This window comes from Melitaea cinxia, chromosome 7, assembly GCF_905220565.1.
Source record: "Melitaea cinxia chromosome 7, ilMelCinx1.1, whole genome shotgun sequence".
Lineage (NCBI taxonomy): Eukaryota > Metazoa > Arthropoda > Insecta > Lepidoptera > Nymphalidae > Melitaea > Melitaea cinxia.
Window position 1 is genome coordinate 1,187,309 of NC_059400.1, and position 142,493 is coordinate 1,329,801.

The 142,493-nt window shown below is 35.8% G+C and overlaps 5 protein-coding genes across 5 annotated transcripts; 3 read left to right on the plus strand and 2 right to left on the minus strand.

Annotated features, from left to right (window-relative positions):
• Nucleotides 1–31,580: 31,580 nt before the first annotated feature.
• LOC123655183 (zinc finger protein 1) lies at nt 31,581–41,827 on the plus strand. Its single transcript, XM_045591017.1, has 4 exons — nt 31,581–31,710; nt 38,941–39,128; nt 39,338–41,378; nt 41,634–41,827. Exons 1-4 carry the CDS (start codon nt 31,581–31,583, stop codon nt 41,825–41,827), a joined length of 2,553 nt encoding a protein of 850 aa, XP_045446973.1.
• Nucleotides 41,828–47,764: 5,937 nt separating this feature from the next.
• LOC123655067 (E3 ubiquitin-protein ligase listerin) lies at nt 47,765–72,134 on the plus strand. Its single transcript, XM_045590905.1, has 31 exons — nt 47,765–47,936; nt 48,287–48,478; nt 49,651–49,782; nt 50,914–51,048; nt 51,364–51,476; nt 51,753–51,938; nt 52,564–52,732; nt 53,239–53,305; nt 53,391–53,508; nt 53,861–54,686; nt 55,438–55,627; nt 56,125–56,297; nt 57,002–57,114; nt 57,853–58,327; nt 60,195–60,584; nt 61,758–61,930; nt 62,746–62,929; nt 63,403–63,589; nt 64,328–64,564; nt 64,920–65,037; nt 65,696–65,839; nt 65,881–66,045; nt 66,136–66,300; nt 66,391–66,555; nt 66,646–66,756; nt 66,901–67,011; nt 67,102–67,266; nt 67,651–67,796; nt 70,372–70,769; nt 71,463–71,630; nt 71,919–72,134. Exons 1-31 carry the CDS (start codon nt 47,889–47,891, stop codon nt 71,976–71,978), a joined length of 6,024 nt encoding a protein of 2,007 aa, XP_045446861.1. The 5' UTR covers nt 47,765–47,888; the 3' UTR covers nt 71,979–72,134.
• Nucleotides 72,135–74,394: 2,260 nt separating this feature from the next.
• LOC123655069 lies at nt 74,395–89,800 on the minus strand. Its single transcript, XM_045590906.1, has 13 exons — nt 89,557–89,800; nt 89,048–89,354; nt 88,871–88,967; nt 88,674–88,781; nt 88,105–88,212; nt 83,664–83,723; nt 83,501–83,586; nt 78,041–78,448; nt 77,844–77,940; nt 77,647–77,754; nt 76,070–76,177; nt 75,786–75,845; nt 74,395–74,490 (listed from the first exon to the last, which is right to left on the minus strand). The coding sequence occupies exons 1-13, from the start codon at nt 89,798–89,800 to the stop codon at nt 74,449–74,451; spliced, it is 1,833 nt and encodes a 610-aa protein (XP_045446862.1). The 3' UTR covers nt 74,395–74,448.
• An 11,352-nt stretch (nt 89,801–101,152) lies between these two features.
• On the plus strand, nt 101,153–108,607 carry LOC123655070 (zinc finger protein 667-like). Its single transcript, XM_045590907.1, has 7 exons — nt 101,153–101,522; nt 101,981–102,247; nt 104,227–104,433; nt 105,185–105,300; nt 106,545–106,708; nt 107,027–107,173; nt 107,878–108,607. Exons 1-7 carry the CDS (start codon nt 101,355–101,357, stop codon nt 108,015–108,017), a joined length of 1,209 nt encoding a protein of 402 aa, XP_045446863.1. The 5' UTR covers nt 101,153–101,354; the 3' UTR covers nt 108,018–108,607.
• Nucleotides 108,608–113,564: 4,957 nt separating this feature from the next.
• LOC123655184 (moesin/ezrin/radixin homolog 1-like) lies at nt 113,565–122,514 on the minus strand. The gene is made up of 8 exons (XM_045591018.1): nt 122,386–122,514; nt 121,766–121,936; nt 120,934–121,145; nt 119,405–119,665; nt 118,740–118,845; nt 118,324–118,458; nt 117,801–118,160; nt 113,565–113,822 (listed from the first exon to the last, which is right to left on the minus strand). The coding sequence occupies exons 1-8, from the start codon at nt 122,503–122,505 to the stop codon at nt 113,658–113,660; spliced, it is 1,530 nt and encodes a 509-aa protein (XP_045446974.1). The 5' UTR covers nt 122,506–122,514; the 3' UTR covers nt 113,565–113,657.
• Between the last annotated feature and the right edge of the window lie 19,979 nt (nt 122,515–142,493).

Below are 142,493 nucleotides of genomic sequence, written 5' to 3' on the forward strand. Positions count from 1 at the left end.
TACCACGTTTACTACTTTTTTTAAATATTACAGTACATTTACTATCAGAGTTATAACAATGAACCTAAAACTAAAAACCTTAAATATCTAATAATAAAATTCTCGTGTCGCGGTGTTTGTAGTTAAACTCCTCCGTAACGGCTTGACCGATTCTCATGAAATTTTGTGTGCATATTGGGTAGGTCTGAAAATCGAACAACATCTTTTTTTCACCTCCCTAAGTTATAGGGAGGGGGGGGATTAAGGGGGTTAATATCATATATGGCAAAACAACGTTTGTGGGGCAGCTAGTATATATATAAAATATTATTAAAAGAGTCCTTTTATGCCAGCTTACTACTTATAATAATCGACTTAATAATATATAGCAGAGCAGTAACACCGTAAAAAAATTGTGTACGTATAAAAATAATACTGCTAATAATAATAACCGGCTAAATAATACTGCTTTCTAGGAGTGTTGTGTCCCTGTGGTGAGTATGTGTCCCTGTGGTGAGTAAAGCGACCAGAGCTACTACGGGAGGTTAAGGGTAAAGTCGGCAACGCGCTTCCGTGCTCCTAGTGTTGCAGCTGTCTATAAGTTGCGGTAATAGCTTTCCACCCGTACGCTTGTTTGTCGACACTGTACAAAAAAAAAACACGAAATCAACAACAATTATCGAACTTAAATCATATACCTTTGACGCAGTTACAACTTACAAATAACAATGGACGGTTATCACGAGACACCGCCACCTCTGACCGAGATGAATTGGGACGGGGCAGTAACGCGCTGATTGAGGAGACACGGAAGTTGCGTTAACATAAATACGACGTAGAAAACTAATTATAATTATTAACCAAAAGACATATTTTTGCAAATTTAAATCTATATATGATTTGTATATGAGTATATTTCATTACGTATTCATAATTTAAATATAAGTTGTACAAACAGAATTACACGCTAGCTTGTTTCAGTCTCCTACAGGCCACTGCTAGATATAGGCCTTCCTCAGTTCACGCTAAACATTCCAGTTCTTCGCAATCCTAATCGCGCCTACACCGACAATCTTCGTACATCGTCGATCCAGCGGGACAAAAGACGTCCCACACTGTCATCACGAAATCTATATTTATATCTTTTATTCTTTATAGCAATTATTAAATGACAAACTTTGAATAATCAAATTTCAAAATAGGTAACATTACTTGGGCTGTCTTCTTTTGTTATAAATATACTAATAAATCATAGTAATTATAATATGTGTATAAGTGCTCAGACACGTGTGTGTGTGACACGTGTGGGTATAAGCGCAGGTGTGTGTTCGTGTGTACGAGTTGTATTTGTATGAGTGTGTTTGATGTTTTATCACACTTCAACAAGATCGGGTATTGTATAATACGAGTACATTGATTCTTATAACTGTAGTAAAATCAATTTAAATAAAAATACATTCTAAATAAGATTAACATTTATCTTGCAGAGCATAGTGACATCACAGTACTGCGGAGACGTAACACACACACATGACAAAAACAACTGTAGTGCGTAAATAAACCCAAAGCTGTCATAGGGTATATTATATTATTAATCACGTAAACAGATAAAATACTGTGTTTTGTGTGTTATAATTACACTGTTTTTACACCTGTACCTGTATGTATGTCACTGAACAAACCTGACAACCTAGTTGCGAAGGATTTGCAAATACCTAGATTGCGAGGTAGCGATAAGGCTGCCTATCGTACTTAGTAAATACATATTTGTATGTGTCAACATGTTATATTTGTTTATCATTCATCATTTCAGCCTATCGCAGTCCACTGCTGGACTTAGGCCTCCACAAGTCGCGCCAAAAATGGCGTGAACTCATGTGTGTTGCCCAATCACCACGCTGGGCAGGCGGGTCGGTGACCGCAGGGCTGGCTTTGTCACACCGAAGAGGCTGCTGCCCGCCTTCGGCCTGTGTATTTCAAAGCCAGCAGCTGGATAGTTATCCCGCCATCGGTCGGCTTTTTAAGTTCCAAGGTGGTAGTGGAACTGTGTTATCTCTTAGTTGCCTCTTACGACACCCACTTGATGCAAGAGGGTGGTTATATTCTTTAATGCCGTAACCACACAGCACCATTAGTTATATAAATAAAGATTAATTTAATTTAACTTTTAATACCTGATTGCCATCAACTTCACTCCTAAGAAAGGGTCAGTGATGCTCCTGGAGTCGCTGGCGTCCGTAAGCTACAGTATGCTTCCTTGCCACTTTTGTAATAAAAAATCACCACTTATCGGGCTGTACAAGAATCTAGATTCGCCATGTTTAAAAAGATAAAAAAAAAACGATCCAGTCGTGTAATAATGAACACATGTGCAAATACACACACATAATGTATTCCTATCAATAGTAATAATAAAATTTTACACGTGTCATTATTAAGTAAACGAGTATACAATATACATAATTATTTAGATCAATAATAAGACAATAATGATGTTTAACACTAATCATTTCAGTTGTCAACATTTCATTGTGGAACTTCCTACGATACAGTAATTACAGATTTCCTCGAATTTTATCAATGTTGACTTGTAATTAACCTTATATATTTACTTTATGTGTGTGATGATAGTGATAATTACTCATAATTTCATTGTAATCGTGGAAAATATTGTTTTAAAGTAATAATAATAAAGTATCGATACATTATTGATGCTCAAATTAACTATTCAAAACAAGCAAGTGAACAAATTAAAGGAGTCTAAGAAGAAAAATCTCCATTGATTTAATGAATGAATCAATAAACATCCGTTAGTATGTACGGTTTTATTTTTGTGCTACCCACACATTAGGAATTCTAAACATTTTTGAATATCATATCAATAGTATCCTGTATATCATCCGTTAGTTTACACATTTCTCCACAGAAAATTTAGAACTAAATTTGTTCTGACGTACATCGACATCCCACTACTGTACATAGTCGCCATCTGAGAAGAAGGATGTTGAGATGGTTTGCTCTATTTCAGGTTAAGAAAGATAAATGTGGGAAGAACACCCACCTAACATCCGTAACACCTGGTTTACGTCCAATATGCGAACTTCACTCTCATTCTTTCCACGTGCCTACAAAATGTGGATTGACCTTTCATCTGAGGTTTTCCCTAAGCGCTATAATTTGGGGGTTTTTGGACGTCGAGTGTACTAACATCTTTTCCCTAAAGACCGGTGACGTATCCGCAACTCCTCCTATGTTACAAATGTCGCAGACTTTAGCTATTTAACATCAGATGACTGTGTCCACTCGTTTACCCTATTTAAAAAAAAAGAAAGATTTCAACATAGTTCACTGTTAATTAGTAACAGAACAGTACCGCGTGCATCTAGTATAATTACTTCAAACCGAAACGATACCAAGTAATTTCCCGACTTATATAATTTTAATGTTAATTTGCTTAAGCGGTCATATAAAATATTGCACGTAAAAGGAAATGTGACACACGATAGGAATATAGCGCTCGTTATCAAAGGCCGGTGAGCGGGCGCAGGCCAAGGCGCATGAGTAAACGCCGCTGATAATTGTGTTACAAGCATAAACGTTATCTTTGCTCTATTTACATAAAATTTTTATAATTATCTCCGTTCAAGATACATTCACGTATTGATGATGTTAACTTAACTAATACGTTTGTTATGTGTTATTAATGACGATATATGTTTTTAATCCTGTTTATTTAGTGAGTTACATAAAAGAAATACGTCACTAATAACGATTGTATAACTCTGAATGAAAACCCAACTAAAAATTAAGGCTACTAAATATTTTAAATATGTAAGAAAAGTCATAGCAGCTATAGGCTAATTCACTATCGATCACGATTTGGCCTGTAACATCCCATTGCCGAGCACAGTCCTCTTTCCCCATTTAGGAGAAGGATTATCTGTGCAATAATACACTACCTAAAAGCAATATAATATACCTATGTATGATTCTGTTAGGTACTTCCCCAGGGAGAGCTCTGAAGTTTGAGAAAGACATATCTTCGGTACAACGCAGTAGCCCATGTACAACAAATACGAGTCCTAATAAATCTGACTAAACTATAAATGTGACTACAAAACGCTAATCTGATTGACTAATTTGATTTAATATTTTTTCAAAATGATGACACTTAAAAGTAGTGAAAAAAAAACCGTGATTTAATGTTACAACTTCATTTAGTTATAACAGAAGAACCGTAACTCATTACTATTCAAGATAGCAAATTGGTATAAACATTCGGCAAAATACAAAAAGTGGACATGTAGATATCCACTAGCTTATTTTTTCTGACGCGCCTTGTGGTACACTATTTATCTCTAAAATATATTCTCACTATGTATATCTGTCATTTGCTTTATATTACTCCAGTTGACCTCCATAACTCTTTATGAGATGCCAGTAATCTTTGTTTATGTGTGAATCCGTAATTCAAATGCTCTTTCGGACTTTTTCTTTCATTGAAGATTTCATCTTTGTGTAATTGTATTAGCTATTTTTTATAGATGGGGAAATGCTATTTACGCACTAGTCCCGCCACCCGAAGGCAATGGGAGTGTGGGACTCCCAACTAACTGCCAGACTATCCACCCAAAACCCATCTGTATTCCGGCGGCACCGTAGTGGAGACGCCATGGGGTCGCTTTCGTATTCTACTACGACGCCCCCTGGTGTTGGCCTTTCAGCCTCGTTGGAAAGGACCGCGGGACAGAAAGGCCAACACCGGGGCCCCGCAGAAGCTGCAGGAAGCCCAGCTCAACCTCTTTGGCATGTGCCTGCGCGCCTTAGAGCGGTTGAGCGAACCCGCCCCGTCCCTCGAGTAGGGGAGAAAATCTCCACCCCACTTCTCCACGCCTTTGCGGCACCACGCACATCTCCGCACCTCCGTGCCAATCACCCATGCCCTCACAGGTCCACTCTGATTGAACCATAGTACCCTGAGTGACTGATTTTGGTCCGTGGTGGTCCGAAGACCCCTACCACTCGCAAGTGAGTGGCGTTTCCCTATCGATCGGTGATCCTGGATCTAGGGAATCCAGCAACTCCCGTGGGAATTGTCTTAGCTATAAGTAACGCTAGTAAACCAATACTAAACAACGCGCTTGTGATTCCTAATGATGCAAGTGGTACCATCGAATAAACCTTTAACAAACTGATATGACAAAAATTGTTTTTATAAATTTTAAATTACAAAAAAAAATTGCATATAAGTCATTGATACCATTCCAAAGAGTATCTCTATCTAGTATTCTAATATCTTTAACATGATACCTAATATGTTTTTGCTTCTTATATTTTTGTTACGTAAATTAATAATAAATATTTAAATATTGATCATACCGTGATATATGAATCTGTAAGTAAATATCAAATATATATATAATTATAATCAAAGTGACGCCATTTCAAATGCAGCCATTGACAGGCGTCGCGGAAAACAAAATGGCTGCTATGAATGGTGTCGTGTAATCTTTGTATGTCGTGCACATGTGTGCGTGCGATAACAAACGGTGTTTTTTACCTTACATTTCGATAAACTATGTACAATTTAAAGTTATCGTTTTTATTACGAAATTATCAATAATTTGGTAACGCGTGTCGTGTTTAATTTATTATTATTTTATTTTTCTAGTTTTTGTGTATTTCATAAAGATAAAAAGATACATAATGATAAAACAAAGAATTTCTATAGATTTAAATCTTAGCACATTAAAAAACATATTCTATTATGTTTTTGGGTATGATAGGTAGCCCGACTTGGGAAGCGCCCCGACCTTACGGAAGATCACAGCTACATAAAACTGCTTTCAAGCAATGTTTTATTCCTGTTCGTGAGTAAGGTGACCAAAGCTCCTGGGGAAATTGAGGTTAGCGTTAGCAACGCGCTTGCGATGCTTATGGTGTTGCAGACGTCTATAAGCTACGGTAATCGCTTACCATCAAGTGAACCGTACGCTTGTTTGGTGACTTATTTGTATATAAAAATAATATTTTTTTCAATTTTCTCTCAAGTATCCAAGTGATGTGTAAGAGGAAAGGGGAAGTTTTATTATAAATATATAATACTATTTTGAAAACAATATTTCAATTAATTAACAAAATATATTGCTTAACCTATTTAAATCGCATCGTTATAATATCAAAATATATGACATTAAGGAATGCAATATCGATTTCGCGAGATTGCGACCTTATTTCGTGATATTCAATATCATAAATTTATTTTACGATTTCGCCAGTTTACGCCAGATTGGAGACGCTGCGTTGGCGCAGCGGTCACAGCCATGGATTGTGCCTGTTGCGCTGGCGGTTGCGGGTTCGATCTCTGTACATGAAAAACATTTGTATTGGCCATACAGATGTTTGCCGTGGTCTGGGTGTTTGTGCAGTCCCTGTGGGTCTCCCCACCGTGCTTCGGAGAGCACCTTAAGCCGTCGGTCCCGGTTGTTATCATGTACACCTGATAGCGATCGTTACTCATAGTAGGGAATATATCCGCCAACCCGCATTGGAGCAGCGTGGTGGATTATGCTCTGATCCTTCTCCTACATGGGGAAAGAGGCCTATGCCCAGTAGTGGGATATTACAGGCTGAAGCGAGCGATACGCCAGATTAGAACATAGATATTTATTATAATCTTAAATATATTTTTGCAATTTTTGAATTACTCTACATGCCTACTTAGTGGAAAGAAATTTCAAAATACTACATAAGAGTGTATACTTACTAGGTACACATAGTATGTACCTACTACACTAAGATGGAATGATGAAGGATGGTCTTATTAAATAGGATCAAGTTCCAAGCCCAAAATTATTTGCAACGAAATGTGAATAAGTTTGATGTGGCAAACTTGAATTTATTTACATATAAAATCAAAATCAAAAATAGCTTTATTCAAATAGGCTTCAAGAGCACTTTCGAATCGTCATTTTACAAATTAAAACTTTAAAAACAAATTATTATTTTTGTGATAGTGAAGCTACCACCGATTCGGAATGTAGATTCTGCAAAAAAGAATCGGCAAGTAACTCCGCAGTTACTCTTTTGAAAATAATATATAAACTGTGTTTTAGTACAAAATTAGAAACATGTTGTATGAAATACAGCGTCACTAAGTCCACACATCTTTATCAACTATGTAATCCTGCACCGAGTAATAAGCTTTATCTATTAATTATTTTTATTAAAAACTTTAAATTTATGTTGAGACAATTCCAATATATACGAATAAGTAGTAATTTATGCGATTAAAATAACACGAGCTAATCAAACGAAATCAAATAAAAAATTGGTTAGTTCAAATAGGCTTCAAAGCATATTGTATTAGTTAAATAATTATTATTAGGTTGATGCGAACTCTGATTTGGAATATAGGTTAGACTACAAAGTATCGGCTAAAATATCCACAGTTCCTCTTAAAGCGTTAACACATTACTTTACCATTGTAAGCTCTGTGACGTTTCCTTACACATATTTGTCGCTTTGTCTAGCAAATACTTTTTGTAACAAACCTCAAATCGCACTGTTGATATAAATAAATCTATTATAATACTAAAGATTATAATAATATAATCATCTGTATATTATAGAATATGTATGTATTTACTTATATATTATTGTGAGTATGTATATGTTTATGTATATGTATAAGTATATTTGTATTTTGGTATGTATCTTTATATGTATTTATTAATATGTAGTATGTTACATTTTTGTATATATATATATATATATATATATATATATATATATATATATATATATAAATTTTATTCTTTTATTTTATTTATTTTTTCTTTGGTGTTTTTTTTTAATATTTATTATTTATTTTTTATTTTCTTCTGAATGAATACTTCTTGCACTGTTTGCCTCGCTATATGAAACACTTACTCATGACCATGGGTTGACTGGAAGAAATCTCTTTCAGAGATAAGTCCACCTTTGCCATAAACCTTTCTATTATTGTATGTTTTATATCTATTTTTTGAGTGCAATAAAGTATATAATAAAGATTTAGCACTATCAGAGCAGGATGGAAAACGGGGTCGTAGCACAATATGGCTGCGGTCAATTAAAAAATAAAGTACATACTACTTAAAAAATTATAAATTAAACATTACATTGTTGATCGGTATCACCCACAAGTTTGCATTGATGATAACCTCTGTCAGCGAACCTCCTCAACTTCGGTAGGAAGTTCGATATTCGGACGCCGTCCGCTATCGACGATTATAACAAAAACACTCACTATCAACTACCGTTAAGGTTAATAACATTTTTACACGAGCTCTGTTGTTTTTAATTCGAAAAACCTCGGAGAATGAGGACGTTTACGAGGCTGTGTCGTAGGTGCGAAGTTAGACCACTGCTACGGGAGATTGGACTTAATATCGTTACCGTTAAGGTCGTATTGTAACGATATCCACCGTGCTGTGACGTCAATGGTTATTTGTGTGCGTGTTATCTCCAGGGCGGAGGTGAAGGATCGCCGACGCAACGTTCACGTGGCCGGTTCTAAGAAGATGACGATAGCACTGATTGATTGCCCTTTGTTATAACCGTTAATTACCTACCTGCTCTGACGGACGCGCTCGATCTAATTTATTTGACATGAAACGTCGGGGGTAATATATGTTTATTCGTTGTCACTTAAAATAAGAGTGTCGGTGGTGATTAGCATCGCTCTGGACCGGCCCTGGCCGTTTATTTATCGATTGCAATGTCCGCTTTAAATTTAATCGATCTTATTTGTTCTTTTTCTTTTGGGCTCGAATTTAATTAATTTTCAACTAAATTGAAATGTAAATTTCGCTAACTTCTGTTACGTGTCTGTCTTCGATACAACACATTACATTACAATCAATTATTTTCATTAATATGTAAGAATAAACAGCCAAGTATGAATCGAATACAAACTATTTAATCGAGCTCTTTAGCGATATAATTTGCCATTATGATGAACACGGTTAAACATAGCCTGTTAAAATTACAAGACTATACTTAATAAGCTCTAGAAATAAATGTAATACACAGCGGAATCTTGACGATTCCTTTAGTACCATTGGGTACGAGCCTTAAACAATATTTTTGACGAAGATATCAGTATAATAATGTATTCCCATACATTTACATTAACAATGTCATTGATTTCATGACCACGCATTTACAGAAGTGCTGCAATATCGGAAACTCAAAATAGTCAACGAATAACATGGAAAATATTACCTACTAGCTTTTGCCTGCAACTTTGTCCGTCTACATGATTTTTGCGAAACTGTTTACGCAGCGCACGCAACGGAAGCTCTCAAAAAGAAAAAAAAACGCGATTTTTATTCATTCTTCATTGGTGCTCCGCTCCTATTGATCTTAACGTAATGATATACCTATGGCCTTCCTGGATAAATGGGCCATCTAACACTGCAAGAATTTTTCAAATCGGACCAGAAAGAAACAAACTCTTCACTTTTATAATATTAGTATAGATGGACGTCTGCACCACCAGGAGCATCACAACCGCAGCACGACCCTTACTTCGACCCTTTCCAAGAATTTTGACTAACTTACTCACCACTGGAACACAACATCACTTGAGAACTATGTTATTTGCTGCGCTCTTCCTGAAGTTTCAGGTTTTTTTTATATCACTAGGTCGGCAAACAAGCGTACGGCTCACCTGATGGTAAGAGATTACCGTAGCTTATAGACACCTGCAACGCCAGAAGCATCCACCGACTAAATCCCCAATCCCCCCCAGGAGCTCTGGTCACCTTACTCACCAACAGGAACACAATACTGTTTGAAAACAGTATTATTTAGCTGTGATCTTCAGTAAGGTCGAGGTACCCCAGTCGGGCTGCTCCATATTTTGAGCAGGAAATTCCTGCTGTGCCCTACCTCAGTGAAAGTAGCTGCCAGTTACACTATTCCAGACTTTACGTACCATATACCCAAAACCAAAACCAAGTATGGTGGCAACACATTCATTCCACGTGCAACTTCATCATATAATATCAATTTCAAAACAATTGACCAGTTCTGGTGCTCACTTAATTCTTATAAGAGTAGGGTTAGAGAATTGACTTGCAACAAATCTTGGTGATGTCACGCATTTAATTTTTTGTATAGTTCTGTTTCGTAATATTCCTTTTTTTGCCTGTAATTGTAGCCTGAATTTAGTTTTTAAATGCTAATGTTGATTTTTAATTTATTTAAAAAATGTAATCTTGCTTTTAGTTTTGGCGAAAGCCGATTGTGTTAAACTTTTGGGCACAGTTTAGGTTAATGTATTATGTTTGTAAATTTAATTCTATGTATTTATTTTTAACTGTTTGTGTTCCTTAACAATAAAAAAAGCCAGAAATTTCCGTTTACACTATATATCCCTATATCCGGCAACCTCAATAATGTGACTATGAAAGTGTAAACATACAACGTACAGCAATTCCCATAAAAACCAAAAGTCTAACAAGGAAATAGTAATATTTCAGGTGAAGCCACAAAGCTCTTCTAGTATTCGAATAACTAGTGCGCGATATTTGAGTGTAATTTCCGTGCGACGCCTCAACTACATAAGATATAATTTACGATCAAAACATGTTATCAGACGTCAGATGTTTTCTGATTGGCCAATTAAAAACACCTTCCTATCTGCTCACGTTGTATGTGTAAGCTTTGGTTCGTTGTACGAGTTGACTCCTGATGCAATAACAACTACGCATCAGATAATCAGAACCAATATATTAACGTGCTCTCTGAGATATAGTGAAGATAACAAAAAAAAAACATTTGTAAAAATATAAATATCAGATTTAAGCGTTGGCGTTAAGTTGACTTCTGTATCATCACATCACAACAATGTTACATTAGCATGAATTAAGGTAATGTTCACGACCTATATTATAACAAGATATTGTGGTTATCTAAGTGGCTATAAAAATAATACAGAAATATCTATGTACAACTTTTCTCACACCTGTATAAAAATGTTGTACCATCCACGCTTAATATAATTAATGCTTTGTACGATTTTATTTTTGTGTTACCCACTCATTAGGAAACTAAACATTTTTTTAATATCATATCAAAAATCGACCATTCCAGCGGGGATCGAACCTGCATCTCCGACTGACCCTGTCGGTCAGTCGGAGATGCAGGTTCGATCCCCGCTGGAACGGTGGATTTTTGATATGATACTAAAAAATGTTAATAATTAATGCTTTAAACACATCCTTTTTTGTGTATAAAAAAAAAAAAAAACAACTTTCCAATTTAACTTGTCAAAAGCATTTAAAACATAAAAATTAACGTGTTATTATTTTGCGGAAATGACGGAAACGACACGCGGCGTCCTAAACAGCCGGTATATTGAGGTCGGGCCGACGATATTCAACGAGATTTATGCGATACCGGCCATTCTATTCGCTATAAATCACATGTAAATACAGTTGAAGATCACTCAACCGATATTAATGAAACATTCCTTTGAACACTTGTGTCATTATAATAGAAACCCACGCGATAATTTTTTCTAAGACGAAAAATAAAAATGACTATTTAGATCTAATTTTCCAACCAGATTTTTTTTCTTATTAGGGTTCTGTGCCTAAAGTTTATTAACAGATCTGCTAAGAGTTAATCTTTCAGTTCGAGTTATTAATTCGTCTTTAAAAAATTCATCATTACAGCCTATACAGTCCACTGCTGGACATAAGCCTCCACAAGTTTACGCCAAAAATAACGTGAACTCATGTGTTTTGCCCATAGTCACCACGCTGGGCAGGCGGGTTGGTGACCGCAGTACTGGCTTTGTCGCACCGAAGACGCTGCTGCCCGTCTTCGGCCTGTGTATTTCAAAGCCAGCAGTTGGATGGTTATCCCGCCATCGGTCGGCTTCTTAAGTTCCAAGGTGGTTGTGGAACCTTGTTATCCTTTAGTCGCCTCTTACGACACCCACGGGAAGAGAGGGGGTGGCTAAATTCTTTAGTGCCGTAGCCACACAGCACTTTAAAAAATTAATGTCATATTATTATAATTATCAGAATAGAGGTACGTGCGTCTTTTTCACTCGTATATACATAAATAATAAATATATATAACATTTTTTGCTCGATTGTAAAAAAAAACAGTGGTGTCGTGAAACACCAGATAGGAACGAAGTTTCTTATTATAAAATATTCATTATAAGTTGTTTTCGAGGTATAAAGAATATAATTATTCGAGTATGCATTCTTATTGTGATTTTTTTTTATCGATAAAAATAAATAAATAAACTAATTTACAAAATTATCTTAACATCTTAATTTTATTTACAATTATTTATAAAAATATATAATAAAACTAGCTAACCCAGCAAACGTTGTTTTGCCATATATATTTTAGTTGTATGTATTGCAGGGTTGTATTTTTTGATGCCAAATCATAATAAAATAAAAATAAAATAAATTAACAAAACATATATAAAAAATTAGGGGTGGACTACCCTTAACATTTAGGGGGATGAAAAATAGATGTTGTTCGATTCTCAGACCTACCCAATATGCACACAAAATTTAGTGAGAATCGGTCAAGCCGTTTCGGAGGAGTTTAACTACAAACACCGCGACACGAGAATTTTATATATTAGATTATCAAATGATATAATAATAATATCAAACAGCAATAATAATAACATTCATCACGTAGACCATACATTAGACAATGTATAGCCACCATACATAGACTACACATACAAAATTTACTCATAAAGAACTTCGTTTCATAATATGTTAACTTTAGTTAAATATTATAGCCATGCAGAACCCTTTTACTTAAGAATGTGACTCGAACTTGGTTGATCCTAATTTTTTTTGTGTTATGAAAAATATGTCACCAATATTTATAGGCAGCGACTTTTTTCCTAACTAACGTTTAATATTTTACCAAGGTTTGTTAATTTTTTTTTTTGTCTCGTCCTTAGTATCTTTACACTGAATAATTACACAGAATATTTTTTGAAGTTAAACTTCTCTACGCACGCTTGACTTAGGGATTAAGCTGGTGAATGTGTGACGAGAGCGTTACTAAAAATGTGATCGGGTGAGGCGAACGGAGCAAGGAAGAGAGCTGCGAGCTCACATTTTCTTACTCTCTTTCTCTCATAGCCAGTTACGTTTCGTATATCTAGGACACAGTGCAGGCCTATTGCGCAGGCATATTGCTAAAGAAATTTTGCTTCAGTCGTGTGGACTAAAGCACACTCGTTTTTTTATTTATTTATATTACTTAACAAAAACTATACGAGTATATGTATACTTTAGCGTCTCATTGGCAAACAAATGCATCTTCATCTCTACTTACTCTCTTGTTTGACGAAACTACACTTACCTTTCTTAGACTTTCTTCAGACGCACGCTAATTGCCCTTATAATTCACTCCACCTCGTATAAATACAACCACGAGGTAATTATTAAAGAAACACTCAGAGCTTAAGAGCTTAGCGTTAGACGAAACTCAGGCAATGTTGTGTCTTGTGGAAAGTGAAGCAGTCAGAACTCGTGAGGTCGTGGGTAGGGTCGACAACACGCCTGCGATATACCGCGTTGAAGGCGTCGATAGTCTACGATATTCGGTTACCATCAGCCGGGCTGTATACTTATTTGTTACCCTAGAGATTAATAAATTTTATACCAACCACACTATATTTTCCACGCCATTGTAACTTTTAAGGTTGTATGTATCTGGCGTTGCGGTAAAAAGTTGTACAGCACGGTGGCATAGTTGGCTCTCAGCCAGCGCGCACCTCATCTACTTTCCATTAGAACTCGACACCACGTGCCAAGTCAAGGTGCTAGATATACCTTGGATGTTTTATGACATGAGAACATCGAAACAGGCCTAGTGGATATTATTCATTAGTTTTTATACTTTTAACAAATCGATACTTTATGGTTTACGTGTATGAAGTAATTCTTTTTAATTAGAAGTGAGAAAGAGGTACGGAGAGCCCAGTAGTTCGCAATCATAATGATTATCTATATGTTTAACTTGCTTAATCTCTGCAAGCACAACATAGAATATGTATTCACACTAAAACTTACAAAATCGATATTAATAAATGTTATATAGGTGTAATTTTGTTATTGAAAGAAATATCGTCGATTCTTTTGTTAACTATAGAGTGGTTCTAATATATTTTATTTAAATAAAATTACTTTTTCATCATTAAAACGAATATTGAAATATTGTGCTGACTTCAATTGACATCGAGAAGTAATATAATTGTGTTTGCTAGCAAACTAAAAAAACTGACTTCAATTACATCAACAAGTAGCGCACTAGTCACCACTACGATTTTCGAAGGTTTCTCGAATTCTCTGGGGTGCCATTATCAGATTCTGGTTTCCTTATCATGATACAACCCTGAGGATATTTCCTTTCCAAAAAAAATATGGTCGAATTGAGTAACCTCCTCCTTTTTTGAAGTCGGTTAAAAAATTACTTATCAGATATCGGTTAAACTTGAATAGGATGACACGACAAGCATTCATTAGCTTTCGATTTCAAAAATGAATCATCGGAATCGATTTACAATACGAAATAATGAGGTTTGCTATATTTTTTAAGCGACTTCAAAAAAGGAGGGGGTTACCCAATTCGACTGTATATATATATATATTTTTATGTATGTTCGGGGATAACCTCGTCGTTTATGAACCGATTTTGATAATTCTTTTTTTGTTGGAAATGAGATATTCCCGGTGTGGTACCATGATAAGGAAACCAGGATATGATGATGGGATCTCAGAGAAATCGAGGGAAACTCTCGAAAATCCGCATAACTTTTACTGGGTGTACCGATTTTAATGATTTTCAATTTAATCGAAAGCCAATGTTTATCATGTGGTCACATTTAAACTTCATCGAGATCTGATTACAACTTTTGGAGTAATCTTTGATAATACGTATTTACTTGACTATTTTTTCGTCTACCTACGTTGTATTACTTATCGATATAATTGAAGTCGGCTTTTTTCGTTTGCCTGCAAACACAATTATTTATTATCCTTTTATTGAAATCGACTAAAAAAAAAACTAGTTTAGTAAGTACTACGACTATTTCTTCTTTTTGGTATTTAAGAAAGTCGTCCAAGTGTTTCCCCGCAGTGCATTAGATGTAAGACCGTTCTGAATTACCGTACGAAGCAAGCACAAGGGAAAACTTTTAAACCGAAGTATCGTCGCCAAATTCCGCACGCATTAATTTCGACAAAACCGGATGTTGGGGAAGATAAACTGAGAATACGCTACAGAGAACAGAGAAGTATATATTTTTGTATTATATTGTGTATTTGTACATAACTATCATTTTGAAATCGTTCCTCTAACCCGCCGTTATAGGTTTTGGATACAATTTGTATGGAGTTTTATGTCAGAATTCTGTTTTAAGTAAGCAAATTTAGACATAGATAGAGCATAACTTATATGTATCATATGTTTACGCTTCAGCCTATAATACCCTACTGCTGGGCATAGGCCTCTTTCCCCATGTAGGAGAACAATTGGAGTTTAATTCTCCAAGTTGCTCCACTGCGGGTTTCTGGATATATTCCCTAGTCTGAGTAACGATCGCCATCAGGTGTACATGATAACAACCGGTGCCTACAGTTTAGCGTGCTCTCTGAGGCCGGGTGGGGAAACCAACAAAGACTAACAACCAAAAAATATTTCTATAAACATAAGTATCCACTCCAAGTGGGAATCGAACCCGCGATCGTCGGCGTTTTAGACGCCGCCGACACAGCACACACACCAGAGCGGTCGTCACACTAGAGCGCTCGTCAGGGAAAATCATAGCGAAAAGTTTTTTTTTCGTTTATTAGAATCTATCTGTCAGTCTTTCTATATGTATGTATGATTCATGAACATGCATAAACTTCTGAATGAAATTGAATGAAATTCTTACAGTCGCAACCATATACCACAACTTAATCTGGTTTGGGGATACTATTTTAACGTAAAGATTGTTTGACTTTTGAAATTAAAGTCAGAGAGCACACGTAGCATAAAATACCTAATAATAATAATAATAATAATAATCTTTAAACCTTCTTATGTATTGGGCGGGCGGAGTAACATTCAGTGAAATAATAATAATCTTTAAACCTTAAAAATTTTAAATTCCTACACATCGAATTGCATAATCATTATATTTTCTTCTTTTTCTTGACGGTTAAATTTAAATAGGTATCATTATATTTTATAACAACAAATAAAAAAATGACAAATAATATTATAACTAAAACAGGTAAATGAAACGTAAAATTTTCCTGTTGACAGAACTTAAATAAAAACATGATATACGTGTTATCATTCAGAGTTTAATTGGTAAATTGAACACGGACGGTGACCGCAGAACAGGCGTACCTGCGGGTAAATGAACTAGAAATAACTCGTAAACACCGTTCTAGACAGCCTCGTTCTCAATATATTACAAAGAAATTTAAATATAGTTTATTGTCCTGTATAATATATCGATATAATTTGTGGGTTTTAATTGTATATTTAAATTTTTAATTTGAATAGCGCGTTGGCGCAACGGTCACAGCACTTCTTTTTGGGTGTTGCGCTGGCGGTTGCGGGTTAGATCCCCGCACATGACAAACATTTTATTAACCATACAGATGTTTGTCGTGGTCTGCGTTTTTGTGCAGTCCTTGTGGGTCTCCCCACCGTGCCTCGGAGAGCACACTAAGCCGTTGGTCCCGGTTGTTATCATGTACACCTGATAGCGATCGTTACTCATAGTAGGGAATATATCCGCCAACCCGCATTGGAACAGCGTGGTGGATTAAGCTTTGATTCTCCTCCTACATGAGGAAAGAGACTATGCCCAGCAGTTGCATATGACAGGGTGAAGCGTAGCGCGTCAATGCAGTTTGCAGTGACCCCTGCTTTCTGCTCTGGGGATTGTGGGCTGAGGATTCCCGTCTCGAGGCTCGGTGTGATATGCTCATAGGTATTTATTACATATAAATACACATATATATTTATATGTTTATGGAAAAAATGTAGCTATATCAGCTGGCTGTTACCCATAACACAAGCATTAAGTCGCTTATTTAACGAACAGACGACCGTGTGTGTGTGTGAAAGGTATATATTTATTATTTTCGTTTGTATTATGTGAATCTAATCGTGTAAAAACAACTGTTAATATTCGATAACCCTCCGATATGACACAATTAAAAAACTAAATATTGAAAAATTAAGTTGTCATTACATTATTATGTTTTGAGTTTCATTGTCTCTTTGTGTAGCAGTAAAACAAAATCATATTTTTTATAGCTAGTAACGCAACGTCCATACACAAAGTTGCCCGTGTTTTCATTAAACAAATTACAATTTTTGATAATCCGCATGTCTTTTTTTTAAATGTTAGTGATATTTTAGACCATAGGTCTTGAAATTGACTAGAAAGCTAGATAATTTCTGACAACTATGTTTTTTTTTCTTTTTATTCCTAGACATTGTAATCAGTTTTAAAATCAATTTTTTATTCTTCACACAATGAAAACTCCCCCATCTGAAATCTGAATAGCGTCGTGTCACCGCGGACCGCCATCGGTTGCACTCTATTATTAATTAACAAACAATAACACTAATGGGGTGGTACAGCGTCAAACTTCTCTCACGCATTAGTCTATATTCCGAATCGGCGTTAGCTACACTTTAAATATATAATTATTTAAAAATTGTAATTTGTACAATGACGATCCGACAGTACTTTTGAAGCCTTTTTGCATAAAGCTATTTTTGATTTTGATGTGATGAATTACTGAACGATACTAAATATTAAATTACCTTTCTTGCTTCTATAACACTGTATGTTATACTCTATGAATAGCAAAATGTGTGTATATTTATATATAAAATTCTCATGTCAAAATGCTAGTTAACATACTCCTTCGAAACGGCTGGAACGATTTTTATGAAATTTTGTGTGCTTATCAGGTAGGTATGAGAATCGGCCAACATCTATTTTTCATACTCCTAAGTTATAGGGAGGGGGGGATTAAGGGGGTTAATAACATAAATGGTAAAACAACATTTGCGGGGTCAACTAGCATTTATATAATATTAGTGAGTACTAATGAACAAGAGCTACTTCGTAGACATTAAGTGTACCACATACCTAAAGATACTTAGCTAGGTAGTATAGACGCCTTGTAACACCAGAAAATCGCAAACGCGTTGCCGACCATATCCCCAATACCCCCAGCAGCATTGGTCACCTTACTCACCAATAGGAACACAATACTGCTTAAAAACAGTGCTATTTAGCTGTGATCTTCTGTAAGGTCGAGGTATTACCAGTCGGGCTGCTCCATATTTTGAGCAGGAAATTCCTGCTGTGCTGTACCTCAGCGAAGTATAGTAAATTTTAAGCAAAGCTCAGACCACCCACGTTCAATTAACGTATTACGTGTTGCAGGCGTCTATAAGCTACAGTAATTGCTTACAATCCAGGTGAGCCGTACTCATGTTTGCCGAACTAGTTAGGTATATTAAAAAAATATATTAAGATCGTTTTTTGTCGTTTAAGAATAAACAATGATAATAATATTGGACGTATAAAATAAGCCCTTATCTTACAATCCCTGTGACCATTCATATGAATGGCTTTTATCGTGCACATCTAGACGATCTCGAATCGATTACAAACGATAGTGAACCGATCAGTTGAGTACGATCGGCCCGCATGCGCTTACCTATTGAAGCACGCATTGTTATTAAACGTAACGGTTTCCTTATATTGTGGGAAGTTAATTGTAATTGAAAAGATTACGTAATATATTATGTGGAATACTACTTACCTATAATAATTATTTATTCCCGCAAACAATACAAATGCAACATTATTTTTAACCGACTTCAAAAAAGGAGGAGGTTTCTCAATTCGATCATATACATATTTTTTTATGTATGTTCACGGATACGTCGTTTATGAGCTGATTTTGATAAGATGCGATTTGGAGAGGATATTCCAAGGGTGGTACCTTGCGGAATATATAGTATCAGGAAACCAGGATCTGATGATGGCATCCCAGAGAAATCGAGGGAAACCTTCGAAAATCGCAGTGACGACTAGTGCGTTTGTTAATTATTTTCGTCTACTTACCTACGTTGTATTACTTTTCGATGCAATTGAAGTCGATGTTTTAAAATGTTGAAAAGTAGGTACATAATATGAATCTCAGTATTACGTTTAATACTTATTATAAGTCGTTAAATACATATTAAAAGTCAAGTCAATAATCAAATTAAAAAAATATTATCGTTCATGTAGGCTTCAAAAGCGCATTAATTGTCATTTTAAAAATTATAATTACGTTTGTCAATCTCTACTATCCTATAACCTAAGATTCCAGTCTCATTCGAATTTCGAATTTGAATTTCGAATGTTCTGAGACAAGTGATTCGAACCACCTCGATTCGAATCACTTGTCTCGGAACTTGTCTCTCGACCGACTTCGATGTTTTTTTTTTACACGAAAGCTGATGATTGTCTTGTGGTCCCATTTAAATTTGATCGAGATCAGATGGCTGCGTGCGTCATTTGGTCTTATTTAAATTTAATTGAGCTCTGATATCTACTCGAGTTATATCTAATAACGCGTATTTACTTGACCGTTTTTTCGTCTTCTTACGTTGTATTACAAAAAAGGAGGAGGTTCTCAATTCGACTGTATCTTATTTTTATGTATGTTACTTCAGAACTTTTGACTGGGTGGACCGATTTCGACAAAAAAAATTTAAATTGAAAGGTGGTGTGTGTCATTTTGTTCCATTTAAATTTATTTGAGATCTAACAACTACTTTTCGAGTTATATCTAATAATGCGTTTTTACTTGACGCTTTTTTCGTCGTCCTACGTTGTATTATACCGCATAACTTTTTACTGGATGTAACGATTTTGATGATTTTTAATTTATTCGAAAGCTGATGTTTACGCTTATTTACTTGATTATTTTTTCGTCGACTTACATTTTATTACTTGTCGATGTTATTGAAGTCGGTTTTTTTTCGTTTGTGAGCAAATACAATTATGATGATTCTTTTTATTCGAAAACTGGTGCTTATCGCGCGGTTTTATTTAAATTTAAGCAAGATCAATAGTTATTGAGTTATTCGTAATAAAGTGTACTATACTTTTCGATCTAAATTGAAATCGTTTTTTTTCTTTGTTTTAGAACAGACACAAATTTACCAATAACTTTTGACAAAAGGTTGGTTAAACGTGAGAGTAGATAAACGCAAAGGATGTCGATGTCTACAACAAGGAATTTAAAAAAAAAAACGCTACATAATAATTAGGCGAGTGACGGAATTCCCCTTGAGAAAAATCCCTGGCTGACTTATACTGTTAGATATCATCGTAGACATTATTATTTTAAGGGCCTGTTTCACTTGTTATTGATAATGTTTATCCTGTAAATAAGTTACAGAATATGATTTAACGGCAGGAATAAACTACAACATTTCGGATTGATAATAGTTATAGTTTAAGTTCAGTTCGATGATGAAGAAAAAAATTATATCACAAACTTACTTATCTATCGGTTACGGTTGTACGTCAGATAAACTTATCAGTAAACAATGTAAAAGGCACTAAAGCTGTCAAATTTAACAGTCTGATAATGAAACAAACTGATGCAGGAGATTGGTACATAAAAAGTAGTTGTTAAAGTATCATATATATTAATAAATTAAGGTGAAGATGTTTGCCTCGCTTTTTAGAAAAAACTCTCACAATTATTCCACATAAATTATATATAATTTTATAGATAATTGCTTGCTCTACCGGCATCAACAATTGAAACACTTATTATTGCTTTTGTTTCTGTAAATTAATTAATTATTAAAATTATATATATGACGGCTTTAATTTTGAAACCACGTCAACATGATTGACGGTTGGTAAACTTTTTGTTCAAATTCAACTCACGTATAAATACTTTTTTTGTAATTTTGTAAAGTGATAATTATTATATTTATTTAGTGCGAATTGTTCGCACTATATAATATAGAGCTAAGTCTAATATATAGCTAGTTATTTACTAATGTTATTAAGATGAAAAGTTTAGTCATATCCTGATTTAAGAAACTTATTTATTGAAACACATATTTTGTAGAATCTATACAAATAAAAATGAATCCGACCGACTGCGCTAACATGGATTTTGTGTAGGTATTCCTTACTATCAGAACAAGGTTCGTATTTAAAAAAAAGTATATTCTAAGAAAAAATATGGCGAAATTCGCTAGGTTAGCTAATACGTATTATAATAAAATTAAACATTTCAAATATTATTTCTACTAGCTGTGTACCCTGGTTTTACATGCGTTAAAGAAAATACTGCCTTTCGCAGTAAATGGGCTATCCAACACAAAAATATATTTTAGTTTCAACAAGTAGTTCCTGAATAATATAATATAATAATAGCGCGCTCAAACAAACAAACCTTTCGGCTTTATAATATTATGTATAGATATGCAACAAATCGAAAGCCGTGAGAAACTACTTAGTAAAAACTAACAAAAAACTAGCTCATTGCTATCGTAAACAAAACTATTTTACAAAACGAACGAAAGAAACAAAAAAAAAAAAGTCATTCCTTATCTCAAATGAAACGTTAAGTTATCAACCTCACCGACGGTTCGTGATAAACGGCGGAGTAAAAATAGTGTAATCAGCGGGCCCTTGGGTTATCGCGACCATCGCCTGTCAGCGGGACCTGTACCCTTCATAATATGTTATTGCAGATGATTTTTTCGGGTCCCAATCACAATAACTTTTCACTTTTTGACGGGAGAATAAATTTTAACATGTAGTAGATTAAAAAAAATTAAGTACACTAAAAATAGAAACGTAACATTGCTATCACATTGCTTCATCCCATTGAATTTTTACAAAATGTAGTATTACTTTTGTCAGTATGAGGAAATTGACATAAATTAACGTTTTATTTCAAACGTATTTCTTACAGTAAATACTTTTAAAGTAAATCCTTCTCTTACATAGAGAAAGAGATCGATGACCAGCAGTGGTGGATCAAATCAGTTTTATTGTATAAGATTACATTAATGATTAAGTTATGTATGTGATTTTGGCGCTGCAAAAAGACATGACTTAATTTTTAACTAACGGGTTGACAGTTTTTTTTTTTTTTTAGAGTAACTGCGGAGTTTCTTACCGATACATCCCAAGTCGATAGAAGCTTTATATTAACTCATTAAAGACTCATATACGAGTATCATAATATTAATTTGTAAAATGAAAATTTAAAAGTGACTTTGAATCCTCTTTGAATATATACTTTATTAAATTTTAATTACCTTTTATTTAGATGAAATAAAAGGTCTACAATATTTAAAAATGAAATCCTTTTTCAAGTTCGATTCGCACTTGACCATTTTGTTAGTGCTATAAATCAGTTTATTCACGCTCCTCACAATTAATTAAGTATTGTAAGGGAACAAAGCTGATTGACAATTTTTTTATGCTAAGGTATACACCTTACCCACGGAGACAATGGGAACACCTATTACATCATTTTACTATTTCATTCATTGACCTGTTCGCTGCCATATGGCGGCCAGCCGGGCTATCTCGGACCTGCTAACAAACGCTAATTGTCTTTTGAGCCTTTGTCACGTTCAAGTGATCTTCAGACAAAAATCCGTGTTATTACGACGGTTAAAATGGTCATAATTCTTTATCGAAGTCCGAGCCCGACGCCAGATGGTCTACCGGGACAGGATGCAAGAGTGTCAAATAGTCTTTGTACTTGACTTGTGCCACAGATAATGATAGAAACGCCGTAAATCCCTTGTTTGGTAGATAATGAAACAATGGTCGTTTGTTTTTTATATCAGTGTCAGAGACCTGCAGCATGTGTCGGCTTAGAGTACGGCTAAAAACGGACACAATTTACGAAATGTGATCATTACATCCTTTAAAGATTATAAAGTATATTGTGTTTAAATAATATTGAAGTAACAGGTTGGGTTATTGTTTCCGGTTCGATACAAAAAATATTTATCATAATTTCATTCATATACGTTCTAAAATATATCGACTACCTACGTGTGGGTTTTATTAACCGACTTCGATAATTTATTTATGTATGTTCGGGGATAACTTCGACGTTTATGAATCGATTTTGATAATTCTTTTTTTTTTTTTTTTGGAAAGGAGATATCCCAAAGGTTTTACAATGATAAGGAAACCAGGATCTGATGATGGAATCCCAGAGCAATCGAGGGAAATCGTCGAAAATCGTAGTGACGACTAGTGCGTTTGTTAATTTTTTTTCGTCTACTTACGTTGTATTACTTGTCGATGTAATTGAAGTCGATTTTTTTCGTTTGCGAACAAAGACAATTATCTAGTAAGAAGACGGCAATAATATATGGTAACTAAGTATAATAATAGAGTATTAAAATAAAATATAATAAATATAAATTCTTACTCGGTAGACGTATTTCGATTTCTTAATCAAAAGGTTCCTGTCACGTGGTTCTGTTTCAATTTAATCGTAATCATACGAGTACTTTTCGAGTTATTTCTAATAATAATGCGCATTTATGCTAAACATGCGTTAAACTGAGGTAGGCCACAGCAGGAATTTCTTGCTCAAAATATGGAGCAGCCCGACTAGGGAAGTATCTCGACCTTACAGAAGATCACAGCTAAATAATATTGCTTTCAAGCAGTATTGTGTTCCTGTTGGTGAGTAAGGTGACCAAAGCTCTTGGGGGGATTGGGGGTAAGATCGGCAACGTGCTGCGATGCTTCTGTTGTCGCAGGCGTTTATAAGCTACGGTAATCTCTTACCATCAGGTGAGCCTAGCCTAGTGAGTGAGATTTTCTCGTCTACCTACGTCGTATTACTGGTCCATGTAATTGAAGTCGGTTTTTTTATTCCGTTTGCAAGCAAACACAATTATTATGAATTGAAAATATGATCTATTAATTTTAGTTGTCATAAGATTCGTACTAAGTATATAAATTAGTGAATCGAATTGCAAAAACACGGTCGCAATAACTTATAACAAATATCAGTTAAATGATCGCGAGGCGCTTGAATCGCTGCCAATCGCTGCCGATTATACCACAATAATTACTTGTTATATTTAACTACGGACGCGATATAAGTATAATTATCATTAATAAAATTATCATCTTGTAGCGTTTGTTTGTTACCCTTATAATGTAAATACAGTTCTGACACTTTGTTTTAAGTTAAATTCTCGCTTGAAATCTGATCGCTCTGAACTTAACTCTAATATACTGCCTAAGAGAAACCGCTTCCGAGATGAGTTCCCAGTTTTTTCCTCCATAGAAGGTGTTTGATGAGCATATATACATCTATATAAATAAGTAAAATTTACTTTTTTCATTTTTGTACGAATAAATAAATAAGACAAACTGTCATGATTATCACATATACATGTAACATTTAATATATATAGTTATGTATTATATGAAACATTCGAGTAGGTATTGTACAGTTACGAGCGCTTGCTATAATCTTTTATTGAAATTTCATATTAGGATGTCTTAACACGACGCGAGCCAATTCTAAGAAGACATATTTTATCTAAGGACGACTCAATTAAGTTAATAATCTTATACGAGTTTTATTATCATGAGTGTAGGAATTTATTTATATTTATGTTGCCAAACTCGTTAAAATTATAGACGCAAATCCGTGCCAGGATTTTAGTTAAAACTGTGTTTATTAACCGACTTCCAAAAAAGGTGGAGCTTCTCAATTCGACTATATTTTTTTATATGTATGTTACCTCAGAACTTAATAGGTTTTTATACCACGAACAATGTAGCCTATTCAGTATTATAAAAGCTGGCGATTATTTAATAATAATAATAATAAATAACTTTATTACAACAAAACTAGCTTACATTATCATCATCATCATCATCACAGCCTACACAGTCCACTGCTGGACATAGGCCTCCGCAAGTTTATGCCAAAAATAACGTGAACTCATGTGTTTTGCCCATAGTCACCACGCTGGGCAGGCGGGTTGGTGACTAGCTTACATAGAAAACCCAAATATTAAATAAGACACATAGTGCAATGAGCGGTCTTATCACTAAGTGTAAATAGCAATCTCTTTCAAACTACCCAACAGAAAGGAGATAAGTACAATAATACAATATATATACACTAAGAGCGAATGGGCTTTTTAACGGTTGAAGTAATGATAAGATCTTCGCTATCTCCACCGACGTATTAAAGAATAATAATAATAATACAAAAAAAAAAACGATCGTAGAGCAAAATATGATAATATAATTCCAAAACAACGTGCACGTAGTTAAATATAAAATAGAATTAATAAATTGTAAAACATAAACTATAAAGAAGAATTCTAAATACAAATTCTTGACATCTATCAAAAAATATTTTTTATAAACAAAATAAAAATAAGAAACGAGGTTTCATTATTCTTTCCATATAAAAAGTTTGTATATGTGGATACGCCACAAGTCCATCTTTTAAGTTGATGTAAAACATATTTGAAATGCCTGGGAGAATAAAGGTTTTGTTTACCTGGTCGTAAAGCCAGATGTTCAGTTTGCGGTGGCTAAATTATGTGAACCGAACGAAAAAAAAAAACAATGTTATCAATCTTTTAGGCTTTGCTATGAATTCAAGTCAGTCAAGCGCTGGTCTCTATTTAAAAAAAAATGAATTATTCTTGTAACGACGATTGCACTTCATACGCAATTACAAATTTGGACTTTCATTAATATTTTCTTATATAACTTTCTTCTTTTAATAATGAAATAATCATAATTATTACATAGTATAAAATAAAGTCACTTCCCGCTGTCTGTTTGCTTAGATCTTTAAAATTATGCAACGAATTTTGATGCGATTTTCTTTAGTAAATAGAGTGATTCCAGAGGAAGATTTATGTGTATAATACATGCATAAACATAACAGGACCACTGAGAATTAATGTTATGTCGTAAATAAACAATTTATTATTATTTTATATTTTTTATTTAATATCAGCATTGCAACAGTGATAATATAAATACATATTAATACGTAATATAAATACGTAAATACGAATGTTATAGTAAAGTTGCTCCAACTGATTAACTACACTGGTTAACTTTAACTTGTTATTTAATAAAATAATCCAATTATTAAAAACTAACTGTGCCCTGCTGTTCCACACGCGTTAATTTAAGGATAAAGGTCTATGGCCTTCCTTGGTAAATGGGTTATCCAGCACAAAAAGGAATTTTTATTTCGAACCAGTCTGACCAGTAGTTCCTAAGATCATCTTTACAATATTAGTATAAATACATATTATTTTAATGTCAAAGTCAGAATAATGATTTTTCCGTAATGCAACTTAACAAGACTTTCTATATTTTTAAATATGTTGAACATATACCTACTTAAGATTATCTGATCATAAGATAGTCGAATAACTATCCGTTTCTAAGCTATCCTATGACTAACCTTATACCTCACACATATATATACATACATATAAATACTATACAACTTTGCATATTTTGAAACATTTATAGCGTGATTCGAATTCACAATATTGGTGCAGAAAGCATACATTATTATCTTTTAACAACATAATAATAGTAAAAAAAGCTAAGGCGAATTATCCATACGTGTAATAAATTTTTAAAACAACATCGGGTTTCCCGAGTCACCTGCACTCGCATTTGACTCGATTGACACGCCAAGGTGGACATCATCGTCAATTGTAATTAATTACACAGATTATACTAAACCTTACAATTTAGAAAACACCAAATTGTTTTTATATGTGTTAGATATTATCCTATTTTATAACAAACCATTGGCTTCACATATGCGAGTCAAACCGTAGCTGGTGGGGTCCGCATGCGGTCACGAGGTGGGTCCGCACCCTACATAAACGCACCGACCTCGTGTGAAAAAAGTTTAAATAGTATTATTAATTCAAACATAAATTTCGCTATATTTTAAAAATTCAAACTCTAATAATTATGATTTAAAAATAAATTTAACCGTTACACAAACATTTTGACTCCTTCGGATTTCTTGCATATAATTATCTATCTATAAGTATTTATTAATACGTGAAGCAAAAACTTTGTACCCTTTTTTTTTCGAAATTTGCGCTGATGTAGGAGTATGAAATTTCGCACAGTTTATATAGAGAAAGAGTGCAGAATTCTATTAAATAATTAAATCAATAACAAAACATTACACACACTACCATGTATTTGACACACACACGCATATGTACTCTTTTGTTTATTGTTATAGAAGTGTAGTCTTTGACAACAGAACCTTAATAATGTTCAAACTTTAACTTTTAACTTTTTTTGTTCAAACTTGTAATTTAAATTATGGTCGAATTTTCGACTACTTTTAAGCCTGCTTAAATTAAGAAACGGCAACGATAATACTTCATTATACACATATATACAATGATAAATGATAACATGAAAAATATAATCGTTTATTCAACTATGCTAATAAAATGGAATACTATACAGATCTGACTCCTTTGCTTTTCGAAGTGTCTCTTCAAAACAAAGACAATATTATTCAATTACTAGCACTTAAAAAAGTGACCAATACCGTTCAGAATGTAAAAACACATATAAAATATAATAATATAAATAATTAACAATAAATACATTTGTTTTCATACATTATCAGTACAAGAATATAATGTAAAGGTAAAAATAGTGAGTTTGAAACCGCAACAACAATGAATCATTCGATAAAAAATAATTATTTGTACTAAGGTACAGTACTTGTAGAGCATAACAATCGTATCAGAAATTATTATATGTATGACTAATGTTTAAATTAAAACCTACTTTTGTACTAATAAACTAAATACCTAAATACATTATTTATTCATTTGACAACGTTTACATAAACTGAGGTAGGGCACAGCAGGACATTTCCTGCTCAAAATATGGAGCAGCCCGACTGGTAGTACCTCGACCTTACAGAAGATCACAACTAAATAATACTGTTTTCAAGCAGTGTTGTATTGCTCCTGGGTGGGCGATGCTGCTGGTATTGCAAGCGTTTATAAGCCACGGTTATCGCTTACCATCAGCTGAACCGCACACTTGTTTGTCGACCTAGTTGTATAAAAAAAATAAGTTAAATCTATTAGGTTAAATCACATACACTACATTACCCACCCATAGGGGTAGTAATACCTACTGTAGGAATATTAACAAATCTTGTACAGGTTATTCTGCTGTTTAAATAAAATGATATTGTTGTATTGATCGTTTTAATCCGTTTCTATCTAGATATACGATATTAAAAACTTGAAATTATCTTGATCCTTTTCGAACTACCCACTAATTTCTTTACTATTTAATTGTGTCTCAATCAAGAAAGGAGAAGGTTATGCAATTTGGTATACATATATATTTTTTTATGTATATTCGGGGATAACTTCGTCGTTTATGAAGCGATTTTGATGATTTTTTTTTTTGTTGGAAAAGGGATATCTCATGTGTGGTACCATGATAAGAAAATCAGAATCTGATGATGGAATCCCAGAGAAATCGAGGGAAACAAATATATAATCGCTTATGTACACTTGAGTTTTATTTTTATGATATAAGTTATGTAATAATATTAATGTAATAAGTCTACAAATTTTAAATGAAATCTTAACATTTGAAGTGGGTCAAAATGAAGTCCAAAGGAGTCGGTTACAAACATACAAACATACAGGTGAAGCTAATAAAAAGCTTGTAAAAATATCTATCTGTGAGCAAACGACAAAAACAAACTTTCTTATACATTCACGTGAGTCTGGGTGTAATACTTGTATTTATTTATGTATATAGGTATTATTTATATGTATATTTATCAAAAAATGTTTAGCTACAACAGTCAGTTGTTATCTATAATACAAGCATTAAGTTGCTTACCATAGGAACAGACGACCGTGTGTGTATGTTATACGATAAAAAAAAAGTTTTTTTTGTTTTTTTTTTAATAGTATCATTAATTATAAGCCTCTTTTCATGTGTACAATAATGAGTCTTATCATTATTATTACTCTTGTATTCTTAAAATTACTCTTATCGGTAAATGTAAACTCTTTTACATTATTACCGGCAATTAGCACACAAATGCTTAGAACTATTACTAACTAAAATATTGACTTTACCGTTATTAGTATCTAATTTTAATATTGTGCTAATATTGTGCTTCATAAATCATGATATGGCAAACTATATGATCTACACGAATCTTAATAAAGTTGTGTACTAATCAGGAAAGGAAGGAATAACGACTCTACAATTTCGAGAATACGTCGAAATCAGAATGGTCTTGTTGACATTTGGACCTTAAAATATCAAGAGCTCATATCTGTGCCAGTTCTTTTGTGAATTTTATACTTCTTCATATTAAAGCAAAAAGTATGACCTGTGTGTGACCTACCTTTAAATAACGCTGTAGCTGCTCGATATATGCACTCCATCTTTTTAGTTGCAGAGATTTTAGTATACCAGCGGAATATTTGTAGTACTTGCTTATGCGTCTTCGGTGCGACAAAGCCAGCCCTGCAGTCACCAACCCGCCTGCCCAGCGTGGTGGCTACGGGCAAAACACATGAGTTTGCGCCATTTTTGGCGCGAACTTCTGGAGGCCTATGTCCAACAGTCGACTACGATAAGCTGAAGTGATTGTGATTACTGTTTTCTTGTTACTAGTCTTATCTTTATCAGTAAAGATATAAAGAATAATTTTGTAGGCGTGTGACAAAAGACTTATCACTTGGAATACTAACCTGTGCAATTTATATGAAAGGAATCTTTTGTCCAGCGATGTTACAATCATGTGATACTTTTCCATATAAAATTCTTCAACCAGATGCTAAATATTAAAACAAAATCACACCGGGAATCATCGTAAAAATATAAATTAAGCGAACAATACTTAGGTTCGACGTTCAAATTGCGTATTAGTAAATAAAGCGCTCTAGAGATTGAGACGACTATTATATTTCACGTTGTCATTATTTGCAGCACTGTTACAGCGCTTATAATATGAAGGAAGATGCACACGTGTGCCACACGTGCGAACAAGGTGGTATTGTCTTAAACTATGTATAAAGGTACACATCGTATTATACGATAATCCTATTGTACTAAATTAGACTCTATGTCTTATAAGTAAGGTAGGTATTCAGGTACTGTGGATTAACGAAATAATTATGCCGGTAGCATAACCTTACCAAGTCTTTGTTTACTCATTTGCCATTACTAAATGCAGGACAAAAAAAGCGTTTTACAATAAACCCTTATATTTTTTATAAAGACTGGCTGGATATTTTTTCAATACAATTGGAAGCCTATAAGAACGTGATACAATTTTAATATCAAGTCATATAAAGTTTTTTGTTTTTAAAGCGCATTGTCATATTATTTTTATTAAATACATAAAAAAATATATATTTTTAATTGTGTTTGTGGCGTACTCACGTATTTTTATGTGTATTTTAGGTAAATACTTAAAATTTGTAGAAATTATGCAAAATAACATTAAGGTAATATAAAATGTATGTTATCTATCAGTAGTAAACAAACCAAACACGCGCTACCTATAACGACATCTAGTGACAAGAAGCGAAAGTATAAGTACAAACAAATCTTCGAATATTACGTGCTACGTTTACCGGTGCATATTTACAGATACATATTTGCATTTTAAATATTAAACCTTAGTACTGTATGTTTTGACAACATTATTAATTTTAAATGATTAATGAATTTTTAAGATGAAATATATAAACATGTTCGTAAAGTCAAGTCACGTCAAGTAGTCAGTATTTACAAAAAAATAAATAAGAGAAGTCAAGTAAGTAATTTTTTATACTTCTAATAAAATAAATTTTAGCAAAAAATACCTTTAAGTGTAAAAAGCTGTATCTTGATCTTTACGGTTTATCACGATTCGAAAGCGCGAGATAGAGACAGGTAGATGAATGGGAAGGTGGAGCGAGCGTGTGTGTATGCAAACGAGTCATCAAAAAGATGTTTCATGACAGTCGCATCGGACGAAGACGCCGGTCGCGGTGGTGGGACACGGGCCGAGCGCTAGCAGTCGGCAGTCTCTCGGCTCACTAATTAAGTATAGGTGGGGGCGTAGGGGCGCGGGGCGCACGGGCGCAGGGCGGGGCGAGAGGCGGGCCGGCTTCATTCCGCCGCGCGCCGCGCTGCCAACAACACGTAGAGCGCGCGGGCCATGGTCGCGAGAACCGATGAAATGTTCGGCTGCTATGGTGACAGCTACTCATACCGCCTGTGGAGCCTGGCCAACGTGTGGGGCGCCTGCCGATGTGAGTAGTGCACCGCGCTGGGACTTTTGACGTCATCGGAGGCTGTGAGCCGCAGTACGTAGAACGGTCCGGAGCCGGCTCCAACTAGTGCGTCGCGTTTTGTAGTCGCGGTCAGTGAGGTGTGAACGAGGTGTCGCTAGATGAAAGTGCAGAGACCGCTTATGGGAGTTGGCGGATGGTACGAATGCTTGGCGGCCGATTGGCTTGCGGACATGAGGAGTAAGCAGGTCCCCACGTCTACCACCTCGGCCAGGCGGCTCGCGGCCTTAAGTAAGCTTCTTTTCCTTTATGTTTATTTGCATTATATATATTTTATTTATTTATTTACATTTTATTCTTCCGCGTTCTTAGTTCATATTTTTTTACCTATAAATACTCCCCAACTAATTTCTATAGTCATATATACAAATTAATTGAATTTTCTCCGACATTAAAAGTTTCATGTGATTAAATTGAAAGTGAAATTTGAAAAGAAAAAAGTTTATCCCGTCAAAGTAAACTCGAAGTGCGGAACTGAAACAGGTGAAAACAATATCACCTCGACCGCATTAAAAATAAAACTCGAGCACGTCTTCATTAGAAATAACCTTCGTGTCCCTAATCTCCCCTCGAGTCCCCCGGGATATAATTCATCCACTTGAGAATCGGGAACAGGTACACACAGACTTGAAAGAAAGTTTCGTTAGTCGAGGGGAACCCGCTCTCTCTCGACGTCTTAAATCGTAAATGATTATGTTGTTTTAATTCATTTGCTTTTTCTACATTTCTTTTATATTTTATTCTTTTCCTTTGAACGCCGCCTGACTGAGTGGATGTAGGGCCGTCCATGCGTCCGGGTCGGTGCGTGTCGTCGGTAGAGTTCGCGGAACACGTACGAATTAATTAGTGAAAGTTCGGTATCAATCTCGTGATCGGCTTCGTTTTCTGAAACACATGACGTTCGTCATTTCGATATTATTTGCTCAATGAACTCCAATTATAGCGCACTGGTGATAACGTCGCGGCTGCGTAGTTTATCGTTGTAACATATTTTGTAAACGAGAAGTGCGGTTAATTAACTCTACATTGTTACTACACTCCCACGATCTAGCTCGGAATGAAAACTCACATAAAATATAAACATAATATTACCTAATATTTAAAAACGATTTTTAACATTTGTAACTCAAAGGTTGATTAAGGGATATCAGAAATGATAACAGTGAATTGTTTTACGTTCAAACAGGTAAACTGTTCGATATTAAATATACCATCATATACGGAGAGTTATTAATAGTGAACGTCGAGATAAATATATGTAATAGTGGTCATTATGTATCGTTACCACGTTATTTGATTTGATGTAATGAACACAGAGATGTATTTGCAAGTGTACAAACACGATCCGTGGTAGAGCTACGCGCTTGTAGACGCACTAATCACTTGTTTGCTAAACACAAAATTAACGGTTAGGTTAATATCAGTAAATAATTTCGTTAATCACTCGATAAACAGTGTTTAAGAAACGAAACTGATTTGTGACTCAAATGTGAGTCGATACAATATGTTTTCCCCTATAGGTATCTCTAAGCTCTGACCCTTGTACTACATGAGGAAAGAGGCCTATGCCCAGCTGTGGGATATTACAGGTTGAAGCGATGTATTCGTTTTATGTAAGAAAAACGTTAAATTAACATGCTATTCAAGTTATTTTTTAGTATTTTACGTTATTTTCGCTTGGTGGTGGATTAAACTCTGACCCTTCTACGTTATTTTATTGAATAATTATTTGATATTTATATACGAATTCAGTGTTCTTAAAAACGTAGAAAAGTTATAATAATGAATTAAACTCACACTGACGGTGTCTTATGGTGTCATGGATTAAAATAATTTCTCCATTTGGATTGATTTTAACGAAAACTTAAGAAATCACATTTATATCGCATTTATTTGATTATACTTCGACTTTGAATTGTGATTACTTTGAAAATAATTGTAATTTAACACTATGTAAAACAATCAAACAATACTATCATTAGTTTATTATATAGCCAAATGAAATAAAACGAAAGTTATTAAAAATTATTATGGTGTAAAAAATTTAATTTAAATTATAAATAGATATAATTTATAAAATGTTTCCAAACAAATATTGTAACGTTACAAAATATAATATATCCAATCTTAATATACATTTAAAGTTAATATTTATATTGTGATAGACACGTTTAGTGATAAAGGAATATTTCAGTTTTTACTTCGTTGTCTCTACATGCGATGCAAAATGATACTAAGTATTAATTAGCGATTATAAATTATTTTCGCTTATCTCCTACTAGATAACATTTAGTATTATAATATTATACTTTCATATTTGATTAAAATAATTTGTGATCGAATTTTAATATTACCTACTTTTTTTGTATTAATAGAGTTTTTACTAAAATTACCTCTTCATTTTGCGATCATAGATTTTTTCGTTATAACGGAAGTACAGGGCTCAGGTATGTACTTGCTTTTATTCTACACAAAAATTAACGGAAATACATATATTATATTTATCATATAGGTAGGTATATCTATTAAAGATTTTCTCGAAAGTATTTTATACTGACGCCTATATAAGATTAATTTTTAAAGAAATATAACTTTTCAAAATTGTGTAGAGTCAGAATGGATTTGAATTTGGACTATTTTAATGCAAATCTATTTATCTAGTAATTACCTCTACAAAGTAGAGATGTAATTAATTAATAGCAAGTAAATCGACTGTAATGTTCCTATTTAGTTGCAAAAATACAACTATATAACTAATTAACTCATTAATTATAAAACTTTTAGATTTACTTTACCTTAGTATTTCAAACAGTACAAAAACAATAGATTTAGTAAATGAGCAAGAAATAAATGCAACCAGGTTTTGTTTCAATTTTAACTCAAAATATCGCACTAGTGACAATTACACGTTCTCACAGAACCATTAACATTCTTAATGAACGTATTGTTAACATGTCGTTCGTTTAATAATAATTTAAGCAATTTTTTTTGTGTTTCTTTTAAATGTATTGTCGGGAACAATGTTTTATTGTACAGATAATTCTGGTTCATTCGGGTATCGGGAATAGTAGAGTATAAGTTTTATAAATATATCGCTTGGCCACTTGTCCTGTCTTAGTGACAAATATTACGTCACAGAACGTGATGCCACGAAATAATATTAAGGAGTTATTAGGTATATCTTGAACAGCATTGTCTTAGTAATTAATGTATCGTGAAGGGTGATTTGTGTGCGTATGTACCTATCAAAAATATACTTGGACCTAAGTTCAAAACTAGTCGCTACAGCGTGTGCTACAGCGTGGGCTAACTGTGGCTTCGCCTCACTAATATATATCGACCAATTAAAATTATAAATTATATAATTTTTATATAACTATCAACTACCTTTAGTTTCTAGTGACAAAAAAAAAAGTGATCGATATGAGTACTCTATAATTGAATTCCGAAATAAGTAAATATTTTAAGCTTTTGAACGAGTATGATTCATTACTTATTGTAAATAAATTTGTTTAAGGTGGCAATAACGAGGGTATTTAATTTAATTAATAAAATGCTATTTTCTAAATATTTCAAAAAAAAATAGCAAGCGATATTTTTTCATGTTTGAAAGTCAATTAAATCGATTTTGTATACGAGATATAATACAATAACAATTATCAATCTGCTTGACATTTGTATAATAATGTAGGTAGAATTATTATTAAAATGTTGTTTATAAATAACATAATTATAACTAAATAGTTTCTTATTCCATCACATCTATGAATTTCGTAGAGCGCGTCTGAATCACAGGCTAACATCTCGTAGGTACGAAAAATTGCTGTACAGTGAATCATAATTAAAATCACTTTATACGTTCCGAACGAAACTAAATAACGAAGTGTTATTACACTCAGGAGCGTACTACGTCGCAATACAATTGGACGAGTAACCATCAAAACAGTTTACTAATAATTATTTCAACGACGTCGAACATAGAGTCGGGCAACATTGGGACTTCGGGTTTTTTCTTCAAGAGGCCCCGCGTCCCTGCACCGCACGGCACAGGTGCAGCCAATCACCGGGCGCGCCTGTGTGCTACGATCGACAATCGACTCCTTATCTCTACTACTTATATGTGTGCGCGATAATTATTTATTGTAACGCAATAGGAAGCGTCAGTCGTTTGTATGCGTGCGCGTTTTTTATCAGCGGTTAACGGACGCTGTGCCCGTGCGCAGAGATTACTGCGTGATAGTCGAGTGTGTAGGTGTTGTCGTCCGCTCCACCTAATAAACTATAGGTACACTGCACGAGAGACTCGATAAGCTGAACTTACGCCGCTGATAAATATTTGAGTTATGAGTTTTCGTTTTTTTTTTTTTTATTAACAAGGTAAAATTCAAAATCATACATACAATTAAATATAATATAATTATATTTTACGGTTTTTCATGTGTTTTAATATTAATACCTATTAAACAACATTGTAGTAATTACCTACATTTAATGAGATAAACTCGTAATCATAAAAACACTTTACTCACTTTTAACTTAAGATTAACAACGGATACGAAAAAAATGTGTATGTACAAACCTAACAAGATATATTTAAATTAAACCTACTACTTCAATACTCACGAAACTCAATGTAATATCTTATTAGAGCGAAGCTCTACATTCACGCAAGTTTGCTACAACTAGCGCCATCTGTTGCTGAGTAGTGGCAATAAATTTTATATACATAAAATACCGTAATAATATTTTTTGTTTTAATACAGTTCTTGTTCATAAACATTACTTTGAATAGTTTTATAAATTATATTTTACATGCTTAAGTTAATTAAGAGTTCTTTTAGGTAAGTTATAGCCTCAAAACCCGTTGGCTACAGCGTGCGTTAGGGCGCGCTGTTTACGAGGACATATTTTCTAAAATTCAATACCGTTGTGCGATAGGCGATTATATTGAACCTGAAAATCTAAGGCCTGTGTACCTATGCAATTAATTTTAGTTTATTACAGTACCTACATAAATTGGCTTTATGTTGTTTTTTTTTGTAAAAAAAAAACTTAACACAAATATTTTATTGAAAAGTGTTGAGAATCGAATATTTTTATTTTTGTTTTTTTAAGATAATAAAAATTATGAAACGGCGTTACTGGTGACTACTCCTTACGCGGCTTTTTCTTACTGTGATCTTTTGTACCTACTATAACGGCAAATAAACATTTATCGGTTAAGCAAAAACATTATCTTATTAAGGATAGCAGATGCTTAGAGCTACAGAACAAGGCTAGCTGTTGGGTTCTATCCCCGACGTACACATGTATTAACCATTCAGATATTTGCAATTGTCTGGGCTTTTGTGATAAAGTTTTTTGTTTCTGCTCTGCCTATTTCCGGACCCCCGGTGGAGTCAGTAGGTACGATTTATTTTATTTTATTAAATAAATATCTTGTAACATACAAACACACAGTCATCTGTTCCTATGGTAAGCAACTTAATGCTTGTGTTATAGGTAAAAGCCAACTGTTATAGCGATTATTTTATTTTTTTGTTGAAAATACCCACATAGAAATATTACATATCTAAATGAATACAAATATTACACCCGGACTCAGGCGGGAATCGAGCCCACAAACATCGGAGCAGAAAGAAGAGCCACTACAATCTGCGCCAACGGGCTAGTCAATTTTATCAAACTTTGATTTTATATAAATATTATCATTACATGTCTGGAATCTACTACAGTTATGACTTATTAATTATTATTTGTTATACACGCGAGCCTCTTCCCGTGGGTGTCGTAAGAGGCGACTAAGGGATAAAACCAGGTTCCACAACCATCTTGGAACTTAAGAAGCCGACTGATGGCGGGATAACCATCCAACTGCTGGCTTTGAAATACACAGGCCGAAGACGGGCAGCAGCGTCTTCGGTGCGACAAAGCCAATACTGCGGTCACCAACCCGCTTGCCCAGCGTGGTGACTATGGGCAAAACACATGAGTTCATGTTATTTTTGGCGTAAACTTGTGGAGGCCTATGTCTAGCAGTGGACTGTATAGGCTGTAATGATGATGATGATGTAATGATGATACACGCGAGTACCTACATTTTTACGTCAACTAAATATGAACGATTAATATCTTTGTGACAACACATTGGTACATGTAACACATCTATATATCAACTAGTGGTCGCCCCGTGGTCTAAATTCGACCAAAATAAATTTAAATTATAAATTTACATTATTAAGGTTCTGTTGGCACAGAATATACTTCTATAATATTAAACAAAAGAGTATCTATGCGTCTATGTGTCAAATACATCGTAGTGTGAGTAATGTTTTTTTATGCAAATTAAAAAAATATATTAGCATTCTGCACTCCTCTATATAAACTATAAACGTGCAAAATTTCATACTCCTCCGTCCGCGCAAGTTTCGTAAAAAGGGGTACAAAGTTTTTGCTTCGCGTATTAAATAAAATATAGATTATTTAACCATTGTCACAAGAATATGTGACATGTGTTTGTTTCCATAATTATAAAACATCTTAAAATTAGTTATAAGCTCACACGTTTTGTACGTGTAATAATACATGAATCAAAAGAAAGTAGGATGCGTTTTTAACGATCAAGTTAATCCACAAAGAGGGTAAATACGACATTCTATGTGCTGTATGGATAAATACTCATATACCTGTACTTATTAATACATCGTAGCTTGTTTTACTCTTTATTATATTCGATTCTGGATTCAAATTGCATCCGACGTAAGACACTGTATACTAATTTTTAATCATCTCTCAGCCCATATGGTATAGCAAGTTGTACTCCGTACACTGTAATTCGTACTCCAGATGCCGTAAGTCGTATTCAAAAGACCGTACGCTATTCTCCAAACCGTAGACGAATTCCAGCTGCGACGCTTAAAAATGATATCGCGCTGAAGAATCATTACCAAAATAACCGACTCGAAATTAAAATGTTGTCGTATTTATTACTACGCGTAAAGGTGTCCGCGATCGTTCCGTGTATAAGCACTGTTAATCGTTCCCCGTCCCATGTATCGGTGTATCGTTCGTACGACACGGAAGCCAGCTTTATTTAATATTTTAATTCCTTTTATGGCCATAAATCGCACCTGAATTAGTAAATTTATACGTTTTCGAATACATTTTTTTATGTATATTTTAAACAAGTATATTTAAGATATTATATTTAAAACGTATTTTAAAACGGAACCATCTTCTTATCTTAATCATTACGTTTCTTTTTTATTTTATGAATTACACTTATATAACATAGAGGTTGATGCCCAGATGTGAACTCACGAACTTCAGGTACGATAAAGAAAGATCAGAGTTCTCTAAACGACAGTAAAATTTACTCGTCAATGAAAGATAACGTCTTGGGACGGTAATGAGTAATTTATATTAAAATAAAGTGTCTATTAATGAATTTAATATTAACAGTCCGGCCGCTGGCCGGTGGGGGCGAGAGCAAGCCGCCGGAGGAAGAAGAGGAACGCGGGGGCTCGCCACTGGGCCCCGGCGGCCCCTTCGCTTGCAGCCAGTGCCGTGGCGCCTACCCTACACGCGAACAGCTGGAGCGCCACGAGACCCTGCATTCGCCCAGCACTCAGGTGGATAACATCAAATATGTCAGTGCCCATTCTAATATACCAACACTAACATACCGAGCAGGCTATAGTGAATAGGGCGAATCTTCATTTTACAGTCACAGTTTTAGTTATGTCTTATTTCTTTTTTATTTTATTTTATACTAAACAACTTTTTATTTATTATTATTTTTTATTTTCGAATCAATTTAAAAATATAAGTTTCTAATTCGCGTTTATTTTGTTAACAGTCTTGCAAGATCTGCCACAAGAGCTTCGCGAATGTATACCGACTGCAACGCCACATGATCAGTCACGACGAGAGCGCTGGCCTTCGTAAATTCAAATGCAACGATTGTGATAAGGCATTTAAATTTAAACATCATCTCAAGGAGCATCTTCGAATACACAGTGGGGAAAAACCATTCGAATGTGCCAACTGTGGTAAAAAGTTTTCCCACTCCGGCTCTTATTCTTCTCATATGACGTCAAAAAAATGTCTAGTGATGAATCTCAAAATGGGAAGAATAAAGCCAAACAATCCTGCTCTCAATCCTGATCGAAGTCCATCGCGCAAACGAACTAATGCAATGGTTACATCGCAATTAAACAATAACATCACGCCGAATGGAAATTCTTTCTTACCAATTCTTCCTAAATATAGCGATGCGGCTGCCGCGTTTTTCTCATCAATGTCATCACCTGAAAATAATTACCACCGACTTCCACTAGGCCAGCCGGGGATGAATCCTTTCTACATGCCTCCCGGAATGCCTATGAGTCCTGCTAACGGCATTGCTCCATATAGTTTTCCAACTTCATTGAGTCAACTTTTTGAGCATATAGCATCACAACAATATCAACACAGAAAACTAGAAAACCCAAGTCTAAAGCAAATGGGACCTCCTTCCGCAGACCCCGAAGATTTAATAGAAGAAGTTATAGATGATGAGGATAAAAGATCTGAAGGCAGCGCTGAGCTCGTAATGGATATTGAAGAAGAGGATAGCGTTTGTATAAAGAAGGAACATGAAGACCGAGAAACCGAGCAAAGGTCGCCTTCACGCGTTTATGAATCCGTCCCAGTTAACGATAACAACGCAGAGCCTGAGAACAATGATATTAACCTTAAAACAATAATGAATAGCGTTCATTCAAAACGCAATCTGCTTTTCCGGAACATGTCCCCAGTTCCTGGAAACATTTATCAAAACGCCGAGCCAACATTACAAGCCATAAAAGATGAACCTGATGACTTGCATTGCTTGAAATGCAACATTACATTCAACGATAAAAATGAACTTTTAGAACATGAGAAGGTATTATGTGGAAATATGTTCAGAAAACATGAGGGTTTAGCCGCTCAGATGGCTGAAACAGTAGCACTGAATCGCTTAGAAGCTGAAATGCGAGCATCTATACAGAGCGGAGTTAGTGCAAGCGAAGACGAAGACCTCAGTAAAGATGACAGAGATGATAAAGTATCCTTACACGAGAATGATAGAAAAATTAGAGTTCGCACCGCGTTGAGCGAAGAACAACAAATAGTACTGAAAGAACACTATGCAGTTAATCCACGGCCCAATAGAGAAGAATTTAAAAAGATCGCTCAACAAATCGGATTAGACAACAGGGTTGTACAAGTATGGTTTCAAAACAATAGGGCGAGGGTAAGGCGAATGACTCAAACGATAGCAATTTCGGATCAGCCGTTGGATTTATCAACAAAAAAATCTAACGCATCTATAACTTCTAGTCCATCGCCCTCACCGCCTTGCAGCATTTCAGTTACACATTCCGATTCTGAAGAAGCCGTTAATTTGAGCCAGAAATCTTCACGCAGCACGACGCCGCATCGCTCCAACTATCTTAACACGTATCCACATTCCAATTGCTCTTCCTCGTCGTTTACGGATTTCCGACAGTCACCGTCACCGAGCGAAACGATCAATGGGCAGAAGAGATTATTGTCACAAAAGATGCCCGTCAACCCTCTGGTGCCGATGGATAAACTTCTTCAATATAATGATATCACAAACGGGCGATCGCCAATCCTTAATATGCATAGATCTATGGAAACCCGAAAAGAATCAAGTCCATCCTACGACCGCCCGTCGTGGGGCGAAGAGCAAAATCAAAACGAATTTGAAGATGAAACGTCAGTACTTAAGAAAAGCAAGCTAAAGATCGGAAATGATTTCAAAGAAGGAGAGGGACAATTTGTTTGCGACCAATGTGATAAAACTTTTGTGAAGCAAAGCTCTCTAGCGAGACATAAATACGAACATTCAGGTTAGTACTTTTATAAAATCATAATTATATAACTTGTAACTTAAAAAGTCAATAAACACAAAATAGTTAATGATTTCTTCAAAAATATTCACATTAAAACATTAAATAACTTTAATTTAATTCATTAAAGCATATCAAGCTTAATGAGAATACTTTAAAATAAAAAAAAAGTCTTGATAAACGATGAAAATTTCTCACTTGTCGTGGATACAAATAGATGGTAAATAGACATTAATCATATTGTTTGTGTTTCAGGTCAACGACCGTACAAGTGTTTGGAGTGCCCGAAAGCGTTTAAGCACAAGCATCACCTCACCGAGCACAAGAGGCTGCATACCGGCGAGAAACCTTTCCAGTGCTGCAAGTGCCTCAAGAAGTTCTCTCACTCCGGCTCCTATAGCCAACACATGAACCACAGGTTTGCGATCTGCAAGCCCTACAGAGACTAATACCATTATATTAGCTAAATTAGCCAAGTTTCTGATGTCTCTCTCTCACATTGTATTCGAAACTGCTCGAGGCTGTTACTTAGTGATATGTCTGAACAAAGTTAGTCTAATGAACATTTATTTATTTCAAAACGATTTAATGGCGTGACAAGATCTTAATAAGTGTATTCATAACAAAACTTAACTTTTAAATTTGAATAATTTTATAGCCTTTAAGTCTAGTTTTACATCACAAGCATCATCAGAACAACGAGTCACGGGACATCGAAATTGTTATTTTTAAAACGCATTATACTCATTTTATCCAAGTATTGTTTGCTCGGTATTTATAACTCTAAAATAATATTTAAAAGTTTTGCTCAAAGATAGGTCATCATCATATGAAATACCTATTCATATTAAAACTTGTGCCAAATATATTTAACTATGTGCCATTTAATATACCAAAAAAAAATATTTTATTATATTATTTTGAAATAGGAATCGGACTGAGCTTGCATTACACTAATAAGTATACTTGATGACAATATAATACAATACTCGACAATGAAAGCATAAAATGTACACGGCACTTCGCATCGCGAAACGAATTTTTGTTTTATAAAGTTTAGGTCCGTACCTATATGAAATAGGTATTATGCGCACCATCCAGCAGGACTATAATTCCCAACTCCAACCATTTGACCACATCCACCTCCAGACAGTTCGCATTGCTCAACAAACTCACGGACGGATAAGGACTTTTAAGTATAAAAAGAGACTTTGTGCTTTTTACCGTCAGTATAATGGGGATTACTCTGGCAAAACACATGAGCTCAAGTTATTTTTGGCGTGAACTTGTGGAGGCCTATGTCCAGCAGTGGACTGTATAGGCTGTAATGACTATGACTCTGAAAAAAAGTTCGATAATTGCTACTGTCACGATTCTACCATCGCAATCATCGCCGCAGGGCTAGGTGTCACTCTCATCACATGGTTTGCATCCAATATACGGGATTCATGCTATTTTTTCCGCGTATGTGTAAACTGTAAGATGACCTCTCTCTTGAGATGATTGCTAAATGCTATAAATTGGAGGTCGCGCTTCGAGTATAAGGCTGGCAAAGCATCCGCAAGGCACCTGTGACGAAGTTTACCCACCTTATATTAAAAAGACATGACTAAAGTAGAGTTACAGTCATCTACAATGCTGCTTGGCATTCACCACTCTTACTACCAATTCTTGATTACCCTTTTGTTTAACACTGGGAAATGCGTTCAAATTAATTTACGCACAAGGCCGCCGCCCGAAGACGACGAGAGTGAGGGGATCCATTCACAAAGACAACGCGCATGGAATACCCACTAAAACCTAGTGGTACCCTCATCGTCATAGTGGAACGCCACGAGATAGCTAACGCATGCAAGCATGTGTAGCCGTAGGAGGGCTTAGGATGGGATTTTCCTTGTTCGCGCTTAGCGTCTAAGCTTGCAGAGTGGTTGGATTCAAAATTTGATGAAGTTGATTTGATGCTCCTCTGCTCCTCCCACGACTCCTCACAGACATGCCGCAAGCGAATATGTGTAATGACGCTTAAGGACGTCTTTATATCGTAGTTATTGTTGTGTGTTACCTTCCACTTTCCACAACTAAGCTCCGAATAAAGCACTGCCTTTGGTAGTCTGGTATCGTCCATCCGTACTACATGTCTGCGCCATCGAAGTTGGTTGGTCATCAGCAAGCATTCAATACCTTCTATTCCCGCTCTTCGGAACACCTCAGAGTTAGGTACTTGATCCTTCCATTTGATTAGGAGAATACTACGTAAGCAGTTCATATGAAAGTGACAGCTTTATGTCTTTATGAGTCGCTTAATATCACCATTGTGTACACACCGGGTCTCAGGAGAGAACATTAGAGTTGGAAGTGTTATCGCCTTGTGTGCCATTATTTTGGTTTTAAACGTTAATCTGTTTTTGTAGAATCGTTGTTCTGAGATAACAAACATTTAAAAAACTACAAGCGAATTGAGAACCTCCTCCTTTTTTTGAAGTCGGTTAAAAAAAACAAGTGTGCTTTAGACGACACGGCTGAAGTAAAACTTATGCGAAACGTAAGTCTTTCTCTTTCTATATTCACTAACTTATATCTCGCCCGATCACACTTTTTGTAACGCTCTCGTCACGCATTCACCAGCTTACTCCCCAAGTCAACCGTAAGTAAAGAAGTTTTACTTCAAAAACAGATGTTATTTATATTTTTACCACCACAACGCCATGTATTGTATTCCTTGACTTCTATTTGTCAACTGATTTGTCAAGCACCATCAAGTCTATTGAAATAATAATGTTAATATTTGTTAGCTCATTCCGATTTCTATCATAGATATAGTTATATTTACGTACGGAATACCAAAGGCCAGTACCTGTAGTATAATACTCACGAATGTTAAATATTATTTTATAATTTTACACCTATCTGTGAAATATATATATAGTAAACCAATGTAGATCGATCTTGTCATAATAAAACTATTTTTAATATCTCTCGCGAACACGGTAAATGCATTTGCAACGTTTAATGCAAATTATATGCTACGTAGTTTTATCAGACCTGCGCGTCTGTGATGACAATATATATTGTTAAGAATTAAGCTATCCGTAATGTTAAGTTGACGTCGTATTTTAATATATTTGACGTAAATACGTACAAAGGTGTACACGTCTATTTCAGATACCTAATCTCATGCTTCAAACAAGGAAATTGTCTTTCGTAATGAACCACACACGCTTCAGACTTTCATGTTAGCCTCAGTATTTAACGAGTTTAGTACCAAATTTTCATATACTATAACTTTTGTTAATCTTAATGAATTACTATTAATATATTTAAGCTTCCCGTATTCTAGTATTAGGAATCTAGATAGATACTATATTAATAAGTTTAAAGCATTCCATAATACTTCTATGGGATCTCTGCTGTGTTTAAAAAACTCTTGAATAATCCAAAGATTAAGTAATAGATACAATTGTAAATAATTGTTGTAAATATTATGAAAAATATATGTAAATATGATCGCGTGAAAATTTAACAGTACATATAGTTTATGTCTGCGAGCGCGATTGTGCCGTAATAGTATGAATAAGAGACAATAATGATTGAAGATCGTGTTTACTGAATACATATATTTATAGCCATTTAAACAAAAATTGTTGTTTCCAAAATGTGACTGTTACCAGCTAGTTTTGTGTTATTTATTTCTTAAAAGTAATATTAACGGTTTTTAGACTTAATCGAAACAAACGTCTCTACATTTTACGGTTTTTTTTTTGGTTCTTTCGAATGTAAATTGTTCTCTCATTGATAAGTACTTAATTCACATACGATTACTGACTTTTTAAGTAACGTCCGATGCATTTGAGTTAAACACAGTTAAGTCACAAAAGCACCATTTTCCATGATTTCACTCGATACGTTAGATCAGAAAGTTCCTAAGCCAAATACTTTTAAGATATACCTAATGATTTATCTATATTTTGTATATGTAAGTAGGTAAATATAATTTTTAAAGGTTTCTAATCAACGAATTACATAAATTATTGCGAGCAGTTCTCTTTTAGTATAATAATGAAATTGTCTGTTGAGGCAGTATTTGAGTACACTTTCGCGTTGTTTACAAATGTATCATAATATACGTATCTAATAGTCACTTAAAAATTTTAACCATGTCGCCAAAAATAATTATATCGATTTCATACAAAAAATTATCTTATTCAAAATCAAAATATTGTCAAAAGTATCTGTGCAATCATTGCGTAACAATGTACTTTTACTTAGTTTCATATAACTTTTAAAAATGGAAAGTTTTTTTTTTAATTTTTTGTAGACATCGATACTTTTTTTTCAATCAGTATTCCGTAATAAATTACCCTATTAATAAATAATTCCGTATTAAATCACCCACATTTTCATTTGTATGCAACAATAAAAAATCTTTGTAATTATAGTAATAATAAAAAATTTAAAATTAACGATTGTAATTGAATTAAGCAAGTCTGTTTAAATATATTTCATATTTTATTAAATATAATTTTAATGTAAGTGATTTCCAAGGTATCACCGGTGGGCTAGACAAACCAAAGATTATAAGTTATGATATGATGTGGAAAACTGTAATATATAAATATCCCATCATTAGATTAGTTCTAAGTTTTGTGCCAAAAAATAATTTTAAAGCTTCTATAAAATTTTATATGCGATGTAAACTATATTTTTCTGACGGGCATTATGTACTATTTCGTTTATTAGTTTTAATCTCGTGCAATATAATATTGCTGAGAAAAAAATTCTTCCCTTTTTAAATATAGTTTTAGATATAATTTTAGGCCAAAGTGAATTCCTATTGCCATAATGTTTGTTGTAAATGTGTGGCGACTTGCAAGCTGCGTCACATATTTATGTAAGGTCAACTCTAGATTGTTAAAATTAACCATAGATTAACATGTGTTAAAATATTGCCTATATAAATTATAGTAATTCATTTTACTTGATATTATAATGTATATTGAATTTATGAATATTAAATATATATATATTGACAATTCAATGCAATGAATTTTCTTTTATTTATTTTTTTATCCGATTTCAAAAAAGAAGTAATTTTCAATGAAACTTATTTTCTAACATAACAGAAATGCACAAATAATGTTAACAGGATATTAATCTATATTTGTACTTACAAATAATAAACGTGCTGAAATATTTTTGACTAAAAACGTTTCAGAGGTCAGAAATACTAATTTCGTAGATTAGATAGGTACTAGTAATGCTTATCTTTAGAAATATTTATCTGCCTGTTTATATAAATATGCATCGCGGCTAATGTACTAAGTTTTTTTTTTAAATCAAACAAACAAATAAGAAAGAAACAAGTAAGAATAACTACGATATGAACTTATTGATAACAACTACGCAACTCAACACTACTGAAATGTTTATTTGTTTGCTTAAACACGCTAATCTCAGTAAATACAGGTTCAAATTGAAAATTATTTTTGTATTGGATAGCCCGTTTGCAGAGGAAGGTTATAGACTGTTTTTTTTATATATTAACGCAGGTGAAGCCGCGGGGCACAGCTAGTCAGTTGTAAAGGGAATGAAGTTTCCTAAGTTAAAATATTTCAAATAAAGTGCGTGATATTAGTATTTTTAATTGACTTAAATAGTCAATTAAAAAAATTTTATAATACGAATTAAAGTTTTTTTTTACAATAATAATTCTAATTTACACTGCGATAATAATGCCACCACTTTTTCGTATTTCGACAAATACTTTAACTTAATAATTGTATTTGGTATCAAATAAAAAAAAACCACTTCAGTTTACATCGACGAGTAATAAAATGAAAGCATTATCAACGTCTTCCAGTCCCCTCCTTTTTTGAAGTCGGATAAAAGAGACGGTTCTCCTATATATCTAACGTCATTTGGCATATGTTGATGCTTTCAAAAGCTCCTCACATAATTTATTAGCAATACAATTAATTAAATAAAAGCTTTAACTTTTGCCCATTATTAAAAATATTTGTGTCAACAGTTGATAAGTCTCGTGTAATCAAAACAGATTCAATATAACGATGATCACTATAGGTAAATAAATTCATTTACTGATCCACGTAGTAAATACGGCAACACCGCATTATTTGATTCAGCCGACGCGACCGGCGTGATGGACTTGCTTGCTTCAGGTTTGATTTACACACTTCAACATACAAATTATTACCATTTTTGAAATAAAACTGTTTTACGCACACTTGTCTTGGTTTTTTCAAATTCCCGCCATGTTTTGTTGAAAGTCAATTCTACTCACCTTGCGGTTACTTAGTGGAACGCACTCATCGTATACTCTGCAAGTTCTGCGACGTTGCCGACGTTTGTTATAATCTGTGGTTAGTTATAAAAAAAAGTCTGACATTGACGGGCACCTGTGCTGTTTTGGCACTATTTGGAAAACTAGCAAATCTTTTCTATACAAAATCCTGTAAATATTGTTGAATACTTAGTAGTAAATTATTACTTATAATGGGTGGTAAAACGAAACAAAGTCAGAGAACGAAAAATAATGTTCGAGTGAGTAGTACTTTATAAATGTAACAAGATGAATTAACTTATTATAGTTATTTTTCATAAAGTTATACTTATAAGTAGTAATAATGTGTTATTACACTATAAATAACCTCTTGGACGCATGTTTACAATGTAATCGTCATATAAAACTAATAATTAAAAAAAAAACTGTTTTTTTTAGTTTTTCAGTTTTTTACGGTTGGCTTTTTCTTATTTTTTAGAAAACTTGTAATTTAAAGTCTGTCTTGTTGTCACCAATACACACACACACACACTTGTTTAATACATATAATTATAGTTGTTGGTGTGCAATAAAAGTAAACAAATCAAAGTAGTGCTATTTTTTATTCCAGCCATCAAGCAGTGGTAGAAGTGCAGAAATATTAAGTTCCACAATTAAATTGGACTCTACTCTGGTGCCTGGCAAGGACCTACCAGTCCTGTTCCCCACAATAAACACGACTACTATTGACCAGGGACTCAGTCCTGAGTACTCAGTATGTTTCAAACAACTCAACAAAAAGGACCCTTACACTAAAACTAAGGTAAACTAAATATATTTAATAATTGTGTATTAAAATACTTTTTAAGCAAACTAAGTTTACAACTATTATTTATTAACATATTAAAATTAGAAAGAAGTGTTAACTGGGCTGTTGGTGAAGTTTGTACAGATTTGATTCCTAGTCATCTGTCGCGAGTCTGGGTGTAATATATTATGTTATTTTCTATATATATAAAAAGTGATTGTTTGTCTGTATGTCATTTATAGAATCGTATACTATGTATTTGATCATATTGTGAGCTTCATCAAAGAACTGTGCATGAGCCCACAAAGGGTTCTGAGTTGGTACAACCAAAAAAGAAAGGTGCAGCTAGTATTATAATTATATAATTAAAAAAAAACTCACCAGTCAGCAGTTGGCTGTGTGTCCAAAAGTAAGCACAGTAAAACCTGTGTTTTAGATAACAGCAAGATGCTATATATTGATTTAATAAAAAAAAGTGTAAACTTATTTATTATGATATTATAAATTGGATTAACATTTTCTTCAATAAAAGTAATACACATTAACTCAGGACTAGATTGGAACATAATCCTAAAGCTGAAGCCAGCCAACTACACCAGTGTCACTAAAGTATAAATACAGTAGTACTAAATATAATAATTTTTTATGTATTTTATATTTAATTAAATATAATATTTTTTTATTTATGTATTTTCTATAATAATAATAATAATAATAAATTCTTTATTTTATTATAAGTATTAGAATGTAACCATTTGTATGTAAGTTTATTGTACATCTACATCACCTACTCAACTTTGATAAGTTTCCTGTTTATGTTTGAGTTGCCTGGAAGAAATGGCTAATTAGCCATAAGTCCGCCCATTGTACTTCACTGTCTGTAACTAGCTTTATGCTTTATTTGTAATATATTTGTGATTATTTTTTATTAATTGTCCTCTTCAACCACTCTTATGTATTTAAAAAAACCGCATAAAAATCCGTCTTGCAGTTTTAAAGTTTTAAGCATACATAGGGACAGAGAAAGCAACTTTGTTTTATACTATGTAGTGATGTTATGAATTATATAAATATAAGATGTACAATTAAGTAGAAAATAAATAAAATAATAAATAATATAGTAACAAAAAGCAATATAAGCAGTAGCAATCTTAATACAGTTTGGTGTTGTATTGTTTGTTCCCTAGGCTCTACAAAAAATAACAGAGTTGGTGAAAAATGGCAATGTTGAGGACGCAGTGGCTGCTCTGTCAAGCTGGGCTAATCATTACCAGATCTTGATCACAGACAGTGATCGGAGAGTACGGGAAGCTGCCCAGGTAAGTACACAGATACTTTTACCATAAAACTAAATGTGAACAAACTTTGAATGTTTTTGACTTTTTGTTTTAATATTGCTCTCTGACATTAATGTTGATACCTACGATTTTATTTTTGTGTTACCCCCACATTAGGAATTCTAAACATTTTTTAATGTCATATCAAACCGAAAATAAAAATCATCATATCAAAAATTTCGCTCTAGCGGGTACATCGTTCCATAGCTTAATTGGCTAGAGCGCCGACACGGTCAGTCGGAGACGCGGGTTCGAATCCCGCTGGAGCGGTCAATTTTTGATATGACATTAAAAAATGTTTAGAATTCCTAATGTGGGGGTAACACAAAAATAAAATCGTAGGTATTAATAATAGCATGGTGTCGTCTCCTGTCAAAGATTTTCATTGTAATATGAAACTTTGAATAGTTACGGGTCTCTGTAAAGAACTCACTATAGACGGCGCCACGGTTCGCTTAAACCGAAAATAAAAATCATCATATCAAAAATTTCGCTCTAGCGGGTACATCGTTCCATAGCTTAATTGGCTAGAGCGCCGACACGGTCAGTCGGAGACGCGGGTTCGAATCCCGCTGGAGCGGTCAATTTTTGATATGACATTAAAAAAATGTTTAGAATTAATGTTGATTTTATTTTGTATATTTATATTGAATTTAATTTCGAATATTTATTACTGTATACTAAATGGACAATTTTTAATTTGACTTGTTTCGATTTTGACGATATTCTTAGTAATTTAGGAACACCTGTAAAAAAGTAGGCAATTATCTAGATACCGATGTTAACTTTATTAATTTTGTATTTGTTGTTGTACTACTTGTTGGTGTTGACTTATGAATAAATAAATAAATAAATAAATAAAATGTTTAATATTTCTTCTTTTGTGATGTATGCAATTTGAGGATTAAAGCTAGGCAGGGCGGACAACTTGAGCAATGAACATGAGCAAAGGGGATCTCTTTAAACCTAAACCCCAAAACCTGGGAACTGCTCTGAGTTTCTCCCTCTGCCACACGATGGACCCGGCACTCGCACGGTGAATCCATTGAATGCTAAGAAGTTCGTCTCCCCCCCATTAACTTCTCCCCCATTAACACTGTGTGTGTGTTACAGGCGTGTCACGGGGCGCTGGTGTCCGCTTGCGGCCGTCGAGCGGCGCCGGCGCTGCGGAGGCTGCTGCCGGCCTGGCTGCTGGCGCACCACGACGACCATGCGCCGGCCGCGGAGCTGGCGAGGGCGCAGTTGCAGGCGAGTGTGTGTGCGTGCGTGCGTGCGTGCGAGCGTGCGTACGTGCGTGCGTGCGTGCGTGCGTGCGTGCGTGCGTGCGTGCGTGCGTGCGTGCGTGCGTGCGTGCGTGCGTGCGTGCGTGCGTGCGTGCGTGCGGGCGTGAGTGCGTACGTGAGTGCGTGCGTGCGTGCGTGTGTGAATGTGTTAATGTGAGTGTGCATGTGCGTGTGCGTGTACTTGTGCTCACTTGCATTTGTACCTGCTTATGTATTGCATAAGTGAATTTGTGAGTTCTACAATGATTATTATTTATTAAATCATTATTCAATTTTTCAGAACACTTTCCCTGATAACAAATTGGGCGAAGCGCTATCGTTTTGCAAAACGGAGATTATAACACTGCTCTTAGACAACTTATCAGGCAATACAGCGGCAATGCTCAGTAAAAAGTCAGTATTATTCTCTTATATTTTTTATTGAGGTAGGCCACAGCAGGAAATATCCTTTTACAGAAGATCACAGCTAAATAACAGTGTTCCTGTGGTGAGTAAGGTGACCAGAGCTTCTGGGGAGGTTCAGAGGTAGGGTTGTCAGCTCAATTTCGATGCTTTTGTTGTCCAACAGACCGTAGGCTTGTTTGCTAGTACTACAAATTTTTTTTTTTCTAAATTGCAATCTTAATAAAAGTAATTAAAGTTAAACTAAAAGCTATTTTTTTTTTTCAGAGTTGATAATCCAGATGAACGTCAGATTCAAATCGAACGCATTCTGTCAAGCAGTCTCAGAGCACTGGAGTTGCTTATAGTAAAACTACCGGAGATTCACGATGAGTGGTTATGGGAAAAGTTACGGCTATTGCTTCAGTCCGTTGAATTCTGGAAGCTTTTTGTTCACAAATCGGAGCATATTCGGTAAGTTTAATTACCTATATGTTAACACATGAAACAAAAATTTTGTACCCCTTTTACGAAAATTGCGCTGACAGAGGAGTATGAAATTTCGCACTTTTATAGTTTATATAGAGGAGTGTAGAATGCTATTTTTTTTAATTATGCATAAAAAATACATTAAATCAATAAAAAAAACATTACACACATTACTGTGTATTTAATATTGTTATTATAGAAGTATAAGTCTTTGACCCAAACCGGCGTCTTGAACCTAAATTAATTATGGTCGAATTTCGACCACTGGTAACCACTAGTTAATATAATGCTAACCATATATCTTGGATCGATTGTACCTAAGGTACACAACAAATTTCTGTGTTTTATATTTATAATTCATTTGTAAAATAGTCTAATCACTGCAGCTTTTATTTGGCTGACTTTTTCTAGAAATTTCAAAAAAAATCTGTCTTTTATTTTTCGCTCGTATATACTCTGAATATATGGGAGAAAATAATCCCGCATATCCCAGCCCCACACGTTTTCTGACCCAGAAAATCTCGAGTCTACCCAAAGATAATCCCGGGATTTTTTGGCTCCTCAAATCGAATATGTTTCAAGACATTTAACATCGATTTTCTACCGACAGTGCGGCGTGGTACAGTGTATGTGGGCAACTATGTTCCCGTGAAGGTCCACGGCTGGGCTTGTTGCCCGAACGTGTAAGAATAGGGAAAGCGCTTGTGTCGACACCAGAGCGTGGGGCGGTCGCTGCCCAGCGCTGGGCCGCTGTTCTACTACTCATGCATAGGGTTGAGGTAAGTGCCCAGAGTTGTTATGTGAAGTTTGTCTGATTTGGTGAATATGTTGAAAATATAATTATAGCAGTAAATTAACTCTGAGATAGTGCCTAAAATTTGGTACCAAAAACTGAACTAAAATATGAGCTTTTCAATGAAAAAATAAACGGCTGTGGTTTAGACCACACTAAAGTAAAACTTCTGCACAATAGGCATGAACTGTGTTTTAGATATACGCGAAACGTAACTGGCTGTAAGAGGAAGAGAGACAAGATGTGTGCTCGCACCTCTTTCTCTTGCTCCGTTCGCCTCGCCCGATCACACTTTTCGTAACGCTCTCGTCACGCATTCACCAGCTTACTCCCTAAGTCAAGCGTGCGTGAAGAAGTTTTACTTAAAAAATTGGTCTACAATCGACGAAGATATCGGCGAATATATAAAAATATATATTTTTTTTTCTCCTGTGACTGGAAGTATAGTACAAAATAGGCTATTTTTGTAACTATTTTTTTTTCTTATTTCAGGACTGGTATACATGGTTTGAAAGAAAAGACTTACTAGTAAAACGACTGCTAGATGTTTTAAATAATGGTAAACTTTTGCACCAATTTTATTTTGAAAACTTTTTTTATAAAATTGTCATAATAGTCTTGTTAAACTCATTAAACTTTTTTAGGAGGATGGGGTGAGGCTCAACCTTTATCTAATATGTTACTACCATTGTTGTCAAAGCTGCCGGCTGATCTGATTACGAAGGACTTTTATACGACATTTTTCAATGCAATTCTTACAGGGTGAATATGATATAAATCTGTGATTAAGTAATTTTTTCTGCAAATATGTAAATCTCAATTTTTTTTTCTATTTAGTGCTGTCTTTTATTGTTTTGTAGTTAAGTATACTTTTTTTGTTATATTGGTGTATTTAAAATCCTAATCTTAAATGCCTGCAATTGGATAATGCACCTATAAATATATTTTATTTCTTCTCATTTGTTGATTTTGTGGTGCATGAATTCGCACATAATTTCCATTAAAATGATTGTGTAACAAAGCCAATCTAAATCCACCATATAAATAATTTTGTGGAAATCGCTCATCATACGTATTTGACAGACGTAATTTTTTTTTAACTTAACATTCACAGGCTTAGCAACAGAAATCTGTTAAGTTCGAAAAGCGAAAGACAAACGTGGATAAAAATTTTAGAAGAGTGCCTTCGATACTTGTCCATTCAAAACCAAGAATACGTGACAGAAGTCGTCACATACGTTCATCGAACTTGGTTACAAAATGTATTCGCAGTAACCGACAATCAAACGAAGAATCATTTGATCAAATGTTCGGCTACCAACATGGCGTCATTGGTCAAATATTGGCTCAAACAGACCAAAGAAGAAAACGGGGAAAAATACGACCAACTCATTCGAAATTTCTGGCTGAACATTGGCTCGACCATATCAAAACATATCGACCAATTTGAAAAGGACAATGTAACACAATCGATCGAATCACATATATTGATATTGAAGACGTTAAAGACGATGTTTGTATTTGAAGGTAAGAAGCAACGTCGCATACATTTCGCAGATCAAGAAGTTGTCGAAGAATCGAATCTGCCGAGTCCAACAGAGATGTGTGATATAACACTTATCGATAGATTTCAACACAATTTAAACGATCTTGTAGAAAACACATGTTGTAATTACTTCGACTTTGTGAATAATACGGAAGTGCCTCAAACAGTTTTTACCGCCTTATTAACATTTATCGTAGAATTTGAGGGTAGAAACTTACTAATGGCCCTAGCGAGGCATTTCAAACAAGATAATATATATGGATTTTATGAGATAGTGTTGAAACAGTGGTTAACCGGTGATAAGGCATGTGAAGTGCTCGTTGATGTTGTTTTCATTATTATGAAATATTTATCTGAAGATGAACAGGATAAAATGTTTGAGAGTTTCTCACAGGTAATATATACAGATATTTTTCATTTCTCTTGGCCATCTAAATATTTGCCGTAATCTGCACGTTTGTGCTTGTGTATAATGTGTTTACGAACCCCCGACATAAGACAAAGTAGTACTGGGGGCCGATGAGCGTGAATACGTATATTTTATTTTGATATTATTGCGTTTGTTAAAATCTTATATATAAAATCTTATATATAAATGTCGCGGTGTTTGTAGTTAAACTCCTCCGAAACGGCTTGACCGATTCTCATGAAATTTTGTGTGCACATCGGGTAGGTCTGAGAATCGAACAACATCTATTTGTCATACCCCTAAGTTAGGGGGGGGGGTTAGGATGGTTAATAAAATATTATGAAATTTTGTGTGCATATCGGGTAGGTCTGAGAATCGGCCGACATCTATTTTTCATTCCCCTAAGTTATAAGGGGGGGGGGATTGAGAAGGTTAATAAAATATATGGCAAAACAAAATTTACGGGGTCAGCTAGTATCAATATATTACTCTACCATTTGAAAAGATTGTTACAAGAATTTGATTCAGATAAAAAAAAAATGTTCTAAATTGCAAAACAAAATTGTTCCAAAAGTGATGCATATTGTTTGGGATTCTTTAAAAAAATCGACCATATTTGTGCTGGCTTCATCAAGACCTCATAGACCTCAAATTCGCGAAAAATAGCCCCAAAAGTCAATGCACAACAATTACCAAACAACTTTTTTTTCTCTATATATAAATTTGTTTTTCCCAGTTCCCTCCAGCCGTAGTGGAATGGTGTTTGTATCGCGCGGTGTCTCACCCACAACGCGAGAATAGTGCGGCAAGGCGGTGGTTGCAAGGACCCGTAGCTGAGCAGTGTGTGGTGGATCTGAGTCTACGTGAGGGGGACAAGGCTGCAACGAGGTTACTGCTGACGTGTCTGGCTCTTGATGATAATGGTGGTATGTCTATCTTCTTCTTTCTGCCTCTCTTTCACTCTATCCTCTCGAATGTGATGACTAAGTGATGGCAATCCGACAATGATAAACAAAGCGAAATAATAAAATGCCAATGATATTCTCAGCCTATTTCCAGTTTCATACACATTTATGTAAAGATTTCATTGTAATAATTAGTTTTAAAACGAAGAAGTTTATTAAAAAAAATTAGTGTGTCTTAATACTACGCGACCGAAGTCTTCTGCACAATAGGCCAGCACTGTGTCTTAGATATACGAAACCTAACTGGCTATGAGAGAAAGAAAATGTGCTCTCGCACCTCTCTCGCTCCGTTTGCTTCGCCCGATCACACTTTTCGTAACGCTCTTCACGCATTCAGTGTACTCCTCAAGTCAAGCGTGCGTAAAGAAGTTCTACTTCAAAAATATCTTAATAATTCGCACCCCTCACACAAAGTACAGGCAATACAACTCGCTAATACCCATCTGTCCGGTATACAGAGCCAGTAATTAGCTCGTCGGCGGTATCTCGGTCCGTGGAAAGGTTGAGCGCCACTTGCGGCGTGGCCGCGACGAGCGCCCTAGCCACGCTCGCACTCGCGCCACGCCCTTACCACCGTCTGCACGCCGTACCGCTAGTGACAGCACTGTTCCGGAGATCTCTGGAACATTCCGTGAGTTTGATACTGTCATTGTACATATTTCCTACACTGAGTTTTAAAGCTACTATGTTTTAATGGGCACATGGAATTTAATATTGTTATCGATATTTACTTTAAAATTTTTAGTTAAAATATTTTCCCTACTCATTTATCTCTATCTATAATATAAAAATGAGTCGCTGAATGTGGTGCTAAGCGCAAAACTCGAGAACGGTTGGGCCGATTTCGCTAATTCTTTTTTTAAAATATTCCTTGAAGTACGAGGATGGTTCTTACGGAGAGAAAAATTCTAAAAAAAAAAAATTAAATTTCCTGAAAAAGTCTAAAAACAACACTTTTCTATACTCCCATACAAAAGATTTGTGATAATACTTAAAAGTCAATTTGAACTTTAATACCATACGATAAAGTTTGTGTTAGGCGATACGAAGTTCGCCGGGTCAGCTAGTTATTAATATTTTAAACTATAGAACTTTTAAATAATAGTAGAACGTTAGAGAAAATGCTTCTCTGATTACATAATTGTTTACAACACACGATCAAATAAAACTTTCGTCTTCAAAATCTCAAACTTAGTGACCTAAGGCAACTTGACGAAACGTAATAACACGAATAACAAGTCGTGAGAAGATTTTACATACTCACAAATTCACAATCACTTTCACACTCGCTCTTACATACAACAAGACAAAGAAAGTAACAAACCCCTCCCACAGGGTCCCGACGACCAAAAGGCATGGCGTGACGCCTTACGCGCATTACCGAAGGATACACGAGTGCTTTTAATATCTCGTGCTCGTAGGCTACTACACGCACACGTCTTTAAAAAGTAAGTTATTATATATATATATATATATTTTTTTTTTTTTTTTTGTTCAACTAGGTCGGCAAACTAGCTTACGGGTCACCAGATGATAAGTGATTACCGTACCCTATAGATACCTGCAACACCAGAAGCATCAAATAGCGTTTCCGACCCTACCCCGTTCAGTCCCCCTGTAGGAGCTCTGGATGGCGAATTAAAGTTTTAGTAATTCTTAATTAGTGAAAAAGACTTAGATATACTGTTAGATTTACTGTGTGGCTACGGTACTAAAGAATATAGCCACCCCCTCTCTTCCCGTGGGTGTCGTAAGAGGCGACTAAGGGATAACACAGTTCCGCTACCACCTTCGAACTTAAAAAGCCGACTGGTGGCGGGATAACCATTCAACTGCTGGCTTTGAAATACACAGGCCGAAGACGGGCAGCAGCGTCTTCGGTGCGACAAAGCCAGTACTGCGGTCACCAATCCGCCTGCCCAGCGTGGTGACTATGGGCAAAACACATGAGTTCACGCCATTTTTGGCGTAAACTCGCGGAGGCCTATGTCCAGCAGTGGACTGTATAGGCTGTAATGATGATGATGATGATAATGATGATGATGATGACTTAGATATAAGTAAATATAATAAATAAAAATTTTAATACTGTTAAAGTTTTTATTATTTGCAAACGTATGCTTGTTGTATTTAATGCGTGTATTTTTTTTTTTTCATTATAAAAATAATAATAATTTAAATTTCAGCTTCGAAAACCTAGATACAGATCGTATCGCACACGCCGCGTCTCTATATCCATACCTGTTTATTGCCAGCGAGGATGATACAAAAATGCCAAACGAAATAGTATCCCATATAAAAAAACTATTCGATATAGAGACAGAAAAACCAAACGTGCCGTTAGAAGTATACTCCCTTAGATGTGATTGTATCGATGGACAGATTAACTGTCCTTTTGAGAACGATAATGAATTTATAGCAACAATTGTTAAAGAATCTGATAACGATTATACAGAACTTACAAAAAAAGACCTAATATTGTTTTTGTATAAAAGTCTGTTTAGGACTTCTGTGATAAAAGCTACCCTGTGTGAAAATGAGTCGTTTGAAAATGATGAGACGGTTATTGAGTTGTTAAAAGAGAAATTTATTTTGGATGAGTTGAACAGAATCTTCTATGACGCAGCGGTTCTCGATGTGCTGGTCAAGCGATATGCTTTTGTAAGTATATTTACATTCATTTATTTAAATTTATCTTATATGTATGAAACGTACCTGTGACACAAAAAGAGAGAAAATGTAAGCTCGCACCTCTCGCTTCGTTCACCTCGCCCGATCACACTTTTCGTAACGCTCTCGTCACACATTCACCAGCTTACTCCCCAAATCAAACGTGCGTAAAGAAGTTTTACTTCAAGAATTGAATAATTTGTAACAAATTGTGTAGCAAAAGAGGGGTTAAGGCTAGTTAGATATTTTTTCACACCTTCGTTGAACCTTCTCTACACTATCCAATATATTTTGATTTAGAGAGATTGAAGGCTATATTATATATGTCGCAGAGTATGAATACGGAACGTCAAGTGTTTGACTTGGGTGTATTCAGATAATGTCAGTTGTCAATTATTAGCTGTTAGAGTAGTGGGGTGATCGACGCGCCACCTAGCACATCGTTCGATAGTCACCTACCCTCATTTATTATATTACTCGAATTGTTCTGATGTGTATAAAACGAACGGTTTCACCTCGGCTAAGGCAGTCTTGGCTCTGGCTTGGCACGATACACTTGTTGTATCCTGCTAGTAGCTTAACCTAGACTCATTCAATAATTAATTTGTGCAATCGAATTAATTATTACCTATTACGATTAATTTGACTAGGCGAGGCGTATAACTCGAGCAGTGAAGGTGAGCGTTGATGCGCATCTCAAAGGTGGCCTCCTTAAACCTACACCTGGGTCGCAAGTCCTAGGCACTGCTCTGAGTTACTCCCTCTGCCACACGATGGATTCGGTACCCGCACGGTGAACCGTGAATCCATCGAATGCTAAGAAGTTAGTCTTCGCCCCCTTAACTAATAACTATCCCGCCTTCCGTGCTGCGTTGTCTTTCTGTTAAGTGAATCCTGTTTCATGATAAATCGTGTTTACTTGTTCAGTCAACATTTCCCACTGAAGCCCACAGTAGACTGAGTACTCTGAGACGATGAGAAAGAGAAATATACCTTCAAGCCGAAAAGTATACCTTCTCCTTCTTCATATCCGACATATATTTATAATGTAGGTATATTCAAGAGTCGCAGTTTTGAACTCTCTCTCTCTCTCTCTCTCCCTCCCTCTCTCTCTCTCTCTCTCCCTCTCTCTCTCTCCCTCCCTCTCTCTCTCTCTCCCTCCCTCCCTCCCTCCCTCTCTCTCTCTATTTCTCTCTCTCTCTCTCTCTCTCTCTCTCTCTCTCTCTCTCCCTCCCTCCCTCTCTTGATATTCTAAAAAGATTTTTTGACCTTGAGGGCTCTAAAAAATCGTACAAATTATCTTGAACCTTGGCTCTTGCGATTGCGAATGCCTTTTTAGCCTTCTTTTTACTATTTTGATATTCTGATCTTTTTATTTTCTAACACTATACCTACGCCATTCTTTTTCCCATCGCAGCCGCAATAATAAAACTTATTACCCGCCCCTATTTCTCTTGCTCTCTGCCCCTTCCACTTCGTCTCCTGCAAGCACGCTATATTTATCCGTCTCCTTTCCAAAACATCCGCCAGCTCTCGTCCTCTCCCAGTCATCGTACCCATATTCCAACTCGCAATCCTCAAACTCATCTCCCGGACTCGCCTTTTACGCTGCCCCCGTCCCTGGTGCAGCAACCCTTGTTCATTTCCCACAGACGCTGGTCGCTGCGTCTGCTCTATTAAATTAGATAACACACAAAAACTTCCCACTTTGCTACCTGGCATCTGCCAAAAACACGGAGTTCAACGTCATATATGGCCATAACTTCTACCTGTGTTGGGAGACAACGAAGACGAAAAAAACGTCTGACCCTCGTTAGCTCTTGGGCTATAAATAATGTGTTCTGTTTTCTCCTTACAGTGGCCCGACTATGACGTCATAATACAAGGCAAGCAACAGTTAGACGGTCTGATTGAAAATATCTTATCTGTAATCACTCCTGAAATTAAAAAAGTCCTTTTAATTCATTTCACCAAAAACGCAGCTGCTAGAGGTTACTATTGGTCATATGCGAAGAAATTATTCGATGAAAAAATAAATACAAATAATTCTGCCTGTCCGAACAAACTCAAAAGTCAAGAAAGTTGTGCAGATGGAACTAAACTCGGAAGTAAGGATGATGAGGCTGAAGATATGAATAAGGAGCCTAAATCAGGACTTGGCGAAGAATGTCAAAATGGGACGGATATATTAGATACGGAGATGTCAGAAGAAGTTGTCACGGGGAATGGATATTTCCATAGCTTACAGGTAGCTTATGGATATTGTTAGCACTTTCTTAATTTTAATTTTCATTTAATATTAAAGTCTTATTATTATATCAGTGCTCTCAACTTACCGAGCTCGTCAATTTGTAGAAACTCAGAGTGCGCGCATAATCGCATACTGGCACAATACTTTTATACAATTAGGTCGGCAAACAAGCATACGGCTCAACCTGATGGTAAGCGATTACCGCAGCCTATAGACGCTTGCAATACTAGAAACATCAACTGCCGACCTTATCGCCGGCTTCTCCGGGGAGCTCGGCTGGCTCATTTAAGTTTCAGTACGATTATACATATACTTGAGAACAGTATTACTTGGCAGCAATCTTTTTTAAGGTTTAGGTACTTTTCCAGTCGGACTGGTCCAGATTTTGGGCAGGATATTTCCTGCTTAAAAGCTTTAGATTAGGAAAAACCGAATTTCGGGACCGTGGAGGGAAGGGGGCGGGGAGGGTGGGGAACGCTACCCCTGGTACCACTGTCACACTTCGAAACCCCATGGTTATGGAGATATACATGGTTAAAGTTTTGAGGTTAGAAGAAGAATTTCGCAGCTTTCACACGTTATTTTCACATTTCACACGCTAATTTTACACGTTATTTTTACGTTTCATAAGTTATTTTCAAAATAAAAACGGTCTCGACTCCAAGATCAACGAACGATACAACTTACATTACTCATGCTCCGTTCCGTAGTTATCACGTGTTATTTTCACATTTCGCACATGATTTTAACATTTCACACGTTAATTTAACGTTTTCACACGGTCTTTTAATAAACGATACACTAATGTTTAACAACTGAGAAATAGCTTATAATAGTATAATAGCTTATGAAACGTGAAAATAACGTGTGAAATGTGAAATTAGCGTGTGAAATGTGAAAATAACGTGTGAAAGCTGCGAAATTCTTCTTCTAACCTCAAAACTTTAACCATGGATATCTCCATAACCATGGGGTTTCATAGTGTGGCAGTGTTACCTTGTATAGCTTCCCCTACACCTACTGCCCTCCACCCCCAATAACCCAATAATTCGGTTTTTCCTAGTCTAAAGCTTAGCCTTTCCTGCTATAACCAACTTAAATACCTTGCTCACCTCAACTTACCCAGCAAAACTAGCCCTCGACCACCCCTCACCACAACTCGGCCCGCAGGCCGCGCGCGAGCCCGCCGCCGCGCTGCTGCTGCCGCGCGCCGTGCTGGCCGCGCACGCGCACGACGCCGCGCTGTGCGCGCGCCTGGCGCGAGACACGCGCGCCGCCCGCCCGCCCGCCGACGTCATCGTCGACGCCCACTACGCGTACGCCCACCTCATGCTGTACAAGACGTACGTGCACTCCTCATATAACTAGGCCGGCGCGCGCCTGGCGCGAGACATTTGTGCTTGTGTGTTTTCGAACCCCAGACAAAAGCAAATCCTACTGGGGGCTGTTGAGTGTGGATCATTTATTTATTAAAAGTTCAATATAAAAACTGGAAATTAATCGTTATAGTTTTCCATGTGTGTGTGCGTGTAATTGTGAAACCGTGTGTGTGTAACGACAAAAATTTGTCGAATCATCAAATAACAAGCAAAAATCAATGTTTATATCAATGTGGTAGGGAAAACTGACTACCCAACTGTGGATAAAAAATGAGTAGATTGTATATTCCAACCTTCTGCAAGCTACTTGAAAAGCCTGAAAGACTTTGAAACACACAGGCCGCAGACGGGCAGCAACGTCTTCCGTGCGACATAGCCAGCCCTGCGATCATCAACCCGCCTGCTCAGCGTGGTGACTATCGGCAACACATATGAGTTCACGCCATTTTTGGCGCGAACTTGAGAAGGTCTATGTCTAGCAGTAGACTACGATAGGCTGAAGTGATAATGATAATGAGCTTGTATTTTCGGTGGCGTATATTAACAGATGCAGATGATTTTTTACTTACTTAGAACTTAGAAAATCCACAAAATTAATACTCATGCTTATGTAGTCTGTGTATCGTAGTCTTATCGTATTATATGTGAAATAATATAAAATATTACATACACGTACCGTCGCATTTCAAAATGAATGTAAAATGTGTACTCGACATAATCACCAATCACTTCTATAAATGAAATATTTCTAAAAGTAAATTGGACTCTCAAATCCCCAGGGACCTATCCACTGTCTCGTGGAGTATGATAATCAGCAATGCAGCTATTGTAGACTTCTTAGAAGAAGAAGTACGTACTCATGGCTGGGACCTGCCTGCCCACCAGTGGGACTTTACCACTATCTCTCTCTGCTCATTAGTAGAGTCACTGCAGATCAGTTCTCATCAGTGGGGATGCTGTAAGGTAAGCTAACCATATCATCTTACTATAGTCATGGAAAAAAATTACATTATATCACTTTGCCTGGAGGCCTCCATCATAAATAGAACAGAAAACAATTAAGTAGACTTGGTTGATGGTCATTAAGTCCATAACCTTCCACTGCTGGGTATAATCGTCTGTCTCCATGTAAGAGAATAATCGGATCTTAGTCCACCTCGCTGCTCCAATGCGGGTTGATAGATATATTCCCTACAATGAATGATGTTCGCTATCAGATGTCTGTGATAACAATTAGGACCCACAGTTTAACGTGCTAACCGAGTCACCGCGGAAAGACCCGAAATCCATCCCGAGCAGAAATCGAACAGTGGGTGTTTAGGCGTCTATAGGAACCACTAGACCAGAACAGCTGTAAAAAAATAATTTAATTTTGGTGACGCCCATTTTGGCAAATCTTTCTGAATTGTCAATATACCTTTTCCAATTTATACTAGGTGGCGGTACTGTCGCGTGCGATATTGAAACTACTAGTGACAGTATTGGAGTTCATCCGAGGAGTACGGACACAGGCGGAGAAAACTCAACCCAGTGACCATGTACTGGCCCTACCTACAGAGTGGACAGATGTCTTCGCTCCTGACCTTACGAAACACCTGTTAGACCTGCTAATGGTCGTCCTCAGTGAGTAACAAATTTTGTGTATCGTACAAACAAGTTTGATGATATGTAAGATTATATCGTGGACTTTGAAGGCTAGCAAATAAAACTATATTGTGTTTTGCTCTGAAAATGATGTTCTTTTTTTTGTTAAAATTATATTACGAAATCACGCTATTAGAAAATGACCTTTAAACATACCTGAAAATAAAGGAACAAAAGTAAAAGTTTACTATTCTCTCCTTCACAGTTCGTTATTTGTTATTTATTTTCTAAACTATTTTACTTTTAAAATAACTAAATTATAATTTTCATAAACGTCTCATTTGACATCTTTTTTTTTTACTTAAAGGCCATAGATAACATAGAATTTAAAGAAATATTGCTGTATTTTCTTCACAGACTATATAATGACAACAACTAAAATAATATTATTTGTAATGTATACAGCTTATAGTTGAGTGAGGATTGACATGTGATGATGAAATGAAAGTCAACGATAATACTAAATGTGTTTGTTAAATTTGTACAGACGTACAGTGGTCATAGGCACAGTACATACAACAAAGATGTATGCAAAAACATTAATTTCGCAAGTAATAACCTAAATAAAGACAAAGTTAATAACATAACAAAAATCGTGTTATATAAGTAAGGTCAAAATAATCTTGTTCTTCTGTCTAGTTCAAATAGAAATTCTAAATACTGAAAATCAAAACCAAACTAAAGTCAAGTGATATAACAAATTTTCAATACCCACAGAACCCGACGACAAGCCGATGACAGCTTGCCGTGTGGCGACAATCGACGGTCTAATTGCAAGTTTAGCCCAGTTACACCGCCCGGTGACCGGCGGGGCTCCGCCCTCGCTGCCCCTGAGCCCGCCCGCCCTGGTCTCCAGCGCCTGCGCAGTCCTATCCCGAGTGGCGCCCCCCGCCCTTAAGTACCTCGCCTTTGCCGCCCTTGATTTCGTCACGGAGACACTCGTGCTTGAAGATGGTCAGTTATACCTTCTACTTAACCCGGATTTATATTAATGTATTGTTAATTCTCAAACAAAAATAATGACTTAAGATATGAGACTATATGAAAAGTACCAAACCCAGTAGTACTAACCCAAAAGTTATGAATTATGACACACATAAAATATAGATATACAATGGAATTGAGAATTTCTCATTTTGGAGTCGGTCACTTTGGGACTCAAAGATTTTTAGTTAAAGTTTTAAAGTTTTTTGTCTAAATTAAGACAAAGTCAAAATAAATAAGATTGGTTTAGATATTACTACTTTTTAAATTCAATTTAATAATCAAGATTATATTTTTCTATAAAAAAAATATATTTTATTACCAGCTGAGAGCCTTGCAGCGTGGTCCAGCCAAGAGTCCCCTCCCAGTTTCTCTCTCAGTTACTACGACGACGCAATGGTACATCTACAGGACCTGATGGACGCTGCCCTATCGAACGTTAAGTGAGTTTTTTTACAATATATAAATTTGATAAATAAATATGTTCTAATCTATATATTATACGATTACTGTATTTATATATTAGTGTGTATGTGAATGGTTTTTTTTTTTTATTGCGTACGTATGTGTATAATGTATCTTTTACTTATTTAAATCTGTATACCACCTGCCCATCTGAAAAGCAATATCCCTTTCATTATCAGGTTGTCTAGAAGAGATTGCTTTTTAGCAATAAGATCGCCTGGTTGTACAATTTGTTACTATAATTGCTTGTAATTTTAATTTTTTTTTTTCTTTATTTAAATGTGCAATAAAGTATATTATTATTATTATTATCATGTTTTAAATTAAAATGTATCAAATATGGCGACTGTTTAGTTAAGAAAGGCAAAAATAGCGAGCGTACAGTTATTTTTATGTGTGTGTGTGTGTGTGTGCGTGCAGTGTTACGTGCATGCGTACACAGTGTGTGTGTATGTGCACGGTTACATGTGTGTGCGTACAAGCTTGCGTGTGTGTACGTGCACGGTTACGTATGCGTGCGTGTACGTTTGCATGTGTGTGCGTGAATGGTTACGTGTGTGTGCGTGCCCGCTTGCGTGTACGTGTGTACGTATAAAAGTAACCAAAGCCGTATAACTAAAGTACGTGTGTCCGCAGCGTCTGCGAGGGCTCATGTGAGATGCTGGCGGGCTCGGACTGCCACAGCGTGGCGCTGGGACAGCTGCTGCTGGCCGCGCAGCTGCTGCGGCACTGCGCGTGCGCACGGGGCGACCTCGCGCAGTACTACATCGAGCTGCTGCGGTGAGACACTCGCACTACTGACACTGCTGCTGGCCGCGCAGCTGCTGCGGCACTGCGCGTGCGCACGGGGCGACCTCGCGCAGTACTACATCGAGCTGCTGCGGTGAGACACTCGCACTACTGACACTGCTGCTGGCCGCGCAGCTGCTGCGGCACTGCGCGTGCGCACGGGGCGACCTCGCGCAGTACTACATCGAGCTGCTGCGGTGAGACACTCGCACTACTGACACTGCTGCTGGCCGCGCAGCTGCTGCGGTGAGACACTCGCACTACTGACACTGCTGCTGGCCGCGCAGCTGCTGCGGCACTGCGCGTGCGCACGGGGCGACCTCGCGCAGTACTACATCGAGCTGCTGCGGTGAGACACTCGCACTACTGACACTGCTGCTGGCCGCGCAGCTGCTGCGGCACTGCGCGTGCGCACGGGGCGACCTCGCGCAGTACTACATCGAGCTGCTGCGGTGAGACACTCGCACTACTGACACTGCTGCTGGCCGCGCAGCTGCTGCGGTGAGACACTCGCACTACTGACACTGCTGCTGGCCGCGCAGCTGCTGCGGCACTGCGCGTGCGCACGGGGCGACCTCGCGCAGTACTACATCGAGCTGCTGCGGTGAGACACTCGCACTACTGACACTGCTGCTGGCCGCGCAGCTGCTGCGGCACTGCGCGTGCGCACGGGGCGACCTCGCGCAGTACTACATCGAGCTGCTGCGGTGAGACACTCGCACTACTGACACTGCTGCTGGCCGCGCAGCTGCTGCGGTGAGACACTCGCACTACTGACACTGCTGCTGGCCGCGCAGCTGCTGCGGTGAGACACTCGCACTACTGACACTGCTGCTGGCCGCGCAGCTGCTGCGGCACTGCGCGTGCGCACGGGGCGACCTCGCGCAGTACTACATCGAGCTGCTGCGGTGAGACACTCGCACTACTGACACTGCTGCTGGCCGCGCAGCTGCTGCGGCACTGCGCGTGCGCACGGGGCGACCTCGCGCAGTACTACATCGAGCTGCTGCGGTGAGACACTCGCACTACTGACACTGCTGCTGGCCGCGCAGCTGCTGCGGTGAGACACTCGCACTACTGACACTGCTGCTGGCCGCGCAGCTGCTGCGGCACTGCGCGTGCGCACGGGGCGACCTCGCGCAGTACTACATCGAGCTGCTGCGGTGAGACACTCGCACTACTGACACTGCTGCTGGCCGCGCAGCTGCTGCGGTGCGACACTCGCACTACTGACACTGCTGCTGGCCGCGCAGCTGCTGCGGCACTGCGCGTGCGCACGGGGCGACCTCGCGCAGTACTACATCGAGCTGCTGCGGTGAGACACTCGCACTACTGACACTGCTGCTGGCCGCGCAGCTGCTGCGGCACTGCGCGTGCGCACGGGGCGACCTCGCGCAGTACTACATCGAGCTGCTGCGGTGAGACACTCGCACTACTGACACTGCTGCTGGCCGCGCAGCTGCTGCGGTGAGACACTCGCACTACTGACACTGCTGCTGGCCGCGCAGCTGCTGCGGTGAGACACTCGCACTACTGACGCTGCTGCTGGCCGCGCAGCTGCTGCGGTGAGACACTCGCACTACTGACACTGCTGCTGGCCGCGCAGCTGCTGCGGTGAGACACTCGCACTACTGACACTGCTGCTGGCCGCACAGCTGCTCCATAAAGCTAAGTCAGGTACTTTTGAAGATTTTGCAACCGACCATTTTTCTTTGCGGTCATACATACATATAGATTGTAGACGGTAAAATTAGCAAATATATAAATAAATTGAAATTAAACTCATTGTCTCACATGTGTAGGACGGGTGCGTATGCGGGTGGGTTGATGGCAAGTTGCGTGAGACTTTTGCCCGCTGACATACTATCGGCAGCAATGCAGGCTGACTGCAACGACTTAGCGAAACATCGCCCCGCCTTTGAGAAACTACCACCGCTGGATGTTTACCGTGAGTACTGCAAATTTACTAATTAAATAATTAATAAAGTGAAAGAATAAGATTTCTTTCAATTTACACATGCATTTAAAAAAATCATTTTGACAAAATACACTATTTTAGATAGTTTATTTATTTAGTTATTTATCTAGTTATTTATTTATTTAGTTATTTGTGTATTTATTTAGTTATTTATTTATTTATTTATTTATTTATTAAGGATAACCAACAGAAGATACAATATAAATGTTTAATACATACTTAATAGGTAAGCAATGATCATTGTACTTCTTTTTATAGGCAGTCACTACATGCGATACTGTTTAGTGTAAATTGAATTTAATATAAAAAATCACAAAAAAAATCATTGCTAAGAAAAATAAAGATAATATAAAAAATACATTAAAGACAAGTATAACAATGTTAAACAAGTGCAGCTAATTTAGCCAAGACCATATGTGTAAAATGAAACATGGACTTGGAATTTCTCAGTACAAAACCCAGCGATTTTGTTGCTGAGGTAATCATGTTGCCAATATATGCTGTAAACTTTAATTGATTATCGAGAATAACTCCCAGATCACGTATCGAACCAACGACACTCAACTTTTCAGAAGCCATAAAATATTGGCTCTGCACAAAATGTTTTTTTCACAATGGCACTTTTTGGCACAAAGTTAGATACAATTTTCCTTACACTACTGAATTAGATGATTAAGATCCAACGTCAGATTCATCTTCGATACCTTTAATTATCGTAAGATCGTCAGCAAACAGAAAACACTCAGAATGTTTGAATATTGCGGCGATATCATTAACAAAAATATTAAAAAACGTAGTTCCCAAAATGGAGCCTTGTGGAACACCAGAGTAAACAATAAAAGGTGTAGATTTATACCCATCAATGACTACCGTGGATAATCTATCTTCCAGGTAAGATGCGCACAAACCAAGCAACACATCACTCGGACCAAAATCCCTCGATTTGGCAATAAGCAATTTGTGACTTACCCTGTCAAAGGGCTTAGAGAAATCGGTGTATATAGCATCCACCTGCATCTTATTGTCGATGTTATTTAGTAATTTAGTTACATATTCGAATAAATTTATTGTTGTTGACCTGCCAGACCAGAAACCATGTTGGCGACAGCTAACGTTTATAGTTATTAATCTTTTAAATATAGTTTCATAAACCAAACTCTCAAAGACCTTCGACATGGTAGAAATAATCGAAATCGGTCTATAGTTTTCTATAGCATTAGGACTGTCGTTTTTAAAAATAGGGACGATTCGTGCCTCTTTCCATTTTTTTTTTTTTTTGGGGAAAATGCCCGTATTGAGCGAAGTGTTGAAGATAATAGATAGTGGAGATGCCAAGGAATTTACGCAGTAAAATAAAAATATTGGGGGTATATTATCGGGACCAGTACTCTTAGACTTATCAATTCTTTTTAAAAAAAAAACCACGTCACCACTAAATAGGTAAATATTACCAATATAGTTTTTGGGCTCGTAAGACTGATGACTGCGCAAGTTACCATCGCTGCTTTTAACAAACACAGATGAAAAGCGTGTTGCAAATAAATCACAGATACCCATCACAGATGCCCAGTTTTTACTTCGTGGTCATTTAGAATCATTTTGGCTGGATAGTTGGAGCCCTTGCGCCGCATATTTTTCATAGGAGCCCAAAACTATTTTAGATTTTCACCTACAGCCTTCTCAATCTCCGAAATTTACTGACTGTAGCACAGTTTTATAAGATTATCACAGTCTCGTCTCAATTGAGCAAACTCAATGGCATCCAGAGGATTATTAAACATTTTAAATCTTTTACGACATTTTAAATTTTGCTTAATTAGTTTGATTTACTATGGTCATTTTATTTTGTATCATAAAGTGTAAAATGAAACTTGATTTTTTTTCTTCAGAACAACGCATAGTTTGATTTGTCGGTTCCAACTCTGGACAATCATTAAAATAATCATGTATATTTTTAAAGTGCATACAGGGTCGTCTGTTCTTAAGATAAACAATTTAATGCTTGTGTTATAAGTAACAGCCAAATAATATAGTTAGGTGCAAAACTAAGTACCTTTTATTTTATTTTTTTGAATGGCAACCCATTGGCACTAAATATAGAATTAATTAATAAACAAAAAAAAAATGTTATGTTACTTTAAAACTACGATTATTAAACTTAACGTTAATTAAGAAAATCTGTCGCGATATCCAAAGCGATAGCTAGACTGTTTATATATATAACTAGCTGACCCGGCGAACTTCGTATCGCCTAACAGTGACTTTTAAGTATTATCACAAATCTTTTGTATGGGAGTATAGAAAAGTGTTGTTTTTAGACTTTTTCAGGAAATTTAATTTTTTTTTTTAATTTTTCTCTCCGTAAGAACCATCCACGTACTTCAAGGAATATTTAAAAAAAAGAATTAGCGAAATCGGTCCAACCGTTCTCGAGTTTTGCGCTTAGCAACACATTCAGGGACTCATTTTTATATTATAGATGTAATTCCTAATTTAACCATTTCGTTTGAAGCGTTATATGTAATATCACTTTTACACTCGGTAGGGCGGTGCGACAGTAACACAATAAGCACGTTAGCGTGCTTCGTGTTATGTGAAACGTTGGGTGGCGCTGCTGTGGGAGAAGCCCGAAGCTGGGCGGGCGCTTTGGGGGCGAAGGCGGGGGCGGTATTACGACGCGTTGTGGCAGCCTGTATAGCGCCCATACTACAGCGAAGATTGTTGACCCACCTGGCAGCCAGAGCTCATGAACTCCCTGACGCTACTGTCAGTATACAGTGGTCGCGTGCGGAAGTGCAATGCGAGTTACAGTTGGAGGAGAGGATATTAGAGATTACGTTGCAATTAGCGGATGAGCATCCACTGGTACCACCCACTGTTATAACACCTCCAAACTCGCCAGCGCCAGATACCCAGTGGATCGTGCTCTACCTCGCTTACCAGGTAAACTTATAAATAAATATACGCCCCACACTCAACGGCACCCCGTAGTATTACTCAGATCACAGCAAGCATCTTGGCTAATACAAATTTATGCCAAGCGTGGGAATCGAATCCGCACAACAGTAAAAGCCAATGCTGTGACTACAAATACGTTGTCAAATTTATCTTCCTACTAACTATATGCACTTCCATTACAAGACGTTTAGCTCACACTCACAGTGTAGATGTCGCTAGTGGCTATATTTTGAAAAAAAAACGTAATCTATACCAGGTACGAGAGTAGGATCCCTGATCCGGCTCGAAGGACAAAGTGCTTACTATCTGAATAAAATTTATTTAATTGATTTTGTTTTATTGACGACGCGTTGGCGCAGCGGTCACAGAACTGTCTGTTGCGCTGGCGGTCGCAAGTTTGATCCCCGCTCATGACAGACATTTGTATTGGCCATATACATAGATATTTGTCGTGGTTTGGGCGTTTTTATTCTTGTGTATTGTGTGTGTTTCCGTACCCCTGACACAGGAGAAAATCCTACTGGGGGCCATTGAGTGTGAAGCATTTATTGTTTGTATGTTTATTTTTAGCATTAGCGTTACAAAGCGTTATACAGTAAATTAAAGTTTTCATATCAAGATTTTTACGAAATATAAATGTATAAATATTCACTTGGTTGATATTAAATATAATTCCAGAACGGTACGCTGCTGAACGCTTTGAAGATGTGGATCAGTGCAGTGACGGCTCGCGTAGAGAGCTCCCCGCAGTGCTACATCTGCTACTGCCGCCTGCACCCCTCCACCGGCCGCCTGCCCTCCGTGCCCTGCCACCAGTGCCGCAATAAGTTCCACTCGCCCTGCCTGGTGAGGCTCTCTCTCTCTCCCCTCTCTCTCTCTCCCCTCTCTCTCTCTCTCTCCCCTCTCTCTCTCTCTCCCCTCTCTCTCTCTCTCTCTCCCCTCTCTCTCTCTCTCTCTCCCCTCTCTCTCTCTCCTCTCTCTCTCCTCTCTCTCTTCTCTCTCTCCTCTCTCTCTCTCACCCTTCTCTCTTCCCTTTCTCTCCTCTCTCTCTCTGTCTCTCTCCTCTCTCTCTCCTTCGTTCTTACAAACAGATTAAATTATGTTCATATTATGATAATAATTATTTATTTTCAGCGTAAATGGTTCTCTACAAGCAGTAAGTCAAACTGCCCACTTTGCCGGACAAAGTTCTGATACCCCCGGTCCAACTCTGACTCAAAGGATATAAGTACAAAATGCGATGTGATGAAATGCACAAAATATTCACAGTACTACTACTTGATTACTAAAAATCTTAATTTAAATGAGTATTTAGTTAAAATTGTCAATAAACCTTTTATTAACACGTAATCTTTATTTATTATGGAGGGTAGATGCAAGCGAGAGGTATCAAATTAAACAGACTTATCAATGTTACATGAAAAAAAAAGTCAATCAAATGAAACTACTTCTTTATTTTTTTTATTTTTTTATTATTTTTTTTTTTTTTTTTTCAAAGAAACAAACAGTATATAGGTAGCACCTAAATAACTTTTATTTCTTAATACTTTATTGCACATTTCGAGTTTTATTATTCATAAAGTATACTAACTTAAATAAAGGCCAAGGTCCTTATTGTGTAGTATATTTTTTTTCTAATAAATTATAAATAAATAAATATCTTATAACATAGACACATGGTCTGGTCCATGGTTCCTAAAGTAAGCAACTTAATGCATGTGTTACAGGTAACAGTCCCCTGTTATAACATTTTTTTTTTTTCGATAATTATAACAGTCGCCTGTTATAACATTATTTTTTTGATAAATAAATATACATAGAAATAATAAATATATAAATAGAAATATTACACGCAGACTCAGGCGGGAATCGAACCCGCAACTCGCGGAACAGAAAGCAGGGCCACTACAAACTGCGCCAACGAGCTTGTCAATATGTGGTTTAATTTCATGCCTCTCTCTTGTATTTACTTGTTATTAAATAAATTTTCAAGTGCTATGCGGAAATCAAGCTACCTCCCATGTAACTAATGTTCATAAATTAATTAGGTGTATGTTAATGTATTCATAAGATTTTTGTTATAAAAAAAATATCAGTAGTGACAGTCACAGTCGCTGGTTGTTGCGCTAGCGGTCGCAGGTTCGATCTCCGCACATGACAATCATTTGTATTGGCCATACAGATGTTTGTCGTGGTCTGAGCGTTTGTGCTTGTGTATTGTGTGTGTTTCCGGACGCCCGACACAGGGGAAAAACCTACTGGGGGCCGTTGAAAGTGAAACGTTTGTTTATTATTTGTTTAATATTTAATAGCGGTACTAATTACGTTTAGTTCAGCTATACATTAGGTTTCTACATAATTATTTCAAGATGTAATTTTTAAAGTGTACTGCGTTTTAATATAGTTTCAGTTATCGCTATACTACAACCGCTGTGGTGTAGTGGAGCGAATAGTTTAACTGATAAGATTAATTTGTCTCTCAATATACTATTTATTATAAAATTACTTTTTTTAATGTCTATGTAATTTTACATAATATTGTAAATAATTATTCGACATTTGTTAGACATCATCAAATCAATTCATCAAGCACTACAACTCTCCCATCTCTTTTCGTTTATAATGTTAATATCAATTTTTAAATTTAAAATTGTATATTTTTTCATGAAAGTTTTTGGTTCTGTTTAGTTTTTTCATTGATTTTTAGTAGGACGTTTTTTAATTTGTAAAGATAAGGAAATAATATGCAGAAAAATAATTCAATGTATGTTGTATATTGTTGTTTTATATAGTTTTATGTATTCGTTTGTTATTTAAATGATATTCGAATTATGAAATAAACTAAAACAACTTATAAATAAAATAAATAAATAAAAATATTTTGCTTTTACTTTACCTTTTTATTAACTTAATTATAAAAAACTCATAAACATAATGCAAGTAACGTAATATAGCGATTTGTTGCTGAATTATGATAACGTCGTGTTCTGCCAAAAGTATATTTACTGAGTTTTGAGAAACTTAAGTCTTCGATTCAACGTAGATAAGGTGTAATCACAATATGAGACACCCCTAGGATGAAAGATGGTTTGGAGCCCCATATTTTCATAGCTGAGTCTCGGTAACCTACTTTATACTTTTGTAGCCATCTTCTTTATTTTTGTACTGTGTACCTTTACTTATTCAAGAAAAAAAAAACGAGAGTGCTGTAGACCACATGACAGAACTAAAACTTTAGCATTATGCCTGCACAATAGGCTTGCATTGTGTATTAGATATAAGAAGTGTAACTGGCTATGAGAGAAAAACAGAAAGAGAATGTGTGCTCGCAACTCTCTGTCTTGCTCCGATCGCCTCGCTCGGTCACACCTTTCGTAACGCTATCATGCATTTATCAGCTTACGCACCAAGTCAAGGACAACAGTTCAAGGTTCAACAAGGACACGTCAGTTCGTATGTGGCGTGATAGATGTCGCTACAAACTAAACTGGAATCATGCATAACAAATAATTTTATTTTTACTCTATCAGATAAATTGCGGCGTATCTAAATTAAAAATATATTTATAAACATAAAATAGACCAACACTTTTTTTAATAAAAGTGAAAAATAGAGGCGGTTAAAGCTATATTAAATCAAAATCAGTTGTGACGACGCTGTTACTTTAATACAATAGAGAAAAGCCCGAGTATGATGACTTCACAATCTGAAAACATATAGAAATATTTCAAATTAATATAATTTAAATATACAGAACACAATTTGATATTAACAATAAAATTATTCGAAGTCATCTCTATTGAATATATTTTCAATTTCAGCGGTTGTGATCGACTGTATTGTAGGCTTATAGTGGAACGCACCATTAGAGATGGATGAGAATACTTGCTAGATTTAATCTGTAATTCTGTGATATCAATTCATCGATGTTTTCCATACATGGACTGTTTTTCTATAAATTAGATATAAAAAACAGACATCTATCAAAAAAAGTTTTATTAACGTTTACATTTTAAAATCTCACAAAAATTTAGAAGAAAAACAATTCGATGAAATCGTGAGATCTTATATCCCAACACTTTTTAACAATACTTTGTAAAAACAAAAGTTTGCCCTTCAATCTATTTCTTTATTGAGTCTTGTGAAAACAGTCTTTCAGATGGTACCTATGTGCCTACCATTGTTGGATATTTAAAGGCGATTTTATGTAATATTGGAAACTGTTATTTGTAATCTTTCCTCCAGTGGATTATCGTTAAGAGCCATTACACAAAAATCGGTAACAATCCGCGAAATTCCAATATTTTGACGTCGTTGATCTCAGTATTAGATGCAATAATATAATTTATATTTTTAAAATATAATAGAGCAACCTTTGTTGTAGTAGATAGTAGATCAGAATTATGATTTATCTTGTGTGTACAAAATTATTAATCTTTTCATCAACCGCCTTCCTGGGTAAACGGTCGAAATGTATACTTTTAAATCCTATTTTTCAATAACCTCTACCATAAAACTGTATAAAAAATATGGTAATATGTGGAATATGTTTTTGTTGATACATAATACAATATTTTTAATTTGTATCTCCGTTAATCCTTAATAAAATTTTCAATTTACAAATATTTTCTCTATTTCAAAGTAGGTATTAAAGGGGTTTACAAAATATATAGCAAAACAACGTTTGCGGGTCAGCTAGTATATAATATAAATGAATTTTTGTCTGTATGTACTTTAAATAATCATAAACTATGCATTTGATTGTGTCACGACGTTGTGTGTGAGCCCACAAAGGTTCCTGAGTTGGTACGACCAAAAAAATAATAAAAAAAGCGTAGCAACGCACTCAAGGTACAGCTAGTAAAAAATAAAAACCGGCCTGGGTGGCAAAATCCTACGCTACATAATTGCATACAAATAGTGCAAAAAAGAAAAGACAGCCATGAACACAAAAATCCAAGTAAAATGAAAAAAAGTTGAAATATTATCTTTTTTACTCACAGATAAATAAGATTGATACGAAATTTCAACAATTCCAAAGCTTCGCAAGACAGTAAATTTCTGCAATGGAAATAAATCTAATACATCGTAAATTATTATGAAATCACTACTTCTATATCTGCAAAATTTGTTTTAAATTTAGTCATAATTTGGTGAAATCCGCCAACCCGCACTGGAGCAGCGTGGTGCATTAAGCTCTGATCCTTCTCCTACATGGGGAAAGAGGCCTATGCCCAGTAGTGGAATATTATAAGGCTGAAGCGTAAATCGAAATCGACTGTTACCTGTCCTTGCATCATAGCGACGACAAGCAACCTTCTAACTTTTGCGGATGTTGCACCACGACAGTTATGCCAACCGGATGAGTACATGGCAGTTGGAACGAGAGCAGCCTGTAAAAAGTAATAATAAGAATGGACAATATTCTAGTCAAATTAATTAAAATATCTATTTATGTTACTTGGGACATAATTGTGTTTGCTCGCAAACGAAAAAAAACTGACTTTAGTTACAACGTGGGTAGACGAAAAAATAGTCAAGTAAATACGCGTTATCAAATATTAGTCTAAAAGTTATAATCAAATCTCGATGAAATTTAAATGTGACCACATAATAAACACCAGCTTTCGATTAAATTAAAAATCAACAAAATCAGTATACCGATCAGTAAAAAGTTATGCGGTATAATAAATACAACGTAGGTCGAAGAAAAAATACTCAAGTAAAAACGCATTATTAGATATAACTCGAAAAGTAGTTGTGTGATCTTAAATAAATTTAAATTAAAAAATAAATATTTTAATATTTATAATATTAATTATTTTAAAATAATTTTGATTAAAAAAACAATACAGTCGAATTGAGAACATCCTCCTTTTTTTGGAAGTCGGCTACAAATTCTGTTGATACTACTAAATACTACTTAATAATAATATGACACTCTTTTTAATTATTGTTGTGTTCCTGTGGTGATTAAAAGGTAGCCAGAGCTGCTGGGGAGGGTCCACAATGTGCTTGTAATGCTCCTAGTGTTGCAAGGGTCCCATAGATAAGCTATGGTATCCGCTTACCATCAAGCAGACCGTGACTTCGCCTGCGTGGAAATAAAAAAAATTGTTCAGTTCGCAGAGCTACAAAATAAATAAATTTTTAAAATAAAAGTACTAATTTACTTCTTATTGCATCGGCTATCTGCCAGTGAAAGTCCTGTCAAAATCGGTTCAGTGGTTTCAGAGATTAGCCGGAACAAACAGACAGACAGACAAAAATTGTAAAAAATGTTATTTTGGTATATGTACCGTGTATATTCATTTAGTAAAAAGCGGTTATTTTAAAATTACAAACAGACACTCCAATTTTATTTATTTGTATAGATAATGCAGTATAATTGTGTGTGCTTGCAAACGAAACAAAAAAAAAACAAACATTTACCGACATGTAATACAGCGTATGTAGACGAAAAACGGTCGACTAAATACGCTACTCAAAAAAAAAACAGATCTCGATCAAATTTAAATTAACGTAACGAAGAAGAAAGAATTTTAATGTAACGAAGGTCGATAAAAAAATAGTGAAGTAAATAAGAATTATTAGATATAACACGAAAACTATTTTAGTCAGATCTCAATTTTTTAATTGGACCACATGATACGAACCACATTTCGAAATGAACCAAACGAACCAAATCGGTTCACCCAGTCAAAAGTTCTGAGGTAAACAATCATTTAAAAAAAACAATCAAATTGAGAAGCTCCATCTTTTTTGGAACGCGATTAAAAAAACACAAAACAGGTAACTAGATGTCGAGTGTATGTTAGGCTATAATGTAATTAGGTTTATATAATAATATTTCCATATTTACTTCAACAGTTATGTCTCCAGCATTCAGCATGATCATGGCGGTAGCGATCAAAACAGCCAGCATGGTAGCAGCTATTGTTAAGGCATTACTTAGCGTTCGTTCTGAACCCTGGAAAACAATATCACAAAGGATTGAACTCAAAAACTTTATTTTGGATGTAATTAAATTTATTACATAACTGACTTATGTTGACTTACCACCATTTGTAACATGAGCAGACACAGCGCGGAAACCGTTATAGTTATTTGACCGCTATAAACTACATTGCAAACAACTTGAAATTGTCTTGTACACCTAAATATTACCAAAAATACTCGTTAACAAATAAAATAGCTACTAAATAAAAGGATTTAAGTGATTAATGCTTTATATGATCAAAACAATCCAAACTTACCACATCGTATTAGAATGTAGTTGAATACCAACTTTTAATGCATCTACGTATTTAGTCTCAACTTCGTCGTGTTTCCTTTGAACGTCAGTTTCAAATAAGTCATTAAGGCTGTAGAAATATTGTTGTAAATTTTTATACTGGTGACTTATAGCTATTGACGTAATGATAATTAATGTCGAGGCAGCTGACACCCGTGCCATGAGAGCCCACCAGACTAAGTAATTTAATACACGTACAAGATTAGCTATAAAGCTGTTGTCTTCAACGTCGGGCCATGCTGTGATAACCGTCGTGAACGATCCATCTGACAAATATATTATCAAATATAAAAACAAAAAGCATAAAAAATAAAGGATAGTAACTACAAAACATTTTACAGAGACAGCGTCTGAAGGCGAAAAAAATGACCTAAAAATTAATGCGTCAAAAAATTTGATAAAAAAATCAAATTGGTAGCAAAAAAAATCCCAAAAGGATTAACAACCAGACCGGAAATAAATATTTGTATAAACACAAATATCTACTCCGAGTTTGAATCGAATCCGCGACGTCTGTTTTTGAGGCGACTGCACACACTACGAGTGTGTTAGAATAGTTTTCTTATATTAAAAAAGCAAATTATTCTGTATAAAAAATATAAACAAATAATTAAATATAAAAGATCGTACTCTGTGGCTACAATAGTAAAGAATATAGCCACCCCCTCTCTTTCCGTGGGTGTCGTAAGAGGCGACTAAGGGATAACACAGTTCCACTACCACCTTGGAACTTACAAAGCCGACCAATGGTGGGATACAACTGCTGGCTTTGAAATACACAGGCCGAAGACGGGCAGCAGCGTTTTCGGTGCGACAAAGCCAGCCCTGCGGTCACCAACCCGCCTGCCCAGCGTGATGACTATGGGTAAAACACACGAGCTCACGCCATTTTTGTCGTGAACTTATGGAGGCCTATGTCCAGCAGTGGACTGTGATCGGCTGAAATGATGATGATGATGATGATGATGAAAAGATCGTAATAATTTTGTTTATTTTTTAATAACATTCTCATAGCCTCATAACCAGAATGAGAATTCGGTCTGCATTTGTCCATGTTTTTATGAGATTTTTTCCACAATATTAGTTATTTTCTTGCTAATTACTATAATTAAGTATTTAGTGCATCGATTAGTAATAACGATTTAGTGTAATTTGATTTTGAAAAATAAAACAAATCATTTTTTTTTAATCCTGAAAGTAGTAACTAATTAGGTACCTAATAACAACACACTTAAAAATTAGTCCGTAATAGAATACTATATACGATTTATTTTTGTGTTGTGTTACCCACACATTAGGGAATTCTAAAAAATCGGGGATCGAATCTGCATCTCCGGCTGACCGTGTCGGTGCTTTAGCCAATTAAACTATGGAACGATGTACCCGTTAGATCGAAATTTTTGTTATGATGAATTTATATTCGGTTCTAAGCCACCACGGAGCCGTCTATAATGAGTTCTTTATACGAGTAGAACTCGTAACTATTCAAAGTTCCATATTACAATGAAAATAAAAAAATTTATATGATATTAAAAATTGAATAGTATTACAATTTGACAATAACCTGATCGCATTAGTTGCATTAATCCGTCAAATCCGTAAGATATCAGCGAAAAACTCATGCAAAATACATAGGCGATAGAGTAGAAAGTAGCGCTTCTGATCATTCTCCTTTCTGTTTGAGGATGGTTGTAGACCTCTTTTAATGTTACAAATAGCATTATAAGTAGCTCTTTGACTTTTTTCTTGTAATATTTCAACCCTATATAATAGCTGAAGATGATAGGGTGTGAAAAAGTAAAAATAATTAAATCGTTCGACTGCTTTTCCGTTAAATATGACTGTGTGTAAAGCGCTCCAAATTCCAAAAAAATTAAAATTAAAATACACGCAGTTATCGTTTTATTATAATAATAATTGCAAATTTTATTTTTGTATCCATCATCTATCCACAAGTTTGTCAGTCCCACAATAGACCAAAATTTATTTATTTTAGAACAAAATGTCAATGAATTGTTTTGTATATTAGTAGATTTTAACGGAGACATTTTTAACGGTAATAGGTAAAAAGTTAATTAAGTAACGAGACTGCAAAGTCAAGTCATTTTATACATACTGTAATTATGTAGAGCAGGATCAGACTTTGTTTCGATCATAATGTTGAATATTTAAGTTAAAAGTTCGCCGAAGCCTTAATGGGTTTTAGTGTAATAGTGTTGGACTAGACTAGATAGGGTAAACTGGGGACGGTTGAAATATTGGGTATAATCTGATTTTCGAAGATTCTATTATGTTTCGTTAACAAAAAGTACCTAGGAAAGTCTTTTTGTTTGAAGAATTTGTAGACGTGATTACTGTCACAGTTAAAGAATTAGTAGACGTGATTACTGTCACAGTTAAAGAATTAGTAGACGTGATTACTGTCACAGTTATTATTGCTGATTTTTACGTAAAATAGATGATGGGTACGGTTGAAATATTTATTTTGGGGACGGTTGTAACAACGTATTTAGGGGTTGCCTATTAATCATGTGAGGCTGAAGGTACCTAAGGTGGGTAAAACGCCACAAAATATCACAAGGAGGGAGGGGAGTTACATCGAAGTATCACGTGTATTTATATATAGTTGAACGCGCGAATTTTGAAACAAAAAAAAAGAACCAACAACCTTGAGGGCTGTCTAGAAATTTGTATCACAGTGCTTAATTTTTAAAAAAATAATCATATTACACATTTACATACAGAACGACCTGAAATTCGGGAACTGAAATGAACTGGACTGTTCTTACTGCAGCACAAGTTACAAAAAAAGTAGGTATTGTTATAAAGTTCAGTAAAGAGTTTAAATGACCTATGAGTAAAGCATGTTATAATAATTATCATCCAATCTTACAAAAACTACAATCACGTAGTAAATAGAAAAATGCTCTTTCACTGAAATTACTGCTTTATCGTACATATTACCCGAACCACATTTACCTATCTATATTATAATTGTGTTTGCTCGCAAACAAAACAAGTCCGACTTAAATTTTCATCGACAAGTAATACAACGTAGGTAAACTAAAAAGTAAGTAGTCAAATAAATACGCGTTATCAAATATTACTCAAAAAGTAGTCATCAGATCTCGTTCAAATTTAAGTTTTTTATTTTGTTATTTAATTTGCGACCACAAGACAACCATCAGTTTTCAATAAAAAAAAAATATATATAAATAATAATTACAAAAAAAAAAGAATGCATCGTTATTTTTTTTTTTCGATCCCTAGCCTGGGTAAAAAGAAGGGATCGGATTTTCGTTGTGTGTGTACGTCTATATTATTTATTTATATAAAGTTACTTTATTAGTGTCACTATTAATATCGCTTTACAACTCTGCTTAAAATATTTAAGTCCAATATTTTATATTTAAGCACTAATTCTCTTTTCATTATTTATGTTACTAAAATTATTTTAAAATTCAACTCTGTCGCACTTAATTTATATTATACAAAAACCCGCCTTAGCAAAAGTACAAGGTTTTCTAAAGTAGTAATTATTTCATTCACATTGCAATATAAAAACTGTCCAATCAATTATTTAGAACAGAATAGTGTAGGGCTTTTATTAGAATTATGTATTATACCTACTTTTAATAATATTGGTAATATTTTTTTTTTATTTAACTGAGGTAGACAGCAGGAAATATTCTGCTCACAATCAGTAAGCCGACTTAGAAAGTAGATAACTAGACTTTACAGAAGATCGCAGCTACATAATAATGCTTTTAAGCAGTTTTGTGTTTCTGTGGTCAGGTGACCAGAGCTCCTGAACGACTGATATTGCCTTTAAATAAAAACACGTATTTTTTTATTTTATTATTTTATTTACATCTGACAACAAGATTTCATACAATATTTTAGCAAATTCAAATGTCATGAAAACGAATCAGCAATTATAATAATTAATAGTAAATCATGTGCTTGCATTTGTTACAACATTATTTAATAATTTGATAGGTTAAACGAGCTTATATACATATATTTCAGAAAGATAAAACAAAAAAGTGTATGTGTCAGCGCCAACACGCGAATTGAGTTTGACCATTTATTGCATATAAATCAAAGTAGAATTAATTGAAATAAAAAAATCAAAACATGAAATCAAATCAAAACATGAACTTGGTATTTGTATCGGCACAGCAATAACGCCTCACACTCAGTGTCGCTACTGTTTCGTTGTATCTGCCAATTTCATTTTCCGAATAAGAAAATACCACGCGTCTTATATCGCTACTTAAGGAGTAATGCTTTCAATAAATTCCAGTAATATGTATTCAATTACTTATTATATCTTATATTTATTTAATAATTGTTGCTAACAGAGCATCAGGGTTGGATTCAGCCCTCAAACATGGGAATATCCGCTCGAAAATCTTGAACACGCATCTTAGTTATGGAAATAATCATTGGAGGAAGTAAGACTCGATTTAGAGTTGTGAGCAGACCCGGCCCATAGGAGAAAATGAATGAAATTCATATGAAAATTTTGCCTGACCTTTTTTTGTTTTAGGTCATCCGTTCCATAATTTCATAAAATTCCCGTAATAATTGTTATTTAGGTCAGCTATTCCATAATTCCATGAAATTACCTATCGACTGAAAGGAAAATAATGAGTAAATGTTTCGGCTGAAGCCTTTCGCCCTTGCAGAGCATACGATTGTTTCATTAGTTACTAATTGCTGCTCTTATTAGTAAGGAACGCAGCATAGATACAAAGACTAACAAAAACTTGAAAATGGAAAACATTAAAACAATAATGACAATTCAAATAACCAAGTATAAAGTAAAATAACTTAAAAATTATAAAACAAGTAAACAAATTAAATCAATACCATTCCACCAATTCTTGACAAACTAAAGTAACAAAAATTAGTGCATTAGAAAAATTATTATTATTTGTGTCATAATTTATTTAACAATGATGTTAATTTCCTTCCACTTGCCTTAGTTTTATATTTAATATAATAATGAGAAAGCCGAATAAGACGACTTCACAATCTGAAAACAATAACGGTAATAATCATTATTTAAATGGACATTAATTTTAGAAGTACTTAAAGCATACCTATTTATATTTGCGTTAACTTTTCGTATCATTTATAAGTTTGCCGAAGCGTCTTATTTATTTTATATTTTACCTATTAGTACAAAAATTATCATGTAGGTACATGGAAATGAAATTTTTGACTTTATTGAAAATTAAAATGGTTTAAATAAATTTAATTAATTAGGAACTGGTTATATGACTTGGTTACTGGTTTATTATTTAATTCAAAAACATCTAGCAGTGTAATTTTTTTTAAAGTTTTAACGCCTCTTCTTATTGCCTCCAATGATGACAAGAGGGTTGGTGCATTTTTTCCAGAGAATTGGCATAGCGATTCGACGGGGAAATGCTGCCAGTATTCTTGGCATAATTCCACGCGGGCTTGATCATTAGCCATTTGTAATTTAGTTCTAAGATTCTGAATTGTGTGAAAAAAAAAATATTGTAAAATTTCTAAATAAATTTGTTATTATTCCTGTAAAATATGTTACTTACCGATATATAAGATTTATATGAAATAGCAATAATTCCAAAACCTTGTAAGGTAACTGGCTTCTAAAACAAAAATAACTCTTTGACACATAAAGTGTATTTCTATACTTTTATCTAATATGACTAGAGGTTATAAAAAAGTCCTTCTCCTACATGGAGAAAAAGGCCTATGCCCAGCTGTGGGATGCTGCAGGCTAAACCGTCGTCGTTATAAGAAATTGAAAATGGAATCTTTATCTATCTTAATACCCTTTATAGCAGGAAAGATATGACTTTTTGCGCATTTGTAGCGGAAAATCACTCACTCTAACAACGTACTGAATAACTACAGATTTTTTTTTTTAAATTTAGTTCCAGTAGAACGTTACTTTATCTAGTGATAAACGCTATTCTTAAACGGAAACAGAACAGCCAAAATCGTGAAATTATGCGGGCGAAGCCAAGGATGAAAAGCTAGTAAATAAATAAATAAACACAAGGATGCGGAAGCAACTTGGTTTTGAACGCCAAAAACCAAGTGCGTTGTGTATTCGTTACCATGTATATGTTAAGCATCCAAATTATAATTTTATAATAAATAACGAGAGACTTATTGTCAATGATACTACAGTTTTCTTAGGGATACATTTGGACTCAAAACTTCAGTGGAATTCCCATTTGTCATCCTTGAATGGTAGAATCTGTTCCGCAGCATTCGAATTTAGAAAAATACGACAGCTGACCGACGTTGCAACTGCACGCTTAATATATTTTAGCTATTTCCATAGTAGTAAGAGGAGACTAAGGTATAGCATAGTTCCACTAATATCCATACTAATATCCAATATAACCATCTAACTGCTGGCTTTGAAATACACAGGCCGAAGACGGGAGCAGCGTCTTAGGTGCGACAAAGCCAGCCCTGCGGTCACCAGCCCGCCTCCCCAGCGAGGTGACTATGGGCAAAACACATGAGTTCGCGCCATATTTGGCGCGAACTTGTGGAGGCCTATGTCCAGCAGTGGACTGCAATAGGTTGAAATGATGATGATGATTATGATGATTTCCATAGTGTTATGTCTTACGGTCTGTTACTGTGGGGTAATGCTGCAGATATTGAGACTATATTTATCTTGCAAAAAAGGGCTATTCGCGGCATTTACGATCTTGGAGCTCGAGTCTCGCTACGGGATGTTTTCCAAAAGGTAGACATATTAACAATTGCGTCGCAGTATATTTATAACAATATTATGTATACCAGAATATTCATTGTTTTGTAATAAATAATAATAACCGCAATGTAAACACGAGAAGGAATAACAAAATTGTAACTCCAAGTTTTCGACTGCGCAAAGTAAACGTTTCCTTTCTGGGTTATGGTATTCGCATATATAATAAAATCCCACAAACAATTTTGGAATTGCCTAAAAATTTAAAGTTTCTATTAAAAAAATAGATAAAGCTTATTACTCGGTGCAGGATTACATAGTTGATAAGGATGTGTGGACTTAGTGACGCTGTATTTTATGCAACATGTTACTAATTTTGTACTAAAACACAGTTTATATATTATTTTTCAAAAGAGTAACTGCGGAGTTTCTTGCAGATTCTTCTCTGCGGAATCTACATTCCGAATCGTTGTTAGCTTTACTTCTACAAATATAATAATTTGTTTTTACGGCCATTCTCCGATTAGCAAATTTTTCGTGTCCGGGCTTGTTTAAACCGTAATATCATCCTATTCAATCATGCACTTTTTTATATATTAAAGATAGCATCCGTACCTAGCTGTAAAAAAAATATTGGCTTCTGTTTTAAGTAATTAAGACTAAATTAATTTAACTTATGATCAAAAAACCTCTGTTCTCTAATTACCGTGGCGTGTCCGCACACCAACTTAATCTTAAAACTTGCTTGTAATTTTTATAGCGTATAGATTTACTTTGATCCATTAAACGTTTTAAACGATATTAAGCAGCGTCTATCGCATAACAAAATATCAACTCAATAGAACCAGTCTACAAATAATTATTATGAAGTAATCGTATGTCCAATGGAAACTTCTAATTACCGTAACATCTGCTGTTCTCGAGTGCACATCCCTAAATAAAAGTATTTGGCACATCACTACCGTACGCATCGCGTCTCCTCAGTATGTACCGAGGTCCATCAGCAGTTGTATGACTCTCATGTTAGTGTACCGCCAATGAAGCACGTAAGTATATAATTACCGTAGCCTTGGTTAAAAACTTTTCTAATTACCGTTGTTCTTATTTTAATACTAGATTTTTAAGATAGACCCAAGTTGATCATGTAAATGAAGACAGTACTTTGGCCTCCGTACGTTATAATAAGCTAGAATTTGTATACTGTGTCGGTTTTAAACATTTTTATGAAAATTTATCGTTTTCTAATTACCGTATACTAATTACCATATGTTTATAATTACCGTTGTATGAAAAAGTAATACTTGTTTACCGCGGTTTTCGTAGATTATTATTATTATTGTCCGTAAATATGTTATATGCTGACCATTCATCAAATTATTTAATTTATAAGATAAACCTAAAAAGACCAAAGAGGAAGTTAAAGAAAATAGAAGACTTGCCGCGCGACAATGCCGAGAACGAATTAAAAATGCCCCTTTTTGTATTAGCAATCAAAAAAAATAAAGGAGAAAGAAGGGTACAATAAAAAAAAATACTGCCTATCTGCGAAATGTCACCAAAAGCCGGAAAAAAACTCAAAAAAGAAGTAGAGAAAATTTCAGAGCTTACTATAAAAGACAAAAGGAAAAGGGAAAATTGAAAACAATCGAGGAAGAAGTGACCTTAGATATAGAGGTGCTTGATAACAATATAACAGATCCTCTTGAAACTTTGTCACACCACATCTCAATGATTTATCATACTCGCTGAACTAAAAAGTACACTAAAAGAGTACAAAATTGTCCCGAAAATCCCAAATCAAAAAAAGAAGATAATCAGCAAGACCAAATTTTTCTGCAGTCGACTTCTTTTGAAAAAGAATTAGTTCCCTTGAAAAAGGCACCAAATTTTAAACCTTCTTTAACCACATCAACGCCGCGTCCATCTAGTGCTCTGTCATCATCTTCTACTGAAAGTATGTTATTTTATTATTAATCAATAATGAGCATTTGACCGAAAATAAAGATACAAGTGTGAATATTACGGAACGAGCGTCTTCCTTGTGTTCAACACCAACTTCACCAACTTCACCATCTTCAAAGATAACTGTCGAGAAACCGATACGTAAAAAAATCTCACTCTTATTGTTATTTAGAAGGCATGTATAGAAAACACATAAAGAAATGTCATATTTGAGACCAAACAGTAGAGCTAAGAAGAGCAAAAGAAAAGTACAGGAAGCAAGCATTAAGACTGAAATATAAAACACGCCACATCCAAAACCAAAACAAAGTCATGATAAAGAAATAGAACCAAAGTCTTTACATAGTAATAATATAGGGACTACTGTAGAGAAAACCAAACAAGACGTCCAAATTTTTGTTGAGCAAGATGAGATCAGTCGCATTTGTCCTGGCAAGAGAGAATATATTTCAAGAAAAACGTGGCGTGAACTCATGTGTCTTGTCTTGTCTTGCCCATAGTCACCACGCTGGGCAGGTGGGTTGGAGACCGCAGGGCTGGCTTTGTTGCACCTAAGACGCTGCTGCCCGTCTTCGGCCTGTATATTTCAAAACCAGTAGTTGGATGATTATCCCACCATCGGTCGGCACTTTCAAGTTCCAGGGTGGTAGTGGAACTGTGTAATCCCTTAGTCGCCTCTTACGATACTCACGGGAAGAGAGGGAGTGGCTATATTCTTACTGCCGTAACCACACAGCATATTCTAATATTATTTCTAATTACCGTTACATTAAATATAAAAATTTTCTAATTACCATACCCATAAATTTTTTAAGTCTCATTATCTAGAAAACCACAATTAAATGTTACATGCCAAAATAATTATTGAATTTGTATTTTTGATTTGTTTCATATTTTAATGTGTTTAAGTCAAATCAGTGAAAAATAAAAAACGTCACGGTAATTAGGCAAAGAACGCCGAATTGGAGAATGACCGTTTAAAGTTTTAATTTGTAAAATGACGATTCGAAAGTGCTCTTAGAGCCTATTTGAATAAAACTGTTTTTGATTTTGATTTTGATTGATTCACACTACACAAAAATAAATGCCAAGATAATTACCAACATCCGTGTGGCTCACACAAGAGTTTATCGTGTACGGGTATGGGTCTCTCGACCGCTAGCGCAAGCAATAAAATTTTGTAATCACTTCACCAACACGGCTTCAATATATAAGTGAGAGTTTCTAGTATATTCGTTTCTAGTATAAATAAATGACAATACGTTATCCCTTTCATCAAATTTTCAACTATGATAATAATAAGTACCTGATATACAGAAACAACAAAATTTTACCTGTGCTCGTATCATAGCTGTGATCAGAAGCCTCCTAACTCTTGCAGATGTTGCACCTCGACAGTGATGCCAACCGGATGAAAAAACTGCAGTTGGAACCAGAGCCGCCTACCATATAATTAAATTTTAGCAAAAATTAGCTCTCATAATAAATAAATTAAAGTACTTTGTTGGTTTTTGAAAGGCTGTTATGTGCCAAATAAGGTAAGGAGTAAACATCGCACTACGCCATATACCAGGAAAACGGTAACAGCAGACGTAAACAATTCTGAAAAGTATTGAAGTACAAGTATGTCCAGCAGTGGACTGCAATAAGCTGAAATGATGATGAATGATGATGATGATTGAAATGCAATGCAGGTGAACGCAGAGTTCAATAAAAAAGAAGATTCTAGTGGCGTAACCTTATAATATGAAACCTTAGAAGAGAAACCTGAACCCTTTTGAATAGAGAAGTAAATCAAGATAATTAAATATGGATCTTTTGGGACATTTTGGGAAAATCCTGTTAACTCCTTTTTATTTATACGCAACTACCCTCACACGGTCACAATTTTTTATGACTTTACCTCAAATGTGATATCCCCTGCATTCCACATAATAAAACCCGAACTCGTAAGGGTTGCCACACCGGTAGAAATTATAGTCACAGTGTTCACAAATGTACGTTCTGTGTTCTGTGGACAATTTTACTGGATTTAATATGTATATCTTACAGGATACATTTAATGTTTTGATTTATTTTATTATAAAACTTATAACCTACCACTACTTGTAACATGACAACGCATAAAACATAAACATTTACAATAATTTGACCACTGTACAGTACGCTGCAAATCTCTTGACACTGTCTCGTACACCTCAAATAACAAAATAATGAAAAAAAGTTGTAAATAATACGGGCTTATTTTAATTCTACTTATAATTCTATTTGCTTTACCACAATGTATCCGAATGTAACTTAAATCCAATTTTAAGCGCTTCTATATACTTAAGCTCTTTTTCCTCATGGTTAACCTCAGCATCGTCAGCTTGAAATATGTCGTCGAGACTATAGAAGTAGCTTTGTAAGTTTTTGTACTGGTGACTAAGAAGTGCTGTCAACACTATTGATAACGTGAGAATAGCTGTCACTCGTGTCATGAAAATCCACCAAGTCACGTAAATAATTATGCGAACGACACTTGCTAGCAGGCTAGTGTCTTCAACTTTAGGCCAACCTGTGATTATCGTCGTGAACGACCCGCCTGTCAAAATATATAATATTGAAGTTATAACATCGTAAAAAATCTTAGGAGCATGTATACGCGGTATTCAATAATAAAATAAAATTTGGGCATTTATTTTTAACATAATAACCTGAATATATAACTAGCATTAACCCTTCAAATCCATACAAAGCCAGCGTCCCACAAATGGCAAGCGAAAAAACAATGGAGTAAAAGGAACCCTTTCTGATCATTTGCGTTTCTACATCAAGATCGTTGTACACCTTTTTTAATGTTATACATAACATTATTAATAAGTTTTTGATTTTTGTTTTATGGTATGTTAAGTCCATATAATAAACCAGAAGAATTGGATTAGCGAAGTTGAGGATTAGACGGTTACTTTTTTGTTTTTCCGTTAAATGATGCTGAGTGAAAATTGAAGTTAATTGTACAAGAACGAATATGTAATAATATTTAGACATAAATCTATGAAAGTAAAGACATAATTTTGATTTGTTTTTTCTTTCCTCAACTACCCACAAATTGGGTAAACCAGCAAAGGACCAAAATTTATTTAATTTAGAAAAAAATACTGTTGTTCTGTTTGACACGTAATTTAGCTCCGATAACGACATTATTCGGGGAAACAATGATTTTCCGATTGCCAAGAAAAGTTTTTAATAGCTATTCGTCTTATATACTGGCTACATTGTAAGAACATACAGAAACGCACTCTAACATATTTCTTTAATTTTAGTTGTAAATGGCTCTACTTCTAACTAACTGGTGTAACTAAAAGATCAAATTATAGAAAAAACTTATTAGAAAGAAGCAAAAGAATAAAAAACCATCTTCAAATTATTTTTTTGAATTTTTTTGTCAGTTGAGTCTTGACAACCGCTTTACACAACCGCTTTGTAATAGGCATATAGTAAGGCATGGCGAATTCTAGCGCGACCCCATCTCGCCCCACCCAGGCGGATGACTGCTAACACGTGGTGGTTTTTAGTCAGTAGGAGTCTGACATAACTGACATAACCCTCTAGCGCCCCCGCGCTGGAGGTTATCCATGATGGATTTTCCCCACTTAAAAAAAAAAGGCGGCGCCTTAACACCGACAGTCGTGGGTTTGATTCCCGCTCGGAGTGGATATTTGTGCTTATACAAATATTTATTTCCGGTCTGGTTGTTAGTCCTTGTAGGTCTCTCCACCGTGCCTCGGAGAGTACGTTAAGCTGTTGTCCCGGTTGTTATCATGTATACCTGATAGCGATCGTTACTCATAGTAGGAAATATATATATACATATATATATATATTATGCCACTAGGTCGGCAAACAAGCGTACGGCTCACCTGATGGTAAGCGATTACCGTAGCTTATAGACGCCTGCAACACCAGAAGCATCGCAAGCGCGTTGCCGACCCAATCCCCAATCCCCCAAGGAGCTCTGGTCACCTTACTCACCAACAGAAACACAATACTGCTTGAAAACAGTATTATTTTGCTGTGATCTTCTGTAGGATATATTACCCATATATCCTACAGATATATTACCCAACCCGCATTGGAGCAGCGTGCTGGATGAAGCTCTGATCCAGGAGGCTCTGATAGGAGAACCTACATGAGAAAAGAGGCCTATGCCCTGCTGAAGCAGTTGAGTCTTTCATTTGCCCACTGTTTAAATGGTATAATGGTTTCATGGTATAATGGTGTAATGGTATGGTAATGGTTTAATGGTATTTTTTTTAGAAAAATCATTAAGTAGGTTACTAATAAGACATACGTACTATAAAGTTTATCTGCTACTCAAATATATTACCATCCTCCGTTTTTACTGTCGGGCCGTAAAAAACTAAAGCATAATTAATGTTCATATTCAACGTTCTCAAAGTATTAATACGTCTCTGTTACGATTTGACAATAATAAGAGTTAATTTTCAGAAATTATCATAAAATTACATACGTTAGGGAACAATTAATCAGTTAATTGCCTTGATTATGAAATAATTGGCGATGATTTGGCTTAAACATATAATATAGTGTCAAATTACATAACTATGGTTTCTCAAATTCTATTCTTGGTAGCTTAATATTAATCACTTAATTAAGGACTAGTAAAAATGTTTTAAAGTGACAACTTGAAATAAAAACATTTGAAGGTTATTTTTTGATAAAAAATATATTTCCAGACTATAAAATATTCAGTTTATTGAAGTAAAACTACGCACGCTTGACTTGGGGAATAGAAGCTGGTGAATGGGTGACGAGAGCGGTACGATAAGTGTGATCGGGCGAGGCGAACAGAAGTTGAGAGGGAGATTTAAGTTAGATGGAGCCAAAGAAGTTTTACTGCAGTCGCGTGGTCTAAAGCACACTCGTTTTTTGAAGAGAGTTACCCTAACAATTTTATTTTGAAAAAACTTATGAGTATAAATGTAAAAAACCTGACAAAATATATTATTCATATAGAAAAAGCAAGCGATCTAATAATATATATATATACTAGCTGTGCCCGCGGCTTCGCCCGCGTTGAAATCAGTGTGTCACAAAAATTTCCCGGCAAACTTTCAATGAAACTCTCATCAAAATCGGCTTAGCCACTCCGTTAACCTTCCTCTTGAAGCCCTCTCTCTAATGGTGAAACCACATGAAAACCCATTCAGTAGATTTTGAGGGAATCGATTACATACACTTTTGAGGACTTTGTTTTATTATACACTAACTGTTGTCCGCGACTACGTCCGCGTGGTTATAAAGATATACGTTTCTATTAAGATGTTTATCGCAAATTACTTTTTTGTTTCTGTCACTTGAAATGCTTATCAGACTGAGTAACTTTTTAATAGGCACAATTTAGTATAATTTAATAGTAGTTTTTATAAAACCTCTCTATACACCACATTTTTAGTTTTATTTTCCGGCTGCAGTATAAATAACCTATCAGGCGAACATATAGCTGCTGCATATGTTTCATACAAACTATCAACCCCAATTACCATCTTAGTGGTGGAATATCGCAAAATCCGCTCTTAGCGGACGTCTACTAACAATAATCTACCTCCTTGCCAAATTTCATCTTTGTCCATCCTTGATGGATCGACCATCCAGCGGTTTTTGAGTTCTCGTGATGAGTGAGTCAGTAACCTTTCTCTTGATATATATATATATATATATATATATATATATATATATTTGGACATCTCCTTACCAAGTTTGTAGCTGTTATAGTTTCGGAGATTTCGTGATGAGTGAGTCAACCTACCATCCCCCGTTTTAACCCCAAAAGGGAGTTGATTTCTAAATATACATTATTTGGACACCTTTTCACCATCTATAGAGCTTACATTTTAATTTCAAGTCTCTTACTTCAAAAACATAAGACTTTCATACAAAATTCCAACCCCCAAACCTACCTGCCAAATTCCAAGTTTGTGTTATAGTTTCGGAGATTTCGTGATGAGTGTCCTTTCACTTTTATATATATATATATATATATATATATATATAGTGTTCTGTTCTGTTCTTATTCTGTTCTGTTCTATTCTGTTCTGTTCTGTTCTTATACTGTTCTGTTCTATTCTGTTCTATTTTATTCTATTCTATTCTGTTCTATTCTCTATTCTATTCTCTATTCTATTAAGTTTTGTTCTATTCTGTTCTATTCTGTTTTATTCTGTTTTATTCTATTCTGTTCTATTCTATTCTGTTCTATTCTGTTCTGTTCTTATTCTGTTCTATTCTATTCTGTTCTTATTCTGTTCTATTCTATTCTGTTCTTAATCTGTTCTATTCTATTTTAGTCTATTCTATTCTGTTCTGTTCTGTTCTATTCTATTCTGTTCTCTATCCTGTTCAGTTTTGTTCTGTTCTGTTCTTTTCTATTCTGTACTATTCTGTTCTGTTCTGTTCTTATTCTGTTCTATTCTGTTCTGTTCTGTTCTATTCTGTTCTATTCTATTCTGTTCTTATACTGTTCTATTCTGTTCTGTTCTATTCTATTCTCTATTCTATTCTATATTCTATTAAGTTTTGTTCTATTCTGTTCTATTCTATTCTGTTCTATTCTTTTCTACTCTGTTCTATTCTGTTCTGTTCTTATTCTGTTCTATTCTGTTCTGTTCTATTCTGTTCTATTCTATTCCATTCTGTTCTGTTCTTATTCTGTTCTATTTTATTCTATTCTGTTCTGTTCTGTTCTTATTCTGTTCTGTTCTATTCTGTTCTGTTCTGTTCTTATTCTGTTCTGTTCTATTCTGTTCTATTTTATTCTATTCTATTCTGTTCTATTCTCTATTCTATTCTCTATTCTATTAAGTTTTGTTCTATTCTGTTCTATTCTGTTTTATTCTGTTTTATTCTATTCTTTTCTATTCTATTCTGTTCTATTCTGTTTTGTTCTATTCTTTTCTACTCTGTTCGGTTCTATTCTGTTCTGTTCCATTCTTTTCTATTCTGTTCTGTTCTGTTCTATTCTATTCTGTTCTGTTCTATTCTATTCTTTCCTTATTCTGTTCTATTCTATTCTATTCTGTTCCATTTTGTTCTGTTCTATTCTGTTCTATTCTGTTCTGTTCTGTTCTGTTCTTTTCTATTCTTTTCTATTCTTTTCTATTCTGTTCTGTTCTTATTCTGTTTTATTCTATTCTACTCTGGTCTATTTTATTCTATTCTGTTCTGTTCTGTTCTATTCTATTCTGTTCTATTCTTATCTGTTATGTTCTATTCTGTTCTGTTCTGTTCTATTCTATTCTGTTCTTATTCTGTTCTATTCTATTCTGTTCTGTTCTATTCTATTCTGTTCTCTATCCTGTTCAGTTTTGTTCTGTTCTGTTCTTTTCTATTCTGTACTATTCTGTTCTGTTCTGTTCTTATTCTGTTCTATTCTATTCTGTTCTATTCTGTTCTGTTCTTATTCTGTTCTATTCTATTCCATTCTGTTCTGTTATTATTCTGTTCTATTTTATTCTATTCTGTTCTGTTCTGTTCTTATTCTGTTCTATTCTGTTCTGTTCTATTCTGTTCTATTTTATTCTATTCTATTCTGTTCTATTCTCTATTCTATTCTCTATTCTATTAAGTTTTGTTCTATTCTGTTTTATTCTATTCTGTTCTATTCTATTCTGTTCTATTCTGTTTTGTTCTATTCTTTTCTACTCTGTTCGGTTCTATTCTGTTCTGTTCCATTCTTTTCTATTCTGTTCTGTTCTGTTCTATTCTATTCTGTTCTGTTCTATTCTATTCTTTCCTTATTCTGTTCTATTCTATTCTATTCTGTTCCATTTTGTTCTGTTCTATTCTGTTCTATTCTGTTCTGTTCTGTTCTATTCTGTTCTGTTCTTTTCTATTCTTTTCTATTCTGTTCTGTTCTATTCTGTTCTGTTCTTATTCTGTTTTATTCTATTCTACTCTGGTCTATTTTATTCTATTCTGTTCTGTTCTATTCTATTCTGTTCTATTCTTTTCTGTTATGTTCTATTCTGTTCTGTTCTGTTCTATTCTATTCTGTTCTTATTCTTTTCTATTCTATTCTGTTCTGTTCTATTCTATTCTGTTCTCTATCATGTTCAGTTTTGTTCTGTTCTGTTCTTTTCTATTCTGTACTATTCTGTTCTGTTCTGTTCTTATTCTGTTCTATTCTATTCCATTCTGTTCTGTTATTATTCTGTTCTATTTTATTCTATTCTGTTCTGTTCTGTTCTTATTCTGTTCTATTCTGTTCTGTTCTATTCTGTTCTATTTTATTCTATTCTATTCTGTTCTATTCTCTATTCTATTCTCTATTCTATTAAGTTTTGTTCTATTCTGTTCTATTCTGTTTTATTCTGTTTTATTCTATTCTGTTCTATTCTATTCTGTTCTATTCTGTTTTGTTCTATTCTTTTCTACTCTGTTCGGTTCTATTCTGTTCTGTTCCATTCTTTTCTATTCTGTTCTGTTCTGTTCTATTCTATTCTGTTCTGTTCTATTCTATTCTTTCCTTATTCTGTTCTATTCTATTCTATTCTGTTCCATTTTGTTCTGTTCTATTCTGTTCTATTCTTTTCTATTCTTTTCTATTCTGTTCTATTCTGTTCTGTTCTTATTCTGTTTTATTCTATTCTACTCTGGTCTATTTTATTCTATTCTGTTCTGTTCTGTTCTATTCTATTCTGTTCTATTCTTTTCTGTTATGTTCTATTCTGTTCTGTTCTGTTCTATTCTATTCTGTTCTTATTCTTTTCTATTCTATTCTGTTCTGTTCTATTCTATTCTGTTCTCTATCCTGTTCAGTTTTGTTCTGTTCTGTTCTTTTCTATTCTGTACTATTCTGTTCTGTTCTGTTCTTATTCTGTTCTATTCTATTCCATTCTGTTCTGTTATTATTCTGTTCTATTTTATTTTATTCTGTTCTGTTCTGTTCTTATTCTGTTCTATTCTGTTCTGTTCTATTCTGTTCTATTTTATTCTATTCTATTCTGTTCTATTCTCTATTCTATTCTCTATTCTATTAAGTTTTGTTCTATTCTGTTCTATTCTGTTTTATTCTGTTTTATTCTATTCTGTTCTATTCTATTCTGTTCTATTCTGTTTTGTTCTATTCTTTTCTACTCTGTTCGGTTCTATTCTGTTCTGTTCCATTCTTTTCTATTCTGTTCTGTTCTGTTCTATTCTATTCTGTTCTGTTCTATTCTATTCTTTCCTTATTCTGTTCTATTCTATTCTATTCTGTTCCATTTTGTTCTGTTCTATTCTGTTCTATTCTGTTCTGTTCTGTTCTGTTCTTTTCTATTCTTTTCTATTCTTTTCTATTCTGTTCTGTTCTTATTCTGTTTTATTCTATTCTACTCTGGTCTATTTTATTCTATTCTGTTCTGTTCTGTTCTATTCTATTCTGTTCTATTCTTTTCTGTTATGTTCTATTCTGTTCTGTTCTGTTCTATTCTATTCTGTTCTTATTCTGTTCTATTCTATTCTGTTCTGTTCTATTCTATTCTGTTCTCTATCCTGTTCAGTTTTGTTCTGTTCTGTTCTTTTCTATTCTGTACTATTCTGTTCTGTTCTGTTCTTATTCTGTTCTATTCTATTCTGTTCTATTCTGTTCTGTTCTTATTCTGTTCTATTCTATTCCATTCTGTTCTGTTATTATTCTGTTCTATTTTATTCTATTCTGTTCTGTTCTGTTCTTATTCTGTTCTATTCTGTTCTGTTCTATTCTGTTCTATTTTATTCTATTCTATTCTGTTCTATTCTCTATTCTATTCTCTATTCTATTAAGTTTTGTTCTATTCTGTTTTATTCTATTCTGTTCTATTCTATTCTGTTCTATTCTGTTTTGTTCTATTCTTTTCTACTCTGTTCGTTTCTATTCTGTTCTGTTCCATTCTTTTCTATTCTGTTCTGTTCTGTTCTATTCTATTCTGTTCTGTTCTATTCTATTCTTTCCTTATTCTGTTCTATTCTATTCTATTCTGTTCCATTTTGTTCTGTTCTATTCTGTTCTATTCTGTTCTGTTCTGTTCTATTCTGTTCTGTTCTTTTCTATTCTTTTCTATTCTGTTCTATTCTGTTCTGTTCTTATTCTGTTTTATTCTATTCTACTCTGGTCTATTTTATTCTATTCTGTTCTGTTCTGTTCTATTCTATTCTGTTCTATTCTTTTCTGTTATGTTCTATTCTTTTCTGTTCTGTTCTATTCTATTCTGTTCTTATTCTTTTCTATTCTATTCTGTTCTGTTCTATTCTATTCTGTTCTCTATCCTGTTCAGTTTTGTTCTGTTCTGTTCTTTTCTATTCTGTACTATTCTGTTCTGTTCTGTTCTTATTCTGTTCTATTCTATTCCATTCTGTTCTGTTATTATTCTGTTCTATTTTATTCTATTCTGTTCTGTTCTGTTCTTATTCTGTTCTATTCTGTTCTGTTCTATTCTGTTCTATTTTATTCTATTCTATTCTGTTCTATTCTCTATTCTATTCTCTATTCTATTAAGTTTTGTTCTATTCTGTTTTATTCTATTCTGTTCTATTCTATTCTGTTCTGTTCTTATTCCGTTCTATTCTATTCTGTTCTATTCTGTTTTGTTCTATTCTTTTCTACTCTGTTCTGTTCTATTCTGTTCTGCTCTGTTCCATTCTTTTCTATTCTGTTCTGTTCTGTTCTATTCTATTCTGTTCTATTCTATTCTATTCTATTCTTTCCTTATTCTGTTCTATTCTATTCTATTCTGTTCCATTCTGTTCTGTTCTATTCTGTTCTGTTCTATTCTGTTCTGTTCTTTTCTATTCTGTTCTATTCTGTTCTGTTCTTATTCTGTTTTATTCTATTCTACTCTGGTCTATTCTATTCTATTCTGTTCTGTTCTATTCTATTCTGTTCTGTTCTATTCTTTTCTGTTCTGTTCTATTCTGTTCTATTCTGTTCTGTTCTTATTCTGTTCTATTCTATTCTACTCTGGTCTATTCTATTCTACTCTGGTCTATTCTATTCTGTTCTGTTCTATTCTATTCTGTTCTCTATCCTGTTCAGTTTTGTTCTGTTCTGTTCTTTTCTATTCTGTACTATTCTGTTCTATTCTATTCTGTTCTATTCATTTCTTAATCTGTTCTATTCTTTTTCTTTCTGTTTCGTTCTTGTTCTGTTTCTATATACAGATAACAGGTATATAAAACATATAAATATCTTCAACATACACACACGGTCGTCTATTCCTAAAATAGCTAAATGCCTGAGTGTAAGAGTTGCTTATAAATGCTTAGGGATATCACAAACATTTTAGTCATAATTAAACAACTTTTTCGGATTTTATGAGGACCAGTCCTCCCGTGACCATAGTTGCTGTAAACTTGTAAAGAATCCGAAACGTCGAGTATCTAAAAAACTGAATAAAACGCGATAAAATCCGAAACAGTTGTTGCATTATAATGAGTAAAATTCGCGTAAAACTTGGATAACAACATTTTAGTCATTAAATAAGCTAAAATATTCTTAAGTGAGTCAGTGACCTTTCTTTTTTTTATTTATATATTGATTACGATGCATTATTTGGACACCTTTTCGCCATCTATAGAGCTTACATTTTAAATTTCAAGTCTCTTACTTCAAAAACCTAGGACTTTCATACAAACTTCCAATCTTCGTTTTATACCCTTAGGGGTCGCGTTTCCTAAAATTCCTTCTTAGCGGTTGTTTACGTCTTATAAAGAATCTACCTGCTAAATTTGAAGTTTATAGCTGATATAGTTTTGGAGATTTCTTTATGAGTGAGTCAACCTACCATCCCACGTTTTAACCCCAAAAGGGAGTTGATTTCTAAAGGTACATTATTTGGACACCTTCTCACCATCTACAGAGCGTACATTTTAAATTTCAAGTCTCTTACTTCAAAAACATTGGACTTTCATACAAACTTGCAACCCCCGTTTTACCCCTTAGGGGTCGAGTTTCGTAAAATCCGTTTTTAGCGGATCTCTATGTCCTATAAGGACCCTACTTGCCAAATTTCAAGTTTGTAGATATTATAGTTTCGGAGATTTCGTGATGAGTGAGTGACCTTTCGCTTTTATATAGATTATTATAGATTATAGATTATAGATATATATTAAACTAAACTCTGTTAAACTAAATGTAACAAAACTAGTATTATAAATTAAAATACTTCACGAAATATTATTGTTGTCTTCGCTTCACTACGTTTGATTTCAGCCTTTCGTAGGCCACTGCTGGACAAAGGCCTCCCTAAGTTCAGGTGAAGTATCCCGATTCTCCGCTATCGTCATCCAACTTCCAATTTTTTGCTAACGCACGGTCTTCACTCCATGACTCGTTTGCTACAGTGGCCATTGCTCTTGCGACACACGTGACCAGGCCACTGCTTTTTCAACTTACTGGTTTTTCGGGGTATAACGGTTACTTTCGTTCTCTTGTGGATAGTCTCATCTCTGGTCCTATCATTGAGAGAGACTCAATGGGCCTTCCCATAGCACATTGAGTGACTCTAAGCTTGTGGACTAGTCCCATCGTTAATGTCTATGTCTCGGCACCAAAGGTCAACCACAGGCAGAACCACGGTCTTATAAGACCGTGAGGCAAACACTATGACTTATGTCTTCAAGGCAAACTGCCACTTTTCAACTTTAAGTAGATGATCTTAAAATTTATAAGAATACTAGCTGACCCCACAAACGTTGTTTTGCCATATATGTTATTAGCCCCCCTTAATCTCCCCCCCCCCGTTATAACTTAGGTGTATGAAAAATGGATGTTGGCCGATTCTCAGACCTACCCGATATGTACACAAAACTTCATAAAAATCGGTCCAGCCGTTTCGGAGGATTATGTTGACTAACATTGTGACACGAGAATTTTATATATAAGATAAGAACTATTGTAAATTCGGAATTTTTGCAAGAAGATTTGAATAGTTTAATTAATTTAGTTTAATTAATTCGATTTAAATAGTTTTTTTTTACATTCAGACATGTTCGTCTGTTTCTATGGTAAGCAACTTAATGCTTGTGTTACAGGTAACAACCAACTGTTATAACTTTTTTTTTATTTTATAAACATACATATAAATAATACATATATAAATAAATATATATATTACACCCAGACTCAGGCGGGAATCGAACCCGCAACCCGCGGAACAGAAAGCAGGGCTACTACAAACTGCGCCAACGGGCTAGTCAGATTTATCTTCTGGTGTTCAGAATCATATGAATCTGAAGACCCTTTAACGCAACGGCGTAAGCCTCGGTAGAAAAATAAAAAACTTTTATATATAGTGTTAAGCAGTAGTTGTTGAAAAAGTCACTCAGATATAAAAGATGAGTCAACCCTCGTCAACGTCAACACGGAAATATGAGTTTACTTTTAATGAGATGGAAGTAAGAAAATATATTAAATAAATATATTATGTGAACTATAGCGATTATAAGAAACGAACATACCTAATTCAAAAGAAATAAATAATTTTTACGAATCCAATAGGTCTTTTTATTTAGCAACCAGTGCTACCAACCCTACTGTTTTAACAGTAGATTTGCTATTTTTACATTCATACCCCTGTTTCATTTTCTGTTTCATTCCTATTTTTTACTGTTTTTCAATTAGTGTTCAGCGTTATCTATTACACTATGTAATATGTTTTCATGACCACTAAATAATAATACAGATGGCAGTAATTACTCTTGTCGGGATTCGAGGGAATTCCCCGACCACTCTTATGTGATTGAAATTTATATTTTATACACGGGAAAATCATGTCCAAACTTTTTACAAAATTAACCACGTACAAAATTCTCCAAAAGGTATTTTTCGGATATTTTAAAACATTTGAAGCATTAACAACTGTTAAAACCTTAGTATGAATTGTGTGAATTGCTGAAGAAACTTTTGTGCTTACTTGCAGCGCCACCGTGTAAAGATTATTTTATGCTATAAATATATGAAATATATGAAATGATATAATATATGATATAATATATGAAAACTTAATTATGCATCAAAATATCGACCGTAAGGTCATACACATTTAATTTTCAAATGAGTAGCAAACGGTTAAATCCGAAATAACTGATTGCTACTCATTTGAACGTACAAAAATGCACATAAAGAAATTTAACAACTATATGTATGATTTTAAGAAGGAAAGTGAGTCTGAAAATACTAAAGATGAGGCAATTGAGGATGAAAGCGGAAAATAATGTTACTTGAACAATGTATGTTAGTCCTGATAACTAATAAAAGTTGGTAATTATTTTAATTATACGAGGAAAGTATGAAATCTGCCTTTTTTACTTTACCTACTGCTTTGTCCTGTTTTTTTTATTGGTGAGCTGCTGTTTTTTAGTTTCTTGGGGGTGGCAACACGGTTAGCAACGTTTCAATCCTGCTGTCATTATGACATTTATAATTGTATCAAAAACTTGCTGTTTTCTTATGAAACGAGCAAAATATTAATTTTTAGAATGTATTTAAAATTACTACTTATAAGCTCGTAGCACATTGATTATTTTAATGTTTTGTTGTTAAAAAAAAGAAGATTTTGATATAATAATGCGAACTTACGCTAGAAAACGGACCGAATATCAAGTTATTGAAGGTGTTCATGAAATGTGCAGACTGTGCCTCGAAAAAGTTAATGAAAGTGTTCCGATATTCTCAGATAATGATAATATTTGTGCTTCACTCACTATGAGGATCATGATGTGCGTTGGATTAGAGGTAATTGTTTATAACTTTAATCTTTGTTTCAGTTTTTGTCTCTTATACAATTACACAGAATATTATTTACAAATTAAAGATTAAATTTAAAATAATTTATCACAATGATTACAAAAAATTGAAATGAAAATGATAATTATAATACAAGAAGTGTTAAAAGTTAAAACTAATAATAACGAAGTATTATGTAGAGCTTTCGCTCTGTTATTTGTGCACCAAAGTGTCTATCCCATCAGTGCCGGACGTTGAAGCAGTCAAACGATTATCTTAAACATTCTATTATTTCTCAATTAATTTGTTATATGGCTGTGTCAATTACACAAATTACTTTTCCAATGTAAAGAGGGGTGGAGAAGATACAGCAGTGAAAATTCGGTGTGGTTGAGAATCAATACTCAATTTAAATTTTGACACATTTTATTGTATTATTAATGATAAATGATTTTTTTAACCCTCAGATAAAACGTGAAGATTGTCTTCCCAACGTCATATGCACAGAATGTCAGAAAGAACTGAACAATTATTATGAGTTCAAAAAGAAGTGTGTTCTCACTTACCAGAAATTAAAATCTCATGTCTTAGCTGTGAAACAATTGGGAACAAAGCAAAAAATAGATGTAAAAAGTACAACAGAAGATACACCTAATAATGGAGATACAGTTGTAGACGTAATTAGAAATAATACTGTAAATGATTTTAGTGTTCTTTCTAGTGACATAGTTGAGGTACTTAGTTTATTATTTTTTCTAATATATTTTTGGACTCGTATAAGTATATGTCTTAGTGAAACAGGCTTAATTGGCTTAAACCAGTCATAGTACTAGTAAATACTTTGTATCAACTAATGCTTAGTTTATAATATAAATCTTCTTGATCGCACATCTGTTGTCTCAGCCAAACCCTTGATATGCATCATCATCATCTTCCTGCCCTTATCCCACTTATGTAGGGTCGGCACAACATGTTTTCCTCTTCCATTCCTCTCTATTATTCGTCACTTCAGTGCTCACTCCTTTCTTTCTCATATCCTCACTCACACAATCCATTCATCGCTTTTTCGGTCTGCCGATCGCTCTTCGTCCTTCGACATTCATCCCTAACATTCTTTTACCGACATTGCGGTCATCCCTCCTTATTACATGCCCATACCATGCTAACCTATTGCTCCTCATTTTCTCTGTCACGGGTGCTACTTTCAAACTTCCCCTTATATACTCATTTCTAATCCGATCTTTCCTCGTTACTCCACACATCCATCTTAGCATTCTCATCTCGGCTGCGTGCACTCTTCTTTCATCCGTCTCTTTTGTTGCCCAACATTCCGATCCATACATTACGACAGGTCTTATGATCGTTTTATAGATTTTCCCCTTAAGTTTAAGGGGCATTCGTGGATCACAAGCTGTTCCAGAGACCTGTCGCCATTTCATCCATCCCACATTTATTCTATTTTTCACGTCACGGTCTATGTTGCCGTCATTTTGTATTAATAACCCAAGGTACCGGAAGTCGGAGAAAACTGGTAGGGATACATCATTCAAAGCGATATGGGAAAAACCGGACAAACCGCTGAAATTGTAGAATAAGTGCCCCGTTTTAGATCTACTTATTCTCAATCCCGCGCCCTCCAGTCTTTCCTGCCATTTTCCCAGTCTGCTCTGTACCTCAAAAGCATTATCTCCGACAAGAACAACGTCGTCAGCAAACAGCATACACCAGGGTGCTTCCTCCTGTATGTCTGATGTTAAAACATCCATTACTAGGAGGAATAAATACGGGCTTAAAGCCGACCCCTGGTGCAAACCTACAGCCACATTGAATTTGTCAGTTACTCCGGCTTCGGACCGGACGTGGGTGCTAGCTATATCATACATCGCCTGAACAAGTCGTACATACTTCTCTGGCACTCCTTTCCTTTTCATAGCCCACCACAGAACCTTACGGGGGACCCTATCGTATGCCTTTTCCAGATCCATGAACACCATATGCAAGTCTTTTTGTGCGAGTCGATATTTTTCGCAGAGTTGGCGGAGTGCAAATATGGCGTCCGTAGTTCCCCGGCCCGGCATAAACCCAAATTGGTTCTGTGTGACCTCACATTCTTCTCTCATTCGTCGCGCTTTCACTTTCTCCCATATCTTCATGCTATGTGACATGAGCTTTATTCCCCGATAGCTGCTGCAGTCCTGTATGTCACCTTTATTTTTAAAAATGGGCACCAGTGAACTGTAGCACCATTCCTCGGGTATGACCTCTTCTTGCACCAACTTATTGAAAAATAAAGTCAGCCACTTCCATCTTCCGTTCCATCCATCTTCACTTCCTCTATACTTACCTCTTTCACCATTCCTTCATTACTTCGTACATTTTCTAACACTCCGCTCCATTCATTTTCTTCATTCATCAAGTTATTAAAGTATCTCTTCCAGCGTTCTTTTATTTCCTCATCGTCCGTCAAAATCTTCCCCGCTTCGTCTTTTATACATTTCATATGGTTTACATCTCTTGCATTCATCTCTCTCTCTCTTGATATTCTAAAAAGATTTTTTTGACCTTGTGGGCTCTCTAAAAAATGATACAACTTATCTTGAGCCTTGGCCCTTGCGATAGCGACTGCTTTCTTAGCCTTCTTTTTAATGTTTTGATAAATTATATGTAATTTTTTCATCAATTTATATGTAATTTTTTTGTTTTTTTTTTCTAGAAACCTGCAACAGAGCCTAATCAAAGTATTGTAAATGCATCTTTTCAACAAGACGTATCTGAATTTTTGTCTACCATCCTTGTGGAATTGGGTATACTGTCACAAAATGGTGATCATGTGATATTAATGGATCAAAATGTTAGTTTAATAGAAATTGAAACTGAAGACAATAGTAAAATTGTTTTAGAGGTGCTGGAAATTAATGAGGTATTCAAACTATAATTATTTTCTTGTTTCTGTTGTGTATGTTTTGAAAAAGTTGCTTGAAGACAAGTCTTCGAGCAATGCGTCCTGCCTGTGTTAACATACGGAGCCGAGACGTGGACACTGACGAGGGGACTGGTCCACAAGTTTAAAGTCGCTCAACGTGCAATGGAACGGGCTATGTTTGGGGTCTCTCTCAAAGATAAGATTAAAAATGAGACTATCCGCGAGAGAACGAAAGTAACCGACATAGCCCACAGAATTAGCAAGTTGAAGTGGCAGTGGGCTGGTCATCTGTGTCGCAGGAGGTCCTAGAGTAGAGACTTGGCAAACGCAGTGTGGGACGTCCTCCGGCCCGTTGGACCGATGATCTACGTAAGATTGCCGGTGTAGACCTGGATGAGGATTGCGGAAGACCGGGATGTCTGGCGCGAACTTGGGAAGGCCTATGTCCAGCAGTGGACTGTCATAGGCTGAAGTGATGATGTTTTAAAAAACAATTACTAGACATAATATTTTTTTTTTTACATTTATCTGTTATTTTATATGTACTTCAAAATGAATCAATAAACAATTAACCAAAGTGGTGGATTTTTTATTAAATTAATTTGTAAAATTAAATTTTGGACTAAAAAAATTTAAGTCTATATAAAAATTTAAGCTTTCTGAAATATTATTAGTTTTGCTTTAATTTTTGTTAAGGTAATAAGGATAGTAGTTTTATTTTTATTTTATAATAAATAATATTTTTTAGGAACAGCAGAAAGAAACAAACAACGAAATTAGTAATAGTGAAATTAATACAGAACCAACATTCAAATTAATAGAGCCTAGCAACACTGAGAAGAATGTGATACAGCCTAAAAAAGAGTAAGTTTAAATATAACTTGATAAATACTCTACTTTGTGTCTTCTCTATTCTGTGTGGCATTGATGAAAATAATCTGTTATATCTTAGCCCTAGTGAAAGCCAATAAAAAAATAATGATGGGCTGAACGATATCACTTCTAGGAATTCAATGATTTTTTCCCAACTTTGAAAGAACAATGACTTTCCTTATCTACCACAAATAGGGATTGTGTCTGATCTGCAGTGTCCTGTTAAATGTATTCATGAGCTCTGCCAGGCCTTTAATAGGCAGTTGCATGTAGGATCCAAGAGGAATCGTTTCACTCGCTTGTAGCGTATCGTATCTGTTGCGTGATGACGGACTGAATTGGCATTAGTAGCATTGGGGGATTGGAAATGGTCCCTCCATGTATTTCGCCAGGATCTTTGCTGTCATATATATATACATATTATAGAGATATATGGCACCAGGAGGAGTTCCTCTTATTACCATTTGTTGGAATTCGCACATGTATGTGGCTCCTTTTGTGGTCTTGCACAGTCTTTGGCCAAGTACTCCCTGGAAACGGACGCACTAAAATCTTCTGTTGCAAGTTCACCGACGCATACTCAAGGACTTGGCATTGGTGGCACTGTACTGGTGCTTTATTGTCCCGCCACACCTTATTAATAAGTCTGGAGTCCATGTTTCGTCGACAATAAGATCTAGCATCGAAAAGATCTCTGTAATTCGATCAATTGGGTGAGATAAGTGCATCTGGCGTCTCTTTGGGGGACAGATCGCTTTGGCCAACTCCGCAGGAAATCCTTGCTCCTGAAGAGAAGTTATGACCTTGTTAGGATACATCGACCGCTGAAATTGCCATTTTGGATTAGATTAAAACCTAATTCAATATGGATTTCCGGGAAGTTATCGTTGCGTTTTCGTAGAATCGAATGAGAGATAACATTCACAATTTGACATTGACAGTTGTTTTAAAAAAAAAATCGCCACGTTTTGATAAAAGCCAACTTGGACTTACCTATATTTGTGGGCGATGTGGTCGCGACAATGACGTCATCTATGACGTCGAGCGATCGCTCGCGACGACCACGGACCTTAGGTGGAACAATAGAATGTGCGTTGCGTACGTTACGGATGCTTAGTGGAACGATGCTTTAATGACTGTCTTTGTTAGGAGTTCTGACGTTGGGCTAGAGTACCAACAGTGCGATTTTCTTAATTCAAATAGAATATAAGTTATTTTGAGTCGCGTGTGCGCAGGTCACGCGTTCGTTGCGCCGAGTGCGGCAAGAGGTTCGCGTCGAGTGGAGCTCTGCGGAGACACGCGCGCGTGCACTCGGGCGAGCGGCCCTTCGTGTGCGCGCAGTGCGGCCACGCCTTCGCGCAGCGGGAGGTGCTGCGGCGGCACGAGCTGGTGCACAGAGGTGTGTGTATGTGAATGTGTGCACGCCAGCTTGTATGTGCGTGCGCGTGCGTGCGTAAATGAATTTTATGCGTGAGTGAATTTATTTATTTATTACGGACATCCACAGCATCCACAGCACTGAAAACTTATATAAGAAATAAAATGTCATATAATTATTAAAGCCAATTACGACTGTACGTCTGTTTAAAGTTGAATTGAATAGAACAAACGTGCAAGTAAAAAAAAGGAAAAATAACGAAACAAATACGATAAAACTGAAACCAACAACAAATCCAATCTGTATACGAAAGTACCATAGTCAGCGCCAGCCCGTCAGTTCCAGAGCAGCGGCCGTTCCCGTGCCCGTCGTGCGCGCGCAGCTTCACGCAGCGCGGCGCGCTGGCGGCGCACGCGCGCTCGCACGCCCGCGCGCTGGCGCTGCACCGCTGCGCGCGCTGCCCGCGCGTGTTCCTGCACGCGTCCGGTGCGACACACACACACACACACACAGCGTTACTGCGGCCTACGCTCCCCGGGCTCCCTCCCATGGGTTGACTGCTAGAGATCTCTCATTGAGATAAATTCGCCTTCCTGTATAATGACTATTGTAAAATTATTCTAATAAGAATATAATATACTAGCTGGCCCGGCGAACTTCGTATCGCCTAACACAAACTTTATTGTATGGTATTAAAATTCAAATTGACTTTTAAGTATTATCACAAATCTTTTGTATGGGAGTATAGAAAAGTGTTGTTTTTAGACTTTTTCAGGAAATTTAATTTTTTTTTTTAGAATTTTTCTCTCCGTAAGAACCATCCTCGTACTTCAAGGAATATTTTAAAAAAAGAATTAGTGAAATCGGTCGAACCGTTCTCGAGTTTTGCGCTTAGCAACACATTCAGCGACTCATTTTTATATTATAGATACATATAAAGAAGATTATAATCAAATACTTGAGAGCAGTGTTAAATCCCTGTGGTAAGGTGACCAGAGCTCCTGGGACCGACCCTCCCCAACCGCTGCGCGCTGCCGAACCTACCCCCGATGGTAAGTTCGGCAACGCGCTTACGATGTTCCTGGTGCCTAGGATAGGCTGCAGTAAACGCTTATCATTATGTGGGCCATACGCTTGTTGGCTACTTTGGTCGCATAAAAAACCTAAATAATGTATTGTATCATGTATAGGTTTGAGCCGGCATACAAAAGTTCACAGCGGCCGCGTGTTCACATGCGTCGTGTGTCAACGGTGCTTCAGTGATAAGAGCTCGCTACTGAGGCACCTGCGCGCCAAACACCCGAAAATTGCCGAACAAGGTACTGCTTAAAATTGGGCTGTGAGTGACATCACTATGAGAAAATTTATCGCGAAGACTGGAGGCCCTCTGACAAGTACGAACTAACAATCAGTGAACAAATTGGAGCCATCTCAGTGCAACCACAAATATGACGATAGATGTTTACAGGCGAAGTGGAGCAGAATACAGACAGCTAGACGATGTGCCGTCACGAATAACCTACAGTTTGCTATGTAGCACAGCCTTTTAACTGATAAATATGACACTTCACTTCTATGACAGTCTCTAGAAAAAATATATTGGTGAATTGTTGGATCTTTTCCTGTATGAGCTAAGTCGAATTTCATTAAATCTGGACTTTATTTTACTGTAAACTTTGTGTAAACATTCCTATCTTTATATGAAGTATTTGTCATTTTTTAATTTTTTCTTATAGCTACATCCACAGAATACATGTAACACATTACATTGAATCACTATTAAATTATTTTTAAATATATCACATTATGGAGAACACAACATTCTACAATATGTTAATGACAATGAAGCAAGTATATTTAAAATTATTGTACATCGAAATTCAAGAGTAAATGTTTACTAATTAACAATAAAATTCATTTAATAAATCATTAATCACATTTATATAAAAAGTCAAATGTTAAGACATGAAAATTTTATATTTATTTTTTTTTTTCAACAAAAATAATCAAATATAACTAGGATGCGATAAAAATAATCAAATCAAGGCAAAGAAATTAATTACTTTCTGTACTTTTGGGGTAACTTTGACAGATCATTACTATATTTTTTTAGCTAACTTTGACAATGTTAAATATGAGACACAAGAGTTAATATATTATCTCAGGCTGGTTTTTATACTCTCGTTGTTTAACGTCTATAAAAATCATAATATGTATCAAAACTGGCAATTTTGTTGTGTGTCAAAGTTATAATCCCTTTAAGGTACTGACAGACGTGCTCAAAAAAAGCATGCTAATAAGCTTGCTTAAAATTAGCATGCTCTGCAAACTGTTCACATTTGCCAGAAATAAGCATGCTTGATTTAAAGCATACTCCTAAATGTTAAACATATTAAACATTCATTTCTTTCATTGTTAAACTTGAATCATTCATGTCCTTTAATAAAGCCTCATAAGCATTATTACGAGCAATATTATTTTTATATAAAGGAGAATGTGTGTTCCACAGACATTCGTAACTTCTATAATGTGACACAAAAAGCAAAGTTTTTTCTTCTCCCCAACGCGACATATTGCGGGTTTAATTTTAATTAATTACATCAATTTTATTAATTGCATAAACAGTCGTCCGCCGCAGATCGAGACAAAATGGATAATAGCATGCTAATAAGCAAACATGTTCAGACGTGCTCGGAGCACGCCCTCCACCTACCCGCGCCTCAGGTAGCATGCTCGAAAATCAAACGTCGTTTGATTTTTGAGCACGCTCTAAATAAGCATGCTCATTACATTACACACGTGCTACTAATGAGCACTTGCTCAATAAAAGCATGCTTTCGTGCTAGTAATGAGCACGTCTGTCCGTACCTTTATGGGTAACTTTGACACAGATGAGATTTTAAGATAGACATATAAAAAGGTTGTTCTTCTTTAGGGTTAATGGCTTTCAATAGTGCTAAATGAGCTCATATGATTTCGCCAATGTCACGTAGAAAATATTGTTAAAGGTTGTATTATGTTTTTACATACCTTGAAAGTGCCAAAATTTTCGAGTTCTCTAAAAAGTTTACCACTGAAAAAAAAAAAAACAATAATTGCGCGCGAAACTTTTAGCAAAGTATTTGACATTAACTTCGTTTGAAAGCTTCTTTTTTTTTTTTAGAGAGTTGATTTAAGAAGTTTGTTATGTAAACAATTTTATAAATTTAATTTTACGCACTGAATGTGGACCACGTAAAAAATAAATACCTTTGGGATTTGACTATCAAAGTTACCCCGAGTGACCGTAACTATTTAATAAATCGAAGGTAAATAAAATTTAATTGTAATATCACTGCCAAATTCATATTACATCAGACTCATATCAACCCCACGGTCTTATATACAGGTCTTGAAACAGAGCTCAATTTCAATAGTGAGAGATTAGTACGATAATAATAATAATAACTCAATTGTACACAAAGAGTGAGCAAAATTACAAAAATAAAAACAGGAGATAAGTACAAAAGGCGGCCTTATCGCTAATGAGCGATCTCTTCCAGGCAACCTTTGGGTAAAGGAAATGGTATATATATAGACAGTTTAGGTGTACAATTTTACCTAAACATATACAATATATTTAGACAAATAAAAAATGAAAAAAAAATTAAGTATATGTACGTACATAGACGATACAAAGTTAATGAATTATTGTGATAAGATTCAAAGTGAGGACAGGAGACAATATCGACACCAACAATTTATACTACGCTAACTCGAATTTTCGATAAGTTGGTTTTCTTAATGCAACTTGAATAAATGTGTTTTTTTTTTTTTTGTAATAATAAAAATTGTGAAATTGCAATGAATAAATTAACTATTAAAGATACCAAATTTCAAATAAGTTTCTTAATTTATGGTATCAGGTTTTTCCTTTTATAAGCCTCTATCGTAAAGTTCACTTTTATGAGTTAGCTTAGTATAAATTCCTGGTCGATATGTGACTAGATAGAAGGATTAAAATTGAAGGAAATAGTGTTTCACCAAGTTCTTGAAAATTGGAAGGGATTCAACGCGTCTGATGGGCAAAGGTAGGGATTTCCAAAGCCGAGCAGCTTGGACAGTAAATGTCATAACTTTTTGTTCGCGTCAAAGCCGCTCTACGTCACTGCTGTCGATGGGTGCGGTGCGCATTGGTTAAATTTTAAAACATAATTGCAGGCAAATCATAAGTTTCCACAATTAAACAAATTGTATTGTGATTATTATGTGTATTTTATATCGATTGTGCTTATTACATAATAAACACGTGTGAATATAGATAGAAAAAGAGACAGAATGCTATTCTATCTTCGTTGCACAACACACCATCTATCGTCATGCCCCTGGCGGCCGTAAATTGAATAGAAAAGCGCAACCACTTCGCCGACGTACCCCCACTACAGACTGTTGTTGCAGGTCCTGTATAGAAGACCGTGGTTAACCCTCACTACTGAACATCTCGGTTGTCAAAACCAAGCAAAACCTTATAAAAAGCAATTAAGTTCAGAATTACCACGGACTGAAGCTACGACTGTTACTAAAATTATTTATTTATAACTAAGCGAAACGTAATGTAGATAAAAAATATTAGAAAAAATAGATTAATATTTAATAGGATATGCAAAGTAATATCAAATAATTTAATTACATTGTTGAGCGGTTTTGAAATACTCTGACATGATATTTTTAATTTTAATTGTTATTTACTTAGGTAAATAAGAAAATTTTCAAATTATGAACGTGTTTTGGAAATTCGTTTATTTCAAGACCATACCGAGATAATTATCAGCTTTTGATAAAAAGAATTTATCTTGAAAATAGATCTTTTTTTCTGTCAATATATATAAAAAAGGCTTTTTTGTTCATAGTTCACATTTTCACAATTTATTTTGCAAATATGTTTATCTTTATGACTGTATTAGTTATACAATTAATGCACTATTTCTGATTAATATATCTTAATTTATCTACACTGTATCTTTTTAAATAATGAATTTTATTTTCATAAGTAAAATCATTTTGTAGCAAGCAAAGAAATAAAATATTATTTTTATAGAACGTTTTCATAAACTAATTAAGGTTGAAATGTTATGGAGTAACTGTAATACGAATAAAGGAGATATAAGAAATACAAATAAAACTCGATTTATTTACTTAAACATTTTATTTGAAAAAAATTTCATCCTATATTGAAAGGCAACGTGGTATTGTATATTTTAGAAATTATTACAAGTTAAATCTTTCAATACTGCTGTATTCCGGGGAAAGCGCGCTCGACGACTGCGACCTGTTTCATTTTATTTTATTTTTTATGTATTTATTTGTGTCGCTGTTTTTGTCAGTTGTTTCGTGTATTGTATATTGTTTACAATCCTAATGATGATAAGGTTTATATTGCAATGTCGCAGTTGATGTCGTGAGCGGCTCTAACAACAAACATGCGACGGATGGCACTTATTATTAAATAAAAACACGTACAAATAATTTCAAACTAATATTTTTTTCTCAAGTTTATTCTCAAAACCAAGTACACGCCACCGCATTGTTACTTATGGAATGCCTTTAATACACTTAAAAATAACATTATACACATCCTATAAGCATACAATTAAATATTATGTTTTTTTTTTTAATTTTTAGAATTTTGTTCAGGAATTAAGTATGAATAATTAAGAAACGTGGGCCGACCGCGACCGGCCGGCTACCGGCAGGACATACAACTACACAACATATCGTATATAAAGTAATATCAGGAGGAAACAGATTGACACGGAACGAAACGGTAATTACACTCGAAAGTTCTCCTATATCTAAAATATAAATGATTATAAAAATAAATAAGGGCCGTCGCCCCCTCCCTTTCACCCCCCACTACTCTCAAGACACTTCGGGACACTTGTTCCACTTTGAGCAAAACTAGCTGTAAATTTAAATATCCTCGAAAATATTGGTGTTTGACACTTTTTAAAATTAAGTTTTATATAAAGATATACTCGCCGGCTCTCCCGACACGATATATTCTGAAGCGCTGCGGACCGACAGCCGCGCTCACTCCCACTAACTAAAAGAGGCCGACTGATTCCTTGATTTTGTTGAAACTCGTTACATTTAGAAGCACACAGCGTTTTAATTTATGACTCACGAGACGCTCCCCATAGATACATAATTATAGAATAAAATTCAAATCACTTACATATAATTATATTAATTAAACGAACCTGTGTGCCTTTGCGATCTCTATATTTCCGGCGTCGAGGACGCGTCCCCGATCGACGTATACATACATATTCGGTTATTATAGCACATTATAGTCTAAAATAAAATTACTATTAAGTAATAATCAATATTTACACTTATAGTCCCGACAACGACGCCCGACGGATCCGATCACTCTTAAAACACGCAAGCACCGTTCTAACTCGACTCTTCGACTCCGACGATCGGAGGCTAAATATCGCCTGGACGGGAAGAAGTATTAAGACCACGATATGACATAAACGATAACGATAAAGTAACCGATAACGATAAAATAACCGATAACCGGTCGCCGCCCGCCCGCCGCGGGCTCGGCTGTCGATATCCGAACGAAATATCGAACATCAAACATTTTGCACTCGACCGTGATTATGTCGTTTGCGGGCGGCCGGCGACTGCCGCTTACACTAAGAAGTATGCTACTGCCTGTGGGCAAGTAACGACGAAATGAAACTTTTACATGGCAACACTAAAACTGTCAATGTCATCGAACCACACGGTTAACGTTAAAATTTGAAATTTAACCTGCAGATATAACATTCATATTTAAATAATTCCAATTAGTTTTTTCAAGTGTTTAAAAACAAATTATTGTTACCGGTTTTTCGAAACACAAAATTTTTAAAAATAACACAATATTTTCCAAGTATCGATCGTCAGTAGGCACATCGGGCAGCGTACTCCGCGGGCCGCTCTACATGTTCTCGAACTGATCGACACGACGTTTGGTGTTGCCCTTGCGGATCTCGCGAAGGGTCTTGTACTTGTCGCGGCCCTGGCGCACGTTCTCGCGGTGGATCTTGTCCATCGCGGTTTCCTTGGTCTCGTCACGAGACTGCGCGAGGTCCTGCTTCAGCGCCTGCGAGAGAGAAATGTTGGTGATGAGAGTGGGTTGCTTTTGAAGGGTGTGAAGATACGGCCTATGGGTGTAGGATAAATTGGCATTTGCTACCGTTTAGTTTGCTATAACTTAGTTTGTAATGCAAATTTTTGGTAGGTACTGAAATAAATATTTTGAAGTAAAACTTCTTTACGCTTGATTTGGGGGTAAGCTGGTGAATATGTGACGAGAGTGTTACGAAAAGTGTGATCCGACGAGGCGAACGGAAGTTGAGAGAGATATACATGTTAGTGAAGATAGAAAGAGAGTTACATTTTGTATGTGTTTTTTTGCTTTAGACTAGGAAAAACCGAATTATGGGGTTTTTGGGGGCGGAGGGCGGAGGGTGTAGGGGAAGCTATTCAAGGTAACACTACCACACTATGAAACCCCATGGTTATGGAGATATCCATGGTTAAAGTTTTGAGATTAGAGGAAGAATTTAAAGCTATTATAATACCTTTGAGCTCCGCGTCTGACTTCACCTTAGCTCCGGCGCTGCGGGCAGTGCGATCCATGCGCCGTTTCGCAACTTTATAAGTTAATTCCGAACAAGAGTACGTAAAAACGATCTCGACTCCAAGATCAACAAACGATACAAATCGGGGTAACCATGCTTAGTTCCGTAGCTTTCACATGTTATATTCACATTTCGCACTTGATATTAACATTTCAGACGTAAGTTATTGTTTTCACACGGTTTTTAAACAAACTGTACAACTGATGTTTAATGACAGATAAAGATACTTTAAAAAAACCCTTTTTTAACCCTAACCTATCTAATTTAAAAATTACACCGTTAATCGACATAGTTTTGTTACAAAAAAAAATATGAGACAAACATTAAATATTTTTCGTATATAACAGTAAATAAATAAAAATAAAATATATTTAAGTAAAAAACATAACATGAAACAAGGCTGTATGGTCTTAGACCTTTGCCTTTATAGTTATTTAAACAAAAACAATGAATTTATGCTTACATTTATTTGGAGCGAAGCGATAAGTGGCTTGTCATTTTTTATTAAAACATCTATCTCTCAGTTGTTAAACATCAGTTGTATCGTTTATTAAAAAACCGTGTGAAAACGTTAAATTAACGTGTGAAATGTTAAAATCATGTGCAATTTGTGAAAATAACACGTGAAAACTACGGAACGGAACATGAGTAACGTAAGTTGTATCGTTTGTTGATCTTGGAGTCGAGATCGTTTTTACGTACTCCTGTTTAAAAATAACGTATGAAACGTGAAAATGATGTGTGAAGTGTGAAAATAGCGTGTGAAATGTGAAAATAAAAACGCTTGTGAAATGTGAAAATAACGTGTGAAAGCTGCGAAATTCTTCTTCTAACCTCAAAACTTTAACCATGGATGTCTCCATAACCAAGGGGTTTCGAAGTGTGACAGTGGTACCAGAGGTAGCGTTCTCCACCCTTCCCCCTTCCCCCCCATGATCCCGAAATTCGGTTTTTCCTAATCTAAAGCTTTACCGTAAGTTTTACTTTAGTAATGTGGTCTAAACTCTGTAAGTAATACATGTTCGTGTGCATGTACGTGAGTGAAGAACATAAAGGTTGGTTTACATAAGTGCTTTCATACATATGCATGCGTGAAAAACTGGTGTATTTGTCTGCACACTCAACGTACGAGTACGCACAGTGTGCAGGCGCTCCAGGTCGACCAGGTCGTCGGGCCCGTGTGTGTGTGCGTGTGTGTACAGTGCGCGGCGCACCTTGAGCTGGTTGTGCAGGCGCTCGGAGCGCTCGGCCAGCGTGCGGCGCTCGGCCAGCGGGTCGACCAGGTCGTCGGGCCCGTGTGTGTGTGCGTGTGTGTACAGTGCGCGGCGCACCTTGAGCTGGTTGTGCAGGCGCTCGGAGCGCTCGGCCAGCGTGCGGCGCTCGGCCAGCGGGTCGACCAGGTCGTCGGGCCCGTGTGTGTGTGCGTGTGTGTACAGTGCGCGGCGCACCTTGAGCTGGTTGTGCAGGCGCTCGGAGCGCTCGGCCAGCGTGCGGCGCTCGGCCAGCGGGTCGACCAGGTCGTCGGGCCCGTGTGTGTGTGCGTGTGTGTACAGTGCGCGGCGCACCTTGAGCTGGTTGTGCAGGCGCTCGGAGCGCTCGGCCAGCGTGCGGCGCTCGGCCAGCGGGTCGACCAGGTCGTCGGGCCCGTGTGTGTGTGCGTGTGTGTACAGTGCGCGGCGCACCTTGAGCTGGTTGTGCAGGCGCTCGGAGCGCTCGGCCAGCGTGCGGCGCTCGGCCAGCGGGTCGACCAGGTCGTCGGGCCCGTGTGTGTGTGCGTGTGTGTACAGTGCGCGGCGCACCTTGAGCTGGTTGTGCAGGCGCTCGGAGCGCTCGGCCAGCGTGCGGCGCTCGGCCAGCGGGTCGACCAGGTCGTCGGGCCCGTGTGTGTGTGCGTGTGTGTACAGTGCGCGGCGCACCTTGAGCTGGTTGTGCAGGCGCTCGGAGCGCTCGGCCAGCGTGCGGCGCTCGGCCAGCGGGTCGACCAGGTCGTCGGGCCCGTGTGTGTGTGCGTGTGTGTACAGTGCGCGGCGCACCTTGAGCTGGTTGTGCAGGCGCTCGGAGCGCTCGGCCAGCGTGCGGCGCTCGGCCAGCGGGTCGACCAGGTCGTCGGGCCCGTGTGTGTGTGCGTGTGTGTACAGTGCGCGGCGCACCTTGAGCTGGTTGTGCAGGCGCTCGGAGCGCTCGGCCAGCGTGCGGCGCTCGGCCAGCGGGTCGACCAGGTCGTCGGGCCCGTGTGTGTGTGCGTGTGTGTACAGTGCGCGGCGCACCTTGAGCTGGTTGTGCAGGCGCTCGGAGCGCTCGGCCAGCGTGCGGCGCTCGGCCAGCGGGTCGACCAGGTCGTCGGGCCCGTGTGTGTGTGCGTGTGTGTACAGTGCGCGGCGCACCTTGAGCTGGTTGTGCAGGCGCTCGGAGCGCTCGGCCAGCGTGCGGCGCTCGGCCAGCGGGTCGACCAGGTCGTCGGGCCCGTGTGTGTGTGCGTGTGTGTACAGTGCGCGGCGCACCTTGAGCTGGTTGTGCAGGCGCTCGGAGCGCTCGGCCAGCGTGCGGCGCTCGGCCAGCGGGTCGACCAGGTCGTCGGGCCCGTGTGTGTGTGCGTGTGTGTACAGTGCGCGGCGCACCTTGAGCTGGTTGTGCAGGCGCTCGGAGCGCTCGGCCAGCGTGCGGCGCTCGGCCAGCGGGTCGACCAGGTCGTCGGGCCCGTGTGTGTGTGCGTGTGTGTACAGTGCGCGGCGCACCTTGAGCTGGTTGTGCAGGCGCTCGGAGCGCTCGGCCAGCGTGCGGCGCTCGGCCAGCGGGTCGACCAGGTCGTCGGGCCCGTGTGTGTGTGCGTGTGTGTACAGTGCGCGGCGCACCTTGAGCTGGTTGTGCAGGCGCTCGGAGCGCTCGGCCAGCGTGCGGCGCTCGGCCAGCGGGTCGACCAGGTCGTCGGGCCCGTGTGTGTGTGCGTGTGTGTACAGTGCGCGGCGCACCTTGAGCTGGTTGTGCAGGCGCTCGGAGCGCTCGGCCAGCGTGCGGCGCTCGGCCAGCGGGTCGACCAGGTCGTCGGGCCCGTGTGTGTGTGCGTGTGTGTACAGTGCGCGGCGCACCTTGAGCTGGTTGTGCAGGCGCTCGGAGCGCTCGGCCAGCGTGCGGCGCTCGGCCAGCGGGTCGACCAGGTCGTCGGGCCCGTGTGTGTGTGCGTGTGTGTACAGTGCGCGGCGCACCTTGAGCTGGTTGTGCAGGCGCTCGGAGCGCTCGGCCAGCGTGCGGCGCTCGGCCAGCGGGTCGACCAGGTCGTCGGGCCCGTGTGTGTGTGCGTGTGTGTACAGTGCGCGGCGCACCTTGAGCTGGTTGTGCAGGCGCTCGGAGCGCTCGGCCAGCGTGCGGCGCTCGGCCAGCGGGTCGACCAGGTCGTCGGGCCCGTGTGTGTGTGCGTGTGTGTACAGTGCGCGGCGCACCTTGAGCTGGTTGTGCAGGCGCTCGGAGCGCTCGGCCAGCGTGCGGCGCTCGGCCAGCGGGTCGACCAGGTCGTCGGGCCCGCGCGCCAGCTCGCCGCCGCCCGCCTCCTCGCCGGCCTCCGAGCCGCTGCCCGCCTCCTCGCCGGCCTCGTCCTCGGCCACGTGGTGGTGCTGGGGCGTGGTCGCGGCCGCCAGCATGGCGGCGGCCTCGTCCTGCTTGCGGCGCGCCTCCTCCACCTCCTCCTGCAGGCGCCTCGTCTCCGAGTCCTTCAGCTCGACCTCCTGTTGGATGCGCGACACCTCCTCCTGCTTGGCCGCGATCTCGTCCTCTAGCTTCTGTCGCTCGGCGGCCTCCATGTTCTGAAGGTTAAATAGTTTTTATTAAAATTCCGTTTACATGATAAAATATTTAATAACCAGACACAAGTAAAAAAAAAAAAATTACAAATTTTCGAGGTTTTTAAGAATACATTTTGCTAGACATTTCGGTCAGTTAAGTTTGGGCTAATATTGAAAATTGTACCTTGGTTTCCTCCAGGCGTTGCATCATGGCCTGTAATTCGTTCTGTCTCTGTTCGAGTTCCTCTTTAGCGGCCTGCAGTTGTTTTAGTTGCTCTTCCAACCGTCTGATCATTTCCTGCGCCTCCAGAAGATTTGCCTGACCAAGTAACATGAGAACATTAGCTTTTGTCCACGATACAACATCCGAGATTCAAAATGAATATCTGTGATTTAAAAATAAAAAACGAAATATTATAATTTAACAGTAGAAACATATTTAATCATGTAGCCAAAATCAAAAGAAAAAAAAATCGAAATTTTTTTTTTCTACTAAAGCAAGGTCACACCACATATCAAGTGGAACTACATTAACTTTTGTTTTGTGTCACCTACATTAACTTTTTTTATACGATTTGATATTTATAAAGATCCACTCACTTGCGAGCGTTCCATTTCCTCCTGCATCTGTCGCAGACGATCTTCATACTCCTGTTGCTTTTTCTCTGCGCGTTCACGAGCTGCTATTTCCAGTTGCAGTTTTTCTCTAAACGAATTAAAATCACCCATTATAGAACTTGTAGACTAATTCTCTACTGTATGTAAAAATCATTTTTATACCACCAAACCTGCACCAAATGTGTTATATATTATTTTTCACACCCAAAAACTGACTTTATTACAATATTTTTACTCTAACAATTTTTTTGCGAAGTCTTATTTTATGAATTGGTCAGAAAACTATTTAACTGTGATCTTCTGTTAGGTCGAGGTACTTCCCCAGTCGGGCTGTTCCAGGTTTTGAGCAGGATATTGCCTGCTGGGCCCTACCTCAGTTCTGGATTTACACAATTTACACAACACGACGCACCGGCGCTTTACCAAACAATAACAGTCCACTGGAAGTAAACGGTTGTAATGTAGGTAGTGTATTATATTTAATTAATTAGTTTTTGAGGGTAAGATAAATCTTGTGTAAGTCAGTCTCTGATTAAAGTGAATAACGATTGAACGTAGTTTCCTTAAATAAGCTTCCGTAGGATCCCCAAGAGTCCAGAGATTTTCCAACGGTGAGTCGATCAATAGCGACAGATAGGGTGGGCTACCTCTGCGCCTGCTTGGCCAGCTTCTCCTCGCGCGCCTGCGCCTTCATCTGCTGCACGTCGATGGTGTCGGGCTTGCGGCGCCGCATGTACAGCTCGTGGTTGCCCATGCACAGCGCCAGGATGCGCTTGTTGACGCGGACGCGAGGCGCGAAGAATACGAAGTCGGGCGCCTTCTTGTCGATCGGCTTGATTATGAACTTGCGGTCGTTGAACGATATGTTGCGGATCTCGGACCACGGGAAGCCGATTTTCGGCGTCAGTCTGGAATATGAGTGTCCATGTAGATTTTTTACTAGTGACAAAAAAATGTAACCTTAATTTTCATGCCTAGAAGGCTGCACATAAAATACGGCACAGGGAATTTTATCATTTTAGACAACTCCCCTTTGTCACTCATTCAGTGAATGACAAAAGATCAATATCCTCAGGTCCTTCTCATCTTTTGGTTTATTACAACTTTTGTAACGATTAAGGTGGCAAACAAGTATACAACAACAAATAAGTATACAATTCGCTTGATAGTTAACGGATACCGTAGCTTATGGACTACTACAATATCAGGAGCATTGCAAGGGCGTTGCCGACCGTAGTACCTACTACCAACTCTCCCCAGGAGCTTTGGCTACCTAAGTTACCATAGAAACACAACAAAATTTGAGAGAAGGTTTATTTAGTTGTAACCATTTGTAATATTATTAACACCTCTATTAAATTTCTTATCGTCAAGACAAAAATTCGACCTTGACCGGTTTTTTTGCCTAGTTAAAGTTCTATTATTTGCTCCAGTACGTTAAGTACATTGTCTAATCAGACGTGTAATAGATAACATGATAAAACTAATGTATTTTGAACAATATTACACAAAATAACATACATATTATGAAATCAGCATACATATTTGGATTAAAAATTAAATTTTTATTAGTGTTATTTTGAAATCTTTGGACCTACATATAAAAGGTACAGCTTGGCGTATCTCATTCACCTCGTAACGTACGCGATTATCTTATCTGTCAATTGATTATGTCATTCGATACTACTGCAATTTCCCACTCAAAACATCAGCTGTTACGTGCTACTTGAGTTCACTTAAGCAAAAAAATTTTGTTCAGATCGTATTGTAACTATTTAGATAATTGTCTTTTTCACGTTTGTAATATCATTTCGTTAATTGTTGCTACAATGATTAGGTAAAAGTAGAGCATTCCATTTAAACTAATTATATGTACTGTCTTAAATTATGTTGCACTATTATTTTCTTGCAATTGTCTGACACATAATTAAAAAAAAAAAAAAAAGGACGTAATTTTTTTGAAAAAATTAGGTCGTTAGCGTCTTCGGTGCGACAAAGCCAGCCCTGCGGTCACCAACCCGCCTGCCCAGCGTGGTGACTATTGGCAAAACACATGAGTTCACGTTATTTTTGGCGTAAACTTGTGGAGGCCTATGTCCAGCAGTGGACTGTATAGGCTGTAATCATGAAGGTCGTTAAGATTCCAGGAAGTCCAGTCCAGAAAAAGTTTACTTACTTGTCGTCCTTTTCGTAGATATTAAGCCCGAGGGCGTCGACACCGAGCCAGAGTTCGGTGTTCTTCTTATTGCGAATCTCGAAGTAGTTGACTCCGTACATCTCGAGATCTTGCGCAATCTTGAGGTACTCCATCATAGCGTCCTCGCGCAACATCCCGCGGTGTTCTTGCCACCAGTTTGTGATACTCTGCTCCCACTCTTCGCGGGACATCTGAGGATTAATATTAGAAATTTCTTTTGTGACTTTTAAAGAATTTTTGATTAGGAAAGTCTTAAAATCTTCCAGATTATTCTATCATCTTTTTGATTCATTAAACGCTAGAGGGATACACGACAATGGTATAAGGTTTTTTTATTTATTTATTACAAACTTGAAACTAAGTTTTCTCTGGTTATCGTCTAATTCTATTTATATGAATAATATTAAAATAACTTGTATATGTTCGCTATACAGTGTATTAAAAGTGGTAAGACAATTTTGTAAAGTAGTTAAGTATTGATTTTTATAAAAAATTTATACCCGAATAATTATTATTTCCTTTTTGCCTCCTGAATTTGAAATTAATAATTAACGTAATAAGGAACTTCGTTCCTATCTGGCGTCCCACGACACCACACTTTTTTTTAAAACTATTTACAATCCTAGTTGACCAAATTGTTTTAAAAGAATTCTGGGGTTTAGTTGAGCTGAACTGACTTTGCAAAAGATGAGCAATTTCAACCCAAATAAAAGGTGTTATCAGAATATTTCTAACTGATTTCCAACATGATATTGTTTCGCTAAAGGCTAAGGCAGGTGACTGTAATCAGTAAACTTGAAAAAAAAAATACCTTGTGTTGGTCTGTTACACGTTGGGGCAGGAGTCGGTCATTAGCCAGGAACCCAGGTCCATGGATAGCTGGGTTATGGTCGCCATGACGGGCTTGTACAGCATATGAGGCCAGTAATACTGACGTCTCTGGCGGGCAGTAGATCTCGTCTGATAGAATCGCGTTCTTAACCTGTTGATAAATTGCAGTTGTTGACCATTGTTGAAATTTACAGGAGTCAAAGATCGTCATTTCAAGGATGAATTCGTATTTATAAATAACACAATCAAGACATACGTTGACATATAATTTGATAACTGGAGGACAATTTTTTATTATTTTTTTTATTATTTATTTCTTATTCATTTATTCAAGGCTCATCAAGGCAAGGTACACAGATGATCGAGAAGTTTTAATGTGCTAAAAATCTAAATCTTTTTTAAATTCATTTAAAGCAGAAGTGTTAAACTAGTTCTCGGTTGGTATTATGGACACCTGATTGCGATTGTTACTCATAGTATATCCACCAATCTGCAGCGTAGCACCGTGGTTCCTCCAACTCCCCCGTTCTCCTACATAGAGAATGAGACATACCCAGTAGTTACGTATGTATGTTACAGGCTGAATTGATGAGTACTCACTTGTAAGTAGAAAAGTTTGAGCGTGATCTCTTGAATGAGCTCGTCTGCGACATCCTCGGGATAGAATTTAGCGCGGAACTTAAACTGTAGCGGGTTCTCTTTCTTGACATCTTGTTGCATTACCTGAAAGAAAAATTACATGTAATTAATTTTCCTATAATTCTTTTAATTTAATTTACCATTGTTTTCAAAATAAACCCGACGCGTGACGAATTTGTTTTTCGTCAAATATCGAATTTGACTCATTACATTTATTTTAAAGGCATTAACGATACAAACTCAATTCTCACGCATATTCATCGCAAAGATGATTACGTCATCTATAAGACTTGGTGCACGTGATGGTATCGCATTTTATTAGTTCGAAACACATTTGTTGGGCGTGTTAGTCATGTGTTTATTGTTTATGAAGTACCTTCCTTAACCCTTGCCACAGCCTGACGCTGATGACAAAATTACAAGGTTTCCATAATTGTGGCGTTATTACGTTAATTTACATCGTAAAGTTCTATTATATCAAAAGCAAACATATTTTTAAGTCAATTTTACGGACGACGATAAAAACATTTTAAAAGTATTTAGAAATGAAATGGAAACAAAAAGTTAATTTTAATTTTTTTTTAACACATTTTACTATTTTTTTTTTTCATACATTGTTTAAGCTGATTAAATTAATTATACAAAGTACACTTTTATATAACTACGGTCATCGATGAAAAAATTATATAATAATCACACAAAATACAATTAAATAAATACATATATAAAAGTATATAACGTATCACTTGTCTTACCCATCTGGAGAATGGTAGCGACCCTGACTTCGTTGCGTGCCCAATTGGTCCAGGGAAAGCGTTAAAAAGGCAACAATTAATTACAATTCAGCGCCAGTTTTTGGCAGACGAAATAGTATTCGAACACATCGATGGAATACCAAAGAACGTTACATGTTTATTTATATAATATATCGACATAATTACATAATAACTTTCTTTACCAATCCGTCATATTCACACATGCAACTAAACGTTTCTCCTCGCAACGAAAGTAAATTTAAGTATAATCGAATAAAAATAATTAAAATTGTAACTAAACGAGCACATAAATCTAACAATTTAGAAATATACCTTTCGAAACAAACGATAGAAGTTTCACAAATGAATATTTATATCATATGAGAGAGAAAAGACAAATCCGCGGGGCATAAGAAATTTTTAATATTTTTTTTTTTTAGATTTCTAACAGGCGAACACGTTATCGAAAGTAGCGTGATAATTAAACGATTAAATTCGGACTTCAGTTAAAACTTTACCGATACGCAATTTATTATTCTCACCGTTATATGTGGTCGAGCGATTTTCAATGTGTTTTTTTATAGTACTTTTATCGATATTTAATGATAAACGTATTTACCATTATACGTGAGACTCTATAACAAATATATTAAGTATATAATTTTGTACGTATAAAAAATTGTTAAATCAATAAAAAAGAAAATAAACGCAATCTCTCTTTACCTGTAGAACATATTATGAATAACTAGAAATATATTTAAAAAAAAAATTAAAAATTACTACTATAAGATTGAAATAATGAAAATCATCACTGTTAGTTAAGACGGGTAGTACAATATTATACATTGTAAGACATACTAAAATACCTAACAGTCTATTATACACGCATTTTATATAACATTGGTTTGATAACAATTTCAAAAAAAAATCCATGTGGTATCTTATTGATAATAAAGATTTAATAGTTAATTACAATGTACATTCATATAAACTCTAGAATCGTCGTAACCATGACTTGAGGCAGTGTTTTACAACGCGAATCGTTATCAAACTAAACATTTTTGTCTGTAATATCTGATAACGTATCACAAATGTGACGCAATCCAGTAAAAACGTTTAATAATAATAGTTTTATCGTACACCATCAGTTTTGCTTATTTATTTTATCTTTAATGAATTTAATAAAAAATTTACTATTTTAGCATTCTTTGTAATGGCATTAAATTTAGTTTGCCAACTGTTATCATAATTACGGAGCTACATTAAGTATTTTAAGTTACAGGCAAGTAAATTTACTTACTCATATTCATCGCACACTATTTGTTACCTAGCAGGTAGCACACATAATTTATGAATAAAATATAGCTTTACCATAAATATTTATAATAATGTACAGTTAAAATTGCATCTAGCTATAAAACTTAAGACGCAGTGAGAGGAATTCTAGACACGTCAACATTGGTTCTGGGAATGAACACGATCATGAGGAAAATTAGCATCTACTTGTAGAGATTTACCTTAAAGATTGATAGGGAACTTATAGACACTCGAAGAAGAGATTTACCGCTTCTAGCTACTAACTTGTAATCCATTTCTGCAAGCGCTAGTAGCTTCACAAACTTCACAAGATTGTCAAGCTTACAGACGTCTATCCAAGATCTTCAGCCGACCTTACCACATCATCTGCCCTATCGTACGCCACGTCCTCATCGTCTTCTGGTGATACCAATTTCTTTACCGCTGTCGTCACACATCGCGCTGTCTTTTCCACCACAGTTTCCGGCTTACAGTAAAAGATCATTATAAAATTGTAATGACAATCTTTACATCAGAGTCAAATTGGAAATAAAATCTAAAGTTTTATTATAATTTATCTAAATGAAAATCTAAACTTATACAACAACGAAATAAATTGCCGAAAAAGAGTTAACAATAGAAAAAGAGTGCCAATCACCATTCAACAATTCTATTTCATATTCTCGATGTTTAAGCAACAGCAGTGAACCGTGGGAGCGAAAGTATGGTCAACAACCTCCCGACCGAGTTCACGACACAATCAGCTGTTACGTACACTTACGTTAGAACGACAAGTTTCATACGATAAATTTCGAATTTTCGACAATTGACTGGCGAATATCGAAGAGAATAACTTCGATACAAATTCCGAATTCCCGACATCCGGGTCGCGAATATCCTAGAGAAAATCGATGTCGTTATACGAGTGCAGCGATTCAGAAGCGCATGTGATTGAGACGATTTAAATCGTAAGTGAAACTCGTGAACGTGCGAGACATTTCTCTTCACCATTGATACGTTAGCACGCGCGCCGCATCTCGGCCACGTCGCGCTTAGACGACACCGTTTCATCTTTTCCGTAACCTGTTTCAAACCCAACTTCGCTTAGTTCCTCAATAAGGAGGTCTCTCAATTAGGAACAATTATGTTTATTAAGACAGAGTTTAACAATTAACTTAAACAGATGTTATTTTAATTAACATACGTTTGTAGTGGTACAATAAATACCCGAAAGTCTGTGTACTCTACAGTACCTACAGTGAGTGTACTGAGTATTCGTACACAGAGTATAATAATAATAATGCTTTATTCATAAAAATATTTATATAAGTTTACGCTTCAGCCAGGTGTACATGATAACAACCGGGATCGACAGCTTAACGTGCTCTCCGAGGCACGGTGGGGAGACCCACAAGGACTGCACAAACACACAGAACACGAAAAACATCTGTATGGCCAATACAAATGTTGGAATCGAACCCGCAACCGCCAGTGCAACAGCCACAAACCTGTGACCAGAGTGCTGTGACCGTTGCGCCAACGCGTCATCGCGCGGTTTTTTTGGGAGTAGGACTAACAAAAAAGAATAGTTTTTCAGCCTGTATAATCCCACTACTGGCCGTAGGCCTCTTTCCCCACGTAGGAGAAGGATCAGCGCTTACCCACAAGGACAGACAACCAAACCGGAAAGGAATATTTATAGAAATACAAATATCCATCCCGAGCGGGATTCGAACCCGGAAAGCGTCAAAGTTTTAGGCGACTACTCGCAGCACTACACCAGGACGGTTTTTGTTGTTTTATGAGTTAATTGTATCAACATGTGTACCGTATGTATAGAGCTATTATGGATTCTTATTTTCTTAATATTATTTAACTAAAAACTATAGCATTACGATATTTTACTTTTTACTGTTTTAAAATACGAAAACAGCGATATCGAAATGAGCAAAAAGTATCCGCACACGATGACACTCCCAGCAATATTCGACCTCAAGTCGGGAATATACTATTCAGGAATTTCTTTATGTCTTTCAGTTTGTCCTTCACTTGTGTTGTGTCTAGTGCGGAAAATTTTACATTTTATTCAGTGGCTGTTACTACTTTACATGTCGAAAACGGGTCGTAAAGCGAAAGAATACAACCGAGAAGGAAAGAAAAATTATAATTAGGCTTAAATCAGTGCGTCTCGCGCAAATTTCGACGATCGTCGGTCAAGCCCGTTCAACTACACATATCAATTATTAATAGATTTACTTTCAGCCTGTAATATCCCACTGCTGAGCATAGACCTCTTTCCCCACGTAGAAGACACGTAGGAGAGCTTAATCCACCACGCTCCAATGCGGCTTGGCGGATTGGTAGATTTGGCGCGCGGAAAACAGTTAAGAATTTGAAACTGAAGTGTTCACGTACCTACAAATAAAATTCATCGTGTTTCCTAAAAAAAAAACCTTAAATAACTGTTCCGACAATGCAAGATAGAAACAAACAAGTTTCAATTGGAAAGATTCGAAATATCTTGAGGAAGAATGGATATCACGGCCGGGTCACGATGAACAAGTGTTTCGTCGACAAATCGCCAATAATGTATAATAGTCGCCGTGTTTGCTCGCAATGTAAAAAAACCGACTTCAACTACATCGAGAAGTAATACAACGTAGGGACACAAAAAAAATTGTCAAGTATATAAAAATTATTTCGAATTTCGGTAAGCGTGTGCGTGGCAGCAAGGTCGTCTCCGGTCGCGTCGCTGCACTTTCATCCATCTGCACTTGTGCGCACTTAAAGTTAAATATCCAACAATATATCAATTTAAAAGTAAATACGTAAGACAAATATTTTATGTGCTCTTTCGACGAAAACATGTTATTGCTACAAAATTACACGAGATGAATAATTATAAACACGTGATAATTTAAACAAATTTAAATCGTATTTTTATAAAGGCTGTTAGAACTTTTACGTAATGACTAGCCGTGCCCGCGGTTTCACCTGCATTAATTTGAGAATAAAACTAAAAGATTTTATATAGCCTATAGTCTTCATCGGTAAACGGCCTATCCAAGACAAAAAAAATTGTTTCAATTCGTACCAATAATTCATAACATTATTATTCATTCATAAGATTAGCGCGTTCAAAGTAACTTTTCAGCTTTTATAATATTTATATTATTATTATAGAATAATAGTTGGAACAACATGTTCTTTCGTGCCTAACTCGTAGTCAAGGACGCGGGTTCGGTGTTCAGAGGTCACGCCGCCTGGTGGTGAGGAGTCGTGGGAACGGGGTCAGGCGGACGCAGCGTCTCGCTTCGCTGACCGCCACCGCGCATCGTATGTGTCGATTTGACGAAGCCGGACAAATTCGTGCCATTAGTCACCACCACTTTTACTATGAAACTATTTCTTTTCGAATTTTTAATTTTATTTAATGTCCCATGAAGCTAAACTAATATCGACACTAACATTATAATTATATAATACCTGTAAAAAGAGAATAATTGTAATCGCTAAGTATTTCTAATTTACTATTCATAATCATTTATGAATGACCGCTAGTCTCTCTTACTATGCTCTAATCTAGTTCTAACTATTATAATAACCCAAATTCAGTTACTGAAATTTGAAAGTAATTAATTGACATATTAAGGAAACGTTAATATACTTTTGCATTCCCTAATTTTCATTCTTTTAGAAAGTTTAGTATTAGTCACAGATACTTAAACCTGATGTAATAATGAATTGCATAACGCTCTATCTCTTAAACTATATACGTAATACACGCTCAAACTATGAAATAAAAAAAAAACCAAACAAGAACAAGTTTATCAATAGACGATACAGGTTAAACAGTGCCAGCATTAAATTCTAGTCATCTAGTCAGTTCTCAAAATAACATAAATAATTACGTAATAGCACAAAGGCAATTAAATAAGTCGAATGTACCTAATTCAAGTCAAATAAAACGGCATGGGCAACTAATAAGAGTCCGTGGATGTTGTGTCACGTAATTTGTACGATAATAAAACATATATAAAACTTCGCATCATATGTTCTTGATTGTGACAAATTCAATAGCAACCCTAGTTTTAAATTCTTTACATATTAAAAGGTTTAATATAACCTGTCTTAAAAATTTGGCGTCAATTTTCGTAACTATTAAATTAGTGATAGAATTCCGTATAAACACGAAAGGAACTACTCGAACGTCAAAAATGTACGGCCAGTTAGCAGTATTAGACACAAATCGATAATTAGTATTACAAAGGAGCAACGATCCTTATATCAATCAGATAACACTCGAGTGACGCAACGCATAGCGTCTTGGAACGAGGCCGTAGTATTTCATACGCTACGGTTTTCATAATTATCGATGATGACAAAAAGCGACATTCCGTGAGCTGGAACCAGATCGCGTGCTGTCTGCGTCCCTATTTTGTTATTACAAGTTAGTCCTTACAACATTAATCTCCTGTAATGCCGCATTGACGTTTATTTATTCATTCACAGACGAGCGAACGGTTTATGTTGTTTAATCTTGGTCATATTTTAATTTTATCCTTATCAAGAATGTATAAAAGGAGTTATCATTGAAGATTTTTCTAAAATTCTCAGTAATTATAGATTTTTTAAGACTGTCCAGTTTACGTAGTCTAAATAGCATCCATGAAGATAGCATCGTGTAAACTAAAATTCTAAACAATTTAAAATTTAAAGGTGTTGCTAGAATCAAATAACAAATGACCAGTTTTGTACTAAAACTACTTTTAACTTGTTGAAAATTGATCCAAGTAATATTACAATCTACAATATTTAGTGTTAGTGAATTCAATAAAACTCTAAAAGGACTATCATTTATAGCAGGGTCGTTAAATAAAAACTCTTTACCAATGAGACGACAGAGAATAAATAAAAATGATATATTTAGAACAGTACAGAATAAAAATAACGTTAAGTTTTTACACGATTGTAAAAAAGTATTTACTGTTTTTATTGAGCTATATAAATTTTATAGTAGATTACTACAAATGAATAAAAAAAATTATACATGTAATTATTCATTTACAAGTAAAAACAGCTTATCTCTGTTTATAATGAGTTCATCGTTCTCTTGGATAAATATTAGCGAATTTCGTATTTACATACATTACTAAACTAATATTATAAAGGAGTAAACTGTGAATGTTAGTTTACCTTCAGGATAAGCACGAACAGAAAACGTTGATAAGTTTTTCAAAATTATTCCACTGGTATTTAGATTTTACTGAAGAAATTCATAATTCACGAAACAAAAGAAAAAAAAATTATAACATATTCCTTCCGAAAATTACAATTTTTGTGAGATGTTGTTAATAACCATACTCGTTCGAAACGGTTGGACCAATTTTTATGAAACTTTGTGTGCATATCGGGCAGGCCTGAGAATCGACCCACATTTATTTTTCATACCCCTAAGTTATAACGGGGGGGATTAAGGGGGCTAATAACATATATGGCAAAACAACGTTTGCGGGATCAGCTAGTATTCTTATAAATTTTAAGATCATCTACTTAAAGTTAACCCCCTGGGTTGATAAAATATATGGCAAAACAACGTTTGCGTGGTCAGCTGGTATCAATTATAAAAATGAACCATATACAAATTCACATGCTTTATGGTTTATCTTTCTATTTGAAGCATTTAAATTACCTTTAGAGAAAAAAAATATTTAGATTCTATGCAAAGTAACCTACGGTAAGGAATGTCGTTTTTAGTTAGTCATAGATCAAACTCGTTTAGCACATATTTCATTTCATTTTAAACTAGTTACTACCCAATACATCGTCTGTTAGATCACACGACTGAAGTAGAACTTACGAATCGTAACTATTACTTTATATCTTCACTAACTTATATCTCCCTTTCATCCTCGCCCGATCACACTTTTCGTAACGATCTCGTCACGCGTTCACCAGCTTACCCCAACCAGCTCCCCAAGTCAAGCTTGCGTAAAGTTTTACTTCAATAACAAACCCCCATTCACCACTAAGTCGCATTTATAATATTAGTAGGATAAGTATATATTATATGTATCATCAGACTCATTGAGACAGTTCAACGTCTGGGTAATGAATAGTCTCTGGAGATTTGTCTTCAGCGGAGAGCCGTTTAAATAATTAAGTCTGGGCAATTGTTCACTGTCGGGGATTCGTTATTTTGCTGAGCGACAATTTTCACACGATTTAAACACGATTGTTGTATTTATTTTACTTTGAAAAGACGCAGATTTCACGTGCAAATAATGAAAAAGTGATTCAAAACATTCTCGACATAACTATTTAATTTTAGTCTCAGACAGTATATACTGTACATATATACTTTTTTCTGTTTCTGCACTACTTTGGCCCGAGGTCACATCATCTGTCACTACCATGGGTTATGTCTGATCTCTTTAGATCTTCTCTCTTAGTTCACCGTTGTCAACTTCCTTTAGAACGATAATTTGTAAAAATATTAGTGCAGTAGTTAATAGTATAATAAATACGAATACCGAAAGCCACATTATTAGGTTTTTTTTTAATTTCTTCCAAATAAATTAGCATAACGATCATTATTGTCAATTTGTGGATAGCATTAATTTTTTACTATTTTATTAAATGTACAAAACTCGAGTAGATTAATATCATAAATGATTAAACCCAAATATTCGTGTAACAATGAAGTTTTCTCAAACATCACTAATTGCGAATATCCACATTAAACCGGTTCTACAATTTAAATCAATTATGTTCCTGCGGATGATGAAGCGACGACAAGATAAATTACCATCCAAAACCATTCCTCCGAAACTTATTATTTTTTTTTAGTTAAAGAATCAAGAAGAAACAGTTTGATATTTATAATTTTATATCTAGATAAATAAAAATTAATCACTTAATAACACATTTAGTGCCTAAGCCTAAGCGCTAAAATCTATTACGGTTCGATTAATTTTAGCCCAAGTTCTTTAATGCATTGAAAGCTATTGCGAGCTATTGTGAATAACTATTCAATAATTCTATTGGATTTGGCTCTGATCTTTCTACTACATGGGAAAAGAGGCCTATGCTCAGCAGTGAGATATTACAGGCTGAAGTGAATTCTATCGAGACACAAACGCAATAATCACCTTAATAAACGACGTTTTTATTGTGCCTTCTCTATTTCGTTTTCATATATTCAATATAGGATGTAAAGTGGAGTAAAAAAGACGTATTGCATGTGTAATCAAAAATTAATCTTTACTATTTTTTTTTTAATATATAGACTAGCGCTTGACTGCGATCTCACCTGATGGCAAGTGAAGATGCAGCCTAAGGTGGTGCGCGCTTGCCTAGAAGATGCCTATTCACTCTTGACTCTACTATATTTTCAAGCAATATGTTTCAATCTCTCGAAAATAAATTAGAATTAAAATTGCCTAAATATGAAAGAGAAAGAGAGTGAAACATGTCATAATGTTAAAATTTATTAATATCGATGTAATTTGTTACTAAAATATCATAATTATATATGTAAAATATTGTTAATAAAATAATGAAATGATACGTTACAACTTGATTTGACCCATTAGAGACGCGACTGACATGAAGGCATCAACATCTGGCGTGTTACATAACTTGTTTTATGTTTTTATAACATACGATTTGATTTAGACGCTGTCGAATGCAGTTAATGGTGCTTAAATTAAATATATTTTTATTTAGATTGTAAAGTGCGAATTTAGCAAAATTTATTTATGGATTTTGATATAAGGCTACCGGTATGACAAAAATATGAGGAGTAATCTACTGAATTAATGACCTCATTACCTTTTTGTTAACATCATCGATGGCGTTACTTGATTCGTTTATTTACAATTTGATTTTTTTTTTATGTCACTAGGTCGGCAAAAAAGCGTACGGCTCACCTGATGGTAAGAGATTACCGTAGCTTATAGACACCTGCAACACCAGAAGCATCGCAAGCGCGTTGCCGACCCAATACCCAATCCCCCCAGGAGCTCTGGTCACCTTACTCACCAACAGGAACACAATACTGCTTGAAAACAGTATTATTTAGCTGTGATCTTCTGTAAGGTCGAGGTACTACCCCAGTCGGGCTGCTCCATATTCTGAGCAGGAAATTCCTGCTGTACCCTACCTCAGTTGTCTTGATATGAATTTAATCTTTTTCTCAGACTAGTAAGCCTTTTTTGTATCTCCAGTCGTGCGTCAGAGCTGACACACACACTTTTTATTTATTTATCTTTAACTCTGAGAATGTTACTCTTTACTAAGGTTTGTTGTAAATTTTATGGTATATACCTTTATATACAAGTACGCGTGTATTATTACCATCTACAATTGTCTAATTTGTTTATACGTAATTGAATTAAACGTCACAAATTTTTTACATTTAGAAGTGTTAGTGTTTTATGTTAAATAAATAAAAAATACATCACTGATAAATCTCTTAAAAAAATTTCTCAAACTGGTAAAGTCAGTTTCATTTCAAAACGAGTTAGTATGTACATACGAATAATGATTTTGAACTTAGCGTCATTAGTAGGAAGTTACGAGAAACTCGGCAAAGCGACAACGTTTAGCGCCAAGTCGGTAAGTTTTCCTTATTTTCTTTAACGTATATGGTTATTCTATTTGCGGTTTGATTTAAACGATATGTCGCAGCTCGTGGGGACTTAGAATACTTGTGTTTCCTCGCAAACGAAAAAAAAAACCGACTTCAATTACATCGACAAGTAATACAACGTAGGCAGACGAAAAAATAGTCAAGTAAATGCGCATTATTAGAGATAGATGATTAGATTTCAATCAATAGGGCAACGTGGCAAGCACCACCTTTCGATTTAAAAAAAATCATTGTAATCGGTGCACCCAATTAAAAGTTCTGAGGTAACATACATAAAATAAAAAAATAGTCGAAATAAAAACCTCCTCCTTTATTTGAAATCGGTTAAAAAATATAGTTATAGCGATAACAGCTTGCGGAAAAATCTTAAGCAAAGTTGTGGGCTGTGTCGACGAGTTATCCCGTTGGCGGAGTGTTGCTATTGACACAATATGTATTTCACCATACACTAAATATAAGCATACGCAAAAGTGGGTTTTAAGTTATTATCGTTGCCTACTAGCCAAACTTAGGATGTATAGATTAGTAAAAGTGCATTAAAAATTACCAACTTCAAATATATTAATTTTTTAAGCAAATAAAACTTGAGCCCATAAAAATTGTCATCTCTATTTTTACACACGCTTAGGGTGTTATTTTTTTTTTTTTAGATTTATCAAAACAAAAAATAGTTTCCTATCGATTTACGTATGCCAGAGTTGCTATTCAGAAACAACGACGACGAAAAAAAAAAAATAGACGGAAAACAAAAACCGATAATCACATGTGCCAGCACTAGTTTACCGTAAATAACAAAAAAAAAAAAAATAGAATTCAAATTCTAATGACTTCACATCATTAGGAATTCGTAATAACTTAATTATTAAAAATATTTTTTCCCAATAAATCTCTTATCAAAAACGTCAATTCGTTTAATGACTAAACTTTAGTCATTGCGGAACTTGTCAGATGAATCAACTTCGCTGTACGCATTATTATTTATAGTATAGCTAGCTGGCCCCGCAAACATTGTTTTGCCATATATGTTATTAACCTTCTTAATCCCAACCCCATATAACTTAGGTTTATGAAAATTAGATGTTAGCCGATTCTCAGACCTACTCGATATGGACACAAAATTTCATAAAAATCTGTCTACCCGTTTCGGAGTATTTTATCTAAAGTTGTGACACGAGAATTTTATATATAAGACCGACACGGTCAGTCGGAGACGCGGGTTCGAACCCCGCTGGAGCGGTCAATTTTCGATATGATATTCAAAAATGTTTATATATAAGATTAGAACGTTCGATTCAGTGAAAACTACACTAAATATTATGAGCTTTTTTGTCTATTGGTTGTTATTTTGTCACATAAATATATATTTAAAAAAAAATTAAACGTATACGCTATAAACTAAATTTAACCCATACTTTAATATAGAAGCCAGCGAACAATAAGAACTAACTGTACATATAATAATAGCAGAAATAATAAGTCATAACACCTTTATATAATTTTTTTTTATATATAAATAATTCTTTACCGTATATCAATGGAGACTTGAAAAAAATTGTTAAGAAATTTGCAGTTGCGTCGTTCTCTTCACTTACACTCTCCGCCAATTGACTCATCATAACGCATCGTAATTTTTTTGTGTATCGAACCCTAGTTGGATGATGTAATGCAACATTGTAGCATTTATAACACACAGGACTAATTTATTTGCTATTAATATTAACAAATACAAATAGCTAAAGGCAAGCATGCTGACGGTTATTTAAAAAATATAGGTATATATTTTTCCTAACAATTAACAATGACAGCACACTTACATACTTTGATATATGTATTGTATGTGTAAAAACCAATAAAAGAATTATTTTTTTCTATGTTCATTTAAAAATTAATCATAAATAATGTAGAAATCTTGACGCTTGAGCATAATTCATATCTTCATATCGACTTTATCCGTGACATTTCATTCTCGTTAGTCATTTTATTTATTTATTATTACTTTTAAGCGATCATGCTTATATACAGCACGCTATAATATAAAACATTTTATAAAACTTATGTACTTATCAACATTCGCACATAACACACGTATAGAAAAACATTGTACTTGAATACGATAAAAATGTAACATAAATAAAATTGCACATTATTATTATTGAAATACCACGTACTGGCGTAGTAGCTGTGTGTGCATGTGTGTGTGCTTGCAACGTTTTTACATAACATAATATGTAATTGTTAACTATAATGACAATGTATTTTATGTTGAACAGTTGAGCAGTTGACAACAATATTCATTTAATAAATGTAAGCTATAATTTTAACTGTATATTGTTACAGATAATATAGTCAGTAAATTTTATTGTTCTTTTTTTTTCAAAAGTAGTAATTATAGGAGAGGGGAATATCCAGAAAGCTTATTAAAATTATATTCTATAATAAAATCTTCACTAGACTTACAACAGATATATTATTAAGATACGATTATTAGGTTGGTAGCTTTATGTATAGAAAAGATAAGAATTCTTTCTTATGCCTTTCAGACCCTGTGTGTAGATGCCGTGGTGTGTAGGTCATGACGTAAACCACAAACCAAATAGTGTCCTATCCACGTGATTTCTACAAAGAAGAGACCCTTATCGCTGAAGCCGACACGTGACACATTTGAGACATTGCAATCTTCGATAAATAAGGTATTTCACTCTCTGAGACCAAACCAAAAAATATTAATTAGGCGGAGGCAAACCACTAGAAAATACAATTCCCAGGGATTGGTTAAAATCAAGAATAAATAAGAACTTGAGCATTATTTTAAAACAAAGTTAATTATAAAAAAAAAACAGCAGGCACTCTAAAAAAACAGGTCTGAAAGAGTTTTGTGAGTATATCCCGGCGTTTATTATTTATATATTATAACGTGTGATCAATCTATTTCATTACATATGTATTTAAATACACTGCATTTCTGTACCATAATTGTACCATTTCCTTAATTTTGTTACCCTAGTATTTATTTACCTGGAAGGATTCTTCAATCAAGAACTCATTTCGTACATAAATCCTTATATGCCGTTAAGTTGCTTTCTTTTGGGTTTTTTCTTATATACAACTAGGTCGGCAAACAAGCGTACGGCTCACCTGACGGTATGCGATTACCGTAGCTTATAGACGCCTGCAACACCAGAAGCATCGCAAACGTGTCGGGGACTGGACACTTTAGGTACTTGCCATAGGAACACAACACTGCTTGAAAGCAGTATTATTTAGCCATAATTTTCTGTAAGGCCAAGGTACTTCCACTGTCAGGCTGCTCCAGATCTTGAGTAGGATATTTCATGCTATACCCTACCTTAGTTAAGAAATTTAGAATACACATTATTTAAATATAATTATATTAACTTAGGTTTTGCCCATAGTCACCACGCTGGGCAGGCGGGTTGGTGACCGCAGGGTTGGCTTTGTCGCACCGAAGACGCTGCTGCCCGTCTTCGGACTGTGTATTTCAGAGCCAGCAGTTGGATGGTTATCCCGCCACCGGTCGGCTTTTTAAGTTCCAAGGTGGTAGCGGAACTGTGTTATCCCTTAGTCGCCTCTTACGACACCCACGGGAAGAGAGGGAACACATGAGTTCACGTTATTTTTGGCGTAAACTTGTGGAGGCCTAAGTCCAGCAGTGGACTGTATAGGCTGTAATGATGATGAATAATAACTTAGGTTCAATTTTATTTAAGTGTTGTGTAATTATAAATAGCTTATGGATAGAATTTCAAATAAATATTTATCGTCGTAAAAACGACCGATAAAATAATTTTAAACTAGAGAACACGTCGTAAGATAACTGTTACCTATCGTCCGATAAAAATCATACACAACTCGATACTCGTGCGTTATCAATGATATTATTGAAGGTATTTCGCTGCATATTTGTACCATGACGTTCCCGTGTAGTAAGATTAATGAACGGCTGAATTACAGATCGAGTAGATTACCAATATTCTTGATTATAAATTATCATTTATTTGTCAAGAGCAGTTTAAAACAAAATAATATAAACCGCTTGTATTTACGACTCTCTGTACTCCACTTTTATAAGTCAATAAATACAAAAACGATGAATACGCTCATGAAAAAAAAAATTATATCAACTCATCCAACAAAACATCTTACTACTTATAAGGAATGTTTATTATTCAATCACATCTGAATTTTTTCTGAATCAATCTTGCGATCATGACACCAAAATTTTCAGGCGAGCTAATCAACTAAGTAAAGACAATAAACCAACGGAGGTCTTATGCTACTTAAGGCCTGAATAATTGACCAGTACAAAGTTTATTCTCGAATTACATATCCAAAATCGAACATGCGTGCAGCAATATCTTGCATGTACTCGTAGCACAAGTTAATTTCAACGAAAACTCAAGACACGTCTTAAAATATAAAATATTACTTTCCGGTTACTTGATTAATTATATATTTTATCTGTTTAATATATCGGAAGTCCGTATTTAGTATCTTACGAGTAAAGTGTGCGAGGATTGAGGACGTAATAATTCATGTTGTCGACTGTTAGCAGCTCGTAAGTCTTATCAAATTTCAAACGGTAATGTGTCGTCCTTGTCGATTGCTTTCTAATTGGATTGTGTATTTACTGTTATAAAATAATAGGTACATTAGTCGTTTCTTTTTCACACATAAACAGTGTTAGTTAGTGTTAACTCATATTCACTTTAAGAGTAACAGCAAAGTTTCCGTCCTGATTATTCTGAAGAGAATCTACATCCCAAAAACCACTAAGTAGTGTCACATTATCTTAAATATTAACATACAATAAAGTTACGATACAAACGTACTTTCTAAGACTATTTGAATTAAAGATAATTTTTGCCTTCTTACCTTCCAAATTACTGTGTGTTGAGTGTTTTAAAGACTCGCTAATAAATTTTTTGAATACCTGTACTGCAATATAAAACCTGCCATTAACTGAAGTCGGACACAGCAGAATATATCCTGCTCAAAACCTTATAGAAGATCACAGCTAAATAATACTGCTCTTAAGGGGTGTTGTGTTATGTGGTGAGTAAAGTGACCAGAGTTCCTGGTGAGATTCGCGTAGGGTTGGCAGCGCGTTTGCGATGCTTGTAGTATTGCAGGCGTCTATAGGCTACGGTAATCGCTTACCATAAGTTTGCCGACCTAGTTGTTTAAAAAAACCTGCCATTATGATCGATTTTACTTAATTTATCATGAATGTAAATAACCTAGTACCAAGTCGCGGTTCTCACGTGATGGTACCATCTGCTTAGCAATTACGCAATAATTTATGAATTACATCTGGTTACAAGACATCGTGTTGCTAAGCATAATGTCAAGATAATTCCTTCTATGTTTCTATTAAAAATACTTCACTAGAATCCTTACCAAGTAAATTTAAATTCTGGTGAAAACGCTTATCCGGACCTTATGAGCTATATCTATAATAGTATAGACAACATTTAAATGTAATTTAACGCTATAATTCATAGTGGTACCAATTAAATTTGCATTATAATCAAATAAAAAATACACAAAGTGTTAACTTTTTGACAATATCGAAATAACGTCATTTTTTAAACAGTTTACGTGCGTGACTCCCTCTTTCTTATCCGGTTGATTTTATACAATTTGTATAATTGACACCGTTAAACGTCCATTATATTGGTGAAAACAAACATCAAAGACACGTAAACGTTTCAAAGCATAGTGTTATTTTCATTGTAATCGACTTATTAACGGTAATTAAGATAGTGTTTCTAACTGGAAGTAGAACTTTGACACTCCGTTCTAAAATTAATAAAATAACAAAAAAAAAACACTACTAAAAAAGTAACAACGAATTGATCTGCAACGATTTATCGATAAGCAGTTTTCGACAGTTTTCTGTCACTATGAGATTGCATTTAATTATTAGAAACTGTTGTAGGAACGTATACATATTTACAAAATAAAATTTGTATCCACATATAGCCAATGTCTCGTATTATTTATTACTTCATACTAGTTTCGTAAAGGCATACAGCATATTCATTTGTATTCGGCATTTGTACTGTACTTAATACAAATTTAATACCAATCACTTGTGCCTACAGGATATCGCACGAACAATAAAAATGTTTCGAACTTGATAAAGAGTACAAAACATAAAATAATGATTGTAGTTATGAAAATTGACTCAAAATGTCGAAGTTGGTTTCAATTGTGGTTGAGCTTTATTTGAGGTAGTTATAGCCTATATATCTTCAGCTGACACAGGGCATGGCAGGAAACACCCTGCTCAAATCTGAAGCAGCCCGATTGGGAATATTCCCCGACCTTACAAAAGATCGCAGCTAAATAACACTGCTTTGAAGCAGTGTAGTGTTCCTGTGGTGAGTAACGTGACCAGAGCTCCTGGGGGGAGCGATTGGGGGTAGGGTCGGCAAAACCAGTAGCTGCAGAAGATTGGTAGTTATTTAAAGGTAACAATATTGTAAGTTAAACATCGTACTTCAGCCTTATTTTGGAGCGATCGATTAAAAATCAAACTAAATTTAGTCTTTCATTAATATTTCAATACAAAAAAAAAAAAATTATAACCATACAATAAGGATGATGACTGCACATGATTCACGTTTTGACTGTGTATAGACGAACAGAATGCTTAAACATCCGACGTGGGTTTAACCTCGCATAATAAGACACATTTGCGACCTTTCCAGGCATGAGTAAGCGTATGGATTCAGAAATGTATGTACTTTATAATTTAAAATAATTAGAAGTGTAACAGACTGAAGTGGCAGTCGGCTGTTCACATCTGTCATAGAATCGATGGGCGGTGGAGTAAGAAGGTTCTTGAAGGGATGCAAACTTAGTGTTGGTCGCTCTCCAGCCAGTTGGACCGATGACTTGTAGAGGGTCTGGTAGTGCATGGTTACAGCAGGTGATGGGGTCTTTTGGCGTACCCTTTACTAACGTCCAGCAGTGGAATGTAATAAGTTGGTGATGATTTTCTTTCTATAGTTAAAACGTGACATTGAAGCTATAGATATGTCTGATGGTAAGGGAATAATGTATTCTGTTGGGTTCAGGGACTTTCCCAGTCGGTCTTTTCTATATTTTTCCAAAGACATTTCCTGCAATGTCTCCTCCCTGAACACAATTTTTACATAATTTAACTGACATACAAGTGGAAGTTATAACCAATTACGTTAAATAAATTTATGAGAATCGATAAGGAACTTGATGATTGAAAAGTGAATATAAAACAATTAGAATTTTCAACATTTCCGATCTATAACATTTGTTTAAAATACCAGAGTTAATTTTTTCAATTTTTTTTTCCGGGATAATCACGAGAACTGCTTGGCCAATTTTAAGTATTATTTTTACGTTAAAATTTTTGTTAGGGATAGAATACATCTTAGCAAAGTAGAGATTTAATCAAAAATGCAATAATATAAACATTTTTAAAGAAGAAACATTTTTAAAGACGAAATTATTTAAAAGCAACTTATACAAGAAATTCTTACAAACAAACTGAATTGAATGCTGACTGCTGCCCGATTTAGTGCGGGGATGCGTTGAACTCAAAACAAAGACATTAATCTAAACTTATAACTCATAAAACTTAAAAGAAATAAATGGGGCTGTAAAAAATGAGCTGGACATTTTAGGAAATTAAGCTCATAAATATTTGCATTTTGCCATGCGTCTTGATTGCCACATAACTTAGAGTCATCGTAAAAATTCAAAACAAAAATAGAACCGTGTTTAACATAGATTATTTGTTTATCTTTAAGATATAGGACGGTTGTAATGGACAGTTTACCGAATCGAGCTCAATGAATGTTTTCATTTTGCCACGCGCCTCGATTGCCACATTGTTAGCACGAGGACCGGATAAGGCGGAGCCACGGTGAAGCATTGTCATTAAGAAATCGTTTATTAACTGATAACGAGACAATGTTATAGGAAATACCTATTATTAGACATGGAAATGGTTAAGATATGACGTGTATTTTATATTTCTTTAGATTTATTCATCTCTAGTTGTTGCCAATAAAACTGAAACGATGAAATTGAATAAGTCTTCCCAAATATGTACTTGTAGTCGTACTTATAGTTCTAGTCTAGAAACTAAATTCAAATCGAGTGTCATGTGATCTCAGATATATTTATTTGTATTATTTCGTAATCCAATAACTCAGTTCAGAGTAATTAATTACTACCCTAGTGGTCGCATTTTCGTATTTATTGGTGTACAAATATTATTAATAATAATAATAATAATCATTTATTTCAGACAAAATTTATAATTTTATTTTTTTTATTTTTAATTATATTTTTTCATTAATACATAGTAACAAAAAATTAAAAAGTCATCATTCTAAATAAGTAAATGTGTTGCAATAAATGACAAACGTTAAGTCATTTTCGTCATCTTCTAAAACCATAGTTATACACTTTAAGCAGAAAAGTAATCAATGACATTGCTTGATTTATTATTTATATTTTCACACGTTATCACTAACACATTTAATGATGACAACAGACACTCCCAAATCCGGTTACAGATTACACAAATTACATTATAAAAAAAAAACATCTAATTTTACTCTCCGTTCTACAAAGGCGATCGTGTGTCTGGGATTCCACTTCACCTGACATAGAATACGCATAACCGATAGGAACGTACCGTAACCCACTATCGACGACTGGTTTTGTAATATTACACCTACCTGTTTACCCATTCACTGAGACAACACAAGTGAATAGAAACACGGAATTCAACGACACGTCTGTCATAGAAAACGGACAATTGCGTCCGACACAGTACAATGAAGTCTTTGTTAAATTTGACACGACGTAACATATTGGGAGAAGTCATTCGTGAAAACCAATTTGTTAAACCAATTTATCATTGATAATATTCGCAAATATATTTAGAAAGTCTCGATGGCAGTGCAAGTCGTGAATGATTATCGAGATAATAATTAATGTAATTTCTGCCTCTGAAAACTGGACGTCCTCGCTCGATGAGGGTGAAATAATTTTTGGCAAGTCTGCACTCGACGGCATTGGTTTAGCGGGTCAATGTCGTTTAAGGATAAAGTGCAGGAAAATCGGAATTGGTGTCACAGGTTTGAGTAAACAAAATGACGAAAATTCTGATCGAAGTGAATTTCAACAACTGTTTACAAAATAACAAAAAAAAAATACGTTCCATTCATGAATTTAAATCATCGTAATAAAATTTACCACTCGTAAATTCAAACTTCTCGTGACCAACGCATTCCAAGATTTAATGTTCGATTGCTTTCGGCTAATGTTTCTAAAAATCATTTGCATAA

Excerpts from the sequence above, each read along its gene's own strand:
- LOC123655183 (XM_045591017.1), top strand. The coding sequence starts at position 31,581 with ATGAAAGTGCAGAGACCGCTTATGGGAGTTGGCGGATGGTACGAATGC. Across the intron at positions 31,711-38,940 it reads CAGGCGGCTCGCGGCCTTAA|TCCGGCCGCTGGCCGGTGGG; the intron begins GTAAGCTTCTTT and ends TAATATTAACAG. Across the intron at positions 41,379-41,633 it reads ACATAAATACGAACATTCAG|GTCAACGACCGTACAAGTGT; the intron begins GTTAGTACTTTT and ends TTTGTGTTTCAG.
- LOC123655067 (XM_045590905.1), top strand. The coding sequence starts at position 47,889 with ATGGGTGGTAAAACGAAACAAAGTCAGAGAACGAAAAATAATGTTCGA. Across the intron at positions 54,687-55,437 it reads TGTTTGAGAGTTTCTCACAG|TTCCCTCCAGCCGTAGTGGA; the intron begins GTAATATATACA and ends TGTTTTTCCCAG. Across the intron at positions 58,328-60,194 it reads TGGTCAAGCGATATGCTTTT|TGGCCCGACTATGACGTCAT; the intron begins GTAAGTATATTT and ends TTCTCCTTACAG.
- LOC123655069 (XM_045590906.1), bottom strand. The coding sequence starts at position 89,800 with ATGTCTAAATATTATTACATATTCGTTCTTGTACAATTAACTTCAATT. Across the intron at positions 77,941-78,040 it reads CTACATTCTAATACGATGTG|GTGTACAAGACAATTTCAAG; the intron begins GTAAGTTTGGAT and ends GGTAATATTTAG. Across the intron at positions 77,755-77,843 it reads TGCTCATGTTACAAATGGTG|GGTTCAGAACGAACGCTAAG; the intron begins GTAAGTCAACAT and ends ATTGTTTTCCAG.
- LOC123655070 (XM_045590907.1), top strand. The coding sequence starts at position 101,355 with ATGCGAACTTACGCTAGAAAACGGACCGAATATCAAGTTATTGAAGGT. Across the intron at positions 101,523-101,980 it reads TGATGTGCGTTGGATTAGAG|ATAAAACGTGAAGATTGTCT; the intron begins GTAATTGTTTAT and ends TTTAACCCTCAG. Across the intron at positions 105,301-106,544 it reads GTGATACAGCCTAAAAAAGA|GTCACGCGTTCGTTGCGCCG; the intron begins GTAAGTTTAAAT and ends GCGTGTGCGCAG.
- LOC123655184 (XM_045591018.1), bottom strand. The coding sequence starts at position 122,505 with ATGCAACAAGATGTCAAGAAAGAGAACCCGCTACAGTTTAAGTTCCGC. Across the intron at positions 118,459-118,739 it reads AGGAAATGGAACGCTCGCAA|GCAAATCTTCTGGAGGCGCA; the intron begins GTGAGTGGATCT and ends TTACTTGGTCAG. Across the intron at positions 118,161-118,323 it reads AACGCCTGGAGGAAACCAAG|AACATGGAGGCCGCCGAGCG; the intron begins GTACAATTTTCA and ends TTTAACCTTCAG.